At 44.9% G+C, this 143,496-nt stretch overlaps 3 protein-coding genes across 6 annotated transcripts; 2 read left to right on the top strand and 1 right to left on the bottom strand.

The window, feature by feature from the left end:
* The first annotated feature begins 51,409 nt into the window (after positions 1 to 51,409).
* LOC135991885 (galactosylgalactosylxylosylprotein 3-beta-glucuronosyltransferase 1-like) lies at positions 51,410 to 84,254 on the top strand. Of its 2 annotated transcripts, none has more exons than XM_065640727.1 (6): positions 51,410 to 51,513; positions 72,668 to 72,812; positions 73,145 to 73,680; positions 75,217 to 75,513; positions 76,017 to 76,124; positions 80,969 to 84,254. In XM_065640727.1, exons 2-5 carry the CDS (start codon positions 72,701 to 72,703, stop codon positions 76,101 to 76,103), a joined length of 1,032 nt encoding a protein of 343 aa, XP_065496799.1. In that variant the 5' UTR covers positions 51,410 to 51,513; positions 72,668 to 72,700; the 3' UTR covers positions 76,104 to 76,124; positions 80,969 to 84,254. The 2 variants fall into 2 exon arrangements, with proteins under 2 accessions (XP_065496799.1, XP_065496789.1); XM_065640717.1 differs by having other exon boundaries at positions 73,142 to 73,680.
* Positions 84,255 to 89,462: 5,208 nt separating this feature from the next.
* Positions 89,463 to 103,779, top strand: LOC135994079 (beta-1,4-galactosyltransferase 3-like). Of its 3 annotated transcripts, none has more exons than XM_065644387.1 (7): positions 89,463 to 89,640; positions 89,746 to 90,214; positions 97,151 to 97,386; positions 98,256 to 98,446; positions 98,990 to 99,112; positions 101,988 to 102,092; positions 103,051 to 103,779. In XM_065644387.1, exons 2-7 carry the CDS (start codon positions 89,977 to 89,979, stop codon positions 103,190 to 103,192), a joined length of 1,035 nt encoding a protein of 344 aa, XP_065500459.1. In that variant the 5' UTR covers positions 89,463 to 89,640; positions 89,746 to 89,976; the 3' UTR covers positions 103,193 to 103,779. The 3 variants fall into 3 exon arrangements, with proteins under 3 accessions (XP_065500459.1, XP_065500463.1, XP_065500450.1); XM_065644391.1 differs by having other exon boundaries at positions 89,463 to 89,960; positions 90,095 to 90,214; XM_065644378.1 differs by having other exon boundaries at positions 89,463 to 90,214.
* B4GALT4 (beta-1,4-galactosyltransferase 4) lies at positions 103,736 to 142,815 on the bottom strand. The gene is made up of 7 exons (XM_065644368.1): positions 142,710 to 142,815; positions 119,238 to 119,717; positions 117,844 to 118,076; positions 114,204 to 114,391; positions 108,587 to 108,709; positions 105,831 to 105,935; positions 103,736 to 105,396 (listed from the first exon to the last, which is right to left on the bottom strand). The coding sequence occupies exons 2-7, from the start codon at positions 119,503 to 119,505 to the stop codon at positions 105,255 to 105,257; spliced, it is 1,059 nt and encodes a 352-aa protein (XP_065500440.1). The 5' UTR covers positions 119,506 to 119,717; positions 142,710 to 142,815; the 3' UTR covers positions 103,736 to 105,254.
* Between the last annotated feature and the right edge of the window lie 681 nt (positions 142,816 to 143,496).

The raw sequence follows: 143,496 nt of genomic DNA, 5'->3' as shown, positions 1-143,496 counted from the left end.
CCATCTCCCTGCCGAGAAAAAAACATATTTGCAGCACAAATCCAAGGAAAAGAAACTAGAAACAAAACAGGGAGGATTCCCACTTTATTCGTACAGGCTCTCCCAGGCATTGCACTTTGCTGTCCTGCTGCCCCATGCTGGGTACCCCATGGAGGGAAGAGGGACCCTGAGAAAGAAAATGGTATGGCAGGTGGGGTGACAGAGTCGTGTGCTGTGGCAAGCAAATGAAGGCATAAGGAGCTCCAGGAGAGCTCTTGCCAGGCAGGCTGGGCTACGGGGAAGGCTTTCCCCATGCCAAGACAAGGTTCAGCAAGAGGACAGAGGGGAGGTCGCTGCAGGATTGCCCAGGGAGCCCAAAGCCGGGAGGAGGAGGAGGTCAGGCAAGGTGAGCACGAACCAAACAAGGGAGGCTTTACAAACAAAGTGCTTCATATCAGAGCCTGAAATCAGTGCTGAGCCAGAGGATTTTTCTGAGGGAAAGGGCTGATGTTCTCCTCCACGGAAGAAAAAAATAAGAAATCTGGATTTGAGCAGACTGGCAGGCAGGGGAGGTCTCTGCAATAGTTAGGGTGAGCAGCAGGGCTAAGGAGTGAGCCAGCGTCCCTCCTGGAAAAGCTTTCACAGACAAGAACAGGCAAAGCCGGAGCAGAAAAGAGCTCCAGCCAGAAGTATGGGAAGCAAAATAAGTTCAGAGCTGAAACAGTTGGAAAAGAAGGGGGAATTTCTCTCCCTCCTAAAAAAAACCAAAAAATAAAATAAAAATAAAAACATGAGTCTGCAGAATAAGAAAAACACCAAGCCAAGCCAGAGCTCTCACAGAAGCAATCTCTCTGTAGAGATTACTTCCTAGTCCCTGCCATCATGAAAACATTGTGATGGCCAGCTGCCCCACAGTACCACAGCCCAAATCAGGAAGTCATGGCCCATGACACTTACTTTAATTCCTTCCCTTTGAACCTGTAAAAATAGGTCAGGATTTGAAGTCAGTCACAAAGGTCTCCCTGTCAGAGAGGGACGCAGGTTCATGCAGGAAGGTGTAGAACCTTCCCATCCCGCTTTGCTGCTGATCTGCGATGCCTCGCCTTTCAGCTTGAGAGCGGATATGGCACGCCAGCATTTGTGTGTGAATGAACGTGGGATGGATAATGACTTTACAGCCCTCTCTGTTCTCACAGATGAGGTATCGGTGACCCCAGATGTAGTCAGAGAGCCTGGGGAACAGCTTTGGCCATTAGGTCTAAGTGTTTCTTCCCTTTCAAAGAGCTGGGGGCCGCAGCAGAGGCGTCACGCCAGCTATTTCTGGGCACCCATCTCCCCCCTCCCTGCTGCATTTCCTTCATTGTGTTTGAGCTCTTTTCTATCCATGACTTTAAAATCTCCACCAATCTGCCAGGCGCCACTCGACACAAAAGAGCTGGGGGGACCAGGGAGTGGAAGACCTGGGGAGGCGGGGGGCGTCTGAACCCCTAAAAATAGCTCTGCCGAGTACGACTGTTTTCCTGACACAGACGGTTCATTGTTAGACCCTGACACGCTGGTGCACCCTCCCTCCCCACCCCTCGACATATTCTGTTTCCTCTCCTGCCCCACTCCTGCCAAGTTTCCTGCCTACTCCCATCTCCGTGGCCAAGGCTGGAGTGTATTGTGAAGTCTGAAGCCTGGCGTGGCAGCTTTTGTTTCTGAGTACATGTCGGACAGCAGAATATGGGGCTACTCTTCAGCCTCCTTTGTCACAGGTCACCCACCACTCTCCGTTCCTAGTTTCACCTCGTTCCCAGCCAGAAGCCCTGTCTCTCCCAGCTCTCACCTCCCTTTCTGCCTTCCAGGGGACCCTCTGGCCCCACATCATGCCATACCTTCTCCTTTGTGTCTGTCTGCCCCATGCAAGCTTTTTTTTTGTTGCTTTGCAGACCCCAGCACTTCAGCTACAAATGAAGGAGGCACCTCACACTCGCACGCCACCGACCCTCCTTGCTGCTGGCTGTCTCCCCACAACGTGACAGGACGGTGTAACCAGGAGGCACTGCAGACCTGTACCCAGAAGGCCCTAGTTATGAGCCTTCATGATGACATGATGTCATCGCAGTGATGTCATAGAGGGCAACCAGAAGAGAGCAAATGAAACACCCCTTCTACCAGGAAGGTACTTTTCTCCCACTTTGCTGGTTAGGACACAGGACAAGGATCTATGGCTGGAGGACCAGGTGTAGTCACTGACATATTAGGACCAGACATATATGCCTGCCCTTTCCTCCCTCCTTGAATATCATCCCGGGTGCCGTGAAGTCTGAAGCACATGAGTAGCCTAATATCGCATGATATTCAGTTCTTGACTATACACACGGTGACTACAAAACATGCAACTATGTTTCTAGCCAGACTGCCCTCCCCCACTCTTCACAGTTACTCCAGAGGTGTTTAGCATGCAGAAAAACAGATTAGGAACATACCTCCCCTTACTCAGACCACAAACTTCTCTGAAGAGTGACAGTGGTTGCTTAATCCTGTGTTTGTACAGCATCTAGCACAGAGGAGCTTTAATTCTTGACTGGGGACTCCAATTGTTCTTTACTTAACATAAAGACCGTTACAGAAAGGCTTTATGCCTCCCAGTGTAAAACTTTATTGATAGCGCAATAAGATATAATAGTATTATAAAACAAACATTCGGAGAAAAAGCCTACCAGACAAGCCACACAGCTAGCAAAAACTTCCTTCATCTCAGAGGCACGTTCTGAACCTTCTCCAAGCATCTTACCAACCAGATGACCCGTTTGGTGAGGCAGGAAGGCCACAAACCTCACACCATGGAGCCATTCCAAACACACACAGGCCTTTTCAAGAGCATCCTGCCAGCAGCTTTCTGGATAACATGGAAAAGGCAACTGGCGGCCTGGTGCTGAGTACAAGCAAGATAGCCTGTCATAGAACAATGATTTCGTCAACACATTGCCTCACTGCAAATTACAACAATAAAGATTCCCACAAAACCAGGAAAAGTTTTGCCTCCTTCTTTCCCCTGATCAGGTAATCAAAGAGACCTACAGAAATTAAACAGCTTGCTTAAAACTACTTTGCGACTCTGTAGCAAAGCAACAAGCCAAATCAACCGGACCTATGAACTTGGGAAATGCCTTAACCCTGAGACCATTTCTTCTCATGTCTTACCAGCCTGTGAACACAAGCAATAACCAGATTCTCAAGCACAGCCAGGATCTCTAGGAGCTGAGAAAACTAACTAAGGGAAGAGAATCCTGAGGAGATCTGTCTATCACTTCAGATGCCCTTTGCTCAGTTACTACCTGTATTTCCACCTTCAGATGCCCCTTTCTTATTAGCCGTTCTGCTAATCATGTTGCCATGGGAGAAGGAAGTTGTGGGTTAACCTGTCCGCATAAAAACAGCAGTCTAATGCACTCGCATTATTTTAATGTTGATGCAAGGATAAGGACTGAGAAAGAAACTCTATTATAAGGACTAAGCTGGAGGAAAGGAATGAGTTTTGGTGTTCACTCAATCTATTTTGATCACTTTCTGTAGAAAATAAGGGCTGCTTTGTAATAATGTTATTTGTTAAAAAAATAGCTTAGGGGATGTACACTATTTTAGGGATAAAAGCTAGTCTGTTATGTGCTATTTTTAGAAGTCACTGAAAACACAATTTCTTTTATTCTGGGGTCTTCTCTTGATCACTTCTGAGAATCATCTTTTCTATGGGAGAGTTATGCCTTGTTTTAGCACAAGCTTTCAACTAAGACTCTTTTTACTGCATCTGAACCTCTAGCACCACAAAGAAGGGTTCGTATGAAGAATTACCAGCTATGGTGATGGTCTCCAGCTAGGACAGGCTGCTACTTCAGCCCTTCTCTCTGCCTCTAGCAAGGCAAAATATGACTTGGTGGCAGGAAGGGGTAAGAGAGGAAATGTAAGTTTGAAAAAGCCACATGTCCCCCTTGCAAACACCTCAATGGCTGTCAGCTGTGGTGGGTAGAGTGCTAGCAGCTGTGGCAGGCAAGGCCAGGTGTTCTTGCAAGTGGCAGGCTCCAGCACATTTGTCGTTTCTTATTTCTACTCGCTGAGCGAAGTCCCCGTAGGGAAAGCACTGGTGGGTCTGCACAAATGATCTCCTATTGTCTTCTCTGCAAGGCTGACCATATCCCCTCTCCCTTCTAGACTTTCCCTTCCTGCCTTGCATTACATCCCTCTTCACAGTTAGGCGTGTGCCTAGGTTAAGTGGAAAAACTACTTGCCTTTCTACTGTGCTCTCCCATGCTGAAGGTACTGAGAAAGGAAACCAGCTACGTGGGGAGATTCTTTCTGCCTGAGATTTGAGTGCTCCCTCCCTCAGGATGTATAATATTAAAGCTCTGCATATACTCCCCTCAAGGAAGCCACGTTTCTCCTTTACCATTTCCTTACCTGGTTGTTCTAGCTATGTTTTCTGTGGGGATGTGCCAGTTTGTGGAGGATGTTTTTAAACTTCTTTGGCACACTTGCCTTCTCTTTTCCTCTGCTTTCAGAAATGCCAACAGCCCTGCAGTGCTGTCAGCAGCATCATTTAGTTTGAATCCTACTCAGTATCAACACCTCCAGGCAAAGGTGACACGAAGTTATCTTCTTTCCATCATAGGCTGAAAGGGCTTGGCCTGCCTTCACTCTGACACCTCATTTCCTAAATCTGTAGTTCAAATTATTTCCTGACTCATGCTGAAGGTATACTGGGTGTGAATTATAGCAGAAAGTACTCTGAAGACTTCAGGCTGGAATCAATAATATTCTGCCTGTGCTTTGCAGTTACTTACACAGCTTAACAGGCTTCTTTCAACTTTTACGGATAGTGTAGCATCGTTGTAGCGGGCCAATGTGATTGGGACCTCTAGGGAGCCCTCTCCTGTGTAGCTGGGGTGCCTATAGCAGAACTGGTATCTTTTCTGTAGACTAGCAGAGGGGTTCTGTTACCTTTAGAGCAAGCTTTGGCTAAGAAGTCTGTCTCCCTAACACTGCCCTGCTATATTTAGACCCTCTTCTGGTGTGCCCACCCAGCGCTGTTCCCCTTGTTTGTTTCCTACCAAACAATGAGACCTGAAAGAATTGCTTGGAAAGGGGCCAATACTCTTGCAAACGAAACTGTCAGGCGGCCAAGCTTTGCAACAGTCCTTTGTAACATACTGTACTGGGAAATGGGAAGCGATTGTCCTTCTTGCTGCAACCTCCAGCATGGGCTTTTTCCTCACGCTAAGAGCTCTGTGGTGTGGCCCTGACCCAGGGACTGTCTTTGAGGAGGTGTCAGACATGGGGGGAATGCCAAGGGGCAACAAATCAGGGTGGCAAGGAGCAGTGTAAGATCTGCTCTCTGTTCTCCCTCACCTCTATTCCTGTATCCCTGCCAGAGCGTGTTTTAGCAGCAAGTTGTTCCTGGAAAGCCTTTGCTATCTGGCCTGATTGTAGTGGAAGCTGCTCATGTACATATAGGGTTACAGGTGCGGTCAGATGTCCTTCTCAGTCACCCTGTGTTTCTTTTCTATGCTCTTGTGGTGTTTGGCTACCATTTTCTACAACCTCAGCTCTGTAGAGGGAGAGAAAAAGCAGCCCCAGCTCTACTGGTGTGCAGAGTAGGAACCACATTAAGATTACTTTTGCTTGTTTTAAAAATATGGAGCCAAAGGAGAAAACAAAGGAGGAAAGTAAAAAAAAAAAAGCCAGACAGGGAGAAGAGAGAATGAACAGAGATTTCTTTAAGACCGAGAGTTCTGCCTGATTCATAGCAGCCTAAATGATGAGAGCCTGGAATTTGCAGATTTGCATCCAAAACGGATTCTGTTTCATTACCTTAGGTTCCAACTTTATTGCTTCTTTTGGCCTACTCAGCCAAACCCTCTCTAGCCAGAAAAGGGCATGTGTATCCCTCAGAAAGATTCCAGGAACATCCTTCAGTTGGATCTGTTTTGGGTTTTCCTTTAGGCCCATAAGCATTAGAGAGGTCAGAGCTTGGGGAAAAAAAAAAAAATTAATTATACCAATATTTCCAGCAGGGAAAGAAAGATGCTGAGTACCAGAATCCTAGCAAAATTTAGGGCAAGATCAGCTAAAAAGGTATCTGCCCAAAACCATGCAGGCATCTGCTGGTCCTGCCTGAGAAGAGGCTTGTAAATCTCCTGCACGGAGCAGGATGAGCGCATGTGCCTTCAGTGCCAGAGTGTCATGCTCCACTCATCACCACATATGCACTGTTCTCTGGCAAACTGAAGAGGTGCTGGGAAGAATCCAATGGTGTGAGTTACAGTTACATAGCATCTTTTTTGTAACAATACCAAGTATGTGCCACTTGAAAATGGAACCAACTTTTAGGGGCAGTTTAGGAGAACACACGCTGGCAGCAAAAACGCAGCTGCAGGAGAAATAAAAAGATAATATTTTGACACCACGGGTACACAGCACTGATTCACAGGCACTGTAGGACAGCAATTGCAGGCAGAAACTGTGTAGACAAGTGGAGGGTGCAGAGAGCAATTCAAGTGTTAGAGCAGGTGAGTCAGGTAAAAGGGAGAAATCAATGCAGCAAGGAAATTCTGCATTTCAGATTGACCCCTAGCATACAGGGTCTATAGGATACAGTAAGCAGAATTCTGTGCCATTGCACTTCAGCATAATACAGAAGACAACTTGAATACCTCACATGTCATTAACAAAACTGGAGGAGTCAATTTGGCATAGTCCTTGTCATAGGACATAAGGTGGTTTCATATGTGTCAAGTTCTCTGGATTGTAATATTACTGTCATACATAACAAATATCTTAAAGTCCCAGCTCCTGGAGTCAGGGAATTTCTTGTAAGAATCTCAGCTTTCAGTATAAACCAGTAACTACTGAAAAAGCCACTGCCTCCATTAATTTCCAGGAAAATTTTAAAGACACAAACCCTAAAAACTCAGAAAATTTGGATGGTGGCCTAAAAAACAAAGGCTTGTCTCTATAGCAGCTCCTGATTTGGTGCACACAGACTGGTCGTGAAATCAGGGATCCTCTTAGTTCATGTTGCAATAATAAAGGGGATTATTTCCTACTTGCTGTTTATTGCAGAACACAGATCCACTGTGCTCAGTGACTAAAGATCAATTGTGAAGCTTTAATAGTCAACAGGAAATTATATTCTCATTTTGCCAAATCACTTTATCATGATGCTGTTATGAAAAGACTGTTCATCTATTTTAGTGGTTGCTTAGGAGATGTGAGAGGGCTTGGCCTGCAGCCACTTCCCTCTTCTGGCTCTCCCCAAGATAGCGCTGCAGCTCCTCACCTATACAGAAAGCCACTGGGTGACTGCACGAACGGCCAAGGAGATTTTACACTTGGGCTCCTTTTGTGTCCTGTTGTGGTGGCAGCACAGCCAGGTGGAGGATGTCCTGAACTCCAGCTTAATGGGAGACAGCAAAGCTGACCAGCAGAGAGCATCAGGGGAAGAAGATGGATTAATGACACTCAGAGAAGCTCAAGGATGGCAAGAAAATGGCTGCTGAGGCGGTGCTAATTCTCTGAGGAGTGAGTGGGAAAAACCTGCACTGGGTGGTTACATGCAGGACACTGTTCTGCGTGAAGCCTCTTGCAGAAGCCTTTGCTTAGATGCGAAATGGATTAGGAGGACTGCTGGGGAAGGAGTCATAGCTGCCTTTTTTTTTTAAGTGTGTTTTTAGCCTTTAAAAGAAATGAATCTTCCTTTTAGAAAGTGAAGTTGTTTGAAAAATGAATGTGAAACTTTGACACAGCCTATTAAAGGCCGAATCTCACACCACAGAAGTCGAGCAAGTCACCAGTGCAAAGTCCTAGAGAAGTTTGCTAAGTCAAAAAGCAGCTTTCCCTACAATTTTCAGCCTTTTCTGGAAGCTTTACAAGGTTTTCTTACATTTATTCATTATTATTACTTTTTTAGATTCAATAGCTAATGTTCTGATCAGCACTAAGAAATTCATAGCAAGTTGGAAAACCAAGGAACACTAGATTTTATTTTTTGGTCTGAGTATAAATGAGATTTTAAAGACTGAGAACTATTAGCTCTAAAATCTTGTAAGACGTATTGACCAAAAAGAAATAATTCAACTCACTACCTAGAGATAATATGTCCTTTCCTTGCTTAATTGGTTTTGATCAACTTGTCTTGTACATCCTGCACAGCTACTGTGTAGTTTCATTATCTAATAAAAAGCAGAATTAAAATGCTGAATTTCTGCATCTTAATTGAATTCCAGTTCTCATCCAAAAATAGCTTGACACAACTCAAAGTAAAAAAATAATTATCATGTAAATAAGCAAAACCATTCACTATTTTCTAACATAAGTAAATGCAAATTATGGATCTGAATAAATGTGAGCGATTAGATTGTTCTATTTACATGTGCAAACAGCCCAGGCTAGCAAAAAGTTACCAAATTTAGTGCAAGGGCTATATTTAATTTCAAATCAGGATGCTTTAATTACCAGCTAACAGGAAGCAACCTTTCAGTTTAGTTTAGTTTTGTTTTCTGATAATTTTTATGGGGTTTTGGAAATAACTACAAATATGAAGCATAATTAAAATAGATTGCTCCAATCATCCTTTTCGCTATCTGATATTTTTAAATCACACCATCTTGAACAGACATTATCACACACCAATCTTGTGGAAACTTTACAAATGCTTTTCAAAGATATCCCAGTCTATGCCAACTCACAATTGTCTCCCTTTTAAACTATCTGGGCTACCCACAAATGAGTTTCAGCTGGATCATCTCCCCTTTTCAAGTGAACTTTTGCAAAAAGTAATACATTTCCTCATGTGTTTGCTGGTTTCGCTCATTCTTTAAGGCCACAGGAGAAGGGAATCGCAGCAGAGACCTCCAACTCTTAGTATGTCCTTAGCAGCCTCCAAACAACAGAATAAAAATAACAAAACAACAGCTTTTCTCTTCACTGCAGTCTAACGCTACCCACTGATTATTGCTGGCATGTGAAGCCGCTCGGTCACCCAATACCTGAGGCTTATAAAAATGTTTTGAACTTGCTGCCTAAGCTTTGATGTGCCACCACATCTGAGCACAGCTCTTGCATCAGGGGTTGTTGGGCACCACATTTCCAGAAGACCTTGAAGTCTGTGTCACCTCTATCAGTCCTCTTGCTCTGCTCTTTCCTGGTACAATGCTTCCCATACTTCAGCTTTTCATGCCGTCCTTGGGTTCCCAGAGCTTGTTTGTAGGCTGCAGAACAATAGCAATTGCAGAAAATATGAAATGGGAGAAAACATCTTGGTAAAACACTCACACGCTGGGACTAGGATATAAAAACAAGAAGTGACAGCTCAGCTCGGGGGACCCAGTATCTATGGGTTGTGGATAAAAACTGCTTCTATTTTTCTAGAGTCTTACCTCTTGTTCTGCTTCTGAAAAATGACAATAAGGAGACAGACCCTCTTTGTCATTGATTCCAGGAAGCATATTCATCCTGTGCCAATGCCATCATACCTTCTATTGACCTAACATATTCTGGATCCTTCTCCCACCTTTTATTTGGCACTTAGAGTTCAGTGAATAATTTTGCAATGAATTGTTTATTCAGCAAATTTCACTTATTTTTTCATTTGTGGAGTATCCCAGAGCAGATCGCAATTTCCTCAGGTTCTTTATTATCTTCTGTTATCTGTCAAGTTTTCTGCAGTTTCTTCCTCTCACCCATGGATTGACTGTGAACTTTGAGGGCGATATTTGGCTAGTTGTGGTTTCAGGCATATGGGACAGTTGTGATGAGTGAGACTGCATGGCTTGAGAAAAACCAAGAGCATAGTCACATGCCAATGTTTGGCTGCAAAAAAATCATCAGCATTACTTTAAAGTTGCTATTAACTTTTACATCTGTATCTTTCACTTAAGGGAAGGGAACATGAAAGAAGAGAGAATAATTTAAATATAGGACTGCATGTCATTGAAGGGGAATAACTTTTTCATTATATTCAGAGCAGGATATAGCCTCAGTTACAAAATTCAGAGAGAGAAACAACGACTGAGAAATTATATTGCCAAGCTGCCAACAGCCGCCTCATTTCATTGCTATCCTGGGGCACCCTGGTATTTCCTATGTCCCCCATCCCAGCTCCTGCCAATGCATTGTTTGGTTGCAGGAGTTGACTCTGAAGGCAAGTGGAGCAGGTAGCCACACAGGAAAACAAAACAAAACAACACAAAACAAAACAAAACCATCCTTCCTCTAAACACCATGTGGGCGTGGGTTGCCAAGCAAGGAAATCCCATGCAAGGGTGTCCCAACAGTTGGTAGGGTATGTAGGAGGGCCCTTGAAGGGAAGTGGTTGTCTTGGCTGACCTCCTGGATTGTATACTGGCCCCACCTTGCAGTAATGAGAGGGTTGGTGGAATGCACAGGTTTGTTGCGGGCTCCCATCATCCCTGAACTCCTTAATTTACCTTTCCAGTGAGGGAAGGACAGGCAGGGAGTGGAAAGGAACAGTGATGGTTCCTTTGAACAGGCACTGACCAAGAGCCAGAGTACTTTGGGGAAAAAGAAGAAAACAAGGGAACTCCACCCTTTTACCACAGAAGCGTCTCAACCACATCCCAAACCCCAGCTAGCTGTAGAGTCCTTCCTCACGTTGAGAAGCAAGCTGGAAAGGAAGCCAGGAGAAGTCGGATGTACAGGGACCCAGAAATATTTTGAAACATGCTGGAGGTCTGGTTGCATAGTTTTGGCCTTGTTTTGTTGGCAGAAGGCCCTTTCTTCTCTTGTTTTGATAGATCACACTTGCTGAGGAGGCCCTCCTCAAGGTGAGATGAGATAGCTCTGGGGACACGTAACCAGCAGCAGCAGCTTTTCTAATTGTGCTTATTCTGCAGCCTGTTTGGTTAAGGAGATTCTCCTCTCAGACCTGCTGCTCCATGCACAGAAGCAGGACTGACAAAGAGGACCTGCTGTGGGCCTTCAGATAATGTCACAGGTTTCGCTGAAGGACTTCAGGCCAAGACGGCCTTTCCATCCCACATAGCTCTTTGGCTGTCAGCTACAGCTGGAACCTCCTTTCCCCGTGCAGGAGGAAGACCGCCACCATGCCATGTTCGACAGACCTTCTACCCTTACAGACGTGTGCCTCAGGGCCTCTTCCCAACTTGCTAGCCACAGAAGAGGACCACAAGAGGTACTGAGGAGGCACCAGTCCAATAAGGGACATGAGCCATGGCGAAATGCTGTTTGAACGCTCAGGGTATATGAAGCATGGACAGGGAAAGGATTGTGGCTGTATGCAGGAGGGAGGCTTGGGTGCCTTACACCTCTGAAAGGTGTACGGCACCATTGCTAAACAAGAAGGTCAAAATGAGGCGACTAAATCCTCCCAATTAGGCTGTGGAGGGAACACATGCCTGTGCTGTCTCTGCACCCGGTATACTTGGTCACCCTTGATCAATGAGGAGATGGGAATGAGCAGGAACTGCAGGCAGGAGGGGCCCAGCCACTTCCCCACGCCAGAGAGGGCTGAGTTGATCTCAGCCCATGTCATGCTGTGGGGATGTGGGATGTTGTGGTGATGTGGGACATCCTGTGGCACAACTCGTGACAAAGCCAAGAAAGACTAAAAGTGCCAGAGAAGAAAAGCCTTGGTGTGTTTACTTTTGGTAGAAACAGGAAGGAAGCTGGTGAGGCTAAAAAGAGCCCAAGCAGTGTCCTTTCAGAAGCCTACACGTAACAAACTATGTAATTTCCTACACATGGTAAATGCAAGATCTCATCCTTTACGTAATAGCTTTCATGGAAGAGGCATCTAGTTAGATGGGAAATTCTTCACCTCCTGCTGAGGAGGCAACCCTATCTGGGTGGTAACAAAGCTGCCATTTAACTGCGAAGGTGATGAAAAGAAACACATCTGAGAAATCAAACGTGTAAGGTAGTGAGTTCAAACCTGGCCGGAGTAACAGTGCCAGAGACCTTTCCTGAGGAAGGAAATGCAGGACATCTAATAAACACCCTTCATTAGAGGCTTCAGTGTTCAGCTCGCCTGAAAGAGAGCAACTCCACCACTTCCAAACTAAGCCACTTGAATGAATCAGCTGCTCTCATGGGTTTTGTTGCGTGCAGGAGGGGGGAACCTTGATCCAAATGCTGATCACGACTTTTGTGCTTCACATTTGAGTGCTGCCAGAGCTGCAGTCCTGAGCTGAAGGCTCCTCAGCTTTTTCTCTTTACTGATTTTGGTTTTAAAGCAACTCAAACTGGCCAAGAGGGAACAAAGGAAATAATATAGCCTCTGTTGCTGATAAGTTAAGTTTTTCTCTGTGGACCTATATTAATTGCTTCTTTCATTAACGCTGGGAGCAGGTAGATTTAATTTTTGAACAAAATCACGGTTAGTAGCTGTTAGTAACACCTGAGCCTGCCTCTCTGGGAAAAGTACCCTCTCAGAAATCCCTGTCTCTGCAGTAGCTGAAGCCCTTTAAACATGTCAATCATTTTCCTCTGAGGAAAAAAATTAAAATCTACCCTGACGTTGTTGCTGAGATGGCTGCAGAAGGAACAGCTTTTAGGGCTCTCCTCGCTTGACGCTGGAGGCATTCGTGGGATTTGGGACACAGTTTGACATCTAGTGGTAATGTGTGGTATAATCTCAGAGCTCACACTGGAAAGTGCAAGGGTCACAGTCCCGGACCAGACAAGCCGAGAAAGGATCCCTCCATCAGCCAAGGACACACCTGTGTGCTGCATGTACAGCCACATACCTTGGTATTATCCATCTTCTACCTTGCACTGACATTTGATTAAGGGAGGAAAAACAGCTAAGAGATAGGGCCAAGTCATATTTCATCCAGAAAAAAACATCATGTTTGAAGATTTGTGTTTTGATCTCTTTGCCTGTGACCTCTTGGATCATTCTACATGCTTTCACTATGCTAATGAAGCAATAGCAAGAGGGTCTTAACCCAAGTAAAGCAACAGAAGATGTTCAAAGAGTTAATTTTGAAGTCTGCTAGGAGGCTGAGGTTAAAGAAATTTGTGATATTTCAGCTTCAGATTTGATCAGTGCCATTTATGATTGCAACCAGGAGAGTCTTGTGGAGCTGATCTGCTGTGAGGAACTGAATAATGAATGCACAGACAGAGCCATCTTTATTAGAAGAAAATGTAGGGAAGAGTAAAATTATTCAGGTGACGTGAGCTGCAGCCTAACCTAACACTTCTGGAGGGTTACAAAGAGATTGAAATCTTCCTTATTTTTGTACTTCTCCACATTCCCCACAATCAGAATGGGAAAGTGTCATAATTCCTTCAGAAACATTATTTTAGCCCAGCCTGCACTCAAAATCTCATAGGGAAATCACATGTTCCCAGAAAGTTTGGTTGATTTCTACCTCTAAGAAACTCAGCTTGGACTGCAAGGATGAGCAGCTCCTCTGAACTTGCCACTGAACTTACCACTGAAATCAACCTGTGCAGATAGATAGTGGTTGGGTAGTTGCTCTATCTGCCTGGAAACATTTGATTAAACATGTGTACAGGGATTAATAACATTTTATCAGGAATTCATTTGGCCCACTGTGTACAGCTGCCAAAAGGAACAGAATAAATGTTAATTAGAAATTATATTAAGAGTTTTGGAGCATTCAAGGCAATTGGTTTTTTCCTATGTATTTTTCAAGAGAGAAAATTAAAATAATGCTTAAATCAGAATAGCAATTATGAGTTAGAGCTGATGAAATCACATACCCTGTCTTCCAGATTTAGAAGAGTAAAGAGACTCCATTCCTCCTCCCTCTCTGGAAGTAGACCCATTTTCTGTGTGCATTAAGGCAGGGGGTAGTGCTCTGTAGTATCATTACATGAACCCTATGTGCTACAATGCAAGCCACATTTGAAGGCCACTCTCTGGTGCAGTAAAATGATGTTTGCTCCCTGGGGAGCAACTTCTCAGTCTCTGGAGTGTGTTGAAGTGTGCAGTTTTAACTCCCCTCAGGATGTAGCTCAGCTGGTCACCCGAAAAACGCCTTACCAGCCCTTTTTTGGCAGAAACAAACCCAAGATTTCTGAGTGTCCAACAGATAAATATAGCGATGTTCAGCTGAAAAGGCCAAAAGATTTGCCCCACTTTGTCGACCTGCCTGCTTAGAGGTATTCCTCTGTTTACAAAGTCAGGCAAAGGGCCTGGCTGGCTGAAGAGGCAGAATAGGTTGGTTTCCTCTGGCAGGCAGATGCGAACCACGGTTCTCCTCTGAGTAAGTCTCCAGCTTGCAGAAGTCTCCAGGTGCAAGAGGTGGAAAGGGGTAAGAAGCATCAGTAGGCTGGCTTGTGGTAAGAAAAGTTTCCTTTTGACCCTGTTCTTGCTCTGCCCTGTGGCCCATTCACACACCAAAACAGCCACAAGGTCTGAGTGTATCTCAGTCAAGGCTTCGGACTCTCTTCACAGCCCTGTTATGCACTTCACAGCTGCTTGCTTCCTTAAACGGTCAAATGAGCTGGTACGGTTTTCCTAATGAGACTCTTAATTCTGAGGAGAGATACTGAGCATCCCCTCCCAGCATGGAGCAGAGAAAATCTGTACAAGCAATGAAGCCTTGTATTTCACTCTCTTCGCTCTATCATCAGGTTTGTATCTTTTTTTTTTTTTTTCCTTAACCTAGCTGCAGTCAAGAGCTCCTTGAGGCAGGAATTATGTCTGTCTATCTGCAAAGAGGGTGCCATAAACATTTTAGGCACAAGACAAACAACAAAGTAGTGTCCCTCTAGAAACCAGGCACTACTACAGAAAGAGGAGAAAATCCAGCAATAACAGGAGATCCAGGGCAAAAAGAGTCAGTGTCCTGGCCATTGACAGCTCTAGTGTTTTCTAGCTGGTAGGGATCCTGAAAGCAAATTTTATAGTAGGTATGCATGTAAAATGTGATAGAGGTTTAAAGGAAGACTATCAGACAAGAACAGTGAAAGGTTATTCATAATCAATATATTACTATCAAGGTGAGCGTCTATAGGGTTCTTTTGTGCATGGCGATGAAAAAAAAAAAAAAAAAGGTCATTACTTCATTAAAGACCTTGTAGCCTTCTCCTACTTGCCCTCACTTTGCAATCAGCCTGTGTTCATCTCTGAGCCTGGGGACAGCCAGTGAAATCCCCACCAAGGACTACTGCACAGGAGCACAAATGCAGAAGAATTCTAAAATGTTTAAGCATTATTTAGAAAGTGTACAAATCTATGGGAACTCATTAGGAGTACTCATGACAAGTTTCCATGGATATATTTTTTTAAATAACACTTGAATATTTTGGAGAGTGGCAATTCAGATGAACCTAAAAAGACCTGTGTGGGAGAAGGTTATAAAGGTTAGTCCTTTACAAGGTAACAGCCATGTCTTCTGTCTTCCAACACATAGCAACAAAATGTTCTTGTCTTATTCGTATTATCTTAATAAAGATCACCAGTGCTGTTCTTGCTTTGTACAATATTATTTCCTTAAACACCTGTTGCATTGTGCTGCAACTATGCATCACTATTAAAACAAAATTACAAGGAAAGATTTTAGTGAAATTTTTAAAATATTTGTGGAGCTGGATGCTGCTGTCTCCAAGGTAAGAACTGCCTTAGTATTGGCCTTCAAAACAGGAGGAAGAAAGAGGATATTCATCCCTGCTTATAGGAGTTCTCTTTTCCTCTTTGTCCTCCCATCACGTCTCCTTTAACAGCCAGATCCTACAGCCCTCTCCAACTGGGAAGGTGAAATCCTGAATAATCAGGAGAATTCTGGCTTTTGCTGTCCAAAAAAGGGGATCTAGGTCCTGGCGTTTTACACTGCAAGCCTCTCAGCTGTAGGGGTGTGCTGTATTGCCTGCACAGTATCAGCTTTCTATGTTCTTGTTCCCTAGCTGACCTCTTACATCCTAAAAAGCACAATAAAACAAACACCAGCTTATCTGCTATGGAGAAACATCTGAAGGGAGACGTGTATTGCAGTGTATTAGGAGCTCTGATGCCTTTTGCAAGGACAACAGAGATGGGGCTTTTGCAATCCATTCCTGGATATTGTTCCTATTTATCACTAATGCCCCTTACAGCTGTGCTGGGTTCCTGTTACTGCCTCAGGCTCCTCAGGCCCACACAGACTGTGCAAAGCACAGAGCCGGCATGGCCACCTATGCAGCAGCCGGTGATCACTCCCTATCGTGCTTCCAGCATCCCCACTGCCATCCCAGCAAGAGCCCCAGCATCACTGCATTTTAAAGATGAACCAAACAGCTTGCTGAAGCCTGCCCATGTGTTTCTGGAGAACAGTTTCCTTCATAACCTGGACCTCAGACACTTACTCTCTGCAGCAGAGCAGCTCCCCGGCAGAACCCACGCTGAGGTGCTGGAGGAGCAGAGCTTTCCGTGACATCTGGCAGGTGCTCTCGTTACGTGATGCCTTTGCAGAGGATGTGCCGTCATGGTGCTGGCTGGGCCCTGTGCCCGCCATGTGCCCAGCGGTCCTTCCCCTGAGGCCCATCTCACTTCTTCTTTAAAGAACTAAACTGCAGCAGCTCCAGCGCTGGAGCTTGAAACGTTTTTCCCGACAGATTTTCAAAGGAGCTGTCAGGGGAGGATTCTTGTCCTCCAGCTGTGCAATGCCTACGTCAGACCTTGCCATCTACGATATCTCTTTTTATGATCAACTGCAAGGAACAGGCACTTGAAGAGCATGGTTCATTTCTTTTTGCTGACTATAAAGGGAGTCCATGACAATGAACTTAGCTGGAAACGTCTGCATTCAATCAAGCTGAGGGAAATGGATTCCATCCCAGGGCCCAAAATTTTTGGAGGCTCTAAACATTTAACCCCATTGCTTAACATTCAGAAATTATTCCACATTTTTTACGTTGGAAGCATTTCTCCTTTTTTCTGGCAAGCTCAGTCTCTCTCTTCTTGCACGCTTTAGAAAAACACATCATCTTGGCATCATCTCAGACTAAAACGGTGGATGCTAGTTAATTGTCTAACAAAATTGATTAATTTTTTATCTATCTATTTATAAAATTCTTTTAACACTATGAAGTGCTATAGAAATGCTATGTTGCTGTCAATAATTAATGCAGTAACATCTGGTGGGCACAAAGATGGATCACTGCCCCACAAATTAAGGTACACCGTGTTAACTTGAACACTATTTTTAGGTGAGTGCAGTTCATTACAAGCCTTCACATAGCAGTTTTGCTGAAAGAACAGACCTTGCCTCTGACAGCTTTTATTGTTGTTCTTGCTGTGGCTAAAATAAAATAGTAGCCCAATGCTTTGTTTTCATCAGGTTTATTATAGATAGTCTTTCTGCTCATGCTGTTCTGCTCAGTTTCTGGAGCCACCCCAGCAACTGGGATACCTGGTCCCCCGCCAATGCTCCACTGAGCATCTGTCCTGTGTGCCTTTCCAGTACCCTCCCCAAGAGGTAGCTTCTGTGAGTGTGTGTGTGTGTGTGATCGTAATGAGAGGCATGTGGCTCTGTTTGATAAGTCCAGAGAAATGTGTTGTGCATTTGGGTTCCAACCGATCCCTCCTTTTCAAGGCTGCAGGAAGTAAATCAGTCATGTTTTAAATGATCCCACGCTCCAGCTGCTGCAGATTTGGAATTTGTTAATGAATGCTACTCACAGCGTTATCTGCTTGTGGCCATATGGCTCTGTAGGGAGAAACTTCCATGCTGAAGTCTTCTGCGCACCTTTCCGCTGTACTTGCAGCACTGCTGGAAGTCAACCATCACCGGGCTGGAGGATGACAAACAAGCTGTGTTTGGTAGTCAGTGCATTGCAGTTGGGTATGAGGGAGATTTTTTAAAAAAATTTTTTTTTTTACACAGGTAATTTTTTACATGAGCATTTTTTTTGTTTTCTGTGACAGTGTAGAGTAGCCTTTAAAGACCCTGACTCCTAAGGAGGTGTGGACAGCATTCTGCTTGGCATACTAATGCATGAAATGGATCCTTTCTGATCATATGTTCTGACTTGTAAACTCTCTGATTCCTTTCTAAAAGCTCAGCAAACTTTGGAACCAATGTCCATTCCTTCTCCCCATATTCCAGTGCCAAAATTCTATCCCCTGCATATGGCTAGTGTGAGGCTTTATCATATTCCTTGTAGACTAATAAAAAATATGGGTTAAAAGGGATCTCAAACATTCATTTTATCCATCTCCTGCCCAAAAGAGAATTACCTATATCCGGACCATTCCTGGCAGATATTTATCTAAGTTTACCTGGATGGAAACCCACCCATCCCAGACAATCTGCTTCATTGTGTCTCTAGCCTTACCCATAAAACCTGGATGTCCAAATTGAACTCCGCTTGCTGCAGTTCACTATGTGTCTTTTCCCCAGCACAGATACGAAAAAGGATTACTCCCATCCTTTTTGCAGTGGTCTTTTATGTGTTGAAGACTGCACATCATCACATCCTCCTCCTCAGCCAATGTCATCTTCTCTAGATTAAGCTAGCCCAGTACTTTCTGTCTTTTCTCACAGATCTTGTTTTCTTGACTGTTGACCTTTCTTGGCACTGTCCTCCTAGGCTCTGCCCAGTTGATCCACAAACGTTTTGAAGTGTGATGCCAGCTGTCAAGCTGAGCTCATACCAATACTAGTGCTGAAGGATTGCTTCCCAAGTCTCAACAGGAGTCTAGCCACACTTCTTAGAATGGTCTTACACATTTTCACAAGTGTGACATTGATGATTCACAGTCTTGTTTTGGTCTGGTGGAAACCCTTCCCACTCACTCTTTTCTCAAGTCCCTCTATACAGGTCTGTGACAGAGATGGCAACAAACAGTTGCTTTTCAGCATCGAAGGGACGTGCTTCTCTTTGAATGTTACTGATTTACCCCCTGGGAGAGATGAAAAATCCCCTATGGCTCACAGATATACCTTTTAAGAGCAATCTCCAGTATCCTTAAAATGTTTACATCAGTTTGCATGGCTGTTCAAAAACAGGCTTCTCCATGTGAGGTCCTTTTAACCCCTCTGTGAAGCTTTCACCCTGTTTTGGCTGACACTCACTGGGTCTTGGCCCTCCCTGGCAGCAGAGCCGAGCACCCTCCAGCAACGGGCAGGTCAGGAAGGGCTTGGCTTGAGCTGCAGCATCCCGGGAGTATGAAACAGAGTGTTGTCGCCTGTCCTGCTGGAAATGTGGACTCAGCATTATGAGAGCCCTTTGTTAGAGAACCAGTGGCAGATTTAGCGTGTTAACTTCTCTGGTTGCTTCATCGTGTGATGGAGAGCTGCAACGGTCCCTTTAACATTTCACTGCAGCTTCAAGGAAAGGCCTCTTTGAGTGTTGTTCCAAGGGCTTCAGAGCAGGCCAACAAAAACAGGCAGGGGTGATTAAACTACAGACCAGTTGAGGTGAGCTTGACACAACTGCTGATGTTCGGGTCAGCCAGCGTCTGTCTTCCGTCCAGTGGATTTTCCCTTTGACAGAGGAGGGTCCTGCCTCCAGTCACACAGCTTGCTAGGCTGAAACAAGGAGGCGGTGCTCAGAGAGGAACTCCTCGGTGGCCCTGAGGAGGCAGATAACATCCAAAGGGGCTGCTCCACCGTTTTCATGGCTGTTAGTGTGCGTATGTGGCTGGAAGAGAGCGTTCAGGGGAAGGTCCATAGCAAACATCGGCTTGCTGGCTGTGTGAGAAGGATGTGCCAACGCTCTGGACAAAGCAAGAGATGGGTTACTCCTCATCTCTGTCATCATCAAGAGCTTCCTACCTGTCTGTGGCTCGTTTCCCCTCCTCCTGTTGCTCAGCCAAGTTCTTTTTCTTCCACACTACCAACCTGGCTGAGAAGAAAACAGCCCTGCAGCAAGACCAAGGACAACACAGAACTGTCAGTTTCCACTGCTGGTGTCACTGTCAGGCCAGCTGACAGACAAGGAACCATTTGAGCTCAACTCTTTGGCAAGCTAAATGAGCAGTGCTGGGATCGATCACACACAGGCCTGTAGATATTCATCGTGGGCTACATGCACTGGTGCTTCACACAAGGGACATCCCTGTCTCAGCCTCTGTAGTTAAAGAGCTGGAGGCGGGGAGAAGACATGAACTGTCTGGAGTGACTTCCAAGAAAGTTAATGCCCTACTATGTTTCAAAAAAAAATAAAAACCACAACCAACAGAAAATCTCTAAATCTTTTAAAATGAAGCTAGTTGCTGATCTAGTTCCAAATACTCTCTGCTTGACTTGAAAGTGATTTCAGCAACGCTTTGATCTATACCCAAAAGCCACTGGGAATAGCACCAACTGCTCAAACAGGCCAAAGCCAAGGAAAGAAAAGGATCCCTACATTTAAAAAAAAAAAAAAAAAAAAAAGATCATGGTGCTTAGGCCTCCAACAAATCTACTCTGCACCCAGAAAAATTCACAGGCTCTCAGGAGTGCTTCTGTTCAAAAATAACAATACCCTCTGGAAGGTCATGTGCTGTTGGGAATGTTTCCCTTCTCTTTCTAGATCACTCTATCCAGCCTTCTAATTACAGCTGACTACATTATTTTTACAAATAAATTATCCGACTAATTCAACCCTTTATCCAGCTCATGAATCATCAGCAAACAGACTTTGCTTTTTGTTGCTCTTGCTAATTATTTCATGAATGGTTCATGCAAATGAACTTCAGTCTGTGGGAGATGTCTGCAGCTTGCTCCCCTCTCCTGTTCAGGCCGTGTGAGTGGCTTCCTCACTGATGTGCTGTGCTTTACTGCTCTTGAACTGCACGTCAGAATGCTTTTAATTACAAGATTTCTCCTTCCTCATGCAGAAAATACTCCTGCCACAGCTGTGTCCCAAACGCTACATGCCAGGCGGAACCCCATTCACACCAGTCCTCATGAATAAGAAACAAAAGAGAGTGGGGGAGGAGTGGAGATGAGCAGCTGTGCAGAATCTGAATAAATATTCACTGGTTCCCTTTTCTGCAGCATCTGCTGTCTAAGACTCCTTCTCATGTGCAAATAACACATGAAGTGTGTGCAGGGAGTGCTGGGAGACAGTGGTATGCCACAGTTTTCTAGGGGCTGGCCCACAGAAGTTAACAAGTCCTAATAATGTTTCCAGGCAGAAATAAAGATCCTTCTGATCATTATAATCCCTGCTGCTGCCTCATCTTCACACACCTGATGTTTTTATGGAAAATATGCTGTTCGGACAGGGCTCCACCAGCCCAGTCTCCCTGGGGCATGCAGCTTGACATACGCAAAGGAGTCAGAGGAATAGAAGAAGTTTCCATGCTAGAGCAGCTCTTTTCGTCATATATCATAGTATCATCTCCTGAAGAATGGTCAGGCAGATGTGTTCTAAGATGTAGTAAAACAGCTGATGACACTTCTCATGTTTTCATGTATGCTTTAGAAAGAAATGCCTTCCTGATGGCCATCCACTTAGACCTCAACACACGACAACTGGCAGCAATGGTTGTTCTCACCTACAGTGTAGTCCTGCAAATTCTGCTCTGTTGCACGGGCTAACCTCTTCCTCTGCCCCTGCACTCAGTTTCTCCCTTATATACTTTCCTGTTCTGTGTTGAATCCACTGCTGTTCTGCTGAGCGATGTGTAACCTTTGTGCCCATGTATTACTGCCTGTAGCCCAACGCATTAAAAAAAAAAAAAAAAGCTTTCTGCCCTGTACCAAAAGATAGATAGATAGATAGATAGACAGATAGATAGACGAACATACCAGTGCCACCAAAACCAAACCTAGAATACTCAGTTCACATTTAACCCTAAGGCCATTGTTCACAAGATGCTATGAAACAGCTCCCTGTGATTTTATGTTCACATTCTCTGTTTAATAGTGCTGCCTCTTATTTACAGCCTTTTACCTGCCATGCATTGAAGGCACTAACAGATCTTAACTGCCCTGGCTAGCTTACCTGGGCCTTCCATCCATGCACTCCCTACCCATTAGCCCAGACCTGAGCTTAAAAAAAGCTTCTGGGCTGTGTTGCCCATGTACCTGTGCTCAGCTCGGTACTGGCTTAATTAATTTTTTTGTCAGAGAGATGCTAGATCCACCTCGTAGAAAGCCTTGGCTTGTTCCCTGGAGGGTCCCTGGACTTGACTCATCACTTTGCCTTGCCTGGGGCTGTCAGTGGACCCTGTCTCTATCAGCACACCCTGTCTCTATCAGCTTGGTGCTGTGGGACTGTGCCTGGTCAGTAATGGTACCTATGAGGTGTTCTGCCATCTCCTTCGTCTACCCTCTTGTCCTCCCTTATATTATCTTCCTGGTTGCTTTATGCCAAGAACAGCATACTCCAAGGGGTTGTCATTTACTCTTGGTGTTTCACCAGGAGTTCACAGACCTAAAAAGGTACAGAAACCTGCAAATACACCAAAATGTGTGAAGCCTCTGACTTCAAAATACTATGACTGCCTCAAATCTCTTCCACTTAAAAGCAACCATAAGTGGCTACCATCTAATAATGGCTATCTCTTGTGGATGATCCTGTCCTTTTGTGCTTGAGGAACTGTCTAGATCACAAAACTGTCACCACAGTTGTCTTCCTTATACCCAGTCTCATCTGAAGGGTTGAATTGTTGCTGGAACCTGCCCTACATTTGGAGTCAACTCTCCTGTGGAAAATGGATTATTTCAGTCTCAGTATTTGTCAGGCTGACATCCTTCAGCAACAATAAACTCAACAAAGAGAGTGAAGGGCACTGTTATAGACAATTAACCTGATTCCAGACTATATATAGCCCTATATGCATTACAGCCATTCACAGAGACATTCCTGCCGTGGTATAGGGATTTCTATTGCACAGTCACCCTAAGCTGGAGGTGGGAGAGAGTCTTACAGAAGCAGTGTAGGAGCTTGCTGTGCCAAGCTCATCAATCCATAAAAAGCCATCACAGGCAGCTATCTGTTTTAAGAGGCTACTTGGCTCTTTTTGCTTCCAGAGGGTTTCATTTATTATTGTGGCTAGAGTGAGCTGCTAATATCTTCATCAAAGGCTTGCCTTTTTTTTTTTTCTGGGCAAAACCTGAATTTTCAAAGGAACGGATGCTCATGAAAAATATTTATTTCCTTAGAGATTTTAATTCTTCAGAATAAAAAAAGCACTTGTTTCTTCTCCAATTTTTTGTTTGTTTAGGCTGAGGAAGGGGTATTAAAACAGACAAACATTTTTCTAATAGAACTGAAATAGGATGAAATTGCTTGATATGACTGAAGAAAGACGGTCCACATGAAATTAAACAGAAATTATGATTTAGTGTTCATTCCCAAATGAAACAAAGTTGGGGATGGGAGAAACTTTGGAAAAAACATGAATGCTAGTCTTAATGAAAAGTAAATGTATTTGGGTAAAGTGATGGGAGTTTACAGTTACTGTTAATCGATTTTAGTCTGACCTCTGGCTGTACATTTCACAGCCACAGACTCCCTGTTGGTATTCTTTTTCTAGACCTTTAGCTTCACTGAATGCAGAATGCTTTCAAAGTGCACATTGCAAGGAGTGAAACTAATTGCAGGATTGCAGTCAGCTAAGAAAGTATGCCAGACTGTGAAGGTGTTCTGGCATCAGAGCACTGATTTGGGACCCTGGCAACAAGATCCATCAGATAGCTCTTACTGAGTTCTAGGCTCTTAGATAACGCAGATTACTTGTTAAAAACAAACAAACAAACAAACAAACAAAAAACCCAAACAACAACAACAAAAAACCAAAACACAAAACCACAAACAAACAAAACCTCAAAGATCTCAAGAAGTCATCTGGTCCAATCCCTTGCTCAAAGCAGGGTCACCTGTGCTATCAGACCAGGTTGCTCAGGGCTTTGTCCAGTCTGATTTTGAAAACATCCAAGGATGGAGACTGCACTTGACCCATCAAACTGATGGTTAATGACCTGAACCATATCGTCCTGAACCATATAATCCATTTTATGCTTCTGTTTATCCGCTTATCTTCCCACTATAGCAACATATCTGATCATAGCAGGAGAATGTGACACTAAAAGAGTTGTTCAGAGAGGAACTGTCTCTAGTAGATTACTACCCTGCTGACTGACCACCACTTCCCTGCTGTCTCACTGCAGGATTTGCATGCATTCACTGTTAAATATTCAGATTCTCTGGTGATAAACATGAACAAGATCAAATAACAGACTGAGCAGCTCTCCATGTCACTTTAGAATGTCTAGCAAACTCTCAAGGATGCTGTTTTATCCACAGGTATTTGCATGGAGTCCTAACCTCCTTAGACATTAATTTTTTGATCCATGCCTATTAATCACCTGTGTTGCTTGCTGATGGATAGGCTGACATCAAATATGTGCTGTGTAAAATTCAGAGGCACAACTGTTCTTAATCCCAAAGATACAGCCAATGTTAAAGGTTCATATTTCATACTTGCAAGTCCATTATAATAGCTTAATGCTTGTTACAAGCACCCGGGGAAGATCTTTGTGTGCAGGAGACATGTCTAACATATGTGGCATCACAAGTGAATGGTAAAGTTCTGCAAATTCCTAATGTTCATTTCTGTAGTCTTGGCTATAATAGAGGCTGGGGTTACTCTCCAGGACTGGATTGGTTTTCCACTAATACCAATAACTTCAGGTGGCTTTCAATAGCCATAAAAAGAAAATTAGGTGTGTCATTATTCACACAGCTGCCTGTTTTTATTAGGACTGATTCATGAACCAATTAGTGAACCATGCAGTATGGCTATACACTGAGAAACTGTAGTATGGGGCACTGGAGAGGACAATAGATGGAAAGATGGATGCAAAGTCATAGAATCATAGAATCATTTTGGTTGGAAGAGACCCTCAGGATCATCGAGTCCAACCATAACCTAACTCTAGCACTAAACCATGTCCCTAAGAACCTCATCTAAATGCCTTTTAAACACCTCCAACGCAGTCTGTGAGACTGGGCTCCTAGTCGGTAAGGGTCATCCTTGCTGTCTGCCAACCATAACCTAACTCTAGCACTAAACCATGTCCCTAAGAACCTCATCTAAATGCCTTTTAAACACCTCCAATGCAGTCTGTGAGACTGGGCTCCTAGTCGGTAAGGGTCATCCTTGCTGTCTGCTATAGAAGACACCCAGTGATAATGACAACAGTTACATTCTTCATTTATTTCTTGTCAATTTTCTCTAGCAGACAGCTTCAGCACATAGCCGTATACTCTTTCATCTACACTGGCATATGCCAAGATAGATAGAGTCTAAGTGCCTGTATGTCTAGAAGCTTCATCCTTAAGTCCTTACAGGAGCAGAAAAATCTTGGAGTCAGCAGGAAGGCTGCCAGCACTGAGTCCAAAGCTGCCTGGGGGAGTGTCTGCACTGCTGCTTTGGGGACACATGGACCCTGCTCCCCCTCCTCTTAAAGTCTAACTGCACCTTATAGACTTCCAGGAGATGATGGAGAAGAGCATACCAAGAGGTGGCCAGAAGAAATCAGTGACTCTTGACTTCCTAAAACTTCTTGATATTTATTTTTCACAGGATATGGGTTGGGGGTTTTCTGCCTCCCTAAAAATGATTTTTTTCTAGAGCATAACAAACTTTTAGTCTGCTACTGTATTTTGTTCCAGAGGCTGGTATATTCATAAGGATGATTCTTACACAGACAGAAATTTCAAACAATAGGTCTAAAGAAAAAGAGGTTTCTAATACCTAATCTCAGTGCCTCTGTACGTATTACGGACCTGACTTCAGGAATTTAGTTTTGGTATAAATTTTTATGCCATCATATTTATGAGACATTAGTTATGGGTGACCCATATATTTTATATGGAAAAAGAATTCCTCGTTAAAACAGTTACAGATGCCTAATGCTAAAATCTACCTGCAGAAATGTTTGCTGGCAAAGAAAAGTCCTTTAGCATCTTCTTCTTTAGCATACCTCAGCCCAATAAAAGATATTCACATTTTCAGCTAACTGAATCCCATCTCTATAAATAAGAGATGGGTACTTTGAAAATGTGCAGTAACACAATAAATGCCAACTTTCTTGAAAGTCACACTGCAAGTCAAAAGTTCACCTCTCTGAAAAGCCAAGATGGATGTGCACTTTCTGCAGCACAGAGGGTGTCAGATCTGTTACTTTTCCAGGGGGAAGGAAGAGATTGTACTTGAGATTTTCCATTTTAGTGCATTTGAGAGACATTTTTTACCCATTTACTCTTCTAGCATCAGTAGCAAGAAAGTGTGTGTGAAAGAGATTACTGAAAATATAGAGCCATTCAATAAATCAATAGTGTGCTTTCACTTGGAATATTGTGTTCAGTCCTACTCACCAGCCATCAAAGCAGTTGCAGTAGAAATGGAAGAAGTTCAGAGACCAGTGACATGAATCATTATCTGCTTGGGAGGCTGCTGTCAAAGAAATATTGAGAAGAATGGAATCCTTTAGTTTAAAGAAGAGACAAATAAGGATAATTAGGTTAGAGGAATATTAACCAGCAAAGTAGACCTAGCATTTCCTGGGACTCTTTCCATTAAGGCAAACACCGTGAAAATTCCCAGCCTGGATCACTTTTGCGAGTGATTTTTTATATATTATTATAATAACTACTGTTTAATACAGGATCATTTTATACGGTGTGCTTTATAGACAAACATAAAGACAAGAAGCACCCACTCAGCATTCAGATTCGCCATCCTGCGGGACAGTTGTAACCACTCCCAGTCAGCATAAGCTGCCGCAGAATGAAAATTCTGCAATCACAAACATACGTTTCAATAACTATTTATACCAACACGTATAGAAGAGCTGTACCCTGCTTCCTTCCTCTGTCTGTTTTCAAATAACACTGCAATGAAGCACAAGTTTTCAATAACCTGATGGTTATGGACAGCTATTTTAGGTCCTGTAACATTTAGGGCTCAGTGAGATTATTCCTTTGAATGCATTCATGTTCAGCAGCTGAACTTTCTCTGCCAGTATGACAGGATTTGCCTCTCTTTGTTTAGATGTTTCAAAGTCTTTCATAGTCTTTAGTCCTATATTATGGGGGATCCAAGGGAGAGTGGAGTCAAGCCACATAGCTACTTGGGACTTGATCAGTTTGTAAAAGCATTGGGGTACAGTTGATTTTGTTAGCATGAGCTATATTAAGTCTCCTTGGAGAACTCTTGCATTCATATGTTCCTAAATATGTAGCTGTAGCTGCAGAGTTCTTCAGCTGTGTCCAATATGAAAGCCTGCAGTGTTTTGCCCCATTGCAAGATAAACTTCTCATCATACTCATGGTTATCCCTGCTGCAGGCTGGACATCTGACCCATAAGACAGTTTACTCATCTTAGTTTCCTTAAGTGTTATCTGCTATTTCTTTTATTCATGATGAATCACGTTTTATTCCCTCAGCTGTCCTGCTGAAATAAAGAGAGTCACCAGTGATGGAGCAAAGTACAGCTACATGCTGGGGGAAGTGGTGGAATTTGCAAGACCTAGTTGAAAATGCAAATTTGTCATATTATCTCAGAGTCCGGTAGAATAAATCCTGACACTTCAGTCCTGAAGGCATGGAGCACATTTGCACAGGGGGGCTTGGGGTGTAAATCATGCTTTACTCAGAGCTTAGGCATTATGAACCATGGTGCCCATGTCCTGAGGTGGCTCTCTGCAAGAGCACTCTTTAAGCACCACTGAGGTATGTTGCAATGTGATGCTGGGATTTTTTTGTCTGTAGTCTTTACTGGGACACCAGGACCCCGTTACTCTGAGGGCCAGAAAAGGTAACAGCTATCTGACACTATATCCTCATCAGCCCAGGTTTTCACTCTGGAACCCCCTGCCACCATCGGGGAGCTCTAAGCCTTTGTTAAAAATATGATTCTCTTCAGCCACACTACTGTTAAACCTTTTTGCCTGTAGCACTGCTGACAATCCAACCATGATTCATACTGTTCAGACGGAGCTGAGATCCTCTTCTATTTTATCATGCAGGCAAGAATATGAAAGGCTGAGGAAACAGCTGATGTGCCCCTTCTTCTGATGTATTCTTTTTTAAATGCTTGACTCAGCTGAGAGGCAACCAAGCGTTGCCTGAATGATTTGCATTGGAGCAGGCACCTGAGCTTTTCCTCAGTCCAGATGACACAAGCGCTGGTACTTGGTGACTTGATGCTCCCAGTCCATTGAATGCAACAGGGGAAGAGATTAATCATAGGCAGGCAAAGTGGTTGCAAATTAGGGCAAAGGAATAAGGTACCTATCCTGACCCATGTTCAATGACAATGGAAACTGTGCTTTGCAGCAAGCTAGACAACAATTTCCCACATGTTTTTGCACAGAGACTGTGTTGTGAACATACGCTGGAATCAGATTTTAGACTAATTGCCGTTTTACACACTGCATTTCCCAGATAAACTGTTCATTGCCCTCTTCGGTGTTTATTATTTGTTTGTGCTGTACAAAGCAAGCTGAGGCATATGAGTAAATAAGAACTCTGCACTAATGTTGCAGTTAGTGAAAGAAGTGTCAGAGACCTGTGGCTGAGAGTCTAAACTAATGATAAGCATTGATCAAGAGTAAGTTTCTGATAAAGGTGTGTGTTGTGCTAGGGAGATTTGTATTTTCTTGCTTTGGTTTGTTCCCTGTCAGCCACTGCTGCAGGAACCCCAAACAGCGTAACCAATGAGTCTTTCCCTTACAGAGGAGGCAAGGACACTGGCTGGGTAGATGCCTGTCTTGCTCCAGGAAGAACAAATGTTGGATGTCTCCACACAGCCTGCTCTAGGAGAACCCAACAAGCCTGCTATGGGTTGGGAAACCATTTGTCAGCTGAGTCAACTTCTCTTTCACAGTGATTCCAAAGATTCGAAACTGATGATTGGCTAGGCACAACCTGTGGGATTGGCTCCTTATAAAAACAAGAGATTTTTCAAGGTATTATACTGAAATTTTAATCTATATTATCACTCTGTCTACATGTGTGTGACTATGAGCATTGCAAGATCTCCTGCCTCAAATTTATTTTTTGGTATTTGATGTCATCTGCTGCAAAGATTTTTCTCCACCTAGCTGACTGTCCCCTGCTCAGCAAACAGCCCTTGTAACCCAGGCCCCAGGCAGGCTACAGAGGAGACATCCTCTTATGATGGACAGTTGCTCATCTGCCGCAGAAGCTCTTGCCTGCACGACTTAATACACTACCCTCTGAAAACCCTTAGGAGCACAGAGAGATATCACTGATTCCCAGTCTACTGCTAAACAGCCATGCATGTGACATGGACAGCACCACTGGCCCAATTTCAATGAAGCCTGCAATATTTAACTAGAGGGAGAGCAACTCAGGCAAGAAAGATATTTAGCTGGAGCATAGAGGGAAATAATCTGACTTGCCTTATGGTTAGTAGCCAAGGGACTCCTTGCCCTCCAGATCAGTTGCACAGATTCAGCTGCGTCCTGGACTTCCTAGCTCATCATTTTTGGACCAAAGTACAAGAGGTACCTTTTCTGCTAACTCCCCACAAAATTCTCTCCAGCTGTAAAAATGAGAGGCAAAGACATTTTTGTTGTCCTTTATTTAGTATGTCTTAGCATTAAATATCATGGGTTTACTGAAGACAGGCTTGACAGGTGCCAGGTTCCAATGCAGTAGCTTTAATGGTTCTTATAGGCAAAAGAGCAAGCCATCTCCAAAGCTAGCCTCTAGCACTGTTATAAAACAAGGATGCTGATACAATCCTGATACCAGATCACACACTCCACACCCTGGGATTCTAGCCACAGTGTACAGGAGTGAAAAACTGACATTGAACACAGCTCATCACAGATAAACTGCATTGATGCAGCAGCATATATGGGAAGAAATGTTTCAGCTGCTCATGTTGCAGTGCAAAGAGGTTCTGTAACAAGCAAAAGAAATTGGAAATTCTCACTGATATAACTGGCATTGCTGAAACCTGGTGGGACAATTCACATGACTAGAATGTTAAAATCCATGGGTTTAATCAGTTTAGGAACAAGTGAGTACATAAAAGAAGTGGAGGTGGCAGTCTGTATTAAAGATATCATTACTTAATTTAGAGTTATCGATAATCCAGAACCAAAGGATGTTGAATGCATGCGGATTAATGTGTTGCCTAATAAAACCCGGGAGGCATGCTGGTACAGGGATGTTCCAGACTGTTAAATCAAACCAGAAAATAGGGTGAGTTATTCTTTAAGTGCCTATTTCTTCTTCATACCTATGGCAGAAGGGAAAAATGAAAGCACTGTTTTAAGGAGCTTTAATTGTAAGGATATATGCTGGAGCTGATAGAGTTTAAAGGTTTCTAAAATTACAGATGATAATGACTGCAAGATGATTATATTACATGTGGGCAAACAGAGGGCAGTTGCAAAGAGCTAATTTCTCAACAGTAGAAGAAAAATACAAGTGAAATTGATGGGGGAAAAATTAGGCGTGAAAAATGAATGGAAATTGGCAGGTCTTACAGAAGAGTTTGTTATAAAAAAGTATGGCTTTGCAATCAACAAAAGGCATGCTTTGGTTGAGAGCTCATCATCCTTATTCAGCTGCAAAGTCAAAGCAGCAATCAGAAACTGGAAAGACGTGTGACAAATGGGTTATACTGTATCAAGCAATAGACAGCAGTCAATATAAATTACAATTTGTGAATATAGAAAATTGATAAAGAAAACTAAAGACAAGTTGAAAACCAGTGACTGGTAGAGCTAAGGGCAATAAGGAGAAGTTTAAGTGTTCTAGGAACTAAATGAATTCTATCAGTTGCATGGGTCCATGACTAATGGAGATAATATTTTACTATATATTGGAAAAAGGGAGACTGATTAAAGGACTTCTTCTTGTCTGCATTAAAAAAAAAAAAAAAAAAAGTAAGAGGATGACAAAGTACTTTCCAGTCTATTAGTGTTTCTGAAGATATTAAACATCATCTGTTCAGGTTAGATATTTTGATGTTTCCAGATGTGAAAGACTTGTACCCAAGGGTCCTAAAGAGTTCGCTGTGTTACCTATTGATTAGAGACAGCAACCTACAGTAAACAAAACCTGGCATGGAAGGAAATTCTCAGAAGACTGGGAGAATGCTAATGTTGTGTTAATGTAGCAAAAGATCCAAGCAGCTTGTTCCAAGTAATGGTAGGTCAGATAGCCAGCCGTCAGCTGACAACAAAGTAATGAGCACAAATATAATCAATGCCAAACAACAGGTTCTTACATAGAGAACATGTCAAACCTGTTGTGATTTTCTTGGATTCGCAAGTTTAGCTAATGAAGATAACCACACAGGTTTCTGTTCACCTAGTAGTGCATGATACTCTGCTTAAAAAATAGACCAGCAATGATTTTACAACATACGTAAAGCACATCACAAATGAATTAAGAATAAACAACTGCAAGACCTCTAAAAAGAGTTGTCAGGAGGAACTACTCTTTGAATGGGAATGGTGTCTCACACAGCTCCATAATCAGAACTGGGCCTGATGCCTAATGATCTAGAAGTAAATAAAAAATTGCAGCCAGTAAAGTTTATAGAGACATAAAGTCTGGCAGAGTAGTAAACATAAGAAAAAAGGCAGTCATGGACCTGGAATTGCACTGAATAGCAAGGGGGTACTTACAGACAAAATGCATTTTGACGTGGTTCAGTGCAAAGATAAGAAGAAATAGTGCAAGCCATTCCTACCAAAAGTGCTTCAGTACACATTGATTCTGAATAGCATGTAGTGGCTATGCCAGGCAAGCAATGATCATCTCATACCATTATGTGATTAAGGGGGCTAATTAAGAGCCTTGACTGCAGAAGAAAAAAATGATTTTTACTCCTCTGGTGTACAGAGGTTATTTTGTGTTTGTATAACAGTATTAGTGAGACTAAGTCTGGAATAATATGTTCAGTTCTGGTGTCCATCTCTTAAAGGATGCTGAAAAGTCAAAGAGAAAACAAAATAGCCACTAAAATGTTTAGAGGGCTGGAGAAAGTGCCTTACAACAGGAATCTCAGTGTTTAGTTTCCTTAGCTTATCAAAAAGAAGACTGAGAAATGACTTGATTGCAACATTCAAGTACCTTCATGGGGAGAAAATGCTAGTTACTAAAGGGGTCTCTAATGTAGCAGAAAAAAAAAAAAAAAAACAAACAGAGTAGGAGCCACTGAGTAGAAGCTGAAGCTGGACAAATTTGTGCTGGGTACATAGCACAAATTTCAACAGGGAGGGTGGTTAACCAGAAAAGAGGCACTGACATAAGATACAGACATCCCATTCCCTGCTGTCCTTCAATCAAGCCTAAATATTCATCTGAAAATAAAATAAAAAAATAAAAAAGATGCTTTCATCAAAAACAAGTTCTTCCTGTCATTACAGTGGCAACAGAGTAAGAATGCAAAAGATTCGCAGTGCACAGAAGGTCAGACTGCTTGATCAAACTGTGATTCCTTTTAGCCCGAAACTCAGCAGACCCAGGAATTGCATTTGCGTTCTCTTGGTCAAATGAACCATGCTGTAAAAATCTGATCTCCAAGAAATAGCGTGTCTGCTGCTGCCGACTGTGAATGTTTTATACCTCTCTACTGACCAGCTGCTGTGGAAGCAGATGAGGAGCTTGGAGAATCACAGTTAACACTGTGCTGCCCCTTCATCTGTCGTCCTTCTTGTTGCCTTTAGAGGTTTGGGTAGCAATCCCTAAAAATCAGCAAAACATGAGCATAAGATCATCTGTGGCATAGCATTGTGGAGTGTTGAACTCATTTCTCTCATCTGGAAAACCATCTTTAACCAAAACCCTTTGGAATTACTTGGTAACATTGTGTTGTGCTGTAGTGTAGCAGGGAAAGAATTTGTACAACGCAGGACCAGCTAAAGGCAGCTGCAGGGCCATCAAAGATCTTTCATTCCCAGGAAAAAACAGCACTGCCATCCAAGATAGTACTTCCAAACCAGTTTGGCGCTGTTTGAGTCATATAGTCAGACTGGATGCACAGCACAGATCATAGGAGAGTAAGAATTGCCTAAATTTATGGGGGAACTCCACCACTGACAGACCATGTCCTAGTGACCACCAGCCAGAGGACGCTGCACCTCATCGCCTATTTGACGTATGAACACATATGTACTGTTCTTCTTCCTGCCAGCCCGGGGGCTGGGTCCTGCAGGGCAAACTGGCTAACTGCTCCCTGCAATCTGAGCAAAGCGAAAATAATGGAAAAATCCAAACAGAAAAAAGAAACACAAATCCATTTTGCAGCTAATTATTAATCATATGCGGTTTCCCAGCATTTCCAGAGTAGTTCCTGATCCCCTCAGGACTATGCCTTAGCCTTATGAATCAGAAACAAGCTTTTCTCTTTCTCTCTCTTTTGTCACATCTTTTTCCATTCTTTTGCTGCTTTTCCCCTTTCCATCATCATACACCTTCATTCCTTTCTCCAATACTTCTTTCTCCAGCTCCTGCTTCCCAGTTTCTGTTACCTGTATCTCCTTCTCTTCCATCATCTCTTTTGCTCCATACTGTTTTCTCTCATATTCCCTCTCTCACAGCTCTCCAACGGCAGTGCACTGACACAGAAAAAGTGATTTGTTCCTATAAGAATAATACAGCTGCAGCCCCGGCCTATTTAATGAAAGCCTCAAGTATATGGCAAGAGCAGCTTGTGAGTCCCTGAGGCAGAGGTAATATTTTGTATTAATATTTGATATCTTATTTAGGATGCTAAATCAGATGCATGAAATCTCCCAGGAAGAATTGAACGTGGAGTTCTGTTTAAATGATATGGTGCTAAGCCAGGCTGCCAGACCACTCCCTCTTGTCTTCCAGCCAGACCTCTCTGAGCTGCCCTGGTTTTAGATGGAGCACAACCTGCTGTCAATCTGAGAACCGGGGGAACACTATTTATGAAGCCCCTATATTGCTTCAGTTAAAATTCCCTGCAACTGTGCTGTCCTCCAACTTTTGTCTTGAGTTATTTCTTTCTGTGGTGGAGTGCCTAACCCCAAATGGTGAGTCAGATCCCTTCCCACGTACCTTAGGACAAGCAAAGAAGATGATTGTGCATTTTTCCTCCGTCACACACATGCATAGGGACTTCACCCTTTCTCTGCATCCACATAGATGTTGCAGGAGAAATTTAAAAAAACCTTATCGCTCCTCTTCATAAAACACATAAAGCCGAAGGGATTCAGCCCCTGTTGAATATGAAGAGTTCTCAGATTTCCCCTCAGAGCTCCTACCAATTAGTGCTTATACTGTCCCTCATGTTACTCCCGAAAACCTGCCTTCCTGCAGGTGATTCTGAGACCCTCAGCTCCAGAGCAACCTCATTCTTCCAGATCTGCTCCTGCAGCCCTGAGCTTTTCTCTCCCCTTCCTGAAAACCTGCATCTCAAAACCTGCTTTCCCTTCCCAAGCCTAAAAGCCAGGGGTAGCTCTGGGCTTGTTTCTATCTCATTGCATTTTTCTGTACTTGGAGGGGTTGGAGAGAAGGTGGATGCATTCACTATTTGTCTCTCTTCTACCCCTCCCTCGAAAAATATCATCTTCTTTCCCGATAGAAGATGATGGGGTGGGAGGGAATAAGGAACATGGGTAAAAGGCAGAGCCTGCCTCTCACTGAAGCCCTTGTTGCCTTTTGTGCCCCAGGAAGCATGCAAAATTGAGGAAGATCTGTCCTTCATGTCACAGGCATGGCTTGTATTCAAACAGGCATCAGTGCTGCAGGACTTGTAGTCAGACAGGAATCATGCAGCTTGGGAAAACAATATTTCTCTGGCCTGGAGCTTTGGTCTCAAGAGGTCAGAGCTATAAGAAGCTTCTTGAAGCTAACATTCCTATCTACTCTGCCCCTGAGAAGCCCTAGCACAACAGCTCCTCACGGCATGTCTACTACCCTTCATCTAGGCACTTTCCAAAAATGCTGTACCTGACTGGGTTCCTTTCTTGAGGATGCAGTATCTCAGCATGAGAGCCACCTCAGCAAATAGGGCAGCGGGAGAAGGGAGGTTACCTGCCCCGCAAACACCCAGAAGGGCAGTAACAGGAGCAGGGAGAAAAAAAAATAAACAACATTTTTTTTTTCCTTCTGGGTTTGGGCAGACTGACAGGCACAATGAAATGTGTGGGTGTCGCTTGGCAGGTGTGAATCGTTCAGGCAAGCTACAGTACACATATTTAGTTGTTTTAAACTGTCTTCATACATCAGACCTCACCGCCCCTTACGCAGATTTATTGCTGCAATCCTTCATTGAAAGGATTAATGTCATCCAGACCTGGCTGCTTTGGCCATTTGCATCAAGGCTGCCAGCCTGGTAGTCGACATTTCCTCCATGGCCATTTCTTTTCTGAGTCATTTAGGAGAAGATCAATGTAGGGAATGGGAAATTCTGGGGCTTCACCCCCAGCATCTTTCAGGTGAAAGCCATGTCCTGTCAGTAAAATGACTCTCCGTGGCTCCTTTCTGCTAGTACACCATGCATTGCCCTGGCTGAGCAGAGAAATCCTGCCCAGGGCCTGGGGTCAGGTTTTGAGAGGAGGTATAGCCTCATCTCAAATGTGGGTGCACATCTGGGAAGTGATATGTTTCCTTGTCAAACACTGAGGCTGAGTCACTGTGTGACCCTTGCAGGCAAACCATCTCCCTTCGCTGAGCTGGTTTTCCTGTGTGAGTTAGGGCTGATGGTAGTGGCACAGCTAGGTGCAAGATGGGGAGTCTAAACTTATTACTGTGAACAAAAAATAATTGTTGATGTCAAGCAATTAGGTGTGTGTTTGTTTGTAGTGTTTGGCAGAGTCCGGTGTTAGATCTGGCTTCATACAAGCAGAGAATTTTATTTTTTTTCCTGAGGAATAGTGATCAGCTTTATCTCAAGAATAAATCGGAATAACTTTGCAGTTCTTCTAATTTCCTCATGGAAGTAACATGAATATTTTCTCACGCCAGAGCTAACACTTCCTTCTCTCTCATTCACTGCTTGTCCCTGTGTTTCCTTGCCTGGCTACACAGTAGCAATTATCTTTCCTTTATCAGGCTGCCTGCCAGCACGGCTAACCTACCAGTTCCTCAGCAGAACCATTACACTTTTGGGGAAGAAAAAAACACTGCCACCACGGACAGACAGCCCTGCCTCCCTCGGTTGGTGCAATGCACATGCACGGTTGCTCCCCATGTGCATGGATTACGTCCTCCCCACCATTAACCATTTTTATATGGCTTCTTGTTTGTTTTTTCGCCTCAGGGCTGCAAAACCAAGTGGACTTTGTCTCTCTGTGCACTTAAGAAAGCCAGACGATGCTTGCCTCTCACTACAAGCACAGACCTGAAGGCTCTGCCGAACTGTTACTGCTAGGCAGCCTTTCTACAGTACTGTACTGTGGCTCCCAAGGGTACATTTTCTTCCTGATATAAAATACACCATTCTTCACGTCCTTTTCTTGGCTACTGCTCTTGGTCCTATTTTGGTCATATACATTTGTGATAGAAATGGTCCCCTAAAATCAGAGCTTATCAACATTGGCTCTGCTCTCAGGGCTTCTTTTATTTCATCAAAGGTGCACTGACATTCTTCCGTCTAATTTACTTCTCTTCTTTTGTGCTTTTTTTCAGCAAATTGGTCAGAGGGACATGGTAATAAGCAAAAAATGCAAAAATAGATCTCAGATAATAACCTTCCATTCTTAAAAATGTCTTGCTTTTCAGAGCTAGGAATTCACGGCTTCCACTACAACTCCAGCTTTAGAAACTACTTGGTTTTTATTTTCCCAGTGCCCATCAGATACTTTAGGTATTGGTTCTCTGAACCAGCCAGTATATGTGTAGCAGGGAAGGCAAGGAAGAAGGCCAATAGTCATCTCCACTGATGACTTTGGTTTTTTAACTAATTTCACTGGGGTTGAACATTGCTCCAATCAGTTCTGTAAGGAAACACGTCCCCTAACTAGGACATCATATCCTCTGCTTGGGCCTGTAGAAATAAATCCATGAGATTCTGGAAGGCTGCCTGTGGCCCCCAGAGTCCAGGGAACAGTATAGTCTTTTAGAGGTGGCAAAGTAGGTTTGCATTTGCATCCCTTCCCCAGGGCAATCAGCCATACACACTGGCAAGGTCTAGTGTAGAAATGTACCTTGCTCTGCTCGCAGATTTTGCACCTGGGACACGGCAACCCTGGCTGTACATACAGACTGGGGGACGAGATGCTCGAGAGCAGCTCTGCAGAGAGGGATCTGGGGGTTCTGGTCAACAGCAAGTTGAACATGAGCCAGCAGTGTCCCTGGCAGCCAAGAGGGGCAACCGTGTCCTGGGTGCATCCAGCACAGCATGGCCAGCCAGGCAGGGAGGTGATTGTCCCGCTCTGCTCTGCGCTGGTGCGGCCTCACCTGGAGCGCTGTGTGCAGCTCTGGGCGCCACAGGATAAAAAAGATATAAAGCTACTGGAGAGTGTCCAGAGGGCTACAAAGTTGGTGAAGGGTTTGGAGGGGAAGCCGTATGAGAAGCGGCTGAAGTCCCTTGGTTTATTCAGCCTGGAGGAGACTGAGGGGAGACCTCATGGCGGCTCCAGCTTCCTCACAAGGGGAGGAGGAGGGGCAGGCGCTGATCTCTTCTCTTTAGTGACCAACGACAAGACCCAAGGGAATGGCAGGAAGATGTGCCAGGGGAGGTTTAGGCTGGACATTAGGAAAAGGTTCTTCCCCCCGAGGGTGGTGGAAACTGGAACAGGCTCCCCAGGGAGGCAGTCACAGCACCAACCTTGACAGTGTTCAAGAAGAGACTGGACAACTTCCTCAGACCCATGGTGTGAACTGTGGGGTTGTCCTGTGCAGGGGACAGGAGTTGGACTCAATAATCCTTGTGGGTCCCTTCCAACTCAGGACATTCTATAATTCTATGGACCATCTAGGTGAAACAGGGGGTAACTGGTGCTTCAAAGCAGGTCAGCTCTTGGGGGGCATCAAGTGCTATGAAGAGACAACAAAGGTGGAGATTGATTCTGTTAGCAGCAGACACCAACACCTGTGCTGCTTCCTTTCTTCACTCAAGGTTTGGAGGACTGTTTGTGGGGAGAAGCATGTCTTGTTGATATCATGCATTACCCTGCATCGGTCCTATGTACAAACACGTGGCCAAACTTGTTAAGGCTGTGAGCTCTTCCCACTAGCTGCTCCTTTGGCTGCATACCTCCCTTTTCCCCCCATGCCTGTGTGCTTCTTCCTAAAAAAATAATTTAAAAGAACCATCTTTTTTTATTTTTTTTCCCACTTCTGAAGTACAGTTCAGAGCTTCATGGGATTTAATGCAGGTCAGAGTAATAGAAAATCAACTTCAAAGATTCTCCTCTAACTGCTCCATCTCATAATCTTCACATTCCTCTTTCCTGCTCAGCCCAAACAGCTCTTGTCATTTTGCCAGTAGTTTATCTTCAGTTGCAGGTAGTAACAAAAAAGCTCTTCCTCATTGCCAACCTGATTAGTTTTATCAGTCAGCCTGCCCTGCTGCTTTTGTCTGAGATTTTCCTCTACAAGATTATCTCTCTTATCTGTAAACTGTGGTGGAACCTCTGTGGTTTAGCTTTGGTCTGAGAAATAGGAGGCTTTCAGCTGTCAGCCATTCAATACATCAAATGGAGAAGGTCCTGCTGAATCCTGTGCAACCTCCCACTGGACAAACAAAATTCAGGACAAAAATCAGCTAAGCTCCATTCACCTGCTCACGTTTCTTCTTAGGGCCTGATTCATCATTTCTACTAATTCATCAATCCAGTGAGGGTCAAAAGGCATTCAAATGGCTTTTATTGGAGGAGTAAAACCTGAAAGTAGTCCTCTACTCCATCAGAGTTTCTCAGCGTGTAGTCAGAAATGTTTAACCAAGTCTTGCAGAGCTCTTTCTGCATAATGGAGCTCCTTCTGGCCATCAGGTCATATTATCACAGATAATCAGAGCATATCAGTTTCACACAAAGCTCAGCCAGACAAGCAAGCCAAGACAGTTTCCAATGCACCATAAATCTCTCACTCACATCACACATCGTTTTGCTTTTAGCAAGACCACCCTGTCACAGCATATAATGTATAGTACCCATCTTACAGGGCAGCAGTGAAAATCAAGTTACAGCTGTAAAATGTTTTATCGCTAAGACCTATCTATTCTTTTTATCCTTATTCTGAATCTTAATATCTCAATATCTATGTTTCTGTGATTGTTTTAGGGTTTTTTCACTGTCACGCCTCAGAAAACACTTCCTTCTGCTCAGTAGCACCAGACAGTGGAGTTTTTCAGGCTGCAGCAGGGGAGGAACCAGTGTGCCACGGTACAGATGATCACAACGTAGGGAAATACGGCCAGGAACCAACACAGAGTGCAAGAGGTTTCTTGCCCAAAGGGAAGTCACGTGGAGAAACTGGGTGAACCTGCATCCAGCTTACTCTCCATCTTTCAGACTACAGTGAGCAAGGAAGGATCATGCAGGATCACGAAGACATGGTGGGATATTACTCACAACTGGTCATGGATGAGATGCAGGTTGTTTAGGAAGGACATGCAGCGGAGAAGAGGATAGGGAGTTCAGTCCTGTGTAAAGGACTGACTACACAGAACTTCAATGAAATGGTCAGTCTCAGAATCAAGACCAGCAGAGAAAGAAACATGAGGATGATCTATTGGGGTTCCATCACAAACCACCTGACCAAGAGGAGGAGGTGAATGAGGCTTTCTAAAAACAGCTAAAAGAAGTCTCCTTACTGTAGGCCCTGATGTTCAGAGGGGATATCAACCGTCCAGACATCTGCTGGGAGGGCAATAAGAAACCCAGGAATTACCTAGGAAGCTCAAAATGCTACAGGGACAAAGCAATGTTCTTCTTCCTGCTCACAAACAGGGGGAAATGATGCTGAATGTGCCCACAGAGAGCAGTTTGGGCCACAGTAACCATACAGTGATTGAGGTAAAGATCTAGATCAGAGGTGTCAAACTCATTTTCACTGAGGGCCACATCAGCCTCGCAGTTGCCTTCAAAGGGCCAAATGTAATTTTAGGACTGTATATATGTAACTACTCCTACATTTAGGACTGTATAAATGTAACTACTCCTAAATGAGTTTGACACCCCTGATCTAGAGGATGGTTGGGAAGGTTAACAGCAGTTAATACTCTGGGCAATCACAAAGCAAACTTTGCCTTCTTTTAGAGACTTTCTAGGCAGAATCACTTGAGAAGCTGCCATGAGGGGTTAAGATACCCAGGAGGGCTGACTGATTCTTAAAGCAAAATTATTGAGAGCTTAGAAACAAACAATCTAATTGGGCATGAAGACCGGGTATTTCAACATAAGGCCCACTTGGATAAACAAGGAACTTCTCAATGAATTAAAATGCAAAAGGAGAGCATGCAGGCAGTGGAGACAAGGATAGACATCAAAGGAGGAGTACAGAACCATTTCTTGGATCCTTGGGGATGAAATAATGAAGTCCAAAGCAAATAAGGAACAGAGCGAGTGAGATTGGAAACCTCAGCAAGAAATGTCCAGATGGGATTCATTTTAAAAAGTCAAGGCTAAAATATTGCTAGCACATACTCAGCAAAGAGAAGATATGTGAAATGTTTCTGGTAACAGCATTGGTCCTAGGGAGAGGAAGCACCGACTAAACAGAAGGTTTTAATATAAAAATGTGTTGAAAATGGTCCTTGTTTCTTTGGGCAACTAACAAAGATGGGGAACGATTTGATTCTGGCAAGATTTTACATCAGCTGTTTACTTGCAGAACTTCTGGCAATTTCTGGAACTGGAGAACAGAGAAAAATGATGAGACCAGTCAGGGGACTAGAAGGTCAAATTTACAGCAAGCATTACAGAAGTTAAATCTATATCTGTGGGATAACAGATGACCAAAAGGGAACACAGCTATTCATCAATAGCTAAAGGGCAAGGCTGCTAAGGAGGCAGGGAGACAAGCTGGCATAAGTAGCAGCAAAAGAGGATATTTCCAACTTGGTGTCAGGAAAGTTTTGTGGCCCAAGTTGCACTGGGTCATGGAAAAGTTTCCTGTAGGCAGAGATGGAAGTTCTCCCTACTTCATTTCACTTGTACGGTGACCTCTGTGCTGGGAAACGCAAAGAGACCTGTGTCAGCAGTGGGTGGAAGTTTTTGGAGCCAGGATGTGAGAGGGGCAAGGAGAAAATGGTGTCAGGTCCTAAGAAGGGAACAATGCCACCACATTTGATTGTGCTTGGTTTCTACCTGCCATACATTTTTCTGCCTTTACCTGAACCAAAACATCTACCGGGGATTGCTGCAAGAGATCAAGGCTTGGCTCAGAATACAAACTCAGTTTCTCATAACCCTTAGTTTTCAGTCATATTGTAAGAGAACTAACTTATCTCAATCTAGAGCAACGCAGCACAGTAGGAGCTACAAGCATTTCCCATGAACCCACTTCCTTTCTCCAGGCAAGAGTGTTAGTCAAGCTGCTCACTTCCTTGGCTGTGAAGTCCCATTCAGTCAGATGAAAGGGACACAAACAGAATTTCAATTAAGAAGGTGTTGGGAAGGAGTGGGAAAGGATGTTGGATGACCAAGAAAAGTGAATCCTCCCTCCCTGAGGGCTATTTGGGGAGAAAAAATCAAAGTGAGGCCATATAGATATAGACCTAGGAGCAGAGACCTGCACATCTGGAGCGAACTGAGTGCTATGTAGGGTAGGGAGAGGCTGCATCATGGTTCCCCACTCTTGATCCCTCTCTCCACCATATACACCACCTTCCTGAGGGACTGCTTACTAACTTTTTGCATCCTGGCTCCTGGTTCTTCCACACTGGGCCTGCATCTGAAGATTCAACTCTTAACACAGGCTTCAGAGAGAAGTGGCAGCTTTGGGTAATTGCACTCTGGTCAACTGAAAGGCTGCCCTGTCCGTGCAAATGGCAAAAGGTAGGCGATTCCCCCATCTCCCTGTGCCAGCTCACACCTTGCCATGCCCTGACTGAGCGCCGAGCTGTCACGAGAGGAATCCCTGACAGCTGCCGAGCCGTTAGAGAGACGAGCACTCGGTAATGATGTGTACGCTTTGCTCTGTCAACACGAAGATTTGTCCCCCGCCCCCGCTACCCTCCCCAACCTCACCCCGCGGCTGGACTTCAGCCAGCGGAAGCCCTTTAGAAGATGGGAATGGATGCATCTTTCACAGTCATTAGTGTGGATCGCGCTAATGGGATGTCATGATAAATACTGACAGTTAGCTGAGGGCAGCAGCATTCACTGCGAGACTCTAAATGAGAGGGCAGCAGATGCTACGACAAGCTCAAAGTGTGCCTGTGGAGGGGGAGGATGTCGTGGGAAGGCAAAGGCAAGCTGGCGGGCAGGCAGGCTGCTGAGGAGCTGACAGTGCTTGCTGCTGCAAGGTCACCAGCCTGAGAGCGGCCCTGGACGCTAGCAGCGCTGCAAATGGAGAGCAAGGCGGGTTAAAGCCGCAGATTTTGCGTATTAGAAAGGCAAGATGCTGCTGAAACTTCAGGAGAATCCCAGGTGTTAGCAAATGTGGGGACACCAGAGTAGGCAGGGGGCTGCAGGGCAGGAGGGGGACACAGGCAGGATCTCATAGGTGCTACTGAGCTACTGAGCACCACCAGCAAGGGCAGTTTCAGGGAAGAGATGAGATGCTGATGTTCAGGAGAGAGGATTACTTGACTTGCATTATCATTTGAGCTCACATACACATACAAAAAAATTAGCTTAGAGCTTTGGTACCTCAGGGAACTGACCAGCATAACTATAGTTAGATAATTATACCATTAAATCTATGCTAATACTACTAAGGCTGGTCATGAATTTTTTAACAAACCAGTGCTTCACTGGAAAATACCAACTGATATCATCAAAGATGAAACTTTTCTCAAGGACAAGCATACTTCAAATGAAGAAAAAAAAATAAAGGAGAGAGAGACGGAGAGACAATAAGAGCCAGAACACACACTTATTATAGTGAAGTGTTTTCAGGACACTTCTCTCTAAGCAAGGTTTTCAAGTAAATGTCCACACATGAATCAGACAGTCAAGGGACCTCAAATTGTGGATACTCCACCAATAGCACACACTGATCGGCACGCTTTTAAGGAGCTCTTCCTAGCCTCTCTGATTTATTTTCCTAGAAAAACCTCAAAAGAATCTGATTTTCATTCTGATGCAGATCAGAAAACAATTTTTGCATCCTGAAGTTTGGTAAGGCAGGAAAAACTAGTTCATTCTCTGCTCTTAGTATAATTCACCCTCAGGGAAATGCTGTTCTAGAATAAAAGCATTTTCTTACTTTGGAGTAATTACTCTTATTCCAGAATAGATTATGCACATGAGGGAGGTAAAATAACATAGCTAGAGCAATAACTGTTATTCTATTGCCACACTACTCGACTTCCCAGTCTATTCAGGTCTTAAAGGATATAAAAGTAAATTGTGTACTATTTTTCGTATTGAGAGTATTAGCTCTCCTCATGTCAATGCTGCATATAGATGCCCTATTGACAAAATTAGTCTTGCCTGAGAAAATTAGACCTGCAAAGACAGGTGAAGGATGAACCGCGACTTGTTTGAGGAGTTAAAATCAGCTTTATTTATTGAGCAGCACTGGTGTGCAGCATTGGTGTGCACACATGTTCACGTATGGACACACGCGTGCACACATACATGGAGCTTTTGTACATTCCTGCTTCTTTCATGTCCCTGCCCTAATCTTTGGCTGATTCTGAGATGAGAAGCACAGAAAAAACAAGGAGGCTTTTCATCACAGATGAGACTGAAATAAGGAGGGGATACAAGGTGCATGTGGTATCAGCACATTACGTTATATCCATCCATCATTTTTCTCCCAATATTTCTTACTGAAGGTAGCTCTGAAGAGATCACAATAATGACTATCAGCAGGATTTGTGTGGGCGAGGTGCTGAGAGCCAAACAAGCCCCAAGTCTGAATTGCCATTTGAGTCTCCCACGCAGAGTGGCCTCTTCAGCACTGAGACGAGGTCAACAGATGGAGGAAGATGGAGAGGAAGGGAACTCCATATCAGTGCTCATGAGCTCATCCCATTTCTTTGCACAGTGAATATATCCACCTGTTTCAGGTTGGGTGGGATGGCCTCTTGTTCTTAAAGGCAGCCCATGAGCATGAGTATAACCCACGCAGAGGATTGTCCAGGGCTCTGAAGGCTTTCTGAGCCCGCTTATGGCATTGTCACATCACGTTGTCCCAGCACCACTCTGTAATGCTCTATTTTGGGCTGGAAAGAGAGTTTCACACTGCAAAAATTACTTAACAGGCCATGCATTATAAGCAATCAAAAGTGACAGGTCAAGATGCCTTTAACAAAAAGCCCGGCACAGTGGTCTTTCCATTTGCTAGTATAGCACAATATAGCAATCACTGAGAGTCTTTAGTTCTTCTACAGACCTTACATTTGCAGCCTGTTGTCCTGTCCAAGTCCTGGTTTTGCCCATGGACACATACTTTGCTGATTGACATAGAAACAGCATGTCTTGGCATTTGGCTCTTTTTTTTTTTCCTGCCATGCCGCTCAGCACAGCTGTAATCACCTTGGCCTGAACTGTGCTTAAGAAATTTCCAGAAAGCAAGTGAGGAGTTTTAAATGCACTGAATCATTAACATCCAAGGTATCTCCCGAGCAGAAACCTAGGCAGGACTATACTGGAGTGGTGGAGGCTGTCCATGTTGAGGGAGAGATTGCAAGCTTAGAGGACATCATGTTGCAAAGCAGGCTGCACACCATCTATTTCTCTGCCTTGACAAATTCTGCTCTCTCATCAACAGATTCAGACGTCCGATGAAGAAAGGCTCTGGCCAGACTCATGTAGCCAGCCTCGCCAGGCTGGTGTCACTAGCTGACATAGTCAGAGGGACCCATACACAGAAGAAGACTGGATGAACAAGCATCTAAGTGCATACCAGCAAAGACCAGTATGCATCTTTCTGTGTGTCCATAACCCACAGCATGAGGCAGATTCTGTTCTAGACAAGGGTGATCAAAAGCTCCTGTCACATTTGTGAGACCTCTTCGCATGCCTGTGTTGGAAAATGCATGAGACTGACTCGGAGAATCCACAGGGATTCATGGCTACTTCTCGTTTAAAGACCACAAATCACAACTAGAGCTGTTAACCAGATCAGCACACTGACACATCAAGAAAAAATTCCCATCTGACCACCAAGCATACGCCTTTCATATAGGATTTTATAGCTGCAACTCCACCAAACTGCCAGCATGGTCAAATTCACATCCAAGCACTAACCCAATGAGTAAGGGGGGGACAACAAGAGCAGAAAAGCCCTGCTCAGCCACCAGATGTTGCACAGCTGCAGCACTGGATGTCGCGGAGGGCAGCACTGCCCTGGCATTTGCCTCCTTCCCCTCCTGGATATATGGACTCTGCCCCCATGTGTCCAGCGCCAGGAGGGGAGCCAGCCTTGGGGGCACACACAACTGGCAGTGATTGTGTGTCTCCAGGACAAGCTCATACTGTGTGAGGCAGGTTCCAGCCTGTGCAGGCAGTGCTATTTGACCCTTACGCAGACCATTCATTCCCCTTGTACAAAAGAAAGTCTTGTTTAATTCGATGTTGATGAAAGATGCAGAGCAGTGAGAAGCTCGGAAACAGAAGCCACTTTCTCATATAGCCGAGGAGCTGGGTGACAACTGCCCTCTGTTCTCCACCCCCAGCCTCCCTCCGCCTCCCCAGGGGAACAGACAAAGGACGTGTCGTGATCTGCTTTTGGAAAAAGGAAGGCTTGACATCGCTGTCAGCAGAGTGGTTACGGAAAGCAGGGTCCTTCGCATCCTTCTGGAGGCGAGATTAATATTGGCTGTCAGGAATGGTGGTGCAGAGAGATCTGCTGTGTTTGGTGTGTGCTGAGTGGCAGTGTCCCCTGGACGAGATCGGGGTCTGTATGACGGAGCTTTCAAAAGTTCCACCTGCATCAATTTGATGTAATGGCATGGAGAATCTAGCCTGTGCTTTCAACAGATAGCTCACTTAAGAGATAATTTCCCATAAAAGCAGTTACTTACCTTTATGGAAAAGCCTTATTGAATTTAAAGAGATGAGACCAACAGAATGGCATAGAAATTATTCTTAAGGATGACATTTTAATAGACAGTGACTTTCTTTTTTAAGCCACCCTGTAGAAATCAACCATCAGGATATAACTCTCTGCTCAACATTAAAGGATGGTTCATAAATCAATTGGAAGGTAAACTCATATTTTCCCTCTGCAAAACCTTTCCAGAGGGGCGGCATGATGAAGTGCCATCCCCTGGGTGCACATGGAGCCCCTGCCCAAACAGCTCAATAGTTCAGGAAGACCAGAAGGGCTGGCTGCCTTCAGGTGATGGCTACGTATGTTCAAGCTTCTCACCTGCTATTGCAGCTACAGAAAATGCAATCTATTGTCACCTGAGCTTGGGTTTCTTTCAACTCCTCCATCACTACAACACTCCTTCTCACCTCCCCACTCTCATCCCGTTCTCCCTCCATCACATGGGAATTTTCCCTGCTGCTGGTTGAGACTCTCTTTTGTGCTGCATTTCTTCAGCTGGTGGGCAGGAGCGATTTAGTTTTCTAGGACCTGGAGAAAGGCAGTCACTCAGGCTCTCTCCAGCTTTTCACGGATAGCCCCCATCCCTTGGGTGCAAGGCAGACACAGAGGCAGGCAATTGCTTAACCCACGCAGAAGATGCATGAAGGCTCTGGCATGCACACAGCGACCCTTATGTACACTGTAAACTGCCAGGGGTTTTTTGTGAGCTCAGAGCACCTCTGTGGTAACAGTGCCTCACAGACGGCTGGGAAAGAGGCGAAGAGCCTTGGGAGCACCAAGCCAAAACCCTGTCGGAGGCTGCAATCCCAACCCTCGCAGCAGCTCCTTGCTGCACCTTTGGAGTCGTGATGCCGAAGGAGCCTCCTCCCGACTGAAGAATAACAGATGCGTTTACCACACATCAATCTGTCTCTGTCTGGGTCCTTACGTGGCCCCCGTCATCACCCTATTCAAAAGCCTGCAAAGTATTTAAAAATAGCGTTAACACTAACAATCTCTCTTTCTTTCCTCTCTCCTCAGCTTGTAGCAGAAATAGCTTGATTAGTGTACAGTTCTGGTGCTTCAAGGGGGAAAGAAATGAAACTGCAGAGCTTGCAGAGCAGCTTTTCAGCTCTCTTCAGGCAGCAATTGCCGGCTGCTTTGCTGAAGCACAGGCTCTTCAAAGGATGGCAGGCTTTAGATCAAGGACTGCTTGTTCTGTCACACATCTTCTGAGACAGATTTACAATGAGGAGAGAGGCACTGCCACAGCTTTGGACCTTGGAAGAGAAGCACCTGAACTCCCTCCATACCTCCTGCCATCACTCCTTCACCATGTTCAGAAGGGTGGGAAGAAAAGGAGTTTCAGGGGGCATCAGTGCTGGAGACAGAGGGATGGCTAGGCAGAAGACAGCTCAACATGTTCCCTGAAAATGTGATCAGGCTGTAGCCTGATGAGGGGCTTGGCAGGCAAGACCACCAGGATCTCACCACATCCCTCAGATATGGATTTCAGGGGTAGCTTTGCAGGAACTGCTTGTCTTCTCCAGGGCTCATCCTTATGCTCAGTAGAAAGGGTGTGCCACCTCCTCAGCTCACAGAGGTTTTACTCACTTCAGTATGTGCGGTGTTTTGAGATTTGTATTTACACAAGCAGTGTGATGCCACTCCCTAGTGATGCTTTACGGGCCATGTCAGCTGTGGGCATGACTCTTGACTGATCTTTTCAGTAGGTTTCCCTCCTGCCTCCACATACCCTCTCTGCCCTTCCTCCAGGGCTGGTGGTGGCTCTTCCTCACCTTTTGTTTGTGAAATACACCACAACAGCAGAACCAGCAAGATCTCTGCTTGCTTCTCCCCTGCCTTGAGTGCAATGAAGAGGCAAGTTCTCAGCACAGCTGCTAACAGACCGGTACCCACAGCACAGCATCACACACCTGCCTACAGCAGAGGACACTGTCAAGGTCTCTGCTGCCCTGTAGCCAAATCCCCTGGCAAAAGGGAGGGTGGGAAGCATGAACTCACTCCCCCAGTCCTGTAAGCTGCCTCAGATATTCACAGCACCATGCGTTGCTCTTAGAAGCAGTAGCAGGAGGGGTGAGCCAGGAAAGCGGGGAGCAGCTGCAGCTGCTCAGCCCAGATGGAGCAAGACCTCCGGAGGTTCGCAGCACTGAGGCACAGCTCACTCCTTTGCAGCATGAGTCAGTGAATGTTTTCCACAGTGTTTCCTTCCCTATGACTTACAGCAGGGATGTGGTCTGTGGGTCTGCCTCAAGGCTGACACAGCATCAAGCCCCCTTAGGGCATGGCAGTGAAGAAGAAGGAAAAGCAAATTGCAGGAATAAGTTGTGAACAGATCGCAGCAGTAAGCTTTCCCAGCAGCATCTCTTCCAGGATCTCAAAGCGCTTACTGCTTGGGAAGGAGCTTAGCTTTGTGGTGACATCAAGATGAAGATTTCATGGAGCTTTTCACATCATGTCGTACTTCCAGTGGAGGAAGTGTGGGCAGAGAGAGGGGCAGATGGCCTAGGATGGCACAGCATACTTGGGGAGAGCTGCCACCCAGAGCACAGGAGTGCAGGCTGCTGCATTTGTCTGGGCTGGACACAGACGTGGTGGCAGTGAGAGGAGGAAGGACTTATCGGTGCAGCAACTCCACTGCCATGTGGCTGGGAACACAAACTGCCCCAGGCAGTGCTTTCAGGAGGGATAGGGAAGGTTATGGCACAGTGGATAACCCACTGTCCCCTCCAATAAATAGCTCTGCACAGACCTACCTTCTTCAGACCTGAGTCCCAGTTTAGAAGTGTGTGGCTTTTGCCAGGAGCCACCTCTGACCAGGTGGGGGGAGCACATTCCTGCAGTGTTGATCCTCAGCCCCTCCAGTCCAGCCATGGGATGCACTGCCTAAACTGTGCCTCTGTGTATAGCAGTGAAACAGTTGTGTCAAAGCTTGTGGACATGAAAAGGGAGAGCCCGGAGCATGAGTCAGCAAAGCCTGAGTGGTTTGAGATTCCAGAGTTGCCAGCAGCCTTGTATCTGATCTCTTCCTCCTGCCTTTACACATGGGAGACACCCCCAGAAGTCAAAGACCTTCTTAACAAACCTCTCCTAGAGAGGTTCTGAGGTTAGGGTGTTCACCCAAGACTTATCTCCAAGTCACTGACCACATAAGATGTCTGTGGCTAACGATAAGTCAGTTATCTCCTCCGCAAGTCCCTTCTCCAGCCACAGAAGGAGGATAAACTCTCTGTCCTGTCCCATGAGGATGCCGAGAGACTCAGTGACTCGCGGGGGGATGCAATCAATTTCTTTGGTGCAGGTTTGTCTAAAATCAAGGTGCTGCAGAGCTAGAGCACCCCAGCTAGCTAATTCTTGGAGCAGGCTAATGCTTATGCCAGTAGTGCAGGATTAATTTAGGCTTCTGCTGAGCCATCTGCGGGGAAGCATCTCGCCATTTCCTGACACCCACATGCTGGCTTTCAGCCCTTAGCAAACAGGACTCTTCTGGGACAACTGTACGACCTGGGGACTTTATGCCTCCAACACTGAGGACAGCTGGATGGTCGGGTGGGTGGGTGGATGGATAGATGCGTTGCATAAATGGATGGCTTTCTCCCAATGAGGGCAGCCTGGGGTACCATGGCTGGATAATGCCAGCCCTCAGCACACTTGGTGAAGAAGAGAGGTGATCTCATGACCCATTCTGGCCGATGGAGCTGTGTGAGAGCAAAGCCAGTGGGTCTGCACAGCTGTGAGCATGGTAGCGGTGAGCGTGGCAGCAGGTCCTGCCGGGGGCTGAACACATCTGGCTCAGAGTGTCAGTTTGGCAAGGGGAGAAGCAGGTGAGCAAAGGCACTGGCACACACACACCTGCTGCTTTGCCCGTGTCGGGTTCACCTTTGTATTGCACTTTGTAAATATCATTTGGGCTGTAAAATGTCACTTGATGTCTTTCTTTCTGAGGTGCTTTCAGCAATGTCTGCTCCAGAAATGTGGCTGAGACCTGCCAGCTAACCTGAGGAGACAGACTTCTCTTGTTCTTCTCCAGGAGCACTTTCCAGCCAAGGATCTCAAAACCTTTTGCCCTGCTTTATGCATCCCACAGCAGGAGCTTTGTTATTTGAAGCCAAATTTGATCAACAAGTCCCCACCTGAACCTGGGACTGTTCTACATTCTGTGCCTCGTGGTTTGCTGAAAGCTGGGGCAATCTCTTCAGGAGAAAATCCTGGGATGTGACAGTCACAATCCTCAGGAAAGTGGGGGGCAGACACGTGCTGTCCTGCCCTGTGCAAGAAGGAGGAGGAGGAGACTGGAAATAAGACTCCTAGAGCAGGGCTGAGGTATGATAGTCCTCACTTCTCCTTCTGCTCTCTGTGCATTCAGCCCCAGAGAGCTGACTGAGATGCTGAAGAGCTGCTTCATGCACACACCTTGAAGCAGCATGGTGACTTTATGGCTGGGAGACACATCTCACATTGGAGGCAGGCAGGGAAAAACCACAGCAGGCCCGTCTTCTGCTCACACAAAACCTGCTCCTAGGCAGAGGTTGCCAGACAAAATGTTGGCTGTGGCTGCTTATGTGGCCCGTGCAGGAAATCACCCAGTGGCCGCTGCAATGGGAAGCGGTTGCACTGACACTCCTTGCTCAGCTCAGAGCTAGAAGGGAAACTGAGGCACACATCAGCGATGTTAGCCATCAAGTAGCAAGTGGGGCAACAAAACCCAGAACCATTGTGGCACCCAGGTTTGGGCTGTACCCCATAGGTTGCCTCATTCTTAGTCCACCATGAGGGTCTGTAGGGATGGCAGGCAGCTCCTCCTCGGAGCAGCCAGAGCTTCATCAGGGACTGAGAAATCGGTCCAGCACCCGGTCAGTAGCAAAGCGAGTCCCCCTGGAGAGACAAAACAATCCCGCTCCCTCGCCTTCAGCGGGGAAAGCACCGGCCGGGCCCGGGGGAGGAAAACTTTCCCCTTCGAGGGAAAGGGCCGCGTTCCCTGCCCCTTCCCCACCGCCGACCGCGACCCCGCGTTGGGCGGCGCGACGCTCCCGGGCGCGGCGCTCCGGGCGGCGGGGTCAGCGCTGCGGCGGTGCCCGGCCCCGCTCGCCTTCCCCCCCGGGCCCGGCTCGGGTCGCCTTCTAGCCGCTCCTTCCCTCCTCGCCGGCTCCGCTCTCGCCCCTGCCCCGCTTAAGGTGGCCCCGCGGGATGCGCGGCGCGCAGCAGCCGGCTGCGGGCGGCCCTCGGCGCTCCCCCCACCCCCGGCACAGGGTGGCCTTAAATCGGCTCCGCGCCGCGCGTAGCCGCATCGTCGGCGCCGTCTGAAGGCGGTCGCCGCCATCCACTGGCAGCGCCGACGGGCCGGTCCCGGTACCGCGGCGGCAGGGCCGGCGGGGAGGACACACCTCCGCCCGGCGGCGGGCGATGCTCCCCCGGCAGCCCCCGGTGCGGTGCCGCCCCGCGCTCGGCGCCCCGGCATCTCCGCCGTGACCGGCGCATCTCGCCAGGTAAGCGGGAGGCCCCCAGGCACCGGAGTTTTGGGGGTGGGGGGAGCGCCAGGGATGCAGGGGTGACCTTGCGGTTCCCCGGGTGCCCAGCGCTTGGCGCTGAGAGGGGTACGCTGCCCCGGGACCAGCAGCCGGGTCCCCAAACTTCACCCGTGCTCAGCGTCCGAACCGGCTCCGCGCTTCGTGGGGAGTCCCTGTCCTTGCACCCCTCTCTTCCCGCGGCCCGAGCACCTTCCAGAAGAGCAACATCCCGCTGCCAGACTGGAATTTTCCAGCTGTGGGGTGATGCCCCCAGTCCCGGGGTCTATCCACCCGTGGCTGCAGCAGCAGCCGAGTCAGCGCCGGAGGGGATCTCCAACTAGGTTACCCAGACGCGGGTGCCGGGCACTCCGCTGCCCCCCGAGAGGTTTTATTGCGCCTCTCCGTGACAGATACCGAGGAAGCCGAAGGACAGGCAGGCGACGGGGTTTGTGAGTGGTCACACAGAGCCCAGGTGGGGACCGACCCTGAGTGAGCATCCCCATGAGGAGGAGCTGGGGGACTCTCTGGTAAGAGGTGGACTGGGATAGGGCAAGAGCAGGAGGGCTGAGGAAGGTCTCTGCCCCTTTTCACCCCTGCCTGGTGCACGGGTGTCTGTCGAGGGATGCACTTGCTGGTTTTCTGAAGCAGAGTTTGGGGTGGATGTTCCTAGGTGAGTTCGAAAGTGCTTTTTCTCACCCTCCTGCTCTTGCCACTCGTCCATCCAGCCCGGGGCCAAGGGATAGGACAGGCAGACTCAGCAGCTGGTGCATGAGAGGGAGGAAAAACCCCAGGTGCTGCAAATCTGGAGGGAAGTAGCTGGTTGCTCAGTAACTCCTCAGACAAATCTGCCAAGGCACAATTTATGTGTGCTTGGGCAAAGGGGTGTTTGGATCAGCGGGGCAGCACCAAGCATCACCATAGCAGAGCAATAATGACAAGCAATAAATACCCATCTGGCAACTCGAAGCCTGCGCAGGTCAGCAAGGAGTGGGGGAGCACGAATGATGCAGCCTCTGCAGGTGTTTTCGGCTCCTTTCCTGGACTCAGAGGAGGCCTCCTTGTGCAAAGCATGTATGTGGAGAGTACAGCAGGGTACGGTGGCTTCACACACAAGTCTGATCACCCACCTCTGCTCAGGCTCAAATCTCGTCTGGTGTAAAAGGGAAATATGGGTGGTGACGTTCATGCCTTACATCCCTGGTCTGCCAGACAGCCTCAGACAAGACTAGGAACAGGGGCCAGATAGCGAGTTGAGAGACAGGTGCACAGAGACAGCAGGATGGGCCGATCCTCACAGAAGGGAGGCCATCATTACTCTGAAATGAGATATCTTGGTAGGACATTATGGGGAGATCAGTCTCAGGTAATAGAGAGGGTTACAGGGCAGTAGGGGGGCACTGGCAAAGCTGCATGTGACAGCCTGTGTCACATCTGTTTGCAGCCATGTGTGCTGCCAATCCCCCTCTCTCTGTGCCTCGAAGCAGGATGCAGGGGCTGGGATCACTGTCGGTCGGTGCCTGCTCCATGATGTCCTGGAAGTTATCTGTTCGTGGGCACGCCTGGGACACAGACCCTATGTGAGCGCCAGCAACCAAGCACACACTATGCCAGGAGCCCAGTGGCTGTGATTCCTCCCCTCCTTCCCTCCTGAGAGCGACTTCAATATCACTTTCAGGGCACTTCAGTCTGCACTGAATTAAGGCTCTGCAGGACAGTTAATGTAGATGCACTGAGCAGCTAATGTGTAGTATCGGGTATTTCAGGAATCGGATGAGATCAAATTAAAGCTTTTGGTTTCTTTGACGTTTTCAGTTTAGTAATAATTACAATAATTGATAAACCATTTATGCAACCTTGCAATCCCAAAGTGATTCAACCTGCTGACACAGAGCACAGCTGAGATGCAGCCACCTTTACAACGGAGGGCCTCAGCCTGACTTGCAAGGCACTTAGCAGCCGCGGGATAGAAAGTAAAGCAATTGGGCTGAGGACACTTGCTCCCATGGCAAGGATTTTTAATGAACAAGGCTCCGGCACCTTTGGGCTTTGTTATGGTGTCATTTCGGAAGACTGTTGCCTAGGGAGCTGTACAGAGCTATAGAGCAGCTAAATGTATGCAAAAGAGAATATACTTCCACAATGTACAGCCCTTAAATTCACATTCTTGCCATGTTTTGGGAACGTCTTTGTGACTAGTGCTTGTGTTCTCTGATGGCATCTTCCCTGCAGAGTGTCCGAGGTGGACAGCTCAAAGTGTGTCTCCTGTGTACCCAGCATCCTTTCTTCTTGCCTGCAAAGCACCCATAGAGGTGCTTTCTGGCAGGGAACTTTGCCTCAGCAGCAGGCCAGGAGATGTCCTCAGGGTCTGAGAGCAAAGTCGTACCTAGGAGGCAGCTTGCTGGCAGGAGCCTGGAGCGGATTCACTCCAGCCATATCCCTGGATGGCTTTCCTCCCCTCTTCACCACACTAATCACCTGCACACCCCCTGTTTCTCAGTGCGTTCATGGCTCTAGCCCCTGCTGCCCGGCTCCCTCAGGGTGCTGGTGCTGCAGGCACAGTCACCTCCAGCTTCCCACTGATGCCTTGGGAGGCAATGTTGCTGTCCCAGCAGTGAGGAGCCACCCCACAACCCTATCCACCTCCTGGGGCTTCTTCAAAGGCCTCTTCTTCCTCCTCTTCAGCACTCCCAGTTGTCTTTCCTATTCCCAATATTTGGGAGCAACAAAGAGATCTCCTGACATATGCTGCAAACCTTCATATACATGCCTACGAGGGATGAGATATTTGATAGGCTCCAAAGATGCCCTTTACTGAGCATGCAAAATTGCTCTGGGAAAGCTCTGCAATTATTCTGCAGGATGTACACAGGAAAGATGATATCTGTCCCCTTCCTCCTTGTATTTAATTGTTCCTAATAAAAGAAGAAGCCTAAAAAGGTAGTAATAAGCCAGACTGGAAGCTGGGTCCTACACCTGCAGGGCCCTGGAGAAGACTAGAATTGCTCTGCCCTTTTTGCTCCTGGCTTTTCTGTCGAATAATAAGCATTATGCTCGTCCGCACTGCTTTCCCATCCTGAGATCTCAAAGTACTCCGCATACGTGATTAAGAGCACTCCCTGCCCACATACAGAGCTGTTTGTCAGGATGACTACCCCCACTTACAAGGGAGACATTGCAGCTGATAGCATCAGAGCTGAAACAGCCCCAGATCGTCTGTCTCCCAGGCAAGGCCCCTGCATCTCTGAGAAGCACTTGCTGGGAAACAGCTCATCCTAACAGGACTGCGATTTAAAACCTACCAGTACCGTAAGAGACCAATAAATACAGCGTGTGGATGAGACCTGTGGCTGTTGTCACCCTCCTCTCGGGCATGACTGTCTAAAGCCTGCCATTCGAAAGGGACACTGGTCAGACCCCACCAATTCCTCCAGGCTGGGGTATGCCTCCAAACAGCAACCTCACCCATGGTCAGCACACTTATAAAAACTCAGTCCTTCCTCCTTTCATGCTGTTTCAAGATGTGCAGGCTCATAATTAAGAGCTTGAAGTCTCTTCTATCTCACTCTCATGTGACATGAGTGTTCCCGAAGGTCTTTCTTAAGAGCTCAAATTTATCTACTTTGCCAATGTTCCCAAGTGTTCAATCAACTGCCTTGTTGGCTTCCTCCGCTGTGCGGTGCAGGGGGTTGTCTGAGATCCTTCCCCCTGAGATAAAAACATTGCACTCTGCAAATTCGTCAAATTTATAAAATGTGAGCTAGGTTTCCTCAGGAGACACAGCTTCCCAGGGCTGTGACACAGAGCTGGGATCTGCAGCCCCAGCACAGGGACCTTTAGATTTTGCTTGCTGTTCATCCCTCCTCTGAGCAGGTAATCCCACAACTGCCTGATGCACATAGAGAGATGCGTTAATATGGGGCTAGTTAGCTCAGGGAGATAAATGAGGAAGGACATCGGGGTGCAAAACAAAGCAATCAACAACATAGAACAGGGAGAACAAATGCTTCTCTATATATCTTTTAGTAGATGAGCTGGATTGCATTCAGGAAAAGGTGAAAGGTAGCAACTTGATGATGATAAAAGTAAGCATTTTCCCGTGCTGTGCATAGTGACATGTGGAACTCGCTGCTACAAGATGCTGCTAGTGCTGAGTGTAGGATTCGGGAAAAGAGGAGACATTTTGATGGATAGTAGATCATCCATCACTGGACAGGACAGTCCATTTGAAATAGATCTAAATCTTCAGGCTTCAACCTCTCACAATTGTCTAGCATAGGATTTCTTGTACCTTCCGACAGGCACAACATTGATCAATGTAAGAGACAGAGGACAAAAGAAGACAGACATGCTTGAGTGAAGATCACTGGGGCATATTTTCATTTCCATGCAGGAGCAAAAAATATGTGTTTTCCAGCCTGTGTGCTGACACTTAACTCTCACAGGTTTGTGTTTTTGTCAGCTGGAGCAGGTTCAGGTTAAGTTCTGATGAGATTTGAGCTGGTCCAGTGGTGCTTAGGCTAACACTTCCCCTGCCTGTGCTGTTGATTTTAATAGACTGCCAGCACCCTGGCAACTTGGTGTTATGCTGGTTTATGAATAATGCTGCATTACAAAAGAAAATGGTATTGACTTATTCTTTGAATGTTACCTCTTGGCAAAGAGACCAAGGGCATTTATTCCCAGTACAGCCAGACTCTAGCCAAGCAAAGTGCTGGGATTACTTGGAGCTGAACGGGGTTAGCAGTCAGACAGTATCAGCTCTGGATAAAAGATTTTAGAGCAGCAATGTTGTCTCATTCTGTAAGTTCACGGTGGGTTTGTGTGTGGGAGTACAGGGCACGTGGGAACTGCGTTTTGCTGGCAAAGCAGGATTGCTCCTCGGCAGTCCTTGTATGGGAGAACTGGGAAGAAAAGCCAGGGAGCAGGCAGGCAGCATTAGCTTGCAGACCCTGCTTCCCCTGAGGTGATGCTCCCCATGCAGCATCGCAGGGCAGCCTGGCTCCTGGAGACACCATCTCTAAGGGCAGGGGTAGAGATGTGGTTTTAGCAAGGTCCTCTGTGTCCAACAGAAATCTCCCAGTACCTCTTTCTAGAAACAGCAGCGTTTGATCCTTGCCTGGCAGGAGTAGAAGTTGCTAGCTCCTCTCCCCATTCATGCTCCAGTCATTAAAATAGGATAGCTAATATTCATCTCGCCCTAAGCCTTCCTCATTCCAAAAGCATGCTAAAAAACCCAGCTGTAAGGACCTATTTCTCCTACGACTGGCAGATTAAATTTGTTATTATGGTTATGTCCATAGCTACAGGTCATGCAACAGTGCTGGGCTCCCTGAAAGCCCTGTCTGCAACTACAGCAATAGGAGCGCCGTTCATCAGGGCAGAACTGCGCAAAGCGCCACCTCCGAGGCCAGTGCTGGGCGAACCCAGGTGGCAGCAAGGGATCTTGTCCCCTCTGCAGTGCTGGAGTGTCTTCCTCACTGGGGTGGTCCAGCCTAGTGTGTTCGCTGGCTCCCCTCTCCCCTTTCTCCTGTACGGATCGCTGGGGCGATCTTAGCTTTCTCCCTCCTGATATCCCATCCCCTGGATCCTTCCCTCCTGCCGCCCTTCCCCCAGCCCAGATCCACACAAAGGTGAAAAGGAAGGAGGCGCCGATGACTTTCCTGTATCTGCCAGCTTCCCTCTCCACCTCTGACATGAATGAGGCCCTTCATGTTCTCCTCTTGAGCAAACACAGATGCTTTTGTTTTATGGGCTGGTGGGATGGGATGGAATTAATAAATCAGAGCGCCAGTGCTGTGCTGCCACATTCCTGCAATTTCAAGGCAAGATCACACACACAAAAAAAAAAGGAGAAGCAAAATAGGCAATCTCTTCAGAGAAAGCTCAGATGCTCTGATTGTGCCTCCTGCTTGCTGTCCTACTTGGTCTCCTGCTCCCTTGGCCTTGTTCAATCCCGCTCCTCTTTTCTCCCATTCCCCTTTAACCTCATCTCTTCTCCTGTTCCCTCTCCTTCCCTCAGGAACCACTTTCAGTCACACCTTAACATCTCACCTACACCCATTTTTATTTCCTAAACTTTTTGTCTGTGCTTCCCTCACCCCCACACTACACTACGTTCCACTCAAGGCTCGTGCATTCACATATGAAGTTAAATGTTCCTTGTGCAAGTCGAGGAGCCAGGAACTCCTCAGCTCTTATATTGTGGACCAAAATGGCATTTTTTTGCCCAGCTCTTCCCTGCTTCAGTTTCTCCGCTTAAGGGGAATGGTGCTGCCTGAATGGTTCAATGAACGACTTTGGGGATAATAAAACACCAAGTATTACTGTTCTCCTCTCAGACATGCTATTTAAGAGTGTTCCTGTGGGCAAAACTAGTTCCTGCCCCAGGAATGGCCCTCTTTCTCCTTGAAGGGTAACCGGAAATACTTTGCCAGGCTTTGCCTAAAATGAATTCTTTTGATCCAAATAACAAGTTTTTAGCATCTCTACTTGGCTACCATCAGATGGTAAGGGGCTAGGCAATCTTTTTTTCCTCCCCTGTAATTAGCTACCAGTATGTTGGGTTTCAGGAGGGCAATGCAAACCATGTGGTTTGTAAAAGCAACTGTCAAGAGGCTGAGACGCTTTTTACTCACTGCAAGGGTTTGGGGTTTTTTGTTGTTTTTTTGTTGTTGTTTGTTTGGGGTTTTTTATTGTTGGGGGTTTTGGTGTTGCTTTTTGTTGGGGTTTGTTTATTTGTTTTTTCTAACGAGCTTAGGCACTTGAAAGTCATTTCCCCAAGTGCTTATACATTATTGTGCTCATTTTACCTGTGGGCCAACTGAGGCACTGAAGCAGGTGAAGTGATTTGCCCAGATCCGTACACTTACACATTGTTGAAGCTAGAAAAAGAACCAAGAAATCTTGTTTCACAGTTGAGTGCTTTAACCTCTGGCCTCAGAGGAGGCCGGCAAAGACCTTTATCTTGTTTAGATGAGTGGATAGTCATTCAAAGAGGATGCTGGGGCAAGGGTATCTTTCTGTACTAATACGTGTCTTAATGAGTCCTGTTGCTAAGCGGCTTCAGTGATAGATCTTGCATCTTCTTCACTAAGCATTGAAATAATTTTTTAATCATTAAAGCTAATATAGAATCCTCAGAAACATTCAAATCTCACAGCAGGGGCTCAAATTAGCAAGCAAACAGAAACCAAATCCTGATTATCCCTATGCACCTCTACAAAGCCCACAGGCAGCATCTGCTGAAGTCAGACATGAGCCCGGCTGAGCTGGATCGCAGGCTGGGCAGGGCAGTCTGAGGCGAGCCAGCAAATCCTTCTGCTCCAAGGTCCACAGCAAGTTTCTTTCTTCCCTCAGACATGCATGCCAGCCCCGCATCTCTGCGGAGCAATAATTAAGCAGGTAGGGGCCTTAATAGCTGACTCCACGTAGCTGAGGGGTCCCCTGGCAGATCTTAGGAAGGAGAAATCATTTGCATTTTGGCAAGTGCTATCAAGTGGGACATCTCAACCTGGCCAGCATTTCTGATCCACCCCACTTATTATTTTTTTCCCCTTGGAACCACCTCCTCTATCCTACTCCAAACAATCTCTTGCAGCTTCTGTTTTGTCAACAACTAGATATTTCAGATGTCCTCTCCAGCCCAGCCCTCTGCGCTGCCTTCATTCACACATCTCCCCTCCACCCTTAGCTACCAGCACCTCTTGCACTGTTGCAGCCCACAGGCTTCTCAATAGCTCCTCCAGTAATCCCAGTGTATTTCTCATTCTGGTTAGCAACACTCATGCTGTTTCCTGTTTTCCTCAAACCTACGGTGCTCAGCAGCATGTTATCAAATGATAGCAGGAGCTTTCTTTAGAGCAGAAGTTATGTTTCTGACTTCCATGTTAGAACAGGACTCTTGGAGCATTAAGGAAAATGCAACAAATCTCTTGTTACTTGATATGCATCAACAGCTCCATTACAAGGGAAGGCACAGGACACTGCTAAACACTTTGCTAAGATCCAGGCGTCACTGCTGACCTCTAAGCTAAGAAGAATTTTGTGGGTGAATATAGTTTGCTCCAAAGGATTGTCTGGGAAAGAATAATTAAAAATTGCACCTAGCGCCTCCAAGAGCCTTCGTGCGTGGTGCTTCCATTTCTTGTCACCCTCTTGAGAACAAATCCAGTACTGTTCATGTACCACGATCAATCTTCCTGCTTGCACTCCCAGTCACATTAGCCTGCTAGACAAACTCCACACACTTCATCCCACCTAATAGCCTCTTCTGGAGGTGCTGCAGAAGACCCCCATGGCTCTCCTGTCAACACCTACTCCCATTCAGCAGTAGATAAGCTGCCATCACCAAGTTTGGTTCATAGAATCATAGAATAGTTTGGGTTGGAAGGGACCTTCAGAGGTCATCTAGCCCAACCCCCTGCCATGAGCAGGGACATCTGCAACTAGATCAGGTTGCTCAGAGCCGCGTCCAGCCTGGCCTGGAATGTCTCCAGGGATGGGGCATCTACTACCTTCCTGGGCAACCTGTGCCAGTGTTTTACCACTCTCGTTGTAAAAAATTTCTTCCTCATGTCCAGCCTGAATCTCCCCTCCTTTAGTTTAAAACCATTACCCCTTGTTCTATTGCAACAGGCCCTGCTAAAAAGTCTGTCCCCATCTTTCTTATAGGCACCTTTAAATTACTGAAATACCACAATAAGGTATCCCTGGAGCCTTCTCCAGGCTGAACAACCCCAACTCTCTCAGCCTGCCCTCATAGGTGAGGTGTTCCACCCCTCTGATCATTTCTGTGGCTTCCTCTGGCCCCTCTCCAACAGGTCCATGTCTTTCCTGTGCTGAGGGCTCCAGAGCTGGACACAGAACTCCAGGTGGGGTCTCACCAGAGCAGAGTAGAGGGGCAGAACCACCTTCCTCAACCTGCTGGCCACGTTCCATTTGATGCAACCCATCCAGCAATCCAAGCCACACTTGAATTGTATCCCCATGGAAGTCAAACCAAGTCCTGTAGCTGTTAAACACTGGTGCAAAATAGTCTATAGGCATGATTTCTGCTCTTTTGTACTCGCTTCTGCATTGCACTTACCAGGCAGATCAAATCTGATACTAGGTATTTCTCTCTTAACCTCAACATGGGTCCTGACCTGAGCATCAGGACAAACACAAATGGCCTAGAAATCAGTTACAGCAGCAAAACCAGGAAGCCAGTTTCTTCCTTCTTTCTTCCCAAGAAGTTTTGGGATGTTTCCCCTGCCTAGGGACTGTTACTGGCCCTTTGGGGGTATTTTTGCAGAGCTGGTAAGGGATGGAAGTAGTTCGCATGTGCATGTGCAATGCTGGGAATTCCTCAGCTGGCTTGTCGACCTCTACAGATACCCTCACAGAGAACTGCTTTTGGCCTCATCCTACTGTAGCTCAGAAACACCAAGGTGTCTGTCACGCTGAGGACACACAAGATAACCACTGACAGAAGACTGGCATGCCAGGCACGAGCCAGAGATGCAGGATGTGTGCATGCTTGCAGGGGTTTGGGAAAGAAAAGGGTAGGATCAACCTTAGTAACATAATCCTAAGATGAGCTCAACTTGGGCAGCACCCAGCATCCTTCTGCTGGGAGAGAGTTAATAAATTGAAAAAGGAGACTCTACTGCAGAAAGAGAAAAAATACTGTTCATCACTCACATAATGTACAGAATCTGGCTAAGGACAAAGACTGTGAAAAGCAACCAGAAGTGTGCTTCAGGGGGAGGAGCTCATTGTCCAGCAAGGATAAATTGGACCCCTGTTTTTAGGCATTCCTGATCTATAGATCCAGTTTCTATTTTGGCAGCTGCCACTTTTACCAGTATTGCTGTCTGTGGAGAAACTACTCATTGACCCAGTGCTCAGAAAGCTTTTCAATAACCAGAGGGTGCTTTCCTCCCCCTAACACAAGGAGACAGCCAGATGCCTCCCCAGAATCAGAAGAGATCCAGATCCACCTCTGAGATTTACAGCAGCAGCCCATTTCTTGTTTGAACGGGAGACTGCTCTTCGTCTGCCTTGATGTTTCAGGCCAGCCTGATCTGCGTTTGAAGGGAGCTCAAAGGGCTCTCAAAAGAGCAGAGAAGGGTTCAGAAAAAAGCCTAGTTCATCCCTCCCTCCAACCAGAAGTATGTGTTCCTCAGTTACTCTGCCCAAGGCCAACTGGCAGCCCATCCATGCAGAAAGGAGGTAGGAAGGACAGCACTCTCCAGCAGCCCCGAGTGCAGAGATGTAAGAGCTGGGGAGAGGAATCTCACAGTATTTTCTCGCTGGTGTTTTTGCAAAGATCACACTCCAAGCTCAAGGGACAGACAGAGCAGACAACTTACCAGCTTGGACGGTAGCATCAACCCCTTACTACATGCAGGTCTTGAGCAGCTGAAGCACGCAAATTCACAGAGAAGCCCATGAATACAATACAGCATAGGCTGACCCCCCTCCCAAGAGGAGGTTTATAGGCACCACATGCGAAGACCACTTTCAGCTCAGTTCACTTTCATTTGCAGTTAAGGAGCACAGAAGAGAGCAATCCCTATACAAGCAAGCCCTGTGGCAAGCCCTGTGCACCCTAGGAGAGAGTGGAGTTTGTTTCTTGTGCTGTGAGCTCATCTGCCCTCAATTCCCTCACAGCCTTTCTTGCCTTCCCAACAGGCAATCCTCTTCCATTTTAACAGTGCAAGACCTGGAAAAATAGTAACCAAAACTTACACTTTTTTTTTCTGGTAAGACTGGGTTTATTGTCAGAAAGGGCCTTTTGGCATTTGCTACACCTCAGCTCCATCAGTTTGCCCAAATGCATCCACTGCATGCTGTTTTTATAAATAAAAACTTCTTTCTGTCTTGATGTAAGGTTATCTTCCGCCAGTGCCTAAGCTAGATATTTTTACTGTTGTCCTGACTGCACCCCTGGCATTCCTGGAAGGTGGGAATCACATATGGATCTCTTGATCTCAGATGCCTTGGGATTTGGATGTGGCCTGCTCATGGTCCGGAGTCAACAGCTTCCCTCGTAAGACAGAGAAGGACAGCAGGACGGCCTCAGCAGGACACTGGCCATCACCTTCCTGCCCTTTCTTTCTGTCACTCCCTTTGTCCCTTTCCATTTCATATGCAGACGGCAGAAGAACAAACACCGTTGTTTTCTGACTGTCTAATTGTCATTCTGGTGTTTCTTTTAATCAAACCAAAGCTATACAGATCAGCTGTGGCATTCAAGGTACAAATCAAGCAGCGGACCATAACGTATATCTACTGCAAAAGACAATTCTCTAGGTACCACTTTATTTCTCCATTCTCCATTTGTTTTGAAAAGTGTCTGCGTGACACTTGGATGCTGCACAGCAAGTGGCAAATCTAATGAGTGCTGATGATTTATTTGGAGGAAGAGATCAGAATTAGCATTTTGGACCATCTCAGCTAGTTACACATCAAGTACGTTTCACACAGCTCAGAGAGCTGTAACAGCAAAGATGTCCATCAAGGAGGCCAAAGTGGTGTTTCTCCTCTTTCCACTTCTCACTTAACCAATGCCTGCCTGATGTGGTGGCAACTCATCAGTGCTGGCCAGAGTCCGTTCTGTGTTAATTTATGGAGCAACCACCCACAAAAACATTCTGCTCAAATTTGCTGTTTGCCTGGTGTTTACTTGATCACACAATTCAGCATGCATCCTCTGCCCACAGTTGTTTCTGTGCAGTAAGGGGTCTGGACTCTGATTCTCCAGGGTGCCAGCACACACATGTAACCATTAAAATGGCAGTATTTCCACAGATTTTGGGAAGACAGTAGATATCTTTAGCTGTGTCTGTGTTTTAAATGGCATAATTGGTGTTCCACTCATTTTCAGTGTGATTTCAGCCAGAGCAGCTTCTCCTTCAGTTTCTTTTGTCCTCCCTAGGAGTAACTGGGAAGTCCAGCAGGGAAGAGCATTTTAACATTGCCTTTGAAAATAGGAGGAAAACAAGCTGTCTAAATCAATCAAGAGTGTGCATTAGTGATAGTATGTTCCTCTGGAGGTATGCATTTGCTGTCATATTGACACATATTTAAGATCAAAGCCCATCTTTGCATCCTGGCTGCTACCAGAGAAACAGCATTGGCCTTTGTGCCCCATATCTTTACAAGGAGCTTGTGATCAACATGAAATGTTTTTTCCCCCAAACAAGCACCTATGAAATGTAATTATCCATCAAATAACGCCTAATGCCTTTTCTCTGAAAAAGTAGTTCCTCTCCATCTTTGAAATGTTCTGGAAGCAAATACTATGGGTTTTTCCTTTCTGCTTTTGTAAGAAACCTGTAAAATGACAGCTCCCACTCCTGCTGGACAGGAATCAGCTGTTAACTCAGTAGGGAAAGCTCTGGTTGAAATGTACAGATACTTTCGAACAATCCAGTATTGTTTCTGCTTCCTTAGAATTATTTTGCGTCTTTGGAAAAAAGAAAGCTTTTTTTTTTTTTGGATAATGCAGATATTGGGCTGATTCATGCTGATACATTTGGAATGATTATTCTGTAATAGTCATCAGTGCCTAAAAAGGACCTCAGTTCTGCCAGAGCTTGGCAGCAGGAGAGAGAAGTTGACATTTGAATAAGCCCCCGACTTCCCTTTCAAGAGAGGATAACTCCAAGCAGCGAGGTCTCACAGGAGAGAGCTGACTTTCCCAGGAGGCATCTGGTACCTCCTGCTCCTGTCCGGGCCCGAGCTGCCAATCTTTCTCCAGGTATTTCTGGCACCCCTGGATTACAGCTCTGCAGCACAGGGAAATATGGACAGGGCAGAGGGCTGCATCCCTCTGAGTCACAGCCCACCCTTGCCGAAGCTCAGGGGGACAAGGAGGCAGCGACAGGTCGTATGGGTCGATCATGAAGGACACGTGGGGCCAGGCTGATTAAAAATAGTCTGGTTTAGACCTCCTTTCGCAGGCTCTGGAAGGCTCTCCGCACAGCTGGGCTTTGCAGCCAAGTTCAAGGTCTAGTCTATATCTGAACTGGGTTATCTTCGTTCCTGCTGATAGCCCAGATAGCGCCTGGATACCCTTGATCTTCCTGGGGACAGCAGGCTGAGCCACGCGCCGTCTCAAAAGTATTGGCTCCCATGGGACCCAGCCAGCAGATTTAATTAGCTTCATTTCTTTTTTGTTTTCTGTTGGGGTTTTTTTGCCTTTTTTTTTTTTTTTTAATGAACTTGAGAACAAAGCCCTGTGTAAAGCATCACCCTCCCCCACTCCATACTGCTCAGACACAAGCCACATATCTGGGATCAGGATGCTCTGGAGAAAGGCGCTGTGCCGAGCTGTTTACAGACCAAGGTTAAAGGAAGATGCTTGACTTGGGTTCACGCAGGCACTGGAGGGATCAGGATGTGGAGGGTGCACAGCGCATTCCCCAAGGACAAGCATGGCTTCTGGGCTGAAGTAACTGCAGTCCCATATGGCAAAGGGATCAGAGCTGGCAGGGGAAGGATGAAGGCTTTCTTTGCATCTGAGGAAGAAGCGCGGGGGCTTGGGAAGGGCAGCTGTTTTGCTAGGAGTGACTCACTTCCCGGGGAAGCTGTCCCCGCAGGAGCCCGCGCAATGAGTGATAGAGCATAGATGGGGCTGAGCCTTGAAACCCCACAGCTGCTGGTAGCTCTGCTTTTCCTGCCCTGGGGAAGGACCTGACCATCCTTCCCCTTATTGTTTTATTATTTGTAGCTCTCTGTTTTTTATCTCTTCAGGAGGCTTAGTTAATTTTGCCTCACACTCTATCCGCAGGAGTGGTAGGGAAGTGCTCACCTCATTCAGATGACAGGCGTCGCTTGCCTGGAGTCATTCACAAGATCTGTGGCAGAGGGAAGATTAAAACCCCCAGCAGAAGAGCAGCCTTCCATCTTCAGACAGGACCGTAGTGGCCTACATTGCCTGTGCTACTGGGAAGTCAAGATCCCAGTTGAGAGTTTAGCAAAGAGCCTTTCCCTTCCCCATTCCATCATTAAAATTTACCTTCCTAGCAAAAAAACACTCTTCCTTCTTTTTTTTTCTCTGTTTTTAAGCCACCTGGTTCCAGCAGAGTTTGAGGTAGAAATTGCTATTTATTGAGCAGAAAACAGAATCTCCCTTTTCGCCTTCTGTTTCCCACCCCCACAAGAAATACAGCTGGATGTGAGCCCTCAGGTGCTGTCCTTTAGATCTAGCCTGTCCTTTCTGTCCGACATTGACGCCATTCCTGCAGAACTGTCTTAGGGTCAGAGGAGTCCCGCTGCTGAGAAATGTCCTGTTGTGGCTGCGTTTGCACAGTAATTACCCCTGCTTATCCCAGAGCAATAACCCATTCCACCCACTTCTGTTGGTTCCTTGAATCCATCCTCCCACTTTATTGTGCACATCTCAAACAGGGAGGAGACTGCCCGGTGAGGGAAAGCACTGCAGCATCGATGCTTGTCTCAATTTTAAACAGTATTGAAGTTTCGGCTGAAGGCTCTGATGGGCCCAAGGGAATGGCGGGGAGAGAGGACAGCAGTTTCCTGTGGATTTCAGCAAAGCAGAGACAGAGCCGTTGCTGATCACCACAAATACCAGCGCTGCCATGAATTATGCATTCCTTGTTTAAAGAGAGGTCGCTCTCATCAATAATTGAAAGCTCCCTGCTCTGCCTTCAGCATCACATCTCCCACACCGGGAGTTAGGGAACTCATGAAATCTGCATGGACTTCCTCAAGGTGGCTAGGGGCTGATGGAGAGAGGCAGCAAAATGCAAGCAAAACAAAGCAAAATCCCTGCTGACAATTTCGGTGCGTGAAATTAAGAGTCATCTGAACCTGTTAGCAGCTCTGCTCCAGTTCTGTTCCTCACACCTCTCTCTCCTCCCCCTCTGCATGCCTCTCTCCTCCCAGGGCATGCACAGAACGGTAGGCTTGCAAACATGGTACAAATCAAGATTAGAGGGTGTTTCTTGAAACTTTTGACTCCATTAGCTGAGACTAGTTTGCTTTGGGTGCTTGCCTAGAAAAGTTCCCAGGGGACAGTTTGAACTCTGAAATTTGTCCCTCTGGGAAGATAATGGTCTTTAGAGTCTGTGTCTCAGACTACAGACATACAGTCCTGGGGCTGGTCCAACATTGAGGGTCTTGTAAGCCTGGCTCAGACAGGCTGGCTGCCCTGAACCAGAAGCTGCAAAATCATCTTGCCTGCAGAGCAAACTTTTCAAAAGGTGTGATTCTTGTGCTGAGTCAGGTGAGTGGAGAGCAGAAATGAAACCTCAGAACAGAACTACCAAAGTCTGTGTGATGCTAACCATCTCGGAGTTATCAAAGAGGACATAAATTGAACAGCTTTTCAACAGGGCTATAGGAAAAATGCAGGCACCTGAAACCACATGTCAGCTTTATAAATGCCCATCAGTTGGACCTATGCCTAGCTTTCACCTTTCTCTACCGTTCACCCACACGTGTCCTTTCAAACTACTCCACAACTCAAGAAGAAAGTCACATATATGACTTCCTAAAGTTGCATCCGAACAGTGAGGCTGCCTGGGTTTTCTCCAGCCTGGGAATCCTTATCATGCTCCCAACATCTAAGCTGCCCTGCCTGTAGGAAATTTTACCTTGTGTTGGTAGTCAACAGCAGATGAAGGGATCGGTCACACATGATGCTCTGACCCTCAGCCAGATCTTTCTTCTCTTTAGGATCAGTCTGAGGCATCCAGGCTGGGACTGGGCTCTTCCCGCTATGTGCTCGTCTCATTCTTTTCTCCTGAATCCTTTCAGATTAATGCCCCCTGCATCAGCACACAAGTTTAAATTGAGACTGGACGCTGTTGTGTCCCAGGAGTTGAGAAGTCTGACAAAGCAGCATGAATCGAGAGTAGTATGAGAAACATTTTGTCCTTATCATACTCAGATGTGTGTGTGTGTGTTCGTTTATTTTTTAATGGAGAGCAGAAGATTGATGGATGAAATTAAGAAGAGGGATGTGTAATTGGAAAACAGCTCAGGAAGGCTACAGGCAGCATATTGAAGGCATCCATCAAAGATCCAGATAATGTTGTTAAGGGTGTGTAACACAAAGAGGGGCTGCAGGAGACACTAGGAAAAAAAAATAAAAGGGAAGAGAAAGAGGAATAGGCAGGACAGGGGAAATAGCAAGGGAGGAGAAGAACCAGCAAGAGAGTACAATCAATAATATTTGTATTGCAGTCGCATCCAAAGGCTCCTGTTGGGATCAGTGCAGGACTGTACAAGCACATTAAGAGACGGTCCCTGCCCTCTACAGCTTAAACCCAGGAATTACGGGATGATTGCTGGAGGTGGGTTTAGATGATCACAAAATTTTCTTCTGATCTTGAATCTCATTTAATAGGATCTACTCTGAATGGGTTTAAAGGCAGAAGGAAGGTAGCTGGTTGTGCCAAGAATACACACATTAATGCCTGCCAGCTAGGCATGCAATTAATCTGAGCCACTTAAGGGACTTTGTTTTTAATTATAAAAAGTAGGTAAAAATATGTGCAGTAAACCTCGGTAAGCCCCACTGGGGCCATCAGCAGACTACCCAGAGGCATTGACATGTGACTGGGTTTTGATGCTGTGTGTTCTAGAGGATGGGCTGATGCTTTAATGGACCACTTTGTGGGAAATATTCCAGGCAGGGTGGACATTAAGAAAACGCAAAGGGCCTTTGTGTGGGCAAGGAGAGGAGATGAAGGCTAAAATGATTAGTAGGCCAGGGGATTCCTCTAGTCCTGCAAACAAGGAAGAAGAGATACTCTTAAGGACTGAGAAGAGGCAGGTGGAAGATGTAAAGGAACACAGAAGAGCACAAGCATGATGGATGCATGGCGTGACAGTGGGGTGGGGGGAGAAGGTAAGGTTTTAAAAAGAAAATAAAGTATTTCAAGACAGATTTTCTGAAAATGGGGTTAAAGTTAGCTTGTCTGTGAGTTTCACAAGTAACCTGGTGCTATACGCGGGGTTTAACTTCTTCAGCATTGCATGCTTTGGTGAAGCAATAGAGAGAAGGTGCACGTAGAAATAAATGAGCAAGGAGCAACAGGGGAGTTGCACACACAGGCAGCAGCTCCGCTTGTTTGCAGTGTTTGGGAAGCATGAACAGGGCTGCCTGTGAGGAGGAGGGGAAAAAACTAGAACGAGAATTTGTTAAAGCTCTTCCAGCTCTGATCCACTCTCCTCTGCGCTCTCTTGGTAACACAGCTGTCACCGCCGCCTCCTTCTCTCCTTCCCTCCAGAAGCAACCTGAGTTTGCGGGAAGGGCAGGCCCGCTGCATAAAAATGGTGCCCGTATAATTAAGGCCTTTTAATAAAGGGAAGGAACCACTGGCTGCCTGACTAATTCAGGGACATTTGTAATTGCAAGCATACTAGAGGAAGCAAGGAGTTGTGATGACCCTGAGCCAGGACCTGGGTGGACCTACGTGTCTGCCGCTGTTATGAGACAGTGCAGAGCCCTCCGTGGATTTCTTTGGTGTCTCTGTCTGTTTTCATGGCCCTGAGTGATGGGAAGTTTTGCTCTGTGCTGCTATGCTGGTAAGGGAAGGAGGGAAACTATCCCCTGGTGTAAGAGCACCCTGCCCTGTGTCCAGCCTACATCTGTAGCTTACCAAATACCTACACCTTTAGCACTAAAGCTTGAAGGAGATTCTTGTACCTGCCCTGGACCCAGCCATCAGAAAGCAACAAAATTATTCAGAACCAGCATCTTTGCTGCACAAGGCTCTTGCTGGCATCAGTAAAACAGTCCTGTGTGCCCCTGGCCACACAGACTCCTTGGCCCACTCCTTCATCACCACGGAGTTCCCTGGGTGAGAACGTAAGAAGCTGTGCTGGTTTGACTGAAAATGAGTTAATTTTCTTCATGCAGTTAGAAACCTTTCTTTTTGTAGCTAACACAGTCATTATTTGGACTTAGTTTGAGAACAAGAGAGAACACCACAGGACAGAGTTAATGTTTTTAATTGCTCTGATCTGAGAGCCAAGGACACTCTGAGCACTCTGCCCACAGGTGTGAGGCATCGAGGAAGGGGGGCATGGATGGGGCAGAGCTTGACTGACATCCAGACTGATCAATAAGAGTATTCCATGCCATTAGTGTCATGCTTTACATTTAAGGAGAGTCGGGAGCTTCTGATTGCTCTCTCTCGTGTTCTTCTTTGCTCTTTCTGTCAGAGCCAGGGGAATTCTGTTCAGGACTTTTAGTTCAGCCTTTTGCAATTTTGCAGAGGCCTCTGGGCCTTTCTGCCTTTTTTCCTTTTTTCTCTCTTTGGGATCAGCTGTTTGGGACCAGGTGCTGCTTCCTGGGACTGGCTGCTCAGTGTGGATGGAGTTCATGAGGAATTGCATTGAGTATCTCTTATTTTATATTTTTTATATATATATATTTACTAGTAGTGTATTAGTATTTTGTTATTGTATTAAACTGTGTTTATCTCTATCCAAGTTTCTCCCTTCCCTTTTGATTCTCTTCGCCATTTGGGGAGGGATGGGGGGGCGATGAGTGAGCGGCTATCGTGGTCATATTGCTAGCTCGGGTTAAACCACAACAGAAACACTAGAGATTATCACCACAAATGGTTAGCTTGGGGAGCAGTGGAGACATTCCCTAGGAGGATTGCTCCAGTGTGGTACCGTTGGTGTCTAACAAGGAATGTGCTCATGTTGCAGCAATTTCCCTGATAGGGCTTGTAAGTATTTACTTGCCTGCCAGAAGACTTGCTGAGATATGCTAGTCTTCTGTCAGATTTGGCTGAAATTCGTTTGACAGTTATTGGCAGTAGGGCACTAATGAGCCCTGCAATCACATAATCCTCGTTTTGTCAAGAGACCAAGGTAAAATGTCAGGTAAAAAATCAAAGACAGGTCCCAGGAAGGTCCCAGAGAATTAATTTAGAATAGCATCCCCTGATTCCTTGCAGGAGTACCATGTGTCTGCTGTCACTGCAAAGCAGAGCCCTTTCAGACCAGCCATGATGCTTCTTCTCACACGATTCTCTAAGGCTGAAGCAAGACAATCCTTCTGCCCCTTTGGACAGATCAGGAGCTGCTGGGCCCACGTCCTGGGAAAGGAATTTCCTTCGCACTCAATGCGCCTGCATCCCTTTGAGAACCTTGGTTACAGACGAATGGCCTTCAGTACCTCCAGGAAATCCCTGTTAGAGCAGGAATTTAGACCCAACCAATTTGAACATCCTTTCCTTCTTTTGCATCCGTGTCATGCCGTTGCCCTCTTCCCTCAAATTGCCCTCAGCCTGCGAGAGCAAGAGGGCCCAGTGGGGCTGTGCCGTTCAGCAGCTTTTCAGTTCCCAGGGGCTGTGACTGTGGTTTCCCAACATAAATCTCTCTGCAGGAGGCTTTTAAAAGTTTTATGCTCCCTTTAGCCTCCTAGGGAGCATCGCTGTGGTAGCGAGGAAGTCCACTGGGAGAACTATTTGACATCAGAAAGGTAACCCCAGAGGAAAGAGGTTACAGATGTTACCAGGAGAGAGAGGGGGGATAAAATCCAGCTGTCGGACATCAGGCAGCCTGCTTGGAGTGATAGCCAAAAGTCCTCAGATGGTGACAAGTAACTTTGCTCTGTACTGTTCAGCAGCAGAAGTGGATCCCTCTTTCTGGAGCACTTTCTGGAGCACTGATTTTGTTGCTGGTGTGTAATAACAGTATCGGGAGATTTCATACCCAGAGAGGGACCAAAGCAGAAGCTAAAAGTTGGAGGAAAGTGTTCCTGACAGTATGCCAGAGCCATACAGAAGGCAGCACGTGCACTAGGCAAGCACATGTGAGGTTGGACTTCCAGAAGTCATCTCTGGGATCTCATGCTCACATGAGCTACTGCCCATGGGTTGTTAAGGGTCTTTCAAACAGGTGGCCCAGGGCTGGGATCTCATCACACCATGACTATACACAGGGCTGTGTTATGTCCCTGCATGAATGGTCTGCAATAGACATCAAAATGCTTGAGTCTGTATTTTTGAGAACTGATCATTAATGTTGGATACTTTGTTGCTGTCACGGCTACCTTGAGAAGCCAAGGATCTGATTTCCAGACAGACTGACTGCCTGTTAATCATATCAACTAGTGGGAGCTGAAAGTGCTCAACAATTGTGAAAAATCAAGCACAGGACTGCTGCAGCTTGGAACATCTGTAAATAAGCCACCCCCTGTTGTTGCTTGTTCCCAATACTTTTGTCCTTTATTTCTTTTTTAGTTACTCTCACCTTATAGAATGAGTTTCAAAACCAAATGATAAATGTTGTGATTCCTCAGATCTCATGATCACGTACATTATAGAAACACTAAGAAAGAAATGGAAGTATTCTGAAGTCTGTGATTTAAACTAAATGCTGCAGTGGCCAAACACTGCTAGCTGGGAGTAGAAAGGGATGTGGAATAATTAAACCTTCAGCAGGCATCACCAGCACTGTGAAATGACTGAGGCAGGGATTTTGTGGAAAACTTAGTAGGTGATAGCGCGCATCACCAATTGCCTCAATGCATCTGCATAAGGAGGATGAATTAAAACTGCAGGAGTGAAAGAGATGCTGGCTATCTCAAGAAGCTCTGACATTCTATGTTTTGTCCACTTGCATATGCAGGAAGACAAACCTTGCACAGAGTTTTAAAAAATTCTGCAAAAGAAGCGAATTAAATGGTCATCACAAAGCTCAGGAATGAATACCAGCCCCAGAGAGGGGGCAAGTAACCATCCTCTCTGGCTTCAGAATCAGCAACATGAATGACCCCAGGTCAAGGACAGTGGGTTCATCATGGGGAAGCGGGAGAATGTTTATAGCAATGTAAATAGATAAAAGCTTCTATTTAATAGTACAGGAATTGGCCAGGGCAGCTCGACAGTGGTTCAGGCCTGCAATGTTAATGGGGCTCCTTGTAAACTTAGCACTGAAACAGGCTGCCCAGAGAGGTCCCTTCCAAACCCAACCATTCTGTGATTCTGTGAAACTTAGACAAACGCTTTGTTGGTTCAGGGCCCAACATTGATCATGCCACCCTCCAAGCAAGCCAAACTCGGACTATTAGTTTAGCCTCTAGACTTATTGTCCTAATGTTTGTGGTGGCTGATACTTCAGAGGCCTTACTCTTTTTTTCTGCTCTGAAAGATAGAGAGATGCCTGGGCATTGGAAGCTCTCTGCAGCATGCTGAGGAGACGTAACCTTCTTACCACGCTCCTGATCGCCTTACCATGGGCTCTTCTCCTAACCTTGTGGCACCAGTACCCAACCACCCGCTACCTCAGCCTGCTGAGAAGTAAGTGCAAGAGTTCTGCTGTCAGTGTGCTGGTGGCTGTGATGATTGCTGGTGGGAACCTTCAGTAGAAGATGTTCTCTCATGGGATGGGTTAAAGACAAACTTGCCTGAAGGCCTCCTCAGGGTTTCCCTACAGCAGGCACACAAACTGTTAAGACAATGTTAAACATGCACCTTAGGCTAGCTTCAGCGAGAGGATGCTGATGTGCTGAGTTCTGACTCCGGACAGATGTGTCACCAGCATTCTCTGGAGAGAAGACAGCCCAGCAGTGATTAGTTCTCTAACATCTTTCTTTGTCTTCTTCCTTCTTTCCTTCCTTTTGTCCCAGAAGAGACAGATGAGAACGTGACCTCTAAAGCTCTCCTCAATGGTACCTCTGCATTGAGAGAAGAAGGCCTCCCATCATGCATTCGGCAGCAGCAAAGCATAGGGGCAACGCCTAGAATCATCCAGAATTATGTGTACTCCAGGCCTCCCCCATGGTCAGACACCCTGCCAACCATCTTCGTCATCACCCCTACCTACACCCGGCCAGTGCAAAAAGCTGAGCTGACCCGTCTGGCCAACACCTTCCTACATGTGCAGAACCTGCACTGGGTGGTGGTAGAGGACTCGCCCCGGAGGACCAATCTGGTATCCAACCTGCTGGAGAAGGCAGGGCTGAACTTCACCCATCTCAATGTGGAGACACCCAAGAGTCTGAAGCTGGGGCTGTCCTGGATCCCATCCCATACCCCAAGGGGGACACTACAGAGGAACCTGGGGCTGCACTGGCTGAGGGACAGCTTCAGCAACACCGCACCACCGGAAGGGGTGGTGTATTTTGCTGATGATGATAACACCTACAGCCTGGAGCTCTTTGAAGAGGTAAGAGCCGTAAGATTATGTGGGACAGAAAAGCAGGATACAGCTGCAAACCCCCTCAAGGCCAGGTGCACTTGCAAAGACCTCTAAGATAGGGCTACCATGTGGGCTTCTAGCATCAACTGGGAGACAAGGGCTCTGGCAGGCTGCCTAGAGCCCTCCTTGCCCGCCTTGTGCTCAGTGGGAGCTGGGTATAGGGCAGATGCAAACCTATAGCTATGCAAACCCAGTAGCCATGCTCTAAAGGGCTAAAAGAGCAAAGAACACATCTGCCATGGCATAGGCTGCAGAAGTTAATAGCCACTCACACAACATTGCACCAGCTAGAGCTCCTTTTGGCAGGAACCAGAGGATACATGCTCCAGAATGTATAATTCTTCTCAGGGTGAGCTGACCTGATTTAAATAAAGACAAACTCCTGGCATAAATCTGCACTGTTGTAGTGGTGTGATAGGTAGGAGATGTTAGAAAAGTTGACTTTCTAATCCACTTTTTCTCCTTGGCTGCCCTTCCGTACTCTCAGTTCCAGCCGCCACAACAGGACTGTGCCCCTGCGATCACAAAAGCTTGCCCAGACTTCTGCTGGAAACTTGGCTTTTGTGAGATACTGAGTCTATTGTAAACTTGCAAAAATGATTACTCAGTAAAACTCCCTTGTCACAAATTTAAACCAAACTGTGCTACACAAATTGAAATACAGAGTTATGCATCAGAACACATTTCCAGTATTCAGAATTCTTTAGAGCTCTGTTAAGCTCATCCTTTCTTATTTCTCTCCAGGTCCTTTCTGACAATTTCAATAAAACCGCACTCTTTTGGGCAGTAGCCATGGATGGAAGAACAAGGGTGGGGAGAATTTGGAATAAAGGAGGACAAGGCTGCATCAGTCAGGGAGGGAAATTACTTTCATGAGCATGAAGTTGGAGGGAGTAGAGTTGATAATGCGGAGCTAGAGGCCTGGTAGATGTTGTGTCTGGCATTTACAAAAATCACAAAATTTTACAAAAAATTATAAAAGTTCAGATGAGATTGGAAAAGCAAAGGTTTTCCTTCTTCTGAAGGACTGAACGTGGGCACAGAAAAGCCGTGAGCTTGGTGTTCAGAGAAGAACGTGCTAAAACAGCCCTGTGGCTTTGCAAGCTGTAGCTCTTCAAGCAGCAGCACAGGTGCACAAGAGCTCAGCTCGTGCTGCCAGGAGCTATGTCATTGTGTGGGAAGTCAACGGGGGAAAACAGATGCCAATGAAAGCAGAGGATGGTACGCTGATGGGGTGGGACAAACATCGCGGGGTTGAATCACACAGAATCACAGAGTCATTTGGGTTGGAAGAGACCCTCAGGATCATCAAGTCCAACCATAACTTACATGTAGCACTAGACCATGTCCCTAAGAACCTCATCTGTGTGTCTTTTAAAGCCCTGCAGGGATGGTGACTCCACCACTTCCCTGGGCAGCCTGTTCCAATGCCCGACAACCCTTTCTGGGAAGAATTTTTCACAATATCCAGTCCTCACAGCACTATTTCTTTCTGTCACACAGATGCGATACACAAGGAGGGTGTCTGTCTGGCCAGTGGCTTTCGTTGGGGGACTGCGATATGAATCCCCAAAAGTGAGCCCAGCAGGGAAGGTGGTGGGCTGGAAAACCGTATTTGACCCTAACCGGCCCTTTGCTATTGACATGGCTGGATTTGCTATCAGCATCAAGCTGATCTTGGAGAAACCTCAGGCCAGTTTCAAGCTGGAGGGAGTCAAAGGAGGCTACCAGGAAACCAGTCTGCTGAAGGATCTAGTGACTATGGATGGGCTGGAGCCCAAAGCAGCCAACTGCACAAAGGTGAGCAGGACAAGAGACCTTGAAGATACATTCTCTTTGCTGGGTCCTGGCTGCTTTTGCAGCCTCTGGCTGTGCTTCTTCACCTTCCACTGTGCCTGCCCTGTGCTGGTGCATGTCAGCACCAAATGGCGCTGGGACAGATGGGCAGAGCCTGCCAAATGCTTCACAGATGTGAAGCTTGGAGAGCACTGAGGAACAGTTAGTGCTATGCACTCTAACTGTGTTAATAAAGAGTCTCAGATGTATAATTTGTGCCCAGATTGCTTTTCCAAAATCCAAGAGGATTGGCAGAGGGTTGAGTCTGGGGTTTTGGTCCAGAATGATCCCTGCTCCTTGTCACTGTTTCCTGTACCTGTGAAATCTCTCCCAGGTTCAACTTGTTTGAAAGACATGCTTCAAACCCCTGCAAGCCCCAGCCTGCTGAGGTTCCCACATGATGGATGCAGTGCTCTCATCATTTCTGTGGCACTCATGGCCCATGAACTCTTTGTGATTCCCTCTAGGTGTTGGTCTGGCACACAAGAACCGAGAGGCCCACTCTGGTTAACGAAGGCAAGCGTGGATTTACAGACCCCAGAGTAGAGGTGTAAGCAGAGAGCCAGCTCCAGGGCGTGAGTACCCTTGTCCTTATTGGTTTTGCCAAAGAAAATAATGTGTACCTGTTTCCTTATTTATGCTATTATTTCCTCAAGGACTGCATATATGATTGCCCGAGTAACTCCCTTATCATGCCACCCTTTGCACAAGAAGTAGATCCTCATCTTTACCTACTTACGGTCTTGATTTCATGCTCATTCAAGCCTCCTTGCAGTCCATGTGGAAGCTTTGCCTGGACACAGAGAGAAGAGTGCCAGAAGCAGCCTGTGGTTTCACTCAGTAATAACGACAAGCCAAATTCCTTGCTCCCCTATTTCTGCCAGCTCCAAACCCTCTTTAGTGTAGGATTTGTATCAGTGTATGGAAAGAGATCACACCTCTGCAGATGAGGTTTTCCTCAGCAGCCCTGCCACTTCTGCAGTGCTCCATGCATCCACCTTCAGCTTTTATCCTGTATGAACAACCATGGTGTGGGTGCAGCAGGGAAAGGCTGATGGGACACTTGGATGACCTCAAAATAGGAACCAGCAAAGAGCAAGCTACACAGACTGTCACGGAGTTTGAGGGGCCCAGTACCAACATTAGCAGAGCCAGGAGTACATCTGCTGCTGAGGAGAAATAGTGAAGGCACTAGCCGTGTCTTTGTGGTCCACAGAGCCAGGTTCAGCAGGAGGCTGGGGGATTATGGCAGCCACCACAGGTGAGGGCAGGAATGTACTAGAGATCAGTGTTATGTTCTTAGAAGTAGAGATGGATGAAGAACAGGCTTCAGATCAGCTGTGACCTCACCTGCGAGCTGCCATGCCCTCTTATCCCAATGTCTGCCCTTTGCAGATTCCTAGCCCAAAAGTCCACAAGAATAAAGCTATCCAATTTGGGAGTATCTAGCTCTTTCTGGAATGACTCATAACTGTGGCAGGATACAGGATGCTGAAAGATTTACTCCTACTTTGGAAGAGCTTCCAGAGCTGCTTTCAGTCTTGACACAAATATACACCTCAGCTCAGCTCTACCAGTGGAAATAAAACTGACAGCTTTTATTCAGGCAGTCATGAGTATTTCATCTTCTGCAGTGATCTGCTGTGTGCATTACTAGTAGCTGCACACAGCATTTCCACATCACCTCATCATCTCTGAATGACAGCCGTACAAAGTGCAAAGCAATCCCAGTGCCTGCTCACCCAGCAGCAGATGGAGGGACAGGAGTCAGTTACCTAAATATAGACACCTGGTGCCATCACAGGGACCCTGGGGTAGCCTACCTGGCCCTCCTGTAGGACACAAACTCTGTACCACATCTGCTGGCTTTACATTAATATCTCAGATATCCCAGTGATCAGTAAATTATGCCTATGCTTAGGCAGCAGCCCCTCTTTTAACCTGAGCTTCTGTGAAATCCACTAGCAGTAAAGAGCTCATTTTACATACCCACCCATGCTGGGTCTGCAGTAGGCTAAAGCTACGGTTGCCCAAACTCAGCTCACAAGGATTCAGAATCCACTTAACTTGTCTGGTTGTACCACTCACTTTGTAAAGGATGAGCAGGTTTATAAAAATTCAGGCAGATTACACCTGACTTGCTTGCTTGTCAGAGGAGGGGTTGACTGCTCCACTACAGAGTGCGGATGTGATGGTTTCATAAATTTGCCATTTATGTATTGGCGCTTTTGTCCTCGCCCTTTCTTTTCTGCTGAACACTTCATGAGAAATGCCACACACCTGCTGCGGATTCTCATGGGAATGGCTCCCCATTAAGTCATTTGTTGTGAGAAAGACATGCGACCAGTCTGAAAGATCAAGATACTGCCGCCCATTCGCCAGGAGGACTTGCACCCTTCTCCAGTGCCATCCTCTCAGGGTGCTTTCAAGCCAGATTCTTGGCTAGGCCAGCTCTGTAGATTTTAAAGGAACTTCCCACTTGTATTAGCAGAGAATTTGACCACAATCCCTTCTGCACCACTGTCTGCCATGTGGGACGGCTGCTCTGACCTGCCAAGTGGGCAGGTGGCATCTGCTCCAGGAGACACCCGAAAGGTAAATTGCTTGACTGGGCAGTCAAGCAAAATCATTAGATTTTCCCCCCGCTTAAAGTTTTAAATTGAGATCTCTGCTGACAGCTATGATGTTTTGGAGGTCCTTATTATCAAGGCTGCTGAGCTTCAGAACCTTGACTGACATGATCTAGATAAGCCAGCACTGAGGAAAAAAAAAAAAGAAAAAAAAAAAAAGAAAAAAAAAAAAGAGGTAAAATTGTTCCCCTGAGGATGTTCTGTTCTTAGACGCAATAGAGAGAATATTTCTGTCTTTCCCTCCTGGCAATTAGTCCTCGTTGAGGATTGATCAGATCAAGCAATCCAAGTCCCAGACCTTCCAGAGGCCTCTTCCCTCTTTAACGCCTGCAGATGTGAGCCAGGCAGACATTGCTTGGTGGAGGATTTGGTGCTCTGTTGATCTCTAGTCGCACCCCTTGCATGGCCACTTGGCACATGTGCCTACTTGGTGGATTGTCACAGACACAGTGTAAAGGGACCTGCTGATCATATGAATTGTGGAGACTGGGCAGAAATCAGTGCAGATCTGCAAAGAGGGAGCAATAAGACACATCAGGGTTTTGCTTTTCACAAGAGACAATAACAAGAAAAAGAAGAGCTCAATATTTAAAATAAAGTGGTTTTCTTTTCTGCACTAGAAATTCTGCATTTTTTGCTGCCCTGAGAACCACTAGGCAGGATCTGAGATGCGCTGGGATTGAGGATCGGGGGTGAGATCCTTACCTACTTCCCCAGCCTCTTCATGCAAAGTGGAGGAGCAGGAGGGACAAAAAGGGGGTCTCTCAGCCCACCTTCAGCTAAACAAAGGCTTTCACTGTGGAAATATTGTGGAAAGTGGCCATAAGCCTGATCTCTGAGAACCACTGTGGGGACATGCAGAGTAGGAAGGGGAATGTGTGGGATGCTGGAAATCCTTGGGACTGTCTGTTTTGCAACAGGGGTCACAGAGCAAGCAAATGCTATCACAGCATATGTTCCTACTGATTGTATTGAAACCCCCTAGAAACATAGGCTTTAGCTTCTGAGAACAGGAGATGGGAACTAATTTTGCTTTGTATTTTTCTTTGTTAAAGCCCTGAAAATTATCACTCAAGACTAGTGTTATAAAAACTACCTATTCTAATTGCTAACATCTGTTTACAGACATCTGAGAGAAAAGAGTTTGCTTAGGTTAGCATAGGACTCCTGCTGCCTTATGATATTTGGAAAGAGGGAAGGAAGTTCACCTATGTTTTAGAGCTTCCAGACAGACTGAACAGGGATCCTCAGATCTTATCCTCCTGCTCTTTCTTTAAAATAAATATCAGAGAGGTTAACATAATGATTTTACGGGGAGAAAAAAAAAGTCCTTCAAAAACTTTTTCTAATTCATAAATAAGATATCCTGGCTAGGACTCTGCAGTGCAGATAGAACAAGCAGCACTTCACTCATATCCCCAGCTTGAAGCTGTGAGTAGTGTGGTTGAGGAATCTGGTTACTGATGTCTACCTGAGCCAGGGGACAGCCTGCTAAAGTGAAAAGTTATTTAGCAAAGATTTAGAAGTTCAGTTAGCTTAGTTGGAATTTAAGTCTGTGCCTTAATGAACTTACTGGGAGGACATAAAAGGAAGATAAGTTCATTAGGAAGTTGTAGTGGGCTAGTTTTAAATGGAAATAGTGGAACACTGTCTGATGGAAGAAGTGTCTGACACCACGTGAAATGCCTTGGTCATTATTTTGTTAGTTTTATTGGTTCTTTCAAAAGAAACAGTGGAAGACCTACTTGATTGCGCAAAATCCTGAAAGATATCTAAATGAGTAGTCCTGTGTTATCCTGGAGGTAAGCAGTAGTGTAAAGGTCTAGGCTACATTGACATGGGGAATTGGGATGACTTAAACCCAGAAAGATAAAAAAGGAGTGAAAAAAAAGAAATATTTTAACTTTGAAAGTTCCTCAGGTTCACTGGGTACCTTCCTAGACTGCCTTTTCATTTCTCTGTGGATCTAATCTAAGGCACCCAGACATGTTCAGAAGCGTTCATTTTATAAATTTGATCATCCAGTTCCCACCTAATTTATGTTGTAATTCAGAGTTTTAAGTGGAAAGGTGTGTCTGTTCTAAAGCTGTAGGTGTTCTCAGGTTGTACTTTCCGTATTCCAGGAATATGGATTTCAGAGCAGTGGCCATAGTTGGTCTGATTTGCAAAAATGTGCAATAGTTGAGGGTGTAATTGCATAATATTGGAATGATTTGAGTTCTAGCCCAATGTAAGCTGTAGGAAGTTGAATATACTGTTCTTGAGTTCCAAGTGAGTGTTACTAACAAATCGAAGATATCTGGTAAGAGGCATCCTCCAGCCCTTCTTTCAAAGGCAGGTCACTAGTGGGTTAGGTCAGGAGACCAAGATTGGGCAAAGAGCCAACAGGAGAGAACTTAGAGGTCAGGGACCTCAGGGAGTATGAAAACCTCGTTTTTACACCCTGGGTTGTGTTTTGAATCTAAAATTGTCCCATGTGAAAAGCCTAAATAATCCAAAGAGTAGGCTTTATAATGTTGCCCCCTGTAAAAGAAAGTAATTGTGTCTGGGAGAAAAGATGTCACGGATTCAAATCTCTTTTGATAAAGGGAGATGAAGTGTTGGGTTTTCTACTTGCTGGAGTGCTCTTATTACTAGGTGGCTATCAGTGAAAGATGAAGTGATTTGGCCAAATCTACATAGCTAGTGACAAAAGTTTGAGTTTGAATGCATCTCCTGCCCTGTTGTGCTGGACGTGGTATTGACACCTCTGTCTCCTTTCTTACCTCATTTTGTGTTTGTTTTGACAGAAGCAATGGGCAGTGATTGTTCCCCAAATTTGTCAGCAACCCAGAGCAGCTGCGCGCACTGCCTGTTCTGCCCAGCCCTCTGCTCCACCACTGGAGGATGAAAAACACCCCAAAACATAGCCACACTGATCAGCTCCTGCTGCCCAAAAGGTGGGGACAGAGCTGATGTGGTGCCCTGCGATCCTACAGCTCCTCATCTTTGACTTCGTGCACTGGCTCCCATTCCTCACCTGGGAGAGGAGTGCTTCCTTTCCCCTGCGGGCTCTGTGTTTTTAACCATTCATTAAAACTTATTAGATGTGATCTCTATTCTCGGCTGTCCCAGCACAGAGGCTGAAGTCCAGAATGGATGTGGGTGCCTCGGAAGATCACCCCTGGCATATTGTCAAACCTAAGCTTCAGTACAGCAGCTGCGAGCTGCAGTGGTTCAAGGACAGGAGTTGCAGCAAAAGCACAAACATGGACCTGTCAGCCTGAGGCTGCTACGCTCTCAAAACAGCTTAAAAACAAAGCTAGCTTGAGAGAGGCTCTCCCTCTGAAGGATGCACTCAGATACCCACATGGATCAGCCTTCAGTGTTGGCGAGGGAGCTATGCTGGGGTGCTTCATTTGGGATTTGGGAATTCAGAAGGGACCTGGTGCCTACGCCTCGGCTGAGAACTCGAACTGCCTTCACTTCAGGTTGTTTTGGAAAATGCTGTCCCAGATCCCCAGGCCCAGAGCCCTCTAGATAAAGTTCCTCTCCCACTCAGGGAGACTCGGCAGGTACTGTACCTCAAAGGCCATGCCTCCATGTCTCGCTGCAGAGACTAGAAAGCAGGGGCAAAGATATGTGGACTTGAAGGTGGTGCTCCTAGTGTGGAACCCTGCTGCAGCACCATCAGGCACTTCAGTAGCCTCAAATCACACATACAGACTTGTCTCCTAGACCTCTGGAGAGGAAAACACCTCTCTGAGGCAGAGGTGGGTGAGAAGTGCTCAGAGATGGGGAACCCTCAGCCTGCACTCATCTCCTGTCAGAATGTCAAGGAATGTGGAGAGACATCATTGGAAAGCATATTTTGAGCATGTAGATGACAACTGAAATAGCAAATATCACAAGGTTTTCCAGTTGATCTTTGAAAGGAATGTGTGGCCCTGTGAAGAGTGATGAGACAGTGTCATGTGGAGGGGTTTCCCTTTCCCTCAGTACAACAGGAAGACAGCCAGGTGGAAGGCAGCCCACAAAGGAGGAGGTGGCAAATGAGGACCAGAGGAAGGATGCACTGGATTAAAAGCACAAGTGTTGGTACCATGTGTGTGCGTGGGGAGCAATGTTGCTGTGACTTTTCCAGGAAGATTCCTTGAATGACCCAGAAACCCCTCTGAGCACATCTTGAAAACCGTCTTCACTCAGGCTGTGAGAAACAAGGTTTTAGGCATTCAAAACATATTGAGGATTTCACAGATGGGGAAAGTTATGAGCAATTGCATCATCCCCCGCCCGAGAAATTCTGGGCTGGCAGTAGACTTATTTATTTCTTGATTTATTTATACTAGAATTCTTCTTTGCCTATTCCTTGTTTAGTTTTGGTTTTTTAGCTTAGATCACCTGACATGCTCATGAAGAAAGAGTATTTCACCCTCCGCCCCAGACTCTCACAGAGCAGTAGAGCCTAGCATTCACCAATGAATGTCATATGTTCTGTGCTCCCTGGGGTTTCTTTACAATGGTGTCTTAAACTGGCAAAATAATCAGAAACACAGCAAGGAGGGGAGTACCGCAAAGGAAATTACAGTTCCTTTATGCAAGAGACGTGGGTGGCACTAAGGTTCTGACTACCAAGCGATCATAGGGAGGTAAAAACATGTGCAAAGGAGTGCCTCACTCAGCAGATAGTCCCCATGGGATCTCAGCAAGCTTCCACGAAGGGGGCTCTTCGAAGAGTATCTGAGAGAGGGAGTCAGTCTGTGCTCCCTCACAGCCGTGCATCCTGCTATAGGAGGGGGGGCTAAAGTACAGGAGCGGGTAGAGGGGGTGAGATGCCTCTTATGACAGAGGGAGGCGGGAGAAAGCAAAGAATAGGCAGCAAATAGAGAAATGGAGACTGTGTTTAGTGAGGCTTATGCCAAGGTCTTTCTGGATGAACACACTCAGCACCACAAGGCTACCCTGCAACCATCTCAGCATGAAGGAATACTGAATGGACCATGAAAACAGTGTCTTCTCTGGGCCCTAGAAAGGTCTTTACAGAGCAAGGGTCTGGCATACTGGCACTAGGTAGCATGAAGGAAGCCCAGCATCTACAAAACGCTTTCCGTTCCCCATTTGTCAGAGCTTTGTGTCCTGTCCTCTGCAGGAGGTGACAGGCCTTGCACTTCAGTGCGCTTTGGTGATCCATCCCTGCCGCCAGGCAAGTGGGCTCAATGCTTTCACCCAGCATAAAACCAAGATTAAGTCCCCTTCTTTGTGGTTTCGATGAATGAACAAGAGTGAGTGAATAAAGGATTTATGATCCTCTATTTTCCCCTCTGAGATGGGCAGGGTTTCTGCTCGTATGAAGAGGAAGGAATATGGTGATTAATTCCCTGGCCTTTAACCTCACACAGGGTCCCCCCATGTTTTTAGAGAGTTCTTCTCTCTGCACCCCTATCAGAAAGCAAAATAATTATTCCTGGTTTTCCCACTGGGGATGTGGATTCCAGTGATATGCGCAACACTGTTATTTCCATGCCGGTTGGAGCCTGCTCTCATGACCAGTCCTATCGCACCATCTCCATTCTTGCCTGTGGAAAAGAGTTTCTGTGAATCAAGAAATTCTGTCAGTCACTAAATTGTGCAGGACTGAGACATTGTATGGACAGCGTGGATGTGCACAGCTGATATTCCAGGCTAGCAGACATTTGAAGCTGTTCAGCACAAATATTCTTTTCCCTGTAGAGCAGCCTAAGGACAGCAAGGACTGCTGCTGGCCAAGGCGTATCAGCTAAGGAGAGGTGAGTAACAGACACCACGAGTTAATGTGGCTGATTGTGAGCAGAGTTGGGTGGGAGAGCCCAGGAGTGGAGCAGCGATCAGAGTTAGAGGCTTCAGAGAAAGTGAATGCAGTGAATGTAATAAGGAGGGAAGCTGCAGGTCGAGCCTGAAGTGTTTAAAGAAGAGAAGGCACCCCAGCGCCTGGTTTTTACTAGCATATTAGTATCCGATATTCATGTTCTCGGAGACTCATCCACTTCACCAACCAATAAATGTTACTAACATTTCCTGGTGCAGAAAATACTATTGACAAAGGAGGGAGAATGTCAAGAAAGTACTTTTTAATGGTTATTTATTTATATTGAATGTTACTAGAGCGTTATTAAATATGATGTGAATAGTACGATATTGGATTATTGTCTTTTCTTGCAGCCTAACTGCTTACTTCTTTTCCAGGAAAACACAGCGGACTCTGTAATGGAGGACATATCAGTTTTAGTTGTTCTCATTTCAAGGGTGCTCCTTCAGTCATCACCTGACCCAAATGCTACAAGAGAAATTCAAGCAAAAACATTTCAGGTCCCTGAGACGGGTGCCTGCATTTTGGAGAAGGAGGAAACAGAAGGAGACAGGACAATATAGCCTAAATTCCATAGTCCCGTGGCATCGCTAGCAACAAGCTGCCATTGGGGCGATGTGGTGACCATCCCTACTCAGATTGCTCTGTAAAGCTGCTGGCCACAGCTCAGAAGTGGGTGGCCATCAAAACACAGGGCAGGCAGGCAGTTCTCCATCACAAGGGAGGGGGGAAAGGTGCCACAAGCTGTCTCGGTGCAATGGCAAGCTGTGTTGCATGGTCATGCCTAAACAAGGCTGCTGGTGGCAATGGGTGGGCTGCCTGATTTCTGTGGAGGTCTACTAGGTGACATTATGAGGTCTGCTCTGCAGGGTGCGCAGTATCCACTCCAGCTCTGTCGGGCCAGCCAGCTCCTGCACACCATTTGCCCCTCTGGGAAGAGCCAGGACAAGCTCTCCTGGCAGGAGTATGGTAAGATACAAGGGATCTCCTGCAGGAATGTGATGCCACAGTCTCTCCCAATTGGGTCTGGAGGCCATGAAGCCTCTCAAGAGATGTTTTTCAACTTCCTTCCTCCTGGAGGAGGATCAGTTGCTTAGGACAGCATGTGATGGGAAGTGGGTGAGGGCAGTAGCTTGTGGTCCTCTGCAATACAGCCCACGGCATCTTCTGGGCAAGGTGGAGACACCCAGGAACAGCATCAACAGGGTAAGGAAGCACAGCCTTAAGGCATTACAAGGTCTACTCTTCCTAAGGTCTAGCCTTCCTAAGGTCTAGTCTTCCTAAGCTGCATGCTGTTTCAGTCCCTGCTTCTGCCAGGACCTGTAAGCTATAACTGGGAGGGAAAAATGTATGAGCTCTCATTGGGGCACTAGAGGGCAGTCCAATGGGATCAGGTAGGGAAATAATTCTTGGTTCTTCCTTCTTTCTCCAGACCAGAGGAGAATGGGTGCAGCTATTTGGCTAATCCACAAACCTGAGAGAAGCTAGTAGACTCAGGTTCCTGTTTCTAATGTTCTCACTGATTTAATCTGTCGTTTGGCCAAGGTGTGACACATCAGCAATCTGTAACTTTGGTTTTTTTTAACAAGGAGGGGTCCACCTCCCAGAAACATGGAAGCACTTTTAAGACTCTTTTGAGGAAGCATTGCTAACAATTTAACACACTAGAGTACAAGCCAAATTCTTTCCTGTGTAACCAAAAAGTTACACTCACAAAGGTGCTACCTGAAGTGCAATGTTAAGTTTACAAGCCAAGATCCAAGATCCTCTGAAAGGCTGAGAAAGAACCGTTGCAGCCAAAGTTACCTGAAACATCCACTCCACTAGAAAACACTGTCATCCTTGGAAAAGAGGGACAGCTCTGCTTGACTATGGCAGCTGAAAGCCTCTGCAATGCCTATGCAAGGATTAATGCTACCTTCCTCTTCCCATGATAGAAGCCCCGAGCGTGGGGAGGGCAGTGGATAAGACACATCTACCATCACTGCCTGAGCACCCTGCTCTAGTTTCAACAGGGATCTGGTGCAGGTCCCTTGAAACAAGGCAGGGAGAAGAAAGGGAAAGAGCAAGAGCAAGCAAGAATGAATCTTATTAAATGGTGCGAGGCACTTCTCTCAGCTGTCATCAAGTTCGGGGCTGATTGGAGGTGAAATTACACTTGGAGGGAGGGGAAGCCCCCTCCCCTGGGACAGTCCAAAGGCTCTCACACAAACTTAATTTCAAGCTCTGTTGAAGACAGTGTTTGTCCTTTTTCTCTTTTTTTTGGTATGCATTCAATTTAATTTCTCAGGCAGACATGTGAAAATGAGAAAGGCAGACCTTTGACTGTGAAGACAGCCTGGTGCCTGCTTCTTACAGATCCAGCCTCACATTGTTTTCCTCCATCACTGCCCTCAATAAATCTGTGCGCAGCGTTTGCTAAAATGCCCGCTACCTCCCTCCCATGCTTTGGTGGAGTCAGTCAAATTATTTTTTTTTGCATTTAAGCAATCCTGTTCATTTTTAATTCAAAACACTCCACAGCTTTTGACAGCTCGGTTGAAAACGGAAGCACTGTGACCTTGAACAGGCTCGGACACGCTGGCACCATGAAATTCTTATCTGTACTCTGCTCTCCAGTTCATACTTGATCTCTTGTGAGAAAAACAGTCATGGTGGTTTCTGCCCCACCCATTTCAGTGACGATGGCTGAAGGGGAAGAGGAGGAACTGCATTTGGTTTTGGAAGGCTCCCGAGGGAGCCGTTCCTGGAGATTCAGCTCTCACAGCCCACACAGAGACACGTGCTGTTCAGCTCTTCTGCAGATAGTTGATCTGGCTACTTCCATGTTAGTTTTCCAGTCATGAGAGCATACATACACACACATAAAAATACAGATTGGGGTAGGCTGTTGACTTTCCAGTTGACCTGCTTCTTCTGCCCAGGAAGCGACACAGGGTGACAATTTGTATAATTAAGCCCTGACTGCAAGGAAGTTAACAGAGCCGCTGGTGCAGGACAGTTCCAGTGGGTCCAGCTTCTCCCTGCCTCTGAGAAATATGGAAGCAGACAAGCCATGCCCAAATTATTTGTACAGTGCAATTTCCTACTGTGACCCAAGGGAGGATCGCAAGCAAAGCATAAAGCATAAAGCATGAAGTAGTACCAGGCTCTAAAACAATTGCTATCTGAAACCCCATCTCACACCACAAAAATCTTGGTTTCTCTGTTTGTTTCGCCAGTGGCGCAGAGATTAATTCTTTCCTGTCCGTGGGATTGTACTCACTGGAGCTTTCAGCAGAAAAGAGAGTGTTGCTTTTTTTTATGGAGGAGAAAACAAGGAGAATGGGTTTGCCGTGGTCATGGAGGGAATGGCACAGGAAGAAAATAAACAGTAGAGACTCACAGTGATGTGCAAGAAAAGCAATTTTTGCAGCAGCAGCAGCAGCAGTATTGGGTAGGTTTCAATAAAGCAAGACTTTGCACAGGCAAAATAAATGTTAACTACATTTTTTATTTTAAAAAACAATTAATTTAAAATTAGATGTCAAATGATGACAATTTATATCCAGGCCTTAAGCAATCCACTTAAATTGAATAATGGGTTGTTCTGCACAGCAGAATGACTGAGATCAAGTTTGCTAAAAATGTGTCCCCTACATCTTAGTCCAGCTCTGAAGCAAGAGTACTCCCAGCTCCCTGTATAAATGCCATCACCCTCTCCCCACATCTGTTTCCCATGTGTTGTGGTTTAACCTCAGCCAGCAACCAAGCCCCACCCAGCCACTCACTCACTTACCCCGCAGTGGGATGGGAAGAGAATCGGAAGGGTAAAAGTGAGAAAACTTGTGGGTTGAGACAAAGACAGTTTAATAAGCAAAGCAAAAGCCTTGCACGCTAGCAAAGCAAAACAAGTAATTCATTCACTGCTTCCCATGGGCAGGCAGGTGTTCAGCAATCTCCAGGAAAGATGGGCAAAATCACATGTAATGGTTACTTGGGAAGACAAACACCATCACTACAAATGTGCCCCTCCTCTTCTTCTCCCAGCTTTATATGCTAAGCATGATGTTATATGGTATGGAAGATCCCTTTGGGCAGTTTGGAACAGCTGTCCCAGCTGTGCCCCCTCCCCACATCTTGTGCACCCCCAGCCCACTCGCTGGTGGGGTGGTGTGAGGAGCAGCAAAGGCCTTGGCTCTGTATGAGCCCTGCTCAGTGATAACTAAAACATTCCTGTGTTATCAACGCTGTTTCCAGCACAAATCCAAACCATAGCCCCATGCTAGCTACTGTGAAGAAAATGAACTCTGTCGCAGTCAACACCAGCACATCATGCCACCCCATTCAGGGGGGAAAAAGCAGGATGTGCTTTGCCTGGTTTGGGTGAGACAGGAGCTGACTGCCCGGCCCGTGGCTACACCTTGGAGAGGGGCAGGAGGCTGAGGTAGGGGTGCTTGTCCCTCTCGCAGCCACAAATTTCCTTTTAACTGCTCTCCTTAGAGCAAACCCAGCCCCTGACTTTTCTTTGAAGCCTTGCAGGAATTTAATATCTGTAAGACTTCTTTTCCTCTGCCTAATTTGAGTGAAAATGGGCAACACATTAAGAACTGGTTATGAGAACAGGCAGACGGACTGACAGCACAATCTTGTAAGCCCCATCTCATTAAGAAATCGACCAGAAAAAAAAAAAAAAAAAAAAAGAGAGATGGGTGTAAAAGGCAACATTTTTATGGGCTGTGAGGCTGTGACAGGAGGTTCCTCACTGTGCAGGCTATGCTGCTGTAGACCCTCCGGTGTAGGTAGAATATATTCATAGAATTATTTTGGTTGGAAGAGACCCTCAGGATCATTGAGTCCAACCATAACCTAACTCTAGCACTAAACCATGTCCCTAAGAACCTCGCCTATACATCTTTTAAACCCCTCCAGGGATGGTGACTCCACCACTTCCCTGGGCAGCCTGTTCCAGGGCTTTACAACATTTCAGAGCGAGAAATGTTTCGTAATATCCAATCTGAACCTTCCCTGGCGCCACTTGAGGCCATTCCTTCCAGTTCATCTCTTTCTGCTCAGTTCAATAACCAAGTCAGAGTCAGAACCGCGGCTGTGCGTCGAAAGAGCCACGGTAGAGCTCAGCAGCCGCCCCATCGCTCGCCGCTCCGCCTCACGGCGCCGTTACCCGGCGGCCACCCCAGCCGAGGGCCGTGGCAGCGGCGGGCGGCCGTTTCCGCCCAACGGTCACGGAGCGGTCACGGACCCGGCGGACTACACCTCCCAGCATGCCGCGCGCCCGCACGGCCCGGCCGGGCCCCGCCCAGGCGCCGCTTTGCATACTGGGAGCTGTAGTTTCGCCGGAAGGCGGGAGGGGGTGCGCGCCGGCTCGCTCCCTCATGCAAACCGCGCGGGGCGAGGCGAGGGGCGTGGCCACACGGGTGCCGCTGCGTGACCGTTGGGCGGAAACGGCCGCGCCGCTGCTGTCGTTCGTGCGCTGCGCCCCTCAGCCCGGTCCGGGGCGGAGCGGGGGGGAGGCCGGGCTGCCGGCAGCCTCCGGAGGGGTTACAGGCGAGCCAGCCCCTGCCCACACACCGCCCTGTGCCACTCTGCCCGCGGTCGCCTCTGCCTCGGAGAGCCCGTCCCGCGGGGGCAGGCGTAAAGGTGTGGGAGGGCGGCCGCCGCGCCGGTGTCGCTGCCCCCGTGGCCTTTCTGCTCTGGGTGGGCTTGTACAGTTGTTTGGGGTTTTTTTTTTCCCCTCTTCTTCAGTCCGCCTCGCAGAGCCTGTAGCAGGAAGGGGTGGTTTGGCGCCAAGCGTCCTGACGAAGCCGTGCCAGAAGAGCAGGCTGCCGCCTCACGAAGTTTGAAGAGGAGGAGGAGGAGGAAGAGGAAGAAGAAGGTCTTCGTGCGCAGTGATGTAGCCCAGAACGTAGAACGGCAGCTTGTGGAAGGCAGCGAAGCTCCTCACCACTCTTGATTCCAGAGTATGGGCTAGAAACTATGTCCCTCCCCCGTGTCGAAAATCCTTGTTTTCTGCTCTTCCTGTTTGTCTTCCAAGCAATATTTATCCTGATACTCTACCGAGGCGGACCTTCAAATGTGTTTCGTGGGTTTTTAGGCTCGCATCAGGTTCTGGATTACTCAAAAACCCATGATGTGTATACAAACCTCAGCTTGTTCACCCAAGCTCCTAATGAAGAAACCATGCCGTACTGCTCAGCGCAGTCACCGATATTTGGTAGGTGTGAACTGATAGTTTGAAATAACTGCTTTGGTACGTGGTAACGCTGAACACTTTTTAAGTTGTATATTTTTCAAACTTTTCCGCTTTAAAAATGGTATACTGATGTAATAATTACACTGATAAAACTTTATTGTAATAATGAACTCATTTTTATTGGTTATACCAGAAGTATTTTACTGATCTAAAAACTTCTAATATTAAGGATTTGGCTACATAGAGCTTTTAGAACAAGAGTGAAAACAGTGCATGGTGTTAATACCAAGGTAGTAACACTTTTTTTTTCTTTTTTCTTTTTTTTTTTCTTTTTTTTTCTTTTTTTTCCCTTTTTTTTGTTGGCAGACCTGTGTAAAATGCGCCAATGATTGTACTTTGGTAACTGCCTTATTTTGACCTCTGACACTGTAACTCCTGGTTTCTTTGTCTCAGTCTTATATCAAGCCTGTAGTTCATTATAAATTGACCAAGTTAACTGTTTAAGTTGGCTTTAAATACTGTTTGCATGAGAATGTAGCTTGGCACCTCACTCTTCATGGTGATCTTTTTGGCCTAGGATTGCCACACATCCTTTCGGCTTAAAACTTGCCCTTTTAAGTCTGGTCACAGGTCAATTTGTATTTACACTAGAGCCAAATTAGAGCTGATCCTAGAGGCAGCATTTATCCAGCTGCTGCACTACTAAAACAGTTGAGAAACTTTAAGCAAATACGAAGTCAAAGCCATAAAGCAATTTTGTTGGTAGTAAGGTGGTGCATCTCTGATACTAGCAAATCAGTTCCACTCGGTCAGCCAAGAATGGATGAGTTCTGTCAGCATGCACTTACAGCTAGTTTGGGGATGCCTGCTTCATAGACTGCTGTGTAGTAAGTTACTCTTGTCTGTTTTTCCATACTGAACAGGTTTCTGCATATGTAAGTATTGCATATAACTAGTCTTAGAGCACTACTTGGTAGTTGCCCTGCTGTTCTAGGAAAGCTCATTACTGCATGCGGAGCGCAGGAAGAGCAAATGGCTGACCTCGGTTCACAGGTGGAAGTATTGTGAAAAACTACCACTGGTGTTACTCTTGTGTCAAGTTGCTTAGTTTGGTTAGAGAACTCCACTGGGATGCTTTAGATGAGCCTCCTTTTTAGGCTGCAATCTTCATACTGATGCCTGTTCTTTTGAGAAGCATCTTCCTTCCTGTGTTAAATTAAATACATGCAGTATGTATGATGAAATTGTATGACAGTTTTTGGGTATATGCTTCAGCATTTCCCTTGGAAACAGCTCGACTAAGTAAATACTAACATACTAACAGTATGGACCCTTTTTGCACAGTCCCCAGTTGGAATCGTCTTAGTGTAGTCTCTGTTCATCACTAGCTACAGGCTATCAGTTCTTTTGGGAAGCTACAGTTCTACGTTTCCAACTTAATTGTTTTATTTGAAAAAGAACAGCAGAAAGGTACCTGCACCCTGCTCATATCCACTACTGACAAGAATCCATGGTCCTGAAAACGGACAAAGGAGAAAGCTTTCGTCTCAAACAAAAACAAACAAGCTAGGAGCAATTCTGTGCAGCTTGCCTACAAACCATCAGATAAGCAAGAGTAGTGACGTATATGGTGGAGGGAGACGCAGAGTAAAATTACACTAATCAATGCTCTGAGAGCTGTGAAATCTTTTTTAAGACCTCCTCTTCTGTGCATCCCTGAGAGTGCTGAGAAAAGGGAATTGGCCTGCATGTGGTACTTCAGAGGTGAAATGAAAACGTAATGTTACAGACAGAAACAATCAGTAAGTTGACTGAGAGGGAAAAAAAACAAGGTGAAGTAGTTGTGGAAGACTTGCTGCATAAAAAAATAGAGCTGAGCATATGAAGCATTGTTGCTGTGAAATACATAATTTGGAGCATTGATATACATGCAGCTTAAGAAAAATGAATGTTCTACTACAACTTAACTTTTACTTGGTGATATTTCCCTTTAAATATAAGAAGTAAACTATTCTTCGTGGTATTACTATATGCCAGCCTCTTCTGGGTGTGGTGGTGTTTTGGGGTGTTTTTTGTTTTGTTTTACCCAAGAAATGTGTGCTACTCTGCAAGGCAGTTGCACTTTGTATGTGATGGGCACATATGAATAGATATATAAATACTTTATAAGTGTCCCGATTGGTTGTTATCATATTCTCTCATGAGACTGATCTCTCTTGGAAGTGTTATATCAGAGAGGACAATGCCTTTTAATATTAATTTCATAAACTCCATTAAATGAGATTTCAAATCGATTCTTGAGGACTCCAGCTCCAATTCAGAGCTGGTAATAAGTCACTGTGTCGACTCCAAAGCGTGTTAAAGTGACTGGAAGAACGCCAAATGGCTTAAATGGTTTCTGCATCAGGGCCTCATTTATGAAGTGCAGCACTTTTTCCACTTACGTATATAGTAGATCATTTTGATAACTGTTTGAATGTAAGATCAGCTTGCAGCTCATCTGTCTTTTTCCTGCCTCCTGAATCTATAGCATCTTGGTTCTTCCAGGGCCGTAGAGTAAGAATTAAAGGATAATTGCTGAACACTTCTGCCTTGGAGGAACTGGACTCTTAGTGACTCTCATGTTACCGTTTCAAAGCTTAGTGGTGTCCATTGAACCTTTTGTGACTGACAAGTTGGAAGTGTTGTACTAGATATGCAGTGTCTTTGTTAGTATTGTGAATAAGTTACTCCAGTTCCCTTAAAGGTTTAAGTTTCTACATGAATAACCAGTTGCCTGTTTCTTCCTCCCCTGTTTTCGGAAAAAAACCCAAAATGTTTATAGGCTAGAGTTGCGCTTACTCAAACTTAACAAAGTAGCATTTAAATTCAAAATCTGACTTGTTCACATTGCACATAAAATGTGTTGTTTTGGTTCAACTTTTACCAGGAAGAAGCTTGATGCTAGAAGACTCAGTTGTTGGTTTTGTTTGTTTCTTTATAAGAGGTACCTTATTTCATGCATGGTATGTGCTGAACGAGTTGGTTTGGCCTTTGAGGACTTTAAATAGTTGAATATTCTGTGTGTAACTCTGCTGCTTATAATTTGCTCATGCCATGGAAGATTTTTTCTCCAAGCCTTTCTTATAGTACTTACTACCTTGCACTCCCATCTGTTGTAACCTTTTCATGAGTGTGACCATCTGTTGTGGTAATGAGTAGCTCCCCCTATGTTTTTTAATGGATGTTCTCCTACTAGAGTTTCTTCTCTTGGATTTAAAGAGAAGTAAAAAGGTGGCAATGCTGAGATTTATTTTCAGCTGCATTGGAGGCAGCCTTGTATTCTGTCATTAGAAACTGGTGCTTAAATTACAGCTGTTGTTTTGTTGATTGTGGTTTTTTGTCTTCTTTTGGGTTTTGTTTGTTTTTTCTTTCATTCAAACAGTGGTAGAATTATACAAATATGACTATTAATATACTGTGTGGTGCTGTGCTTTTTCAGTGAGATATCCATCCGTGCTACTGTTCTCTTTTGTCTAGCTTGTGTAAGTTCTGCTTATTCCAGTTGAACTCAGTAATTATAGCTGCTAAGTCTAAATGTGTAGCAAGGAGTTTAGAAGTCATTTTGTTTCTTTCTTAAGATGGAATAGAGCTGGTCAAGATCCATAGATCCCATCCAACAGTCAAGCACTTTGCCTAGAAAGTAAAGCAAGCAGAGAGTATGCTGTCACTAGCACCAGCTAGCAATATAGACAAGGAATTAAGAGTTTTAACTCTACACGCTGAAGTTTCATATTAGTCAAATACCCTTCTTGTGATGGTATAGGCACAGAAAGAGTTTAGGAAGCAGGCTATGGAGAAATTGCTTGGACACTTCAGGCTGTTCATTCTGTACATTGTCTGAATTGGGATCATGTGCTTTCTAGCCTAAGATGGGTTTTTCCTCCTTCCCCAAAGCTGCACTTTAGCAGTGTTGTTTTCCCCTGTTTGGTCCAGCCTGCAACTGCTCTGTTCACATCTGGGATTTAACTGGATTACAGTGCATTAGCCTTTTGTTAGTTGGGTGGCAAGGAGACCTGAGAACCAGAATTTAGTTTGTAGCCAAGGAAGATATGACAGCTAGAGGTTTGGGGGATACAAATCACAGACTAACTTCTTTTTTCTGTGTTTCCTTGGTATATACTAGGTTGATTTTTTTCTGAGCCTCTGAGTTGTTTGAGGTATGGAGCCAGGCAGCTTGGGAGTGCATGATATTTTGAAAAACCTGAAAAATGCAGGTATTACCCTCATGAATCATATACTTAAGTATAGAAGGAAACATTGCACATTGTCTTTCTCATACCCTCATGTCCAAATTTAGATCAGTTTTTTTTGTAATTTAAGGATTATTGCTACAGAATCTTACTGTGCTATACAAAGAGCCCCAATTGTATTATAGAAAACAAAACCTTGCCTTTGTGGGAGAACAAAAGGAATTAATTCCCTTTCTTATATTTTCCTGGAGCAATGATCTGTAGTTGAAATCCAGTCTGAATATAACATTTCTTTAGGCAAGCTCCAGTTGTCATCAAATCAGTGGTGTTTAAGTTAAAAGATCTGATAATCAGGGAGTCCATAAATCTAAAAAGCAACATAAACTACAGGTTAAAAACGATGTTGGAATGAAACATTATGGTCTTAAAGGCTGAAAGGAAACTGTCCGCATAGAAATAGGTAATAGCTTCATAAAATCTTAACCATAAGCGTGACCTAGATTAATGGGCCCACAGCATGATTCTCTGAAGAACTACTCTTCTGTTTCAGGCACAAAGGTGTGGCAATGTACTCCAGTTTCCTGCTGAGGGAAACACAGACACAATAAATTCCCTCTGCATTTTAGATACTTAGGGAAGGACTGAAAAGCAATACTTAAAAGTCAGCTATCGCCAGATCCTGCTGACAAGCAAAATTCAGGTTTTCCTTTTAAAAACAAGCAGATGAAAACAAACATGAAGTTGGATTCACAGTGGCTAGAACTTTTTGACAACACGAGGAATGAGATCAGTGGCTGATCAGACCGACCTTCAGGAAATGCAATTTTGTGAGTTGCTCGAGGAGGGAAAGGAGATGCTGACCGAGTATAGGTTTGCCCATCAGAAATGAGAGGTATACCAACTTCATGTACTAGCAAAATGTTGCCCTGATCTGAATGGACAGCTTGAATCTTACGCTAAATTTAGTCCCTAAGCCTTGTTAGTGCTCCAAAGAAAAAGCAAAAACAACCTCCAAAAACCCGTGGAGAGATGTTGCTTCCTTCCGTGTCAGTTCAACAGGATGTGGGTGAGTGCAGGCTCAATTTTTTTCGTTAGAATTGTAGCAGAGACTTGAATGTAGGAGAATGTAGGATGGGCTCGAAGAAGTATCGTTTGGACTCACCCTGCTTAAACACTTAATTAGACTTAAGACACACCTGTACCTTTCCCTGTTCACATGAAAGCTACTAAACAACAGGCTTAAATATTTGCTCTTTCTGTCTCAGGCTTCATTATTGGAAGTATTTTGAGAGAATAAATTATTTCAGTGGTTTAAGAGGGAATCTGACTTACAAGATACTGAAAACTTGCTTTTTGACAGCCATAGCATTCACTCTGAGCTTGGAAGGAAAAGGAAATCTTATTTATAGCTATTTAAACAGAAACAAAAAACCAAAAACTTGCCTCACAGGCTTCTGGAACAAAAAAAAATATTTTGTCTTTCAGTAGCATGGCTTGTCAGAGAATTGTTGGTCCTACCTAAAACTGTCATTTGAAATTGTCAGCTTTTAATTGTGATTTAGGTGAAGGTTTCTTCCTAGTTCATTTAATTAATAGACTTTAATCTTGTTCTGCATTTGTACTTTTATTTTCCTAGAAGCTGACAGTGGTTGCAAACCTTTCAACACTGATTTGTATATAAATATAACTCTTCTGCTAGTGCTGGAACTTTTTCTCACTACCCAGAAGGACAGGCATTTAAATAATTGCAGAATTTGTTTATTCGTATTGTAACAATATGAGGCTTGTGCTAAAATGGTGATGGACACTTTATATTGGTTTTCTTACTTGTGACTTGTCAAGCTTTTTCTGTCTGAAGAATGAAAGAATATAAAAATGAAGATTTTTTTTTTTTTTTAATTAGGTAAAAGCTTTTGAATATAATCCAGTATGTTTAGTGTTTAAAATTGAGGTGCCAAGTAGAGGAACCATCATATATAGTTTCATTTGCTAGCCTGCACATGTTCCTTAAAATGTGATGTCTGTCTTCTTCTCGGTTGTGTCATCTGCTTCTCCCGGAATTTTGAAGTACCGCCTGCTTGTCACAGTTTATGTAATTAAATAATATAGCAAATACAGCCATTGTGGCATGTGATTATAACATCAAATGGAAGTTGAAACTTCTTTAAAGGTAAAGCTAACATTTTCTAGAGCATCTGCATTTGTCCAAGATTTAAACTATTTCTCCCCAGCCTACTGAAAATCCTTTTGGATGTCTTTTTCCTTGAATCTCCTCTGAAAGAGGCTTAGAGAATTTTTCCATATGGGTAGCGAGAGCAGATACATCTGTTCATCTTGATTCATTTTCAATGCTATTCTTACAGTGAATACAGTTATTCAAGGATCCCACCTAAGCAACACAAGACAAAAGGTTCGCCTGTGTAGCAGGGAGCCAATACCAGGAACTGACAAGCTGTGCAGGAGCCTAGTGAGACTTGCTGGCTGTGCCAGGACTGGGGATGCCTCTGGCAGGTAGCTGGCTGTCCTGGTGTGGAGCTGTGGGGAGGTGACCAGCAGGCAGTGGTGGAACTCATCATGTGGGCACATCTGCATGGCGGTGTTAACTCTTCTGTGGTAGGGCTGATCTCTTAAGTAGTAAACATATGTAGCTGCTCTGAAAGGTTTGAATGAAGGTTGAGAAACATCACTGATATTTTTTAATTTTTTTTTCTATCTCTCCTTACAGTTGGTCCATTAACTATTACCTTCAGAGTGCTCCCTAGTGAAAGAATGATAATTAAAAAAAATCCCTTTGTTCAGGCTGGCGGCCTCTACAGGCCACCCCACTGCTTGGCCCGCTACAAATCAGCCATCCTTGTAGCCTACAGGAACCAGGAGAAGTACCTTCGCCATCTTCTCTACTATATTCATCCTTTCTTGCAGCGCCAGCAGCTCACCTACAGTATCTACTTGATTCAGCAGGTAAATCTAAATTGGACGTGCCTGGTGGCAGAGCTGGGCTTCCCAGTTAAGGGTTAAGTTCTGAACAAGAAATGTGAATCTTCTAAATGTGGAAGTACCGTTTTAGGCAGGGGTTATGAGCACGTTAGCTGTATGCTATCCCATCTCCATGGCTGCTAATGATTGATATATCGGACCACTTGTCAAGATTGTAATTCTGTTACTGATCTGGCATTTTTTTATGCTTTTCTTCTAGAGGAGTAAAATTGTCTATGTGGTAACTTGTATTTTCAGCTGTTCAAGAGTTGAATGTGGTTTGTCTGTAGCATGTCATTGTGGCTACTAAGCAAAACTGTTGAGACTAAATGCTGAAGTGAAGTTGGATATTTTTAGTTTGTATCAAAAGAAAACATTTGGCCTGACCCTGCTGTGGCCCAACCTGTGCAAGTCAAACAGCCATTTTAACTGACCTGGCCTGGTATTGCAAAAGATGAGTGGTGAGAGAGCAAGTTTTGGATTCATCCCTGATTGGGAGGGAGAAGCTTTTTTGTTTGTGACCGAGATATGTCTTCTCATTTCTAAGCTTTGATAAGCAGTAGTCAGGGGAAAAATGGAGAGGTGCAGAAGTACACCTGAGGATTGACTTTTCTCTTAAAAGTCAGCCTTCTTTGGGTGCCACAGTATAACCCCTGACACAGCAAAGCTTACAATTGCTGAGCATATCGTGAAGAGAGTGGGTAAAATTTTTGTAGTCTGGGGTTTCAAATTTTTAGCCAGTATTGTTTCATTCCAGTGTCATTCAACTGAATAAGGCTTTTCTGCTAACATAAATTTTAATTGACTTATCCTCTTTGTTGTTTTGGTGAAGAAATGTAGGTTTTCTTTTCCAGGTGGGGAATGGTACATTTAACCGAGCAAAGCTGCTCAATGTTGGTGTCCGGGAAGCCCTGAAGGATGAAGACTGGGATTGCCTTCTCCTGCATGACGTGGACCTAGTGCCTGAAAATGATTATAATCTTTATGTTTGCGATGAGTACTATCCCAAGCATATGGCTAGTGCCATGGATAAGTTTCAGTACACGTAGGTGTCTCCATTTTTGGGGGGTGTATGTGTCCTAATTGGTTCACTTTCTGCATGGGGACAGTGAAAGATACAATCTTCAAGAGGTTTTTTGTTTGTTTGGCACTAGTGGCTTCCCCAGAAAAGTATTATTGCTCTAAGTATGCAATTTTGAAAAGTTCCTTGCCAGCAGTTCCCTGTTCCGGTGTTAGCTCAGCTCAGTGCCAAATGACTGGCAGATTTCTGTTAGCCTTAAAGTCCAGAATAAAAGTATAGGGTGGAAGTCGTTGGATTATGTAGAAGATGTGTGATAGGATGCAGGTATTTTGAACTAACCAAAGATGGGAATTTCAAAACCAGCTTTACTTTGGTCTGGGGGGCGGGGGAAGAACAACAGAGGGGATGGCACATGATAGAAATGATGCTGGTTTTGCTCTTTTGGCATTGTCATGACTGTAAGGCACGCGATTAATATATGTGTGACTTGGATCACGTTAGTTTGTGGAGTACTGGTATCAGCCTTCAATATTTATGCCTTTTTTTTTTTTTTTTTTTGTCTTTCAGTCTTCCATATAAGTCCTTTTTTGGTGGCGTATCTGCTCTGACTCCAGAACATTACATGAAGATGAATGGGTTTCCAAACACATACTGGGGCAGCGGCGGTGAAAATGATGACATTGCTACAAGGTACTAATGCACACGACAGGCTTAAAATAGGACTAGTGTGGGCAGTGAAACATGTAGCATTAGCTTAAGAAAAGAACTAAGATGCAGTTCCTTAATGTGCTTGCAGTATCATTAAAATCCAAAATGCTGTTGGCATTGGGAATGGTTAACGTCAGAAGATGCTCAGAGTCCATGAATGTAATCATTGTGTCCTGGGACAACAAAACCTTCCTCAGACTCTGGAGGGCGGAATGTTGCTTTAAATCCTTGTGCCTTCAGTTGCCCTGGAGTGCATCCAGAGGGTTGTAACCACCAGTAGTTGACAAGTGACCCACTGACATGAACAGCACCAAGTGAAGGAAGGAATCTGTAAGCTTGACGAATAAGAAAACTAAGAAGGTACTTATTAATTTTAAGACAGCTGAGAATTTAAGTTATGTTGGGCATCTAGGTTGCTCCAAATATTATCTAATCACCAATAATTGGAATTAAGGAACACAATTCTAACTTCTCTCTTCAGTGCTGGGTAATGGAGAAGCCTGTGTACTATAGTGAGCCGGTGACAGCAGTATCTGATTTTTTTTTTTTTTTCCTTGAGTTGCCATGGCAGCAGCATGCTATAGGAGTGAATACAATGAGTTTAATTCCAGGTACTCTGCCTAATGTGAATTCTTCGAGTACAAAATCATGGGTGTAGCTTCTTGATTCAGCTTTGTAGGTGCACTGCACACCTTCATCATCCTGCACTGAAGCAAGCTCAGGAGGAGTTTATAAAACTAAACTGACAACAAAGGCCTTGTGTGTTTTTTCGCCTTGCACAGTGTGACAAGTTGCACAGTTTCAGTGGAATGTTCTGTTCAAGAACAGTAGGAGTTTTTACAAAGCAGTATTCTTCTGGGAATTTAAAGTCAGGTTTTCTAACATAGAATTCCTTCTTTTCCGTTCAGAGATAGCTAACTTAATGGGTGTGTGATTGTTAAGAGATTGGGCATTTACTAAAGGAATGGAATGCCAGGAAAATAGATCTGTAAATCAAACACTACAATGCTGGGTCTATCCAGCTGTTCTTGGTACAGCTTAGTCCCAGTGGCAGAGTCATGCCAATTATGTACTTCCTTATAGAAACCTCTTAAGGCAAGTAGGTTATGTAGATCCCAAAATAGCCCTTTCTTGAAGGGAAGTACATCATGTGTTGTTTCCCTAAAAACTAGTATAAATGATTAGCAATGTTCTCACCCATAGGTACATGGAGGCCATGGACAGTGCCTGTTAATGATTTATTCACATACTGAAGTCTCAACCTGGAGAAGTTAGGAATGAGGTGGCTGGTTTTGAATGGCCAGCTTGGTGCACCTACTTAGTTTTGGATTTTAGGAGGTGCTCAAGCACTTGCCGTGTAGCAACAAAATCTAATTAGTATTTGAAACTGGACATGGGAAATGTAAAAAAAAAAAAAAAAAAAAAATCCTGTGTAAAGATTGATTATTTTTTTTTTCCCTGGGATACTATGTATTACAGCAGTTAGTGAAAAAACATGCTGGCTGCTACATTTGTTATAGTTGGCAAACTGCAGTATTCTATGATATTAGTCCTAGCAAATATCAGGATCTACCTTTCATTAGAAGAAAACATTAATTGGAACCACTTACGTGTTAACATTATCAACTACAGGGAGGTATGTTGGGTTCTTAACAGTAAATTAGTGTGTTAACAGTTTCATATTATGGTTTTAGTTTAATCTTACAATGCAAAATCTGTAACAGCAAAGCTAGTTTAGTGTTCTGGCTTTTTCTTGTTTTTGCTTGAGCATGCAATAAGCTTATGCTCAGAAAACAAACCTTGTCTGAAATAATAGTATGTCATACTGTCAATGAAGTGTTGTAATCATTTGATGGCTCTAGACTAACAAATATTTTCAGTTCTTTAGTCTTTTTCAGCTTTATAACATTCCTGCTTCAGTGCAGCTTGCTGCTGTACCAGATCTCAAGAGAAGGCAATCGAATGTTGCAAACATGCCAGTTAGATAATCTCAACTGAACAAACATTCATTCTTACGTTCACAGGAATTTTCTCTGTGTAAGAGCTGCCCTGTGATAACAGAGGCCTGGTAGCCCTAACACTATTAAAGGCACTTTTTGTTAAACTAACATAGATGCCGTCAGCAATGGGTTGCTTGAAAGTCCCTCAAAATGCTGGATTTAGGAGCTCTGCCCTGGAATTCCGAGCCTCCAGTTCACTTTTTTTCTTATCTGTCCTGCAGCTGAGCAGCTCACATTTGTTTGTCTGGTGCCTGTATTTATCACTGATCTTTTACGAAGCTGGTCCTCTAATCAGGCCATCTGAATGAATGGCACTTCTCAATGAACAGAGAGAGGCTTGATCTGAAACTCAGGACTGGCTTCTTTTCAGAAACTACCAGTTTAGGTTTGTGTGGGGTTGTTTTTTTTGCGTGTTGGTTTGTTTTGTCTTGTGGTGGTTTGTGTGTGGGTTTTGTTGTTGTGTTGTGGGATTTTGTTTGTTTTTGTTTTAAGTTTAGGTAATAGACCTCTAGGCAGTACAAGCTCTGCTCTTATAAGGAAGTAAAAATAATACTCAATTGTCAGATTCATGGGAAATGCTCTTGAATGCCCTCTATGCTGTTGTTCATTCCCTGCTTGCTGTAATCCTGTGTACCCCATTGAAGTGTGTTGCAGTTGGGAGCTTTCTAACCCAAGCCTGGTTAGAACCTACTAGAGAAGACAATGTGGCACTGTGTTCAACTTGTTCCCTTCAGCTTCTGCATTTTGCTTTGATTGCATTAACACTGAGAATTATCTCTGACTTTGAACTTTCCTATAACTAAGCTGAGAAATGCCATCTTTATGCCTAAGCAAACATTCTGTTTGTTGTTTTAAAGGATTCAGTTAGCAGGAATGAAAATAGTCCGGACACCACCTCACCTTGGACGCTACAAAGTCATGGACTACAATGAAGAGACAGAGACACAAGAGCTTTGGAGAAGGTAACTTGTTTTGGGGGCATGGGGCAGTTAGGAGGCTTCTCTTTGCCTTGTGGCAGGTTGACTGTTGCCATCATCTTCCTCAGAACAGACAGTAAGTGTATGTCATGCCAGTGCTTGTTTTTCTGCTTTAATGTAGCTAAAGAAAGCTCCCAGTCAGTTTTCAGCCAATCATTCTGCTCTTGTCTCTGCATTTGAAGGGTTTCTTCTAGTTTCCTACTTTTTTTCCTGTTGTTAAGGACATACACTAACTAGGAAGCTAACATGTATCAGACTTAAGCATCAAGTTATTCAGGGAATAAAATTAAAAAACAAGAGTGCCTGTCTTATAAATAGGGTGAGTTGAGTTTGAAGAGGCACTTTGTTACAGCTTCCCTATAATAAAAACTTGCTCTTCAATCTGTGTGGATTTACAATGTGCCATTAAAATAGTGGAAAGCAGCATTCCAGTTTGAAGACATAAGTGCTATGAAGGACTTTAGCAAAGACCCAGTTTTATATAAAAGAGCTAGAGGGGAGGGTGTTGGGTCAAGTGTTGTGGAGGCTTCTCATACCGACAGTGCAGACTTCCCTCTGTCACCTCAAAACTCAGGTTTCCGTAGCAACCCTGTCTTAAAACCTACCTACAGCAGCCTGTGTACACCATTGCTGTGAGCCTCCGTGGTGCACTCCCAGGTCTCTCTAAGCTGCTGCCAGTTTCTTTTTTTTTTTTATTTTCAGACTGTAGTTGCTACCTCACTAGTCTCTCTCCTTGATTAGGTTGTGGTTGAAATTGCCCTCCTTGTTTAGGATACTCAGTGTGAACTTATGCTAATCTGTTTAGTCTTATAAAAAGCCTTCTCTCTAGTCTGTATCATGTGAGAAGAATTTTCTTGGGGCTTTTCTGTTAGCAGCTTTCATCTGCTAAGCCCTTGTCCCATCACCTTTGTTCATCTAACTGCAGGTATTCTTCATTTTTCAGTCCTACTTCCCGGCACAACACCAGAAAAACATGGAAGGATGATGGAATGAATTCACTGGAGTTCAAGCTCCTTTCCAGGACAAAGCATCCTCTGTATACCAACATTACTGTGGACATTGGATATGTTCCTCCATTTTCTTAAGAGAATGAAAACAAAAGCTGAGTTTGGGCTCAGCATGGCCACATGTGTATGGGCATTCAGGCTCTACCTCCTGTTGTGGTGTGGAGTTTGCACCACCCTGGCTTAATCCTTTTGTCTTTCATGCATTTCACTTTTCTTCTGACTGTGTAAGATTTAAAAGAAAAGGCTTCAGGAATAGGGTACGATAGGTAATAAACAGGATGTGGCTTGCTGTAAGACTTACCAAAGCACAGACTACTGAGCCAGACCCACTTCCCAGCCCTTGGGGATCAAGGTCTCTGTGACAGTAAGTTGGTGCAAGTTTTCCTGAACCTTTGTTCCACAGCCTGGATAGCTCTGTTCTGCTTCTTACTGGAGTGTTAATTGGGATGTAAGCCATTCTGTCAGATGGGCCTCTGAAATGCAGTATTTTGAGAAAGTGTTGAAGCCAGCTACAGGTCTGTAAATATCTTTTGTGAATTCGGGTAAAATAAATTGAGTTAGCCGTTTGGGTTAAGATTTTCTAGAATATTTAATAAGAGAAAAATAAAGGAGAAAGTTGCCCTGAAACCAGATAAAACAAAAGCTGTGTGGGGGTTTTTTTGTTTGTTTGTTTTTCTGGCCTGATCCATCAGTGTTTAAGTATTTCAGGTTGAATGGGACCTGAGGCTGTCACCAAGTCTAACCTCCTGCTCAGAGTAGGGAAATTAATCTAGTATTTCAGCTGCTGCCCAAACATTAATTATCTTTCAAGGTTGATCTGTCTTCAACAAATACTTATTGTTGTGTTGTGTGTTGGTTTTTTTTAAAAAATGAGAACAACAACTGTTTCAACAGTAGAGCTGTGACCTTGGCAGGAATGCATTTGTACTTACCTGACTCTATTAAGTCAGTCATTAGCACTGCCTACAGGGCCCAATTATTTTGCAGGCATGACAGAGGGTATTTTTCCCTTCTTACTTGCAGATACTAAAATTCCCTGTTCATGCAAAAAGCTGCATCTAAGCTAAGAATTTATTTAAAGCTTCAGCCATCTCTACAGTTGGAATAATGTGTCACCCAGCTAGAGAACCATTCTTCAATATTATAGCAAGCAGAAGCTGCTTTCTGTCTTGTTTGTACTATATTGTGTCCTAAAGGAAACTCCCCCAACCTTGGCTTCACACCTGCCTGCAAGGGATGCATATCCAACACACAGGCACAAGGACAGTTATAGGTGTAACATAGTAAAGAAAGTGCTCTAATCAAGACTTTAGCAGGAACCCTGCAGCATACTGGAAGTTAGTTAACTATAGACTTTCACTAATCTTCTAACACAAGAATCACAAATAATAACCGCCTGAATATGTATACAAATATGCACTCTGCTAACTGTGGCCCAAAGCATTAAGAGATGTGGACAGCAATTTTTTCCATCTGACATAGTTGGCCAGTGCCTTTCCTTCCAGATCACACCAGAATAACACACAGCCTGCAGCCTACTGCAGAACTCAGACTTCCATTTTGCCACAGGACATTTCAGCAATCCCACTGCAGAGTGAGCTGAGCTCATGAAGGACAAGAGAAGCCTTGAGAGTGTATTTATTGAGAGATTTAAAAAATCTTCTCACATATTGCCATTATTGCCCTTCCCTCACACATCAACAGTTCTGGCTCACATTGGAAAAAATTAGGTTTTTTTCAGGAAGTTTGTAGTTGGTGAAAAATTCTTGTGCTTCTAATAAGAAAAGACTGGCCTGTTTGTTTTGAAGGAAGTTTAGGTAGAAATAGTTGCAAGAACAATTTTTTTTTTCAGGAGACTTAGTTCAAGTCCTTCCACTGGACCAGCCCAAACAAGGACACTTTTGCAAATGTCCCAGCAGAAAGTGCATAGACAAACATGAGGACCTGTCCCTCAGGTCAGCGCCTATCTCCAGTCCTCACAAAAGGAAATTCTCAACCAATCAATTAGATGCTGTGAAGAAAAACTTTCTTCTGTGCTACTGAAGTACTCTTTCGAGCAGAGTGCCAGGAGTCATCTGCTGTAACAGCAATCACAGACATGATCTGTTGCCTTTTCCTCTAACCTGTGTGGTGCTCGCCCTTATGAGATCTTGGGCTGCACACTGAAATCCACCGTGATGTTGACATATAAAGGGTTATGTTCCACTGAGAGCAGCTTATATGAACAAGAGTTCAGCCCATCTGTTTTCCATGTTCTAGATACCTGACGTAGAAGCTTCATCCTGAGGACAAAGAAGAGAAAATCTTTATTGATGTGCATAGGAGAGGAGTTTTGAGCTCTTTCCCACTACTAGTAAACTTAGAGGCAGAGCCATGGCCATTCTGTATCTACTCAAAACATGAAGTCATGCTTTTCCTGTCCAGCACGGACAATAAGACATGGGGAAAAGAGTCTTTTGGTTTAATCTCTGAAATTATATACTCAAATCATATCTATGTAACCACAACTTCGGAAGTTTCTAAGGAACATCACCCAGTCAATTCTAGGCAGATCTTACATACAGAACAAATGCCAGCTGTGAACAGTGGTATCCCCTAGAGCTTCTGGCTACCACAAAATGCCTGTTTGGCCTACAGCAAAGAATTTGGCCCCCAGTTGCCCAGCCCCTAGCCACATACCAAGAGAATGCAAGGTGGAACACTGTTCGTGACTCACCTCTCTCCATTCTCCTCATTACCGTGGTCTCGTTTGTGGAAGATCATTGTGTACCTGGCTACATCAGCAGATGGCCTCACCACTCTCATCTTTTGTATCTCAACCCTGGAAGAAAGAATAGTGGTGTGAGCAAGCCATCACCAGTGACCAAGCTCTTAAGGAAAAAAACATTTGGAGACTTCATTTCTTGTAGGTGCCATGGAAGCAAACACAGAGAACTTCCACAGCCTATTTATTTTGCCAGAGAAGTGGGGCTCAGTTCTATTTCTGGAGAGCAGATCCAGTAGGGTGACAGATACACCCTTCTTTTGAACAGAAGCAGGTAGCTACTACAGTAGAGATCATGTAGAGCTTTATGCACACATTATAAAACAGAGCACATCTAAATTAGTATTGTCTGGTGTAGTTTTTACTACCCTGTATTAACCTGGGAGGTCTATAGCAAGATTTCATATATTTTGCAACAAGATCATCTCAACTCCTGCAAGAAAGCCCCCGTAACTTGATAGTTCTCCACTTAAAATAAAAAAAAAGGAAAAAAACTTGCTTTCTTTTTTAACAGTTGGCAGGCAGCTGCAAAATTTTCACTTGTTGATATGAAAAATGGCTTTCTGAAAACAGTGCCAGAAACATTAAGCCCCATGCGTAGATTTTAGTGCCTGACATCAGGCACTTGGTTGGAGCTTTTGTCCTTAAACATATCTGTGGAGCACAAGAATTTTTCCTGTCAGCAGAACGGGCTAAATTAATGAAAAACGGAATTAAGGAATGGCCTGGGGTCCTTGCTAGTCACATGAGCAGCTGAAAGCGCAACAGGAAACCAATAATTGAAGAAACTGTGCCCCTACAGCCTTGCAATGACTGTTTCTAGCCCTAAGTTATCAAACCAATACAGCAAATTATTTGAAAATCTGTTTGTGATGCACATCCTAGGAAAGGGCCCAAAAGAGACCATCACATTTACCATAGAGGCAGAACAGTGGGACCACTTAAGAGCTCTCCAGCCCTGAGTTCTAAGATACCGAGGGGGATGCTGCCATCTGCTGTCTTTGCTGAGGAAGGCTGCAAGGATCTCTCTGCACAACCACTCACTGAGACTGCAAGCTTCCCAGTCCCTACCTGCTGCAAACTCTGTAACCAGCCCAGTCCAAGATCAACCCAAGGGGAAAGGCGTGAGCCAAGTCCAGTTGTAGTGCACACTCCGGCTTATATGACTTGGTTTCCCCACCAAGACCACAACAGCTGCAAAGTTATTAGGTGCCATGCACAAGCAAGCATCATATTTTATTCCAACCACTTGCAAACATCATGGAGACCCTCAGTAAATCCTGCTGATCTGCTGCAGAGCTGGTTGTCTGCTGCCCACAGGAACATTTGAAAGAACACTACTATCACCTTTGTTCATTCATTAACTGTGACACTTCCCAGGAAGCTGGGGAGTAAGATGGTACCAGCTATCTCCTTACCACTATAAAAGCCAGCTCCCAAGAGGTCACAGAGGAGAAGCTGGTGTATCTAGCTAGAGGTAGGGAGGAAAAAAAAAAAAAGTTGTAATTAAGGGACAGAAATCCATGTCACCAGTAGAGCTTTTAGATTTCTTGAGATAAAGCTGACTGATGTGCTGAACTGACACAGACAAAAACATTCATTTGGAAGTTCCTAACTTTAAGATGCTTGGTTTCACCAATGTAATTATTTAGCATCACCAAGGATATGAATTTTATGTCCCCAAAATGTTTGTTTTCATATTTAAGCAATTGAAAAGGATAAACACTTAAGAATGACAGAATATACCCGTGTTACAAATTGACAAGCTCTGCCAGCTCTGCTAGGAGTAACTCAGACCTCAGCTCTGCTAGGAAAGCCAGCAGAGCTTGTGGGGTTCTGTTGTTTTTCCTTTCTCCACTAATGACAATGCAGGATTAGAGGTTTCCTCCTAGGCAGCAAGTAAAAGTTCAAGATAAAAGTTTTGTTGACTTGTTTGTCTCACTAAACCTCTCAAACAAACAAGTTTCTCCTACACTGGCAGGCATGTCTCCAAAACTAGTTTTAACAAGAGCAAAGGGCATATGCATACAAATGCACTCTTTCTAAAATTCAAGTTATTCATTATCTTAACTTATCATCAACACTACCCAAGTACAAACTAAGCCCTGCTTGGGTAGATGATGAATGCAAAAAAAACCAATCCCACCAAAACCAAAACACTCCCACACTCTTGCAAAGTATTGGAACTCAATACATTTGGGTCTCTTTGGCAAATCACACTCCAGACTTCAGTCATCTTATTTCAGTTATTACCAATTTCCAAGCAAGAATACAAATATCGTGTGGCTGAGACAAAAACAAAACAAACCAACCAAAAAGGGAAAAAAAACCCAACCAACCAAACAAAAAAACCACACCACACCAAAAAACACACACAGAAAAAATAAACAAACCAAACCCAAACTCACAACACCCAAAAAACCCAAACCCACAACAAAACCCACACCCAATCAACAATTCTGTCAGGAGGAGGACGAGGTCTCAGGTGCACCGAACCTTTTCAAAGAGGAAACTGTTCACAGAACTGCCTCTCACACTCCAAATCTCCACCGCAATACTGTTTTGAACTGAAGGCTCCTGTAGTGTTCCACCTTTGAAAACTATGCGTGAAGTCACTCCATTTTTTTATTTTATTTTTTTTTTAAAACAAATTAATCTACCTCTCGCATCCATTTCCTTCTAGCCTTTAAAAAAAAAAAAACAATTACCTGATTCGAAGGTCGTCATCTTCTCCACCCCAACCCCAGTAGTTGTTAGAGAATCCATTCACCTTGGAAAACTGATCTCTTGTTAGAGCAGTTACACCTCCAAAATATCCCTGGTACCGTAATCTAGAAGTACACAGGAAGAGAGAATGAAGAATTAAAAGTCAAGTTCTACCAACAAGGAAAATATCCCTCCGAAACTCTGGATCTAGACCCATCTTTCACAGAGTTAAGGGTGCACAAATCCATGAGGCAGGTCTCGTTTCTTCTTCTTTTCACAAAAAGATGGTGATTTGCTTTAGGCCATAAAAAGTTAATGCTACAACTGAGAGAACAGAGCCTTCAGCAGTAGTCACTCTCTTTACACAACCCCCCTTGCCAGTCAAAAAGGGACATCACTTCAAGGACTCCGAGGAGCACAAAAGGAACAAAGCCACACACTAATACAGCGGAAGCTTTGCAAAACTCAGAGCAAAGCCACTGACTGTCTTAGAGCTGAATCTGAAAAACATGGAATGAAATCAGATCACAGCACAGGGGCATCTGCTGTGGGACCTCAGCTCTGCTAGGAATGAGGCAGGACCAATCCCATGGTAAGGTGCAGTGCAAGTTACTTAGTAACATAATGTAATGGGGCTCAGCTCTAAATGAGATTAATTGCTAACTCCTACCTTCCTTCTCCTGGAAACTGCATCTACTATAAAAAGGTATTTACATACCATGCTTATACCATTTTGCTAATTGCATTTTATGACACTCTCCTCTTCCTTGGCCCTTAAGGTAACCATTACAATACAGCCTTTATTACAAACAAACATACACACACAAAACCAACAAATCACCAAAAACCCCCTAAAACCAAAAACCCGAAACAAAACAAAAACAAACCCCCAAAAAACCACCACATACAACCTCCCTCACAGACACTTTTTCCTGGCTGATTTTTACTCCTGTTGTAGGATCACAAAAGAATTGCAGAGGTTGAAGGAGCTTCTGGGGATCAAGTAGTCCAACCACTCTGCTCAGAGCAGGTCTGCTAGAGCAAGTTGCTGAGGACCATATCCATTCAGGTTCTGAGCATCTCTAAGGATGGAGACTCCACAACCTCTCTGGGCAGCCTGTTCCAGTTTTTTTGTATGTTTAAATGAGATTCCCTGTATTTCGGTTTGCGCCTCTTGCCTCTGACTGAGAAGGGTCTGGCTCCACCTTCTTCATTCCCTATCCACATTAGGAAGATCCTTCCTGAGCTGCCATTCCTCCATGCTGAACAGTCCCAGCACTGTCAACCTCTCTTCATTTCTCAGACGCTCCAATCTCATAATTATCTCCATGGCCTTTCCCTGGACTCACTCCACTATATGCACATTTTTATCAGACTGGGGAACCCAGAACTGGGCGCAGCACTCCAGATACCATCTCAACAGTGCTGAGTAGAGGGGCGCAATCACTTCCCACAACCTGCTGACAATGCCCCTCCTAACGCTGCCCAAGATGCTACTGGCAGCCTTTGCCACAAGGCCACATTGCTGGCTGATGTTCAGCTTGGTGTCTGCCAGGACTCCAGGTCCTCTTCTGCAAAGCAGCTTTCCAGACAGTTGGCCTCCTGCACACACTGGTCCATGAAGTTATTCCTCCCCAGCTGCAGGGCTCTGCATTTCCTTTGAGTGGAACTATTACAATTGAGATTCCTGCTGGCCACATTCTGCAGCCTGGCAAAGTCCCTCATGCACCAACCACCCCTCCAAGATTTATATCTTCTGAAAAGTTGCTGAAAGGGCACTCTGCCCTATTGTCCAGGTTACTAATGAAGATGTTAAACAGTACTGGCCCCAGTATTGACTCCTGGGGTAAACCACTAGTGACTGGTCTCCAGTTGGACTTTGTTTCGCTGATCAGAACCCTTTGAGCTCAGCAGTTCCGCCACTTTTCAGTCCACCTCACTGGCCACTATCTAGTTCATACTTCATCACTTTGTCAATGGGGATGTAATGGGAGACAGTGTTGAAAGCCTCCTTTAAGTCAAAATAAACACTACCCACTACTCTTCCCTCATCCACTCATGCAGTCAATTCAGAGAAGGTTATCGGGTTAGTCAGGCATGACTTGTGAATAGATGTGCTTTATCACCTTCCCAGGGATTACTAAGTGAGGTTGATTGTAGTTCCTCAAATGTAGTTCCTCAAATTCTCTTTGCCTGTCCTGAAGATAGAAGTGACATTTTTTAATTCCAGTCCTCAGGAACCTCCTCCAATCATCATGACCTTTCAAAGATAACAGAATGGCCTCACAATGACAGCAACCAGTTCCCTTCGCACTCATGGACACATCCCACTGGGTCACATGATTTTATGGTGTATGCCCCAGTTTATCTAAGTATTCCTTAACTTGATCCTCTTCCACCAAAGGTAAGTCATCAGAAGTCCAAACTTTTCCACTGTTATCAGAAGCCTGGGATTCCTGAAGGCAAATCTTGCCAGTAAGGACCAAGGCAGAGGAGACATTGATTATCTTGGATGTTTTCTTGTCCCTTTTCACCAAGTTCCCTGCCACACAGCAGGTACACGTTTTCCCTAGTCTTCCCAGCAGCTGACATACGTGTAGAAGCCCTTCACACCACTTGCGAGATTCAACTCCAGATATGCTTCGGTTTTCCTCACTCCATCCCTGCATGCTTAGACAGTATCTTGTGTGTTGTTGCAAGTCATTTGACTCTGCCTCCACCTCTTTCATGCTTCTTTTTTCTGTTCAAGTTTTCTCAGGAGCTACTTGTTCATCCACACAGGTCTCCATCCACCTTTGCTTGACTTCCTGCACATGGCATGGACTGTTCTTGAGCATGAAGGAGGCAGCCCCTGAAGATCTACCAGCTCTCTTGAATCCCCCTTCTCTCCAGGGTCATCTCCCAGGTGATTCTTCCAAGCAGATCCCTGAACAGGAAGTCCAGGGTTGCGATCTTGCTATTTGCCTCATTCCTTCTTTGTTTCTGACCTTCACATCCCTGACCAGTTCTTCTTTGTAAGTATAAAGTTCAGCAGAACACCTCCCTTCATCAGCTCTGATCAGCCATGTCAAGACATTGCCATTAATTCACTTCAGAAATCTGCTGGACAACTTGTACCTTGTTGTGTTGCACTTCCAGCAGACACCAGGATGACTGAAGTCTTCCACAAGGACCTGGGCCTGTATACATGAGGCTTCTTCCAGCTGTCTGAAAAAAGCTTTAACTGTCATTTGCTGGGACTGTGATATACTTTCCAAAAGACGGTGTTATCTATATAAACATACAAAACCGGATTGTTCCAAGCAGATGCAGTCTCTCGTACTCTACCTGTCTTTTTTTTCTACCTCTGGAATTTTTAGTCTTTCTTGCTCTCTCCCCTTTTTCTCCTTTCCTACGGGAGACCAACCATAAGGCAGGAGAGGCCCTATCGAGTTTTAATTATGCATTACTACCTTGAGGCTCCTGCTATGGGTACCCTAGAGAAGTGCAGTGAAGAGGCAGAATGGACAGCAAGGAGCTTACACATCCCATAATTCCCCTACACCCCTGGAGAGGCAGACACTGAAAGAGCCAGAGCTGTAACCAGGACAGTGCTGCCCACTCAACCCTCCTCGGGCAGAGCACAACTGGCACAGCCCAGGTATATCTTGCTCCTAGGTGACATCATCTATAGAAGTGCACCTTTGTAACGGCATTCAACCACCTCTTCCCTGAGAACAAGAGAATATCAGAGTATCTCCTTTGGGATTTTTAAAATTGGACTGAAGAAATCATAAAATAGAAACACTAATCAGAAAAGGATATTGTGCTGCTCTCAAGGAAATAGCTTAGCTATGCTAGGAAAGTTTTTTCCCACCCTTATCTTCAAAGTTTGAATACATAAACCTTTTCCCAAAGAATCTAAACCCAAGTTGTAGCTTATATTACTAAACATAGGGTACTTGCTCTCCAGAGGTGCACAGCTGCTAAGACTTGTATGCACTGCATCACCATAGAGGATATCCCCCATAGAAGAAAAACAAAAATCCACAAGAAACCCACAGAAGACCCACATTCCTGCCCAGGACATTTTGTGTTAATGCAGATCATGTATGAATTCAGTTTTCTCAACCTCATCTGAGTGACAGGTCTCAGTATGCTCACCTCAGCCTAAACAAAACACTGAGGGCACCCAAGTAGGATTTCATCTTGTGGTCTCAGCTTAGTTTAGGTATCATTCTTGAGCTCAGGATCTCAATTCCTTCAAATGTACTCAGGAATTCCCTTGGAAGTAGAGCATTATTATCCCCACCTCACAGATGCATAAACAGAAGCGGTGACACAGAAAAGAAAGTATGAATCTAATTCAAACCACCAGTATCCTAGCGAATACTGGTGCAGGGGATTCATAACACCCTAGATGCAGGGGATTCACAATAAAAACATTTTGTCAGTGTAAGAATCTTGAAAGCCAAAGCTTAAAGCTAACCCATAACTAACAACTCCATTCTACAAACAGGAGAAATCTGAGGAAATTAATAGTAAAAAGACCCCTTAGTAAAAGAAAAGAAGTCCATTTGCATACTTAGGTAAGCTAAACACTTTCAGTAACTAAGGCACAGGAGGTTAAGTAGAGCACCTCAAGCTCTATGCCATCTTGTTAGCCTGGATTCTACATGCCTGTCAATTAACCAAAGCAGTGGTTCTGTTGCTTTGGTGAATGATCATCCTGTAGCCCTCAGCATTCTCTCTGCAAGGTGCAGTGCTTCAAAAACTTGTCATGAGCCTCGTTCATTTGTGCTTGTTCCTCTTCTCACTGAATAACTGGAAAGTGAATATTATACTGTATAAGAATTTGCACATGCCACCTCTTTCTCATTTATTTAACAAAGGAAACACAGAAGCAAAGCAGACCTTTACTTCAAAGTACTCCGAGATCAGCTTTTGAAAAGCCTAATTAATATTTAGAGTGACATGACCTAAAGGGTGACTCTTGAAAGAAACACATTCAATGAAACCACTCTAGACATTTAATTCACCGAGTTCAGAAGCCCTTTATTCTCTGAGGTGGACTGACCCTGACTTTTCACTTTAAATTATTTATACCAGACTATCACATAGGGGACCCCTCTAAAAATCAGAGCAATCCTGTATTAGGTGCTATACAGCTAAATAACTAAAGGACAACACCATCCCTTGGCAAATTCTCACATTTGAGCTCTCAATATCAGAAATTACCTCTTCAACAGCAAAAGCTAAGTGGCAATTTTATTAGCACAACAGTAAGATCACACTGTCAAAATCACAGGACCAGGAGACTGCAAATGTATATCTAGCTTTGACAGAAGGTCTCTGCACAACCTCTGTCATGTTGCTTTCCTCTCAGAACACCCTTTACCTCACCCCAGAAACCAGAACAATGACAATGATAATTTGTCCAGGTGAACACCGAGTTGACTTCAAACATGCCACACAGTTCTCTGTTGTCAGAAGGCACTCTAGAGAGGCAGACCGTTACCACCAGAAATCTGGTGTCAGAAGGAAGGGTAGATACCAGTATACAGCTCTATCAGAAGAGGAACATTGTCAGTAACGTGGCATTTCCCAGATGGTATTCTTTCCATATTACTGGTTTCCTACCTGTATCCAGTATTGTTCCTGCCAACTACAAGGTGCTTTGGTTGTCTGTCACACGTGTAGATGTTAAAGTCATTTTCTGGCACTAGATCCACATCATGGAAAATGAAACAGTCCCAGTTTGCTTCTTTTAGGGCCTCTAGGTATCCTACATTCAACAGTTTAGCTCGATTAAATTTGGTGCTGCCGGCCTGTGAAAGAGAATGGAAAAAAAAAAACCCTGAAGAAAGCATCAAACCTTTTGAACCCGACCCGCTCCTGGGCATTTGTTCTGATTGCACAGTGTGCAACTATGTGCATGCGTCACAGTCTTTACAGCACAAAGAGCTCCCCCATAACATCAGATATATCATCAGAGCAGCCAATGATGCAGAGCGTTTCTTCAGTCTCTACTTGTCATGAACAAACACAGTCAGGGCCAGGAGAGCTGACAGTTGTCTGGGCACCAGCAGTACACATGCTGCACGATGCAACTCCAGCACCATTGCTGCTCCTGTGCTGGAGTTCCCATCAGGCTACATAGTAAAAGACTCATCAGTAAACTGTTGGGAAACTGGTGCTTCATACAACTGTGTGAGTAAGGCCTATGGGAGTTTAAAAATAAAGAAACAAACAAACCTCTAACACTGCCCCCCCAAAAAAAAACCCCAAACCAAACAAAGACAAAAAACATTACTCCCATACTAATTCGTTCGTAGATGCCAGAGCACCTGCCACTCTGCCACAAATAATTTATGCTTGTCCATGCAGCTTGGAGGAGAGCAACGCTTAAAGAGTTCACTGTATTTCCCTAAGCACACAGTAGGTGGCAGAGTGGGAAATAAAAATAAGTTCTCTTCATTTTTAACTCCTATCTATAACCTAATTATTTCGCTGCACCAGGACTCCCCATAGCACAGAGCTTCACTTTACTTTTACTGGTCTTTGTTGTTTGCTTTGCGGTAAGTTACTGCATCTTCACTTTTCAAAAATATAATTTTTCACCTTTGAGGTATACACATACACACACACTCCTGGCAGTTTTGTAAGCTTACCATGACACCATTCACTCTGGAGCAACAGGTGTGCTTATCTTGCCATTTATTTTTTATTGGGCTGAACAGACACGCCAGCCTGTAGAAGGTTTTCTGCTGCTGAGGACAAAGTGGTCAGCTGCTCCTAGTTCTCACTTGGGAGACACAGGGCCAAGCCCTGTGCTCTCAGAAACTGACAGGACAAGTACTTTCCAGAATTACAAGAATTTTTTTTTTTAAAAAAGCAATTTTCAAAAAAAAGGGATCATTTGCTAGGAAGCTGCCTGGACAGAAAGAGGCTCCCATGGAAGATAAGAAAGAAGCTGGCCTCTGCAGACTGAGAGAAGGTTAGCTGTAGGGAAAAGCAGTTGTATACAAAGAATGTTTTTTCATTCTAATAAGTAAAGCTTTGCTTTAAAGCAGCAATTTGTTCACCATCACCAACAGCCACGTGCTCCTGCACAAAGCAGATTTATGAGATTTATGGCTCCTCACCTGCAGTTAGGGAAATAGAGCCCAGTGCCCACTTTGAGAAATTATGAGAGGGATAATCAATTGCTTCCATTCTCAGTCAGGAAATCACTTTTCCAATAAAAAATTAGATAAAATTCACCCAAAATCTATGATGTCAAATTCTGAGGGTTTTTTGTTTGTTTGTTGTGGGTTTTTTTAGAGGTGGGGAGTAGGTTTAAGTGTCTTGCATATTAAACTGTCAGATAATCTTCTCCTCATGATGAAAACACAGGTTATTGAGTGAACGGAACAACTCAGATGACTAGAAAAGAACATACAGAGAACTTCACAGGTATTTGGTATCAAAACCAGCCTAGTTCAGCAGCAGCATCTCCCATCTCCCGCAGTTCTGGCTCCCCCAGCAGTGCAGCCACCACAGGCCGCTTCTTGCACAAAAGCAGCGAACAGGCAGCTAAAATTGCCTTCCAGGAAAGGCAGTTTTCAATGCCAGACCACACGCTGAACCAACAGCAAAGTTTACTCTCATTTTTTATTGAGGAGAGAATTGTTTTCCTTCCTTGCTACAGAAGAAGAATACTGACCAAATGATAAACTTGAGAGATCTGAAGTATGCCCTTCAATGGCTCACAGAGAAAAACGTAAGTGGCCCATTTCTTAATCTTCCTCCAAAGTAAGCTCGATGTATTTTAAATAGTTAAGTTCTGGTTTTAACTACTTCTTTCCCCAAAAGATTCTTGAAACAACTAATGGCATCACCAATGGAGAGTGAAAATGGATTTGCCATAAAAGAGAGTTTTGTTAGACCCACTTTCCAGTCTTTTGGTATGCCTGTCTAAATGGAAAGGCTAAGCAAAAGTTTCCATCTTCCAAGTAAAAACTCTGATAGACCAAGCTCAGACTCAGTATCACTGCTCACATCAGACAAGACTTTCCTACTTCTGTATTATTTTTCGCTAACATGACAACTGCTGCTCTCCAGATCACGTATTGCAATAAATGAAGAACATACATCCATTCTCCCAATGATTTATTGGTAACTACTGCTTGCTAGTTGGCGGGCCATTATACATACAATTACAGTACATACAAATGCAGAAAAAAGCCTCACTTTTTCTACTCTACAGGCCACATGATGACACTAAACAATGAAAGAACAGTCTATTCCAACTGAAAGTATATATCCTGCCATGATTTTTGTTGCTGTTGTGCCGTGTCATTCAGCAAAAGTGTAAGCTTTCACCTAGAATGCACTGCCTCTTACTGATTGACTCTAGCCTCTTTAAACAAAAGGGAAGAGAAACTATATTAATTTATCTTTATCTCCTGCTGTCTGAAAAATCTATTCTGAGTCAAAGCAAAACACTTAAGTAAATGACAGTAAAAGAAAGCAAATACTATAAAGGATCAAGAAAAATACAAGATCTTACAAAAGAGAAATCTATACTGCTTTTAGCTCATGTGACCTGAACATAAGCACCTTAGATGAAAGACAATGTGACATGTCTGTATGCTCGAATTTTAGCCACTGACTCAGCGGACCTAGCAATAATGCAAATAAAGACATTACTAAATCTTTCAAGATCCAAATGCTCTGCCATGACTATTTCTTCCCACAGTCCTTGCTGGACAAGTGAAGTACCTACAAGCAGTAGCTGGCATGTTTAGTTTGAGAGAGCAGAAATAAGTACAACCACATGATACACCCAGCTTACATGACAGTGAGTAAGCAGATGATGGGAGAGAAGAGCTAGACGCAAACCGAGACCTCCAATCCAAAAACCTCCAAATTTAAAGACAGAAAATGCGTCAGCCTAGTTACGTACATGTACACTGCAAGAGAAGCGAGTTGCAGTAGTACGGCAAAACATGCCCACCTTGAATGCTAACTCAGGAACAGTGAGTTACTTGGACTGAGAAACGGACACTGGTTAGAGACACTGTTTGTTAACACTTCCCAGCTTTGCTAACAGTGGCCAAGATCCTGCAGTGCAACCAGCAATGGCTGCATGCACAGCTGCATGCCTCAACAAGCAGAAGTGTCCAAAGCAGGCTTGGAGGGCTCATGTCGGACAGCAGAGGCAGCAGCAAGCCTCTCCTCAAACTCCAGAGCACCAACATCACCCCCACCCAAACACAAGTCTGCACAGTTGCCTCACCTGGTGAATAACGTAGATGCCGTAGTCCAGCTGCTGCCTCTGCAGGAAGGGGTGGAGATGCTCCAAGAGGTACAGCAGATGCTTCTCTCGATTGCGGTGTGGGATGAGGATGGCCACATGCTGCAATGCTGAGCACCCTGTAGGGTGATATCGGCCCTTGGATACCTGAGGGTTCTCCTTTTCAACTTCTTCTAGTGTGAGAGATGCTTTGAAGGTGAGTTTGCTGGCACCTCCTGTCAGAGAAGCATAAGAAGTGTTCCTGAGATGTTTCTGGTTGTGGCTAGTCCAGTCATGTAATGAGACACTCTGTAACCAGCACAAGAAACTCAGGTTCAAGCCCCAATTGGTTTCCCTGCCTTTCCAAGAGAAAAGTACTGCTACAAGGACATTACGAAGGCAGTGGAAGGAGAGGGTATTGAGTGTTTAGTTGCTTAAACTGATTATAGTGATGATAAAAACAAATGTATTAAAAAAAAATATTGAGAGAAGTTCCACTCTGCTGCAGGAGGATTGGTCAGAAACAGCTGCCAAGGCAAAGCAGAGAAGAGCAAAGTGGAAAGAGACATAGAACTGTGGCTGTGAGAAGTCATCTCTGCTTAAAGCATGACAAAAAAAAGCACCACAGGCTTAAGGCTATAAATTTATACAATAAAATTTACCAAGGCTTTCTGTAGCTAAATGAAGTTTTCATCACTTCTCTTGCACTGAGCTATAATTCCAGCCCCTCCAGACTTGGACTCAGCAAACCCATGACAGAAAACCAGGCAACTGTGATGGCTGCAGCCGCAGTGCGTTTGCCTAAGCAAATATGTCTTAGTGTGCAGCTAGACAGGAGCTTTTTTGACTTCATCAGGGAAGAACGAAGAATCCAGCTTCTCAAACAAATCCTTAATCAGGTTCACAAAAAAGGAAGAGGAAGATGACAATGACATGGTACTGCAAAGCAGAAGCCTAGTGCTGCTAGCAACACCGAGACAAAAAAAAAAAAGAAGTGGGCTAATAAAAACGGCCAAGCCAAGGAAACAGTCACCTATTTGAACCTTCATTATAAGTAGTGCTAACCCCAATGCAGCAGTGAAGCCCGTCAGTTGTCAAGACAGACACAAAAATACATCTAATAATGAAAATGCAAAAAATTGAGGAACGGTGAAAAGACTTGTGGTTGAGATAAAGATAGTTTAACTAAATAAATGCAAAAGGCACTCTGTGTCACAAGTAACTTCTTCATCCAGAACTGCTTACTGCAACTGGTTGCATTGTATTTGTTTCACAGGAAAAGTGTCTTAACGGTTAAACAGCTAGGGGAAAAAAAAAAAAAAAAAAAAAAAAATCAAGTCAGCAGTACCAAAGCAGATGTAACTTGTTAGAGAGGAGAGGAAAGCACCATCACTTACGCAGGTACGGAGAAAGAGCTGGGCAGTGCCCCTGGAATGACTTCACCGTGGGAACTTTCACAACTGATTTTATCTTCTCTTCCTTTTGACTGTCCTCCAGGCTAGTTATCTTTCTGAAATCATCCACCATGCTCTTAGGTTTAGTAATTTCCTGTCTGGAGTCCACAAAGTAACTGAACATGGCCCATAGCACCATCAAACACAAAGTGACAAGCACCAACACTTTGAACTTGTAGAAGAGGTGAAAGACATATGAGTTCAAGGCCATGGCTCTCCCTGATCCACAAACTGTTTCCTCTGCTCCACCGCCAAGGCAGGTCACTGCACAGCCAGCGGGGACGCAACCAAAGGTCCCAAGAAGAGCGTCACAGTAAGGAAGGAAGGCTGGAGGTAAGAAGACCTGCCATGCTTCCTGCTCTGTTGCAATTCACGGAGCCACGGTGCTGTTTGCTCTTCAAATGCCAGAAAATACGACTTAACCTGGATGAAGAAAAAAAGGAAGGAGCGAGTTGGTTTGTACTGCCCTCCACTGCTGTGCCTTCACAGATGTCATGAAAAGAACTTATGGCAAAACAAGAAAGAAACAGCACGTGTGAACTACTGGTCATAAACTAAGTCAGTGAACTTTGATTCTAGCTCAGCCACAAACCAGCCGCATGATTTTAGGCAAATCAATTTCCCATTTTGTTCTCCACTCCCAGTCTTTCCCCCACCCCCTCCCTTCAGATCAGAAAGTGCAATCACTACCCCATATTATGTCTGTGTACAGTGCCTGGCAATACACAGGCTTTACTACTTCTATTATTACCAAAATTAACAACGGCTGCAAGACAAAGGATTCTCCTGGCTATAAGTCAAGTCAGCTCCCCCCACCAAAATGAAAACCACATGACTCACTGCAGAATTAAACTGTTTTCTTCTGAAAGAGAGTATTATTGATGCTGCATTGCCCTGCACACCACAGTGTGAACCCCGCAATACTTGACCGGCATCAGAAATTGTTCCCCTGTGTCTGCTGCCTGCGAGTACCACCTTGAGGGTCTTTGCCCTATACTGCCCTCTCACATGTTGCTGCAGGAGGCAAATCTTCCTGCTTTTCAAGGGAAAGGTTCAGTTTTTCAGTATTATGCCTGTGAGGATCTGATCCTTTGTTCTGTTTCCTGCCCTCTTTCAAGAGCTCCATTTTCATACAGCCTTTCACTGCCGTTATAGTATCAAGTTACCATGCTAATATTTCTGTCTGTTATTATCACCTCAGAGCAGAGAAAGAATGAAATTTTAATAAAAGAGAGCTTTGATATGGAAAACACACAAGAAAATTGCAACCTGTGAGAAGAACAAGGACTAAGGCTAAGTGAAGCAAAGGCAGTGATTAAAGACAATGCACACAAAATAGGCTGCATCAGAGGGATGAAACACAAAAACATGGAAGGTTGTTTTATACCAGCTTTCAAAATGCATTTGAGACCCAGGAGAGATATTGCTGGCAAAAGGAATACAGTAACTCTACATTCCCACTAGTTTAGCCCAAGTGTCTTCTGGAAAAGTTTGCTGATTCACAGGGACATTATGGGGGAACCAGACCTAAGACTGACAAGATGAAATACTTGATGTACTGCCAGAATTTCTCAGGGTTTGCTGGGAATGACCAGCAGCTGTCCCTCCCGGCAGGCACTACACAGAGGGGATAATGAGGGGGTAACCTGCTCTCTCCATCCACACGCACCACACAGCGCTGCTCCAAGGACTTGAGAGAGGAGTTTCCAGTGACCTCACCACTGATGGCGAAGGATCTCCACAGCCACCTCGACCACAGAGAAGACAGAAAAAACAAAGAGAGGCTATACCAGAGAAGAGAACATTATTTACAAGGAAAAAAGGGGAGGAAAAAAAAAAAAAAAAAAAAGAGAGAGAGAGGTTCACAAGAAGGGGGAAGGAAAAAAAAAAAAAAAAAAAAAAAGACGTGCAGTCATACCAATAACCACAGTTTTTTGGGTAGTTTTTGCTGGGTTTTTTTTTCCCCTCTCTGGTTTTGAAGAACACAAGGACAGAATCACTGAAACAAACATGAAGAGAAAGCCCAAGTTCCTCTTAATCTTCCTCTCCTTGTCTCCTGGTCCCCAATACCACATTTTCCAATGAATTCTTTCTGTTCTTAGGTAAATTACACTGGAGACCACCTGGGTCTCTGCCTCATTGTTCTAAGAGAGACAGAAAAATTAGCTTAGTGCTCTCATTTACATCCTTTCCCCCTGATTTTCCACATGGGAAATCATCAGAATAGCCTGTACAATACTGACAGCATGGGTCTGTACTACTCTTCAAAGGAAACCTGAAAACGAACAGAACTATATTTTTTTTTCTGTTGATATCCATTAACTCTGTTGTCAGAACAGGAAAGAAAATACCAGCCACAGAGCAACACCTAACATCCAACTGACCTACAAAATAAAGAAATCTACACAGTTCAGGACAACTATAACATTAATAAATAAGTAAAATTTAAAAAGATCAAAAGGATCGGCAAATCTAAGCTGCATGCTAATAGCACATAGTACTTTCTACTGTCAGCTTGTAATAAACAACTGGAAAGCAACTTTGAGGGGCAGTCAGTAACACATTTCACAGATAAGGTAAGCTTGATTACTTATTTCTGAAAGTAATTATTTTTATAATGCTAAAAGGACTAAAACAGTATCCAGCTTATGCGCTATCCTTGGTAGATTCACTTACATACTGGGGTAAAACCATGCCTCCATCACTTCTCTCTCTCCTATACAGGCAACACTGACAACAGAAGAGAGGACTAGAAACCTTTTTCTCCTTCCACCTTATCAGACCTGTTCAATGAATTTTTACTACAGTATCAGCTGGCAGAGGTCTCACATATCCCTAGAGGATCACCGCTCTCCCTGCTGACAGCTACCCCAAGAAGTCACATTTCTGCAAACACTCAATACTCCTTTCACCACAACTGTGGGACAAGCGACATTCAGCCTTAACATCATGCTATGTACCACCACCACTCTGGCAGGCGCAATACAGTCTTGTATTAAAAATACACGGAGAAAACAGTAATGTCTCAGAACCACCACACACAGTCCAGAGGAAGCCCACCCCAAGTATTTTGGGGCACGCTTTCTGAGAATCTGCTCCAAATGCCAGCTGATGCTAACCCTGAGCAGCGTGCACATGAGCCTGTCTGCACCAGCTCACCTGGAAACCTGATCTAGTTGAAGATGTCACTGTTCATTGCAGGGGGGTTGGACTAGATGAGCTTTGAAGGTCCCTTCCAACCCAAACTATTCTGATTCTAATTCTCTTTCTGGTACCTGTCACTCAACCTTTGTTACTTACAGCACAGCGTACACGTACTGACTGAGCACTGGTGACAGTACCACCACCACTGTAAAACCAATTCTCAAGTCTCTGATCCTTCTGCAGTGCTCAGCAACTTTATCCTAAGTATTGCAAACAAGCCTGGACCAGAACGCAACCAGATGGAGCTATTAACAGTGACTAATAGAGAAATGTAGATATCCCAAAGCCTGGAGCTCAATGCAAGAACAGCAAGGATTTGTCCCCCTTATTTATTCCACTCCCCCAAAAGGGGGTCACTTTAAACATACAAACCTTCTTCTGACCTGGTAGCCTTCCTACTGGTTCTGGGTTTAGTGAACAGCTGTCCTAACACACCTTTGGTGGTATTCAGAAGATAATTCATTAATCCAGAGAGACAACAGAGAGGGCAGCAATGGAGGGAGATTCTCCAGCTTCTTATCCTCAAGGCAGACATCTGACACATCTGTTCTACAAAAACTTCATCACCTTTTTAAAAGCATGGTGGTCCTGTGTATTTTAAAACTAGAGGATGAAATGGATGACTCACTCCACTGTTTTTCATACTAAGACTGATCACATTATCTCTAGGGACCTGCAAGATCATAATCTCCATAAACCCCAAATACTGTTTTGTTTTAATGCGTTTGGTTCATTGTTGGTTTTTCTTTTTTGTTGTTGTTTGGTTTTGTTTGTTTGTTTGGTGGGGGTTTTTTGTTGTTGTTTGGTTTGGTTTTTTTTGGGGGGGTGTGTTTTTTTGTTTTAAGTATTCCTGTAGCTGCTGTCAGCAACCAATACTATGTATCCTGGCAGTATTTATTGTGCTTTTCCTCACGACAGCTGTAGGCTATAGCTGAAGTACTGAAACAATATGCAAAATGCACTACTGGGAATGCAGGCAGATGAGGGCAACGGGACTAAGATGTGAAAAAGCAACAGGAAAGGAGGGAAGAGGAAAATCTTAATTAGAGAGAGAAAAAGCACAGTGGAGTTTACTTTGCAGCAAACAGAACACTCCAGTTTACCCAGGAAAACAGATGAGAGTAATCACTGTTTCACAATTTAAAAAATTAATCAAAAAGTTTAAATTCGGCTCAAGCAGAAAATGGGTTAAACCTAGTTAAGAATCTCCCCATGTTTCTAGAATCAATTCAAACACGCTCCACCACAGGCATGGAGGAAACCCCCCTGACTAAACAGGAAAATAAAAAGTAAGTAGAAGGAAATTAAATGGGAAAACTACATGAATGGAAGACAAAAATGCTGAGATTTTCAATTGAAGTTCAAGAAGGATAGGGAACTGCTGGAGAGAGTCCAGCGCAGGGCCACAAAGATGATTAAGGGAGTGGAGTATCTCCCTTATGAGGAAAGGCTGAGGGAGCTGGGTCTCTTTAGCTTGGAGAAGAGGAGACTGAGGGCTGACCTCATTAATGTTTATAAATATATAAAGGGTGGGTGTCACAAGGATGGAGCCAGGCTCTTCTTGATGACAACCAACAGTAAGACAAGGGGTAATGGGTTCAAGCTGGAACACAAGAGGTTCCACTTAAATTTGAGAAGAACCTTCTTCTCAGTGAGGGTGACGGAACACTGGAACAGGCTACCCAGGGGGGTTGTGGATTCTCCTTTTCTGGAGACATTCAAAACCTGCCTGGACACCTTCCTGTGTAACCTCACCTAGGTGTTCCTGCTCTGGCAGGGGGATTGGACTAGATGATCTTTTGAGGTCCCTTCCAATCCCTAACTTCCTGTGATTCTGTGATATATTTTGTCTCAGCAATGACTTTTATTTCCTACATTTTGCTGAGTCTTGCTGACAGACGTGCTGTAATAATATAAATTAGCGGCAATAGCGCCCAAGAGGTGATGGCAGAAATATCATATTGATACAGTTTGAGTTAAATAATTCCATTTCTGAGCTCAACTAATGAGTAGTAAGCAGGATAACCTTTGGTTTTGACTATTGCCAGCTGAAACATCGGTGTGTGCCTTTCAGCCCAGCATTTCACATAGGAAGAGGCGATCGACTCCACGCCTCAAGACTGCTTCCGATAAAAAAGAAAGAAGGGTAATTGTGGTAGGCAATTCCCTTCTGAGAGGGACAGAAGGCCCGATATGCAGAGCTGACCCTCAGCATCGGGAAGTTTGTAGCCTACCTGGAGCTCGGATCAGGGACATCGCCAGGGCCCTCCCCAAACTGGTGCGCCCAACGGACTATTATCCCCTACTGATCTTCCAGACAGATGGGGAGGAAGCGGCATCCCGTAGTCTGAGGGGAATGAAGAGAGACTTCAAGGCCTTGGGACAAATGGTGAAAGAGTCTGGGGCTCAAGTTATCTTCTCTTCCCTCCTTCCATTTTCGGATGATGATGTGGGACGGAATAGAAAAATTGAGTCCGTAAATGATTGGCTTCGGGACTGGTGTTACAGGCAGGGCTTTGGGTTCTTTGATAACGGCTGGTTTTATAAGACACCAGTCCGGTCAGTGATATGTGGGAAAGGTTTATCCCACAGGGGTAAAAAGATGCTGGGACAGGAATTAGCAGGGCTCATTTGCAGGGCTTTAAACTAGATTTGAAGGGGGATGGGGTTGTAGCTGGTCTTGCATCAGTGGGGCAGCACACTGGAATCAATAAAGACCGGGAGGCCCCCCAGGCCCCTAGGGTGAAATCGGTGTACTCGGCTCGCTCCCTGAAATGCCTGTACACCAATGCGCGCAGCATGGGGAATAAGCAGGAGGAGTTAGAAACCTGCGTTCGGTCAGGAGATTATGATCTGGTGGCAATTACAGAGACATGGTGGGACAGCTCACATGACTGGAATGTGGTCATGGATGGCTATGCCCTTTTCAGGAAAGACAGGCCAGCCAGGCGAGGTGGTGGAGTTGCTCTTTACGTGAGAGAGCAACTACAATGTATAGAGTACTGTCCAGGTGCGGTTGAGGAGCGAGTTGAGAGTCTGTGGGTGAGAATTAAGGGGCAGGCTGGCAGGGGTGACACTGTTGTGGGAGTCTATTACAGGCCACCAGATCAGGGTGAGGAAGTTGATGAGGCCTTCTATGGGCAGCTGAGCGTGGCCTCACAGTCACAGGCTCTGGTTGTTATGGGGGATTTTAACTACCCTGATGTTTGCTGGAAGGACTACTCAGCCAGCCAGCCTCAGTCTAGGAGGTTCCTCCAGTGCATTGACGATAACTTTCTGATGCAAATGGTGGAGGAGCCGACTAGGAGAGGTGCGCTGCTGGATCTCGTCCTCGCTAACAAGGAGGGTCTGGTCGAAGCAGTAAAGGTGGGGGGCTGCCTTGGTTGCAGTGACCATGAGATGGTGGAGTTCAGAATCTCCTGTGGTGGGAGCAGAATACCGAGCAGAATTGCAACCCTGGACTTCAGCAGGGCCGACTTTGGCCTTTTCAAACAGTTGCTGGAGGGAATCCCGTGGGCAAGGCTGCTTGAAGGTAAAGGTGCCCAAGATAGCTGGTTAACATTCAGGGACTGCTTCTACCAAGCTCAAGATCAGTGCATCCCGACGCGCAGGAAGTCAAGGAAGGGAGCCAGGAGACCTGCGTGGTTAAACAGGGAACTGCTGGGCAAACTCAAGTGGAAGAGGAGGGTTTACAAATCATGGAAGGAGGGGCTGGCCACTTGGGAAGAATATAAGGCTGTTGTCAGAGGATGTAGGGAGGCAACTAGGAAAGCTAAGGCCTCCTTAGAGTTAAACCTGGCGAGAGGGGTCAAGGACAACAGGAAGAGGTTCTTCAAATACATGGCAGATAAAACTAACACCAGAGGCAATGTAGGCCCACTGATGAACGGGGTGGGTGCCCTGGTGACAGAAGATACAGAGAAGGCAGAATTACTGAATGCCTTCTTTGTCTCTGTCTACTCTGCCGGAGGCTGTCCTGAGGAGCCCCGTACCCCTGAGGCCCCAGAGGAAGGCAGGACAATGGAGGAGTCTGCCTCAGTTGATGAGGACTGGGTTAGGGAGCAATTAAGCAATCTGGACATCCATAAATCCATGGGTCCAGATGGGATGCACCCGCGGGTGCTGAGGGAGCTGGCTGAAGTCATTGCTGGACCGCTCTCCATCATCTTTGCCAAGTCTTGGGAAACGGGAGAGGTGCCTGAGGACTGGAGGAAAGCAAATGTCACTCCGGTCTTCAAAAAGGGCAAGAAGGAGGACCCGGGCAACTATAGACCGGTCAGCCTCACCTCCATCCCTGGGAAAGTGATGGAACACCTTATCCTTGGTGCCATCTTAAGACATATCAAGGATAAGAGGGTCATCAGGGACAGTCAACATGGCTTCACCAAGGGGAAGTCGTGTTTGACCAACCTCATAGCCTTTTATGAAGACGTAACAAGGTGGATTGACGATGGCAGAGCAGTGGATGTGGTCTACCTTGACTTCAGCAAAGCATTTGACACCGTCTCCCACAGCATCCTCACGGCAAAACTGAGGAAGTGTGGACTGGATGATCGGGTAGTGAGGTGGACTGCAAACTGGCTGAAGGAGAGAAGCCAGAGAGTTGTGATCAATGGGGCGGAGTCTGGTTGGAGGCCTGTATCTAGTGGAGTGCCTCAAGGGTCAGTTCTGGGACCAATACTGTTCAATATATTCATCAATGACTTGGATGAGGGAATTGAGTGTACTATCAGCAAGTTTGCTGATGACACCAAGCTGGGAGGAGTGGCTGACACGCCAGAGGGCTGTGCTGCCATCCAGCGAGATCTGGACAGGCTGGAGAGTTGGGCGGGGAAAAATTTAATGAAATATAACAAGGGGAAATGTAGAGTCTTGCATCTGGGCAGGAACAACCCCAGGTTCCAGTACAGGTTGGGGAATGACCTATTAGAGAGCAGTGTAGGGGAAAGGGACCTGGGGGTCCTGGTGGACAGCAGGATGACCATGAGCCAGCACTGTGCCCTTGTGGCCAAGAAGGCCAATGGCATCCTGGGGTGTATTAGAAGGGGGGTGGTTAGTAGGTCCAGAGAGGTTCTCCTTCCCCTCTACTCTGCCCTGGTGAGACCTCATCTGGAATATTGTGTCCAGTTCTGGGCCCCTCAGTTCAAGAAGGACAGGGAACTGCTGGAGAGAGTCCAGCGCAGGGCCACAAAGATGATTAAGGGAGTGGAGCATCTCCCTTATGAGGAAAGGCTGAGGGAGCTGGGTCTCTTTAGCTTGGAGAAGAGGAGACTGAGGGGTGACCTCATTAATGTTTATAAATATGTAAAGGGTGGGTGTCACGAGGATGGAGCCAGGCTCTTCTCGGTGACAACCAACAGTAAGACAAGGGGTAATGGGTTCAAGCTGGAACACAAGAGGTTCCACTTAAATGTGAGAAGAAACTTCTTCTCAGTGAGGGTGACAGAGCACTGGAACGGGCTGCCCAGGGGGGTTGTGGATTCTCCTTCTCTGGAGACATTCAAAACCCGCCTGGACGCCTTCCTGTGTAACCTCACCTAAGTTTTCCTGCTCTGGCAGGGGGATTGGACTAGATGATCTTTTGAGGTCCCTTCCAATCCCTAACATTCTGTGATTCTGTGATTCTGTGATTACTTCCTAGTTAGCTCTCATATGAGATAAAGGTGTTTGCAGGACAGAAGTGATTCTGAACCACAGCTTTGTTCAATTTCAGCTTAGTTGCTTCGGACTCCGATTCACAACTGTAGCAACTGGGCAAACAATGGTCCAAAATGCTTTACCCTATTAGCCCACTGTGTATCATCACTGAAAAAACAGGGATTCAAATAAAGAGAAAATATCTACCACTCCTCCACCAGTTTATACTCTGCAATAGTTGCATATGGGAAATCAGTAATAAGCTACATTAATGATCAGAGAACAGTAAAGACTGTGGACCTCATAGGTAATAAAGGCCTGTAATGATTAAATCAAAGACCTTATAATATGCTCATGTGAACTCTACTTGCAAGTTTCTATGGAATAACCTAAATGGCAGCCTTTCATAGCCTCTCGGTTACTATTCAGCAGGTGAAGCACTTCCTCCAAGTGGAGGTAATCTCTCCACGATAAACCAAGAGTATTGCAGCACAAACATGGTGCATTGGGAGAGAATTACCTTCTCCACCACCCAACCCAAATGAGTTATAGATTAATCCAGGCTGAAAAGGAGAACATAAAGTTCAGATACTGAACTTAATGTGCAGGGAATGACTATCAACAGGTGTTTGCTAAAAATCAATGTATTAAATTCATAGCCTCCCACTTTATCAGAAGTGGACTACATTCTTAAAAAATAAGTTAAGACAGTTGCTTATCTCTGATGCACAGATTAGTGGAAATGGGCTGTCCTCCCAAGGAGCTCTTTTTCCCCACAAATAAAAAATTAAAAACGAACTATCCATGGAAAAAGACATAATTGAAACACCAGGAAGCAATTGGTAGTATTAGTCACAAGCGCAAGCTTCTGAAATACTTATTTTGCTTGTTTGGTTGGTTTTAAATAACAGGAAGAGCACACAGGTGTAAAATTGCTAAAGTACAAGGATGTTAAACTATGAACTCTGAACTTCCTGCACCAACCTTATTTCTGCTCTCCTCCCCTCCTATTCAGTTAGGTGAAATCTCACAAATATCGATTTCCTTTGTCAGCCTCGCAAGATTCCTTTATAATCAGATGCTACCGCAAGTTCACAGTACTTGCATCTGACAAATACAATCAGACTGTATTACTGTCTGTGTGAATTATTTCACATAACTAAAACTACATCTTCACTGAGTTCTATGGCAGCGTCAGAATGTTGCTCTTGCTTAAAATACACTTGAGCACTTCAACAGAGCAGCATAAATTTGCATGCATGATCACAATTAGTCACTGTCAACTCATCACAACACACACAGAAGGGCATAATCCATGTTTCACAAACTTGCAGCTTGGTATTTTTATGTTTTCTATGGAGAATACAGTATGTCATTCAAAATGTGGTAAGCATGGAGATATTTGGGGTATTTTAAATGGAAAACCATACATGAATCAATTTACTCATCAATTTACCTTATGTTATTACTTCGTGCATTAAAAGGTGTTCATTTTTTCTCTCCAAGATACAAGAATGGCACGTGCACAGAAGTGTCTGTGATTCTACTAACTAATGATAAAGAACTGTACCCTTAGGAATGATTGCGACTGAGAAACACAGTGAAAAGCTGTCACTTTTATGACCCCCACTGAAGATGGAGAACTCGTGAACTTAAGAGGAAAGTATCTGGAAATAAAAGGACGAGCAAGAGGTTAAGCCTCAATAAAAACTCCCCTGTTAGAGAAACGAACTTGATCATTGCCTCTCTGGAGAATGTTGCTTTACCGCTTCACGCTAAGAACTCTTTATTTGAAAAAGTGATCTCTCACCAGCAAGCTTAAAATACATGGGTTGCTAACTCAGGCAGCTAACCCAGAGTCAAGAACATCAGCATTTGGGCCTTGTTAAAGAAAAAACAAACAAACAAAACCACCAAACCAAAACAAAAAACCCCCGTCAACCTCCCCCAAAACACCAACCACCACAAAAATCAGACTATAAAAGTCAGAGTTGTAACGCATCCATAAAATCATTAGTAATGGAGTAGCCTTAATAAAATACTGACCAGATTAGTAAAGCAGAATTTACTTCAACCTTAAAAAAGCCCAACAGTCACTCTGCAATTCACATGAAATAATGGAGCAGATGCTCTGCACTTCATAACTTCCAATCAGATAAAATTAAACCCAGGACTGTGCCCAGACAGCTTCTGGATATCCCCAAAGATGGAGACTCCACAGCCTCTCTGGTCAACCTCTGCCAGGACTCAGGGATTGTCACAGTAAAATAAGCGTTTCCTAATGTGCAGATGGAACCTCCTATATTTCAGCTGTGCCTATTGCTTGTGGTCCTGTTACTGGGCACCACTGAGAAGAGCCTGGCCCCATTCTCTTTGCATTCTCTCTTCAGGTTTTTCTACACACTGAGAAGTTCTTCCCTGAGCCTTCCCTTCTCCAGGCTGAACAGTCCCAGCTCTTTCAGCATTTCCTCACAGGAATGATGCTCCAGTCCCTTCATCATCTTCATGGCCCTTTATTGGGCTCTCTTCAATATAGCCATGTCTCTCTTGTACTGGGAAGCCCAGAAATGGACACAGGACTCTAGGTATAACCTCATTAGTACAGAGCAGAAGGGAAAGATAACCTCCCTCAACCTGCTGGCAATACTTTGGGGGTTGTTCCTCCCTCTGGATGGCAACATGACCCTCTAGTGTATCTGCCACTCTTCACAATTTGGTGTAGTCTCCAAACTTGCTGAGCATATAGTCTTCCCCATCATCTAGATCATTAATGAAGCTGTTAAACAGGACTGGACCTGGTATTGACCCCTGAGGTACACTAGTTACTGGCCTCCAACTAGACTTGATGCCACTGACAACCAGCCTGTGGGCCCAGCTGTTCAGCCAGTTTTCAGTCCACTTCACTGCTTATCCAGCCCACACGTCAACAGCTTCTCTATGATGATCTTATGTGAGACAGTGTTAAAAGGCCTTCCTGAAGTCCAGGCAGACAATATCCACTGCTCTTCCCTTGTCTACCAAGCCAGTCATTTCATCATAGAAGGTTATCAAGCTGGTCAAGCATGACTTGCCCTTGGTGAATCCAAGTTGACTACTCCCAATGATTTTCTTGTCCTTCATGTGCTTGGAAATGCTCAGCTGCCCCATCACCTTCTGAGGTATTGAGGTGAGGCTGATCAGCCTATAGTTCCCTGGATCAGACTTTTTGCTCTTCCTGAAGACAGCAGTGACATTTGATTTCCTTCAGGCGCTTCTCCCAGTCACCACGATTGACCAAAGATTTTTTGAGAGTGGCCTTGCAATGACATAAGTCAACTCGCTCTGCACTCATGGGTGTATCCTGTGTATATCCAGTTCGCTTAAGTATTCCCTGATCTCTAAAGCAATCCTTTTCCACCAAGGGTACATCTTCCTTGCTCCAGCCTTTCCTCCTGGTCTCTAGGACCTTGGATTCCTGAATCCCAGTCCTGCTAGTAAAGACTGAGGGAAAGAAGGCATTCAGTAGCTCAGCCTTTTCCATGTCCTGCATAACCAAGTCTCCAGTCTCACTGAGCAATGGGCCCATCTTGCTTTTGTTACTTATGTACTTCTAAGAAAGAAGCCCTTCTTGTCATCTTTGATATCCCTAAACCATGGTTGATATATTGGTTGAGGGGAGTGAAAAAAAGACCACGCAGTCAGACATTAAAATATATCCAAACAATAATGCAATTAAATACTAAACAAAACAATAATCCTCAAGACGCTGAAAATGTGGTTCTTCCTTCTTCTATACTTTGTAACTCAGGGTGACTATCCCTCAAATACAGGAGGGAAAACGTGCGGTGCAACTAAGCCCTTCTTCTAGCTCTCAAACCTCTCTCTAGCTAGATCTGACCTTCATCAAAGGTACCAAGAAAACTTCACGGGAACAAAAAGTGCAACTCTTCTTGTGAAATAAATTCTCAGTGAAGCATAACCAGACCTAGTTTAGAAAGTTACAGCTGACTGCAAGGGCACAGCACTTCAGGCCACAAAGTTAAACACACCATGGTATCCTTTTTAAAAAATTCATTAAAAAAAATTAAACAGAAAAACCAGTTATCCAAATGTGACATCAGCCAGAATTCCTAAATGAATGAAAAACGAGAAAGGTCTCCATCTATATGCAGACATACACCTAGATAGACACTACAAATACACTTCCAAATACATCCATAATCATATTGACCCACATAAATACTGCATGGTCTGCATTCACCAACATCGTATCTGTACTGATAACTGTGTCTGTGCTCTGCAGCTGTCTGCCAACTCAAGTTCTGTAGCCTGCCACGCTTTTTGAAACATATGCCAGACCCTACTTGGTTGCTCCAAGGTTCCTAGCACTGTCCATAATAGGCTACCTGTGGGAACTGATGAGAAATGCAGTGCTGTATGACTCCTCTATGAACAGGGGCGTTCAGTTCTGATCCTTGAGCCTGTTGGTACAAACATGAAGCCCTAACTTAACCCCCCTCTATGCAGGCAGCCCAAAATCATACGCAGGGTTCCAGCATGGACAAGACTTCTTCCTAAGCTAACCAGAAGGATCAGAGCCATCCCTTTTCATTCAGGGTTTTCCCAAACAGAAACACACATGCACTGGAGTCCGACATACTGTATGAACACAGAGCAAGCGAGCAACATCCATGCAAGCTGGTTCCCCACTCAAGGGCTGCAGGGTCAATCTACCCATATGCACTGGGCATCTGTCCAGCCTCCTGACTGAAGCCACTAGCATTACTAAGCTCAGAGGTACTGAGAAACTCTACAAAAATATTCTTTTTCATCTAAGCAAAATTCCTAGGTAGACAAAGACAATAAGAGAAGAAAGATGGATTATTGGCAGCCCTGATCTAGATATTAGTGAAGGAAAGTAACCTTATAAACAAAACTTTATATACAATTTGAGCTGATAAAAACTCATTATTTTTCAAACACTTATTTTTCCCCAAAAATATTTGAGATAAAAATTGTCATTATAACCATGGTAAAGCCTAGTTTCACGTGATTACTTATTGAAAAATGTTAAACAGAAAAAAAAAAAATAGCGAGAAGACACTTTCTACCTAAATTTTATTTTTCCTATGTTTGTATTTAAAACAATTCACCATGGATGGAACATGTGCTGAAGAATCTCCAGAGAGATACTTTCATTTGATGCATGGAAAATTCATATTTAATTTACACAGACCACTTCTGACTCTACCTGTTTCACACTGACAATAAGGACAGGTTTCTTTTGTGCAAGCTTATGCACGAATTTCAAAGACAGCAGAACAGGTTCAGCAGCAAGAAAGATTCACTTCAACCTAACTTTAAAAAACTCTCATGAGACTGTCTCAATGAGACTGCATTTATCAGCTCTGTACTATGCAGACTGTTATTTAGTATTTTATCTAGGCCCAAATCAAAAGCAGCAGTGGGTTAGCTCTGGGAGTATCATGAAGAAGTATAGCAATCGTCTTCATTAAACCCTCCAAGAAAGAAATAAATTCTTTACAACTGACAAGGTTGAAAGATCACTGTATAGCATCGGCTTTTCTATGCAAAACAGTTCAAGTCCTCAAGTTTCACAAGAGTCTAAACCTGAACCTTTCACAGGCATTTCCTTCATTTCAGCAGATTAGTTTTTAGTAGGGCATTGAGCTAACAGTTTTTAACACTTCCTTTATACAATATTTTTATAATCCTATTACCTCTTCCTACTAGAAAAACCAAAAAAAACCAACCAAACCACCAAATGCACTGAGAAATGAAGTCATAGGCTATTAAAAAAAGAAAGAAATCCAGTCCTCAGACAAACACCCTTTCCACTCCACTTTCTACCACACCTTCACAATTTCAAGCCAAATGAATCAAGTGGATTAAACCACTGACTGCTGCCATATCCCCCCTTCCCATAGAAGTTACTCCAAGAAGTATGGAAAGTGCTACGCAACCGGCAGATATTTTTCATACAGGAAACCCCACGTCATAAAGAGACCTCTGTTACCTTTCACATGCTGCAGGAAAGAGTCCACACACACAAAAAAAAAAAAAAAAAGAAGCCAACACATCCCAACACATCTGACTTTTCCCCAGCCCTAAGAGGGTCCCTACTGCCATCTCGCACACCCGTCCCTCTGCTCCTGTCTCAGCCCAGGACAGCAGATTCTCTCCTGTCCTCCTGGTGCAGCAGAACCAGCACTGCGGCACTCAGGCATATCTCAGCAGAGCACTGTGCTGGGGGCAATGCTGCATACAAATAATTATCATAACAAACCATCTCATTAGAAACAAAGGCTCAAGCCTTTGCTCCTAAAAGCAAACCACAATTTCTGTCGGAACTCTTATTTGGAGATTTTTAAGGTTAGACATGCCATTCTTCCTACACAGATCAAGCTGCCCTCCTGTCCCTACCCATGGAGAAGTCCAGGTGCTCCCGCTGCAGTGCCCTCCATTATTGCCCAGGCATACCTGCTGATGACAGTGCAGCACAAACAGAAGTGTGTATTTTATGCAAGGGTCTTCCAACCAGCCTGGCTTACTGACCAGTCTTTTCACAAAAGGTAACACCATTACAAGGTCATCGCTTGCTGGTGTGTTTTCCACCACTTTGCCTCACAGTGCTCCTCTACCGGCCTTGCAGAATCAGCAGGATGGAAACAACAGAGGTGTCCCTTTGACATCTTGCCCTTCGGGGGCCCTCCGAGGCTACCAGGGCAGCAGCACCACAGCGTCAGCCACGTTGGCCGAGCTCCGGTACAGCACACAGCTGCCAGGAAGAGTTTTATTCTCAACCTGCCTAAGCCTCCTCCTTAGCTGCTATATATTAAGCTGACAAACACACTTCCTTCCCTAGAGTTGCACCTACATTAGAGGAATTTACAAACGCACCTGTGTCAGGAAAGGGGTGTGATTTTCTTATGCTTCCAGTCAACATACAGATTATGATAAAACACCCTAGAAAGGACTGAGGACTCACAGGGTATGTGGCTAACACAGATTGTATTAGAGGTGGGGAGAGAAAGGATAGCTACAGCCCCATGACAAGTGTTAATTTCCTGTAACTCAAATCTATTTGAACTCTTTGTGCAACACGTACATTCCAAGCTGGCAGATATTTCAAAGCTTCCCCAGGAGCCTACGCCTACAAAGGTTGTATTTATTATAAGGACTATGCAGAAGTTTTGGGGAGAAAAAAACCACTTAGTTTCAGACAGTAGTGTGGAAAAAACCTGTAGGACTACTGTGTGTTTCAACTGGTCAGCCACAAAAAAATCAAACCAGCCTGGATCTCGACTGTCAGCATCTCACCTTCCTCGTTGCTCCAGTCCCCAAACTGTACTTTCTCTGCACCACCACCAGCTCTCATGCAAACATGGGGTTTGTGGATCAGGAGGTGAGCGGTATTTCTAGCAACTTTCTGTGATCTTCTGCCTACCCTTCCCATTGAAGAATGTCAGAAGACCTGGTACAAGTACCTCCAGAAAAACAGTACCTCAGCTTTCAGTTTAATAAGAATGATTATTTTAGAAGGATAATAATATACTTCCAGGCAATACCTGGTAGCATTTCACAAACTGTCTCAAACCAGATAATTTTAAAGAGGAAATGTACAAGTTAGAAAGCAACAGACCAACGTGCGTTTGTGGGGCCTGACCAGAATAACAGCTGTTGCCAGCTAAAACATTCCAGTTGTGCGGAGAATACACACAGATGTGCTGGCTCCACACTCTTCTTGCTATTTATTACTTGATAACTGCTTGATAGTCACTGCAAAAGAAGAAAAGTACTGGCAGCTCCAAATCCCTGAACTACGAAGTAACAAAGAATATGTAACACACCAGGAAATAACCTAGATATTTATCTTACATAACTTACTGTCTCAGTGTGTGTGGACATCATAGAGGAAGCGATTGCAACGGATATAAATTAGGAAAAGCTTGACAAGCAAATAGAGTAAATTGATTTCGTACAAAAAGAACTTCATAGCAGAAAAGGACTGAAAGAGGACCCTCCATACATCTTTAACTCTGACATGCAGGATGGAGAATAGGAGCATTTCACCTATCACTAACTGGGACACCATTGTTCTTTCATCCAATGTTACCGCAAACAGGGAGTGCTACTCCTCTGTTCAAACCTGCTTTGGTTTATGACCAAAGAGCTGAACAACTTGCTCCATAGGGAATGCAATGGACAAAAGCAGGAGCCCCTGACCACTGGTCTGCATGAAGTCCACTATCCTTTGGATGTGTGTCACTGATCTCCTGGCTGGCAGACACCCACCCAGTCACTCCCTCACTTCCCCCCTCCCCAACAGGACAGAGAGAGACAATAAGATGAAAAACCTCATGGATCAAGATAAAGACAAGGAGATCACTTACCAATTACCATCATAGGCATGACTTAGGGAAAAATTAATTTATTGTCAATTAAAAATAGAGTAGGACAGTCAGAGACTAAAACCTACAATGCTTTCACACTACTCCTTTCTTCCTAGGCTCAACTTCACTCCTTCATTCCCACCTCCTCTAATCCCCAGCCCACAACAGTGCAGGGGGCTGGGGAATGGTGGTCAGTCCGTAATAGCTCCACTCCGCCACTCCTTCCTCCTCACATTTTTCCCCTGCTCCAGTGTGAGTCTGTCTCACGGGGTACAGCCCTTCATAACCTGTTTCCAGCATGGGTCCCTTCCACATGCCACAGCTCCTGCCAGAAAATCTGCTCCTGCATGGGCTCCTCTCCACAGGCTGCAGCCCCTTCAGGGGGCATCCAACTGCTGCAGTATGGGGTTGTCCATAGGCTGCAAGGTGGATATCCACTCCATACCAGTGAGTGCCTCCTCTCCTCCTACCTTGGTGCTCACAGAGCTGTTTCTTTCTTTTTCCACCCCCCCTTCTTTTTTTTTTTTTTCCTTTCCCTCTTGCTCTCTCCTTTCTCAAAGCTGCTGCACAGCATTTTGCCTTTTCTTAAACACCGAAGTTTCCCCGAGGTACCACAAGATGGGCTGGCGGGCTCAGCCTTGGCCAGTGGTGGGTCCATTTTGGGGCTGGCTAGAACTGGCTGTGTTCAGCACAGATGCAGCCCCTGGCTGCCCCTGCACCACCACCCCTGCTGCCAACACCTTGCCACCTACACTCAATACAGCATTTCATTAGCTGAAGTGAAATACTGACTTAAAAGTGTTTTAAAAGATCCAGCATGTTGCTTGAAATATATGGCTTTTTAATGACTACCCGTACTTGTTTTCTGAGAATGTGGGTCATTTTCTGACTACTAGTACACCCAGGTGACAGTCTCCACCCTGTACCTCCAGCCACAGCGTGCACCCATGAGCTATACCCATGGGCTTCATTGTCCTCTGCTGACGTCCAAAATACTAACTACAGACTTCTACTACCTCAGATTAACTGACTGACACTTGCTGACTGTTCATCTAGACCAGGAATGTCAAACTCTTTTTCACCTCCTTCTACTCCTACATTTATACAGTCCTAAAATTACATTCGGCCCTTTGAAGGCAACCGCGAGGCTGATGTGGCCTCTGGTGAAAATTAGTTTCATACCCCTGATCTAGACAGTCACTGCTACATGGCATTACTATTCCACTATAGCTACGCAAATCCATCTTCAGGTAGACAAACCTGAGGCAACAGTTTCACCCATGGAGAAGAAATTTCAGTTGACATTTTCATTTAATACAGGACCCTAGAGGAATCTTGGCTTTAGCATTACTCTTGTTCCAGTGGTGTACATTTATCTCAAATACTAGGTAGTGGATACACAGCTACTTTTAACATTTCCAGACAACTTAGTGAGCAAGTAGCAGACATTTTTGTCACATTTCACTTATAGAACAGAGGTCCAACTCCTGGCAAATACTCAATGCCTAAAACATCACATTAAGATGTCTGAGACTACCAAAGGAAAAGCTTATGTTTTAGTTACTAAACAAGTACAGAGCCTTTGCTGCAAATGACAAAACACATCATTACCAAGCACAGGCCAATGGAGCAGGTGCTCCTCCAATACTCTGGCAGAGTTTTCACTTTCCTAAGATGTAACAAACTCTGATTTTTATGCTAGGAAATGCAATTTAATGTCTTCAGGCCAAGAAATGCATTTATGAATGGCCTCTCTTGTTACACAACTACAGCCGAGCCACTGACCTCACTGTAAAAGATACAGCACTGTCAGGCTGAGTGAAGTCAAAGAGACGAGCAAGGCATACAGCAAACAGTACTGGCACAGCCTGTACTACCTAACTGCTTATCACGGAAATATCTTTTAAAGAAACACAACATATTTTAAAAACACCTTCCCCTCAAGGTCAGTGGAATGTCCTGAAAAAGCACATGATAAAACAGATTTCTGTGAACACAAGAATCTCATGTATAATGGAAAGCTAAAGTCATGATTCAAGTCAGCAATATCCTATCTTTTTCTGGCAGCTGCTGCATTGCTGGAGTGGCATCAGTCAGTATGGATGCCAGATGTCAGAGACTTTGCGCCTTTGGCCAGAAATGTGTTGAGGTTTTTTTGTCAATTCCCCACTTAACTCCTGTACAAAAAATAACATCTGAGAAAAACACTACATTACAACAGTGCACATTCTTATTTCAGCTTTAAGTACTTCACAATACATTTTTAAACCAAAATGTCAAATGCAGACAGCTAACGCAATACTGGACAGAAGCTGGGGTAAGTATAGACCTGTGGCTACTTAACACATTTATAATTTTCAGTTTACAAGTATCTATGAACAAAGTTATAAAAAAATGAAAACTAATAAGTTGTACATGTATTATGAAAGCATAGCTAAAACCAGAATTCCATTATTTGTTTCTCATGGAGGTACTTCAACTTGAGAACTGCAGCAATCACATTCTAGTTGAAGCTTCCCTAGGCATGAACAGATTTTTTTTTTTTTTTAACATTTTTACAGTCTTATCTCAGTAAGGATTACAAATTGTCAGTGCCCAGTACAAAGACATCAGTCAAGAAACTGTGTAGATGGCATGACTTTGTTAAGCTATTAAATGATTTTCAATCAATCTGCAGATGGATTTTTATGAAGGAGGAAAGTTTCAGACATACAGTTTAAGAGCTCCCACATCCTTTGAAGTGTTACAGCCTAGAACAGTGTTTGACAGAATTCGAAACGGTTCCAACAACTCCAGTTCAACCTAGCAACAACCAATTTTAGAGTCACTTCCATGAGCATTTGATTAAAAACATAAGCCTGAGAATCAGGATACTATTAAACCTTTTGAACAAGCAGCTCAGTAAAATTTTGAGCAGTGGGAGACAGTGCATGACTCTTCCTCACACTCCATTACTAATTTCTTATCCCCATCTCGCCAGATCTTGCTGGGGAGTCTGAAGAACTGAAGGTGAGATGTTATGTGGACTCCCTCTCTCCTGTTCCCTCAGGGTTAAATTGTTTCTGTCCCTCTACAACCTCCTCTTCGCTCAAACAGCCTCAGGCTCTCTTTCCAGGAACAACAGAGAAGGTGAGGGGGATGATACTTAACTCAGAAGCAGACTAGGGGAAAATGGCTACTTTCCAGCCCTTCACTTCTCATTACTGTGCAAGTATTAACCTCTCCCCATCTCACTAATGAATAAAATTAGTTGCAAGAGTTCAGAAGTAAACTGCAGGACTGAAGACTGAGGGGGACACCAGAGTAGCACTGAATGCCCCAGCAACATTGGATCCTAACATTTTGCTATTATTTATCATAGAATCATTTCAGTTGGAAGAGACCCTCAGGATCAAGTCCAACCATAACCTAACTCTAGCACTAAACCATGTCCCTAGGAACCTCGTCTAAATGCCTTTTAAACACCTCCAGGGATGGCGGCTCCACCATTTCCCTGGGCAGCCTGTTCCAATGCCTGACAACCCGTTCCGTGAAGAATTTTTTCCTAATATCCAATCTAAACCTTCCTTGCCACAACTTGAGGCCATTTACTCTTGCCTTATCATCTGCTGCTAGGGAGAAGAGACCAACACCCTCCATGCTACAACCTCCTTTCAGGTAGTTGTAGACAGCGATCAGGTCTCCCCTCAGCCTCCTTTTCTCCAAGCTAAACAGCCCCAGTTCCCTCAGCCGCTCCTCATCAGACTTGTGCTCCAGACCCCTCACCAGCTTTGTTGGCCTCCTCTGAACTCTCTCTAGTACCTCAATGTCTTTCTTATAATGAGGGGCCCAAAACTGAACACAGCATTATAATTGTACACATTTAGAATCATCATGATACCTGTTAAAAGGATTATTTGAATTATAATGCATGACAGCTTTATCCCACAATTCACTGCCTGACAAATAAATATTACCCACTTGTTGCACTCAGCAGTAGCACTGCACATATGCTAAAAAATATTTAAGGACACCAATATAACACAATGATAGCTGTAAGACATGTTACTGTAGGTATGCCAAAGCACTTCCAACAGGAAAAACAAAACAAAACAGAGGCACAACACTTAAAAAATAAACCTAAATATGTTAAAAACTACAAAGAAAAAAGTGATGGAAGCTCTCTTGCATTGTTTACAAAATTTTCAAGGTCCTATTTATACACAGCACAAAAAACACAGTCTTTGAAGCAAAAAATGGCTAGCCCATTTGCACACCTGCTGGGTGTCTTCTGGACTACCTATTTGCCTAAACAAGCAGGTTTTTCACTGAACTCTTGCATCAAAGCAGGCAGTAATTCAACCAGGCTTCAGAATCTCCAGGCATACCGCCTTCAAACTAGCAGACTCCAGGTTCACCAGACTCACTCTCGCAACTTAGATTTAGGATCACATAATAAAAAAATAGAAATCAAGTACCCATCAACTTCTTCTCTTTTAAATAATATGTAGGAAAAAATAGAATGTGGCAACTCAAACCAGAGAGAAAAAGAAAAACCCTAAGCCTTCCAAAGTTGAAGTAACAAATTTCTAACTTCCAACTGAAAAGTATTTGTGAAAAATGAAATACAGCTGTTACAAAGATGACGAGGAAATACCTACACAAATCGAAAACATAATTAATCATACTTATGAAAGTGTTTATCAAGAAAACTCATTTTCAGTAACAGGATGTTGGATGACAGGTGATATACTTCACAGTGTTAAAGAAATGTTCACGAAACATTATATAAATTGAATAGTGACAGAATAATGCAAAAAGCTGAAGAAATGCTTTTTGGTATTCTAAATTTAATCAGAGCATTTGTAATTTATGAGAGAAGACTTACAGAATCATCACGGAGTTGCAGAAAAAAAAATCTTAGGAGAAAGAGCATCTCACATAACTACCAACCTTACTGATTAAAAGTGTAAATATTTACAGCTAAAGAATGTAAACAGATCATAATGTTTCTTTGTTCTGGTTTTTTTTTTTTTATGTTAGGCATCTCAATGACATCAAACTTTCACTTTCCTTTTCTCTAATCCTCTCTGTTGAAAACTGAGCTCTTCCAAACTGACTCAGCTGTCCCTTGGGAATTTCCTTCGCTGTTAAGTGAAAGGGTAGAAAGAGTGTTAAATTGACAAGAAATCTTCATTGTTAACTCTGTGAGACAAGCAGGTATTAGTAAGAAATCAAACATATGTATTCTCCTTTCTGACTATTACTACCATAGTGCTGTGAAAATCTTAAGTCTACAGAGTTTCCAGTCATGTCAGAACTATATCTGCTCAAGTATTCCATTTAGTAGCCCATTTCTGCATCCCCTCCAGACCTGCAAACACATTTCCATCACCACTAGCCCACCTAGGGCATTTTCATGAAATGAGGGCTCTCATGAACCTCTGCAAGTCTCCTCTCAAGCATTCTGATCACTTTTGGCTCCTCCAAAATAACATCTAGAACAATGAGTCAAGAAGTCTATATCTCATCAGTGAGAAAATTTTAGTTAACAGCATCACTTGCCTGTGCTCCAGTTTCTCCATGTGTGAAATGGAAAAAATAAGAGGTACTTTATTTACTTTTCCATAAAACCACTAAAAATCTTTAGTTAAAGTAAAAATACCAGTGCCCTCTCTCTGTCCTCCTGAATTGTGATCTCTGAGCCTGACACAGTAAGTACTTCTACCTGGTACGTAACTTTTAGATATGCAACTGCTCCCAATTATACCAGCAACACTACACTGGAATGAAAGTATGTTCCAGTGGACTTATTTACAGGGTCACATCCCCAAGTCCTGCCTTTGATGTTCATGAGACATCACTGCAGAGGGATTACCTGCATATACAGGGGACTGCCTAAAAGCAAAGGGGCACAGAAGGCAAACCAAAGTTTCCTCCATGTACCAGACGCTCAGTATATGAGGCACAGATAAGCAAACCCCTTTCGCTCTTTCCGCTGAGGATTTAAAAGTGAAACACCGTCCGGAAGCTTGTTATCCCCACCACTCACTTCCACCCTTTTACCCCTCCCTCCACAATTTAACCCAGTCCCAAAGCCCCGCTCTCTCCCGTACTCCCACTCTCGCCGCCGCAGCGCAGCTCCCCTCCACCCGCTCCCCGCTGCGCTCCCCTGCTCATTTCAACCCACGCCCGTACTTACGGGGCCCACACGGCCCGGGCGCCTCTCCCGCCGCGGGGCCCCAGGGACACCCGGCCCCCTGCCGCCGCGGCCGCGCGCCACCGGCCAACCGCCGGCCCCGGCCATCCGCCGCCTCCGCGCGCAGGCGCCCTCCCCTCACCGCCCACAGCTGCCGCGGCGGCTGAGGAGGGAGGAAAGGGGGCGGGAGGGAGGAAAGGGGGCGGGAGGGAGGAAAGGGGGCGGGAGGGAGGGGAGGCGGTGCCGTCTGTGTGCACATACGCAGGCACGTCGCAAGAAGAGCGAGAGGCCACGAATGCACTGCAAAGAGCGAGTTTTATGTTAGTTACCTCTCTACTGGGGGATCTCCGAAGTCGCACCTGAGCTCCCAGGCAGAGGTGACACCAGCGGGGACGCAGGCGCTGGTGAGTTCAGCCCTGCTGGAAGATCGCTGCGCCTGCTGAGCTCGCCTGCGTTTCAAGGCTTCAGGCAGGCGCAGCCTCCCGCTCTTTCCCACAACAGAGCAGGAATCTCAGACATAGTGATAAGGTGCCCGGAGTTTCTCACAGGCCTATGTTATCTAACACAGAGGTTCTACTCATCAAGCACACAAGGCCAATAAAACAATTAGTGTGATGTGTGTGCTTTTTCTACAGGCAGATGCAAGTCACTTTGCAGCGTATTTACATTTAACTAACCTCCTCGCCAACCTTGCGCTATATTCCCATACAGTGTCCTTCCCGAAGGAAACGGGGGAGGGGTGTGACGAGCCGCAGTCGGCCCTTACGCGCCCGTAGCGCGGCGGCAGCAC

This window comes from Caloenas nicobarica, chromosome 1 (genome assembly GCF_036013445.1).
Source record: "Caloenas nicobarica isolate bCalNic1 chromosome 1, bCalNic1.hap1, whole genome shotgun sequence".
In the NCBI taxonomy this organism is placed as follows: domain Eukaryota; kingdom Metazoa; phylum Chordata; class Aves; order Columbiformes; family Columbidae; genus Caloenas; species Caloenas nicobarica.
The sequence above is the reverse complement of the archived record's forward strand: the minus strand, read 5'-3'. Positions and strand labels throughout refer to the sequence as shown.

Bases quoted from the DNA above. Each gene is read 5' to 3' on its own strand.
- LOC135991885 (XM_065640717.1), top strand. From the start codon at position 72,701: ATGCTGAGGAGACGTAACCTTCTTACCACGCTCCTGATCGCCTTACCA. The intron at 73,681-75,216 runs GTAAGAGCCGTA...TCTGTCACACAG, and splicing joins GCCTGGAGCTCTTTGAAGAG to ATGCGATACACAAGGAGGGT. The intron at 75,514-76,016 runs GTGAGCAGGACA...GATTCCCTCTAG, and splicing joins AAGCAGCCAACTGCACAAAG to GTGTTGGTCTGGCACACAAG.
- LOC135994079 (XM_065644387.1), top strand. From the start codon at position 89,977: ATGTCCCTCCCCCGTGTCGAAAATCCTTGTTTTCTGCTCTTCCTGTTT. The intron at 90,215-97,150 runs GTAGGTGTGAAC...CTCTCCTTACAG, and splicing joins AGCGCAGTCACCGATATTTG to TTGGTCCATTAACTATTACC. The intron at 98,447-98,989 runs GTAGGTGTCTCC...TTTGTCTTTCAG, and splicing joins ATGGATAAGTTTCAGTACAC to TCTTCCATATAAGTCCTTTT.
- B4GALT4 (XM_065644368.1), bottom strand. From the start codon at position 119,505: ATGGCCTTGAACTCATATGTCTTTCACCTCTTCTACAAGTTCAAAGTG. The intron at 114,392-117,843 runs GTGAGGCAACTG...TCTCTTTCACAG, and splicing joins GCATCTACGTTATTCACCAG to GCCGGCAGCACCAAATTTAA. The intron at 105,936-108,586 runs GTAATTGTTTTT...TCTTTCTTCCAG, and splicing joins GATGACGACCTTCGAATCAG to GGTTGAGATACAAAAGATGA.